Genomic DNA, 143001 nt, shown 5'->3' on the forward strand with positions numbered 1-143001 from the left:
TGTGCCTGACTTTCTCAGAAGCGTTCATACAGCAGCACTGTTGACCATTCTGTGTTTAATAAAACCTCAGGATAGCTGTCCTGGTCACAGTCTCATCCCACCTCCCCCATCAGTGACTCTCTTGTTGATCTAGACTCTGAGTCTGAGTCCGTGAGGTTTGTGTTTATTCGACTAACACTGCTGTTTGTTGCATTCAGACAGCTCTTCCTGTCCAGTGAGCGACAATTTAATTAGAGCTTTTCAGGAGCAGGCAAAACAATATGGCAAAGTTGTGCTATAACACTGAGCTGTGAAATCCTCTTATTGTCCTTCCACTTAGCCCGCTACCCTTGATTCCACCCTGCACAAAAGTAGAGACCACAGTGAAACCGCAGTGGGATATATTTTGAGTGTTCAGAGATGATCACTGTTTTTAATCCTTATCTGCTACAGACTCTCTGCTGGAGGAGGTGATCTCTTTTATCCCATTAGATTAAAAATGAGAGCTATCATACACTTTGATAAAAGTATCTGCTGGATGACATTTGTAGAATCAAAGGGGTTTAGTTCTGGTCACTTTGGTAGCATTACCGACCAGCTGTGAAGTCAGTAGTGGGCCGAGGCGATGGATGTGTGAGTGTATTTTTAGTTTCCAGGTCGATCAACTGATTCCGCTACTGTGGCCCAGTGATTGCTATTGATCTGAAAACGTCAGCAAATACATGCGGGCTTCGTTTGTGTGAGTGTGTCAGTGAGTATACATACAGTGTTATAATGCATCTGGAAAGCAAACTGTTAGCTTGTAGGCTTCGGAAATATGTTGCAGACAGTTGATTATACCACAGCTCCTCTTTTGATAATAACACAAAGACACATCACTTACTCTACTGAAACACTGTCAACAATGTTAACAACCTTTTGATACAGACATTTACCTTAAGGCCCCCGTGTGTATTCAGTATGACAGTGAAAAGAAGCTAAAATTGCAGTGTTTTACTTGCACAGCAGAACCAAGCTATTATTTCCATCTTTGAAAGACATTTTTTTACCCTGAATCCCTGAATCTCTCTCTTTCTTTTTATTTTCTATCTGCAAATACCCTGGGCCAGAGAAGTACAGTAATAGAAATCAAAGCCCTATTAAAGCCCCTCTTTCCGACCGTTGAAATATTGAAGACATATCGGCTGATGCCCATTAATTATCCTCTACCTTTCCAGCAATAAACATTCTAAGTATAGGCCTTGGTGATTCTTCTTACACAGATGAGCCATACAAATGATTCAAGGGGTTTATAAAGGGAGGAGGATGTGTGTGTATTCTGCATTTTCAAGGTCTCACCACGAGCATAATAACATTACTTGGACTATCACACTGGGATAATGCCCGTCTTCCATTCGCTAATGAAAATAAACAAATGTGCATGCCTAATCCCTCTAATTTTGCTAGTGGGGAGGAAATTAAAAACACCAGAATGTACATCACTGCCAGGTTTCATTTGAGGTATGTTTTTACATCTAGGGTCCCCTGGGTTATGCTAGAAGCTCATAATTTGTGGTAAGTGAATTATACATTTAAGTTATACTGTGAAATGGTGGAGGAGTCATTTTCTAAGAACCTAAAATAGACAAAAAAGATAACCTCTGGCCTTACTGGAGTCTTTGAAGTCTCCTCTGTTTCTAAAGCTGTAATGTGTCTTTCATGTTTCACAGAAAGGCAGCAGATACAAGTTTAAATAAACCAAAAATTACAACTTATATCTAACATGAAATGGAATAGAAAATTAACCTTCTACTGCAATATTTTCTTTTTAGGGAGCAGATGTCCCACATTGTTTGGAAAGTCTGGAACATAATCAGTCAAAAAATTTCCAGAAACGTTAAAAGTCAAAAACCTCTAACCACTTGATCATGGTCCTTTCGCCCTTTACACAGAAAAATGTGCTTTTCTCTACTGTTATTCAATCACAACATTGACAGATGACATTAAATAATTTGACTGGAGTGTGAACTGTATGAGAAATATTAGCTCACACTCTAGCCTCCTACACTGCCTGTGCTTATAGTGGCATTTTGCCACCATGCAATTCTTTATGAAATGAACCTGAGATTGGGGTGGGGGTGGGTGGGGGTTGAGCCTTTATTATGCCAGCAGGGGAGGCAGTAAAACTGCGTCATATCCCATTTTGGGGCAAAAGGGTGTGACGTTTTGACCACAAACAACAAGGTGACATTAACTTGGTCATTGTAATAAAGCGTCATCCTAATGGCAACATGAGATATCTGTTTAAAAGAGGTATCTATCCAGGACCCCCTTCAACACAGTTTGAAAATATCACATAGTGGCGCTGCTAGCCATGGAAAGGGCTGCAACTACACAAATAAATGTCTAGTAAATACCACAGAAAACTTCAAAGCTTTACAGGCCTGCTCTGCCTGCATGGAAATAGTTAAGATATCATTTGACACTCCCTGATCAGTGGGAGGGTTTAAGCAAATTTATGTTTATTTAGGGATTCATACACATATTTGCATTTTTCCCAATATAATATCTTCATTTCAAGGTATTATTTATCAAAGTCATATTTACCTTCACCTTAAATGCATTCAAAGCCTATGATAGCCACTTCAGCACCTCATTTAGTCATCATTATTTCACCCAAATTAAAATATCTATGGGAGGGTGTGATGAATGTCTGCTTCCTCAAGGTAACAATATGCAGTACAAGGTTTCAAACATTAAATGCACTGCTCATTAGACAGTGGAAAGCCGCATAAACATTTTACAAGCATGTGATTAACAACTTAAAATTCTAATGCTTTCTAAACTTTCAAAAACAATCATATACATCTTCATCTGCCAGCTACTATAACTCTTAAATGTACCCACAGTATGTAGGCCCAAAAGATTTTTATGACAGAACAGACATTTTTAATAATATTCATTCAACATTGTTTGGTATTAATTTCCTACCATCAGTGTACTGCACATGGAAATGACTCATCATGCTTTAATTTTTAAATGTGACAGTAAGAAGAGTGCATAGGCAACACGCTCTACTGCACTTTAAGTAAGTGTTAATGAAACTAGCTTGTGTAATCAATAAGAAATAACAATAGATGAATTGCTGTTTCAGCAACTGGAAAATTGATCTCATTAAAGACACTGAATGGAACATTAAATTGTTAGAATAATATAAATCAATATATGAATAATAAAATAAGGAGTTGGCTGTTTGCAGTAATACAGAATTCATTACCAGTGACTGAGTAGAATAAGTCTTCTGCTAGAAGGGAAACATATTTATATCGGTGTGAAGATTAATCCCTGACACAAATCAGAAAACAATTTGGGCAAATATCACTTGGAAACAACAAGCTCTGACAAAATCATTACCAACCAAAATAATAATTTAATACCATCCCACAAGCTTTCACAGAATGTGCCTGATTAAAAAGGCAGATTGAATGTGCAGAGTCTGAATGCAATTATTTTTGAAAACCCATACCATGGCTTTGCTTCTTTTTGATTTGCACTTGCCTGCCTGCCAGCTGAGGCACCTTGCTCAGTGAAACAAAACGCTTCCCAAAAAATCTGTTTCGATTCAGAGCTTCCAAAATCCTGTACAACATCAGTACAACGTTGGTCAAGTGGCTTTGGTAAAATATGCTGAGAGGACTCCTGGTAAAAAGAACAGGTGGAGCTGGTTTTAAGTCCTGATCAGTCCTTAAAAAAAACTAACGAATTCAACTACTTATTCATTTTGCCTTTTTTACAAGCACAACTTAAATGAGGTTTGGTTTCAGATCATAAGGTAATACAGTTTAGTAACTTACTGCTAACTGAACACTAACACAACTGGTTACTATAGGAAAAACAGCCTTGAAGAAGAATAAAAAATCCTAAACATGTCCTAGTTATGAAGCTGTGAACTGTAGGCAAAGAAGCCCAAACAGCAATACTAGCAATGCTCAATACAATCATACAATCATAACTTAAGCTGAGCTATCATGTCCCGTGTCTGCAGCTAAGACAAGCCCTAACTCCATGTTAAAATCAGGATCTCTCTACCTGTTGCATCTGGAAACCAGTTGGAAGTGTTGAGTGAGGTATACAGCCCTTTCATGACAGTCAGGAGACTTTTTAGGAGAGTTGACTTTGAGAGTTTAAAGATATGAGGGAATTTATTTGTAATCAGGTCATATATTTCTTGTTGCATTGTGCTCCAGTGGTGGTAGGAAGCCAGTAATCTTCTTGCTACGATAATGATAAAGGTATTTAATTACCCATTTTGCCCTAGAGTGAAATATCCTTTGCAGAAGAAATACAAAGTTTACTGAAGATTATTATGAATACATGACAAGTAAAACAGCACAGAGCCAGCAAATGCTCACAGCTTTTCCTAAATTACTGAACAGGTGAAAGAAGTGAATAAGAGCTCCATGCGTATCATGTTAATGAGCATGTATCTATGTTTTGCCTAAACACAGTCATGTATAGTCCACACGATAACATGTTTTCTAAGAAATTATTTTTTATGATTATATTGTTTCATTCTTAGGCGAGCAGCATCTTTTGAAATTCAATACCAGCAAACCTTTGACAGACCTGCTTAAAGATGTGTTGAAAACATATGAACCCATTTAATGGTAAAGACAGAATACAACAGTGAGAGAACATACTCAGGTCATTCACCCTGACTGAATACACCCAAATATAACAGGAACAAGTAGCAAATTTCTTTCAAAGTACTTACAGTAAAACACAGAGAATCAAAAAAAGTGAATGCTTCTTATATAGTGTGAGACATGTGAATACTGACTCATATAAACATATAAAAAACATATAAACCAACAAGAATTTATGAGGGATGGAAACAAGCTGTATATCAGTAAATAAATAGATAAATACATAAATGTTTAAAAACACAATATTGCTCCAACTGGTGAAATATATAAAGGAAGCAGGTTTTTCTTTAAATACAAATACTGTCAAGGTGTCCTTGGGCAAGGCACGTCTTTATTGCTGCAGCCGAGCTGCTCAGTGGGCAAACAGCAGCACATTGGGTTTATATTGGAACGTCCCATGACAGGGTGCATGTACACGTGCACATGTGAAACAAGGTCAGTGTTTCCTAGACAAACCTGCAGCTGAAATGTCCAGGAACTAGAACAACTCACAAAAAACGAGTGCAGACGCGAATGAAAACCACGAACACTATACTTTTACTCAGCCCTTGAATATGACAACAAAGCTTTAAGAGGAGCCTATACGTTCACGAACAAATCAAATTTGATGGTCATTTGTAGGGGTGGGGGTAGTGTAGGTGTTTGGTCTTGGCTCTCTTTGAAAGTCCAACACGGATCGGTCGTGTGCATGTTCTCAGTGGCCCCAGTCTCATGGACTGCTCTGGTGGTCCTGCACAACAGAACGCAACAACAACAAAGACATAACAACCCAGTGTGGATTAATCCGCCAACACTGAAGCTTCCATACCATAACTCACAACAGCATAATAAGTGACTTCAGCCTGACCTCTGTATTTAACAGTACGAATATATTTTGGGTGAAAGCTCTGCAGAGCAATCAGGTGCTTTCTGTACCAGAGCTGACAACATTAGCATAACACTGCTCAGTGTGGGAAGACAGAAGTCATGCTACTAGACTGACTGTTTCTCTCAAACAAGGTGACAAGGTGAGCTCATTGCATCTGCAGGTAGTCAGGCTGTTAGACTGACAATCCTCTTAAATATTCAGAGGTCAGCCCACTTTATTCCCAGCAAAACACACTTGGGTTCATAATGCAGCCGAGACCAGCCGAGTGAGGAGGAGGAGGGAAACTGGATGAAGCAGGCTTAAGTGCTACCCTGCACTGCACCCTTTGCACTTTTATTCTTATATTGTTTATCTTTTTTTTAATTGCTTTTGGGGGCAGTTAATGTAACTATATAGTAAGAAATAAATCCAAAATGAATTACAGTGGGTCTAAAACTAACACTAACTGACCTGTACCATTATTATTACAATATATGTAGACATTACTAACTTTTCAAATGAATTTAGAGTGTCCTTCGATTTTCTGGCAAATATAACTCTTATCAAAAAATACACAGTTTTATCAATACAATGCTCTGGGGCTTTTCAGGCTTTTGTCTGCCATGACAACATAAAACTCACTGTGGCTCCGGTGCTCTATGAACGGTAGACACACTGAGGATGGAGACCACATTTTCCTTCTGTGCTCCATCTCATGGGGCTCTGAAAGCAAAAGACTGACAGTCAGAGACAGCCAGGAAAGACCAGCTTATTTTGTTTTACTTGCGACTCTTTTCACCCTTAAACAATGTATTTGCATTCATATTATCGTTCCACTGCAGGTTGCTGAGGAATAAAAATTAATATTGAACATGAGAAGAAGCTGTGTCAATTTGAAGTCAATAAAGTCAATAACAGTAATTGTATTTCTTCATTGAATTAACCTAACTAACCTTTCAAAGTCTATCATCCAACAAGACTGAAAACAATGGAATAGAAGAAGGAGCAAACAATTATTTTACTCTCTCTCCATTTCACCCTTGTTTTCAGTGCTGATTATTGACACAGTGTTGATTTTTCCCTCTTTTGCTTCTGACAATATAATACGTGCATCTTTTGAATTGTGGCCAAAAAATATAATACAAAATAATATAAAAAATAAAATACTCCCAACCTCTGTATTTACCTGAAGTGCTGACAGATGTTTCTGAGCACTGGTTTCCAAGGGGCACCTCCTGCTCACCATCACCGCCGCCTGTTGTACAAGAAACCACCGGTTCACCTCCACACATTTCAAGGCTGCGATCTTCCTCAGCATTATCTAATAATAGATGTTTAAGATGTATTTAAACTATGTATGACAGCTTCTTATGCCTAAACTGTTTTTGTATTATATTTATATTTAGAAATTTGAGGGAAAATACTAAATTGACTGTCAAGTACAATGTCTGTAATAGTAAAGGATAGTACTAAAGGAATATTTTTTTGAAATGAACCTATTCACTTTCATGCTGAGAGTTCGATGAGAAGACTGAAGGCACTGTCCCTTCTTTAAGTTAAAATAAGGCTAGAGCCAGCAGCAGATGGCAGATTAGCTTATCTTAGCAGGGGAAACTGCTAGCCTGGGTCTGTCCAATGTGGAGAAAATCGGCCAGGCGCAGTGACTTCCTGCAGTCTTGTTTTCATTGCCGAGACTACACTACACTTGAATCGTGTTCGCAAGTCAACAAGCAAATCTTTGTGCTGCTGTGACCGAACATTTGCCTGAAGGGCAACTACTGCTGAAATAGTAATAATGATCATTTATATTATTTCATTTATATTATTTTATTGTTTATTTAACAAGGGCAGTTCATACACTGCACCAGATAAAGCTAAAAGCTAAATTCTTTCTCTTTACTCTTCATAGGTAGTGTTGTTTGGATGACAACAGAACAATCAGCAGCATCAAGAAAATAATGTCCTGTTGAATATTAGTGTACATGCTGTGCACAATGATTAAATAATAAACAAACAATAAATGTTACAATAACATTAAATGATGGAAAATGGATATCCAAATGATCTGAATTGTCAGGAATGTTTCTAGTGGTGCTTATTATTATAGCTTTAAAGCATTAGTGCTATTAATGGCACAAGCACCAGTCTTTTTTTCCAATGAGATGAAGTGACAGAATGTGGTCATTGCATGCTGTACAGTAAAGGTGAATTGTATTACTTATATTTACCAGTTGATGGGTGTTTGTGGCATGCCAGGTCTGGGCTGCTGAGATCTTCTTTGCAGTTTAAAGGGTCTGGCTCCAAAGGTTCAGTTATACTATTACACTGCTCAGGTGATGATGCTCTGTCACTTGCATAACCACCTTTACTAACATCAAAAAACAAAGTCATTTCTTTTAAAACCACGTCGAACTGTTTTTTCATCTCAAACTCAGGGTAGTCGCTCACTGACTGTGTACATACTTCATCCTGGATGTGCTCAGAGGAATCACGGGGAGATTCACAGTGAGGCTGTGGCTCTGGCCATCCGAGAGCAATAACATCTGCTGCTGACATAAAGTTTGGGAGATCATTACAGCATGTGTCGCTATTTAAAAAGTCACTTGCCACGTTCTCGTTGTGACACTGAATTCTTTCAACCTCCTCCTCACCCACTTCCTCTTCTCCTTCTGGTGTTTCCTCCTGCCTGTCACTCTCAGCCTCTGGCATGGAGGGGGAAAGCTGTTGCTGGGGTATTTTCCACAGCTGCTGAGGCAAGCTGGTAAGGAAAGGGTTGTTTCCCAGAGCAGCAGGACCATCATCATCATCATCGTGTGGTGAGAGCTGGATTTTTTCAAACTCCTCCGGCACTCGGTCACAAAAAATGAAGCCAGATGGCACTGGGGAAAATCTGCCATTACACTTTGGGGCTGTGGGGTTCATGTCAGCATTCTCTGAATGGCTTAAATCATGCTGACATGGCACAACAGCATCACTTGTTAGTGGAAATTCAAGGGCCAAAATGTCGTCTGCATTTTCAACTAAAGATGTCTCACCCCTGTGTTGGTAGGAAGGGAAACAACTGAGCTGTTTTCCTTGTCCATGTTGACTAGCTTGCAGTAATTTGTTGCCACTTTTACCCATGTTACCCTCTGTCCATTCACTGGAGCATTCCACATGTGATGCCTCAGTTGTATCTGTTTTGTTTACATTTTGTTGCTGCATATCATCCTCTGATTTAACCAATATCTCTGAGCTTTCATGTCTGTCAGTTTTCATTTCTTCTCCCACATTTTGCACTTTGTTTATTTGCTTTTCTTCAGTTGTCTCTACCATCATGGAAATATCAGCACTGTATGGGTGGTCAGAAAAACACTCAAGCTTCTTTTCAAGTTCATCTTTGTTGCCACACTCACTACATTTTTCCTCTGTCCAATCACCTGCTGATATTTTACTTTTGACTTCTTCGTGTAACTTGCTTTGTTGCAGAAATTCTCTATCTGACTCTACTGCTTTCCTTGAGTTCACATGTTCATCAGTATTCGTTTCTTCTTCAAAACTTTTCTGGTGACAGCTGGCTTCATTGTTAGTGATGGTGTCTGTTTTGCTGGTGGTGATGGAACAAGCCTGTGGTTCTGTGCACGGTTGACATAAGTTCTCTTTTTCATCTCTGCATTGCAGCGTTGTGCTTTGGTGATTAACCTGCCTGTTCTGGTTGGGAGCTGAAGCCTCCTCTGAAGTCCTGGTGTCAGAACAGAGTGGAAGAGGCGTTTCCATCTCACAGACATTTAATGATGGAGATGATTCTACACCTGCGGTGCTCTCTGAGCTACAGCATTTCTCTTCAGCGTCCCTGTCAGTTTCACTCCAGACTGCAGGGTCAATTACACTGAAAGGGCCTGCATCATTATCTCCTTCAGCAGACACTTGACTGATTCTCGCAGACATTGGAGTCTCAGTTGTGTGATCAGCTGTTTCACTCCAAGCTTTGACTATCATCTTGCCAGCAGCAGGCTCTTCTTTTGCCCCACAGAAGTCATTCATTTTAAGCCTCACTTTCTCAGTTGCAATATTTCTGGCTAATACCACATCATAACTAACAAGAGATCCCTTTGCATATTCAGAAGCAGAAGAGACAGAGTTTTCACTCACACAATTCTCATTAACTTGGCCTTTTGTTTCCCTATCACATACAGTGACATTTTCATTTTCAAGAGGCTGCAATTCTAATATTTTCTCTTCATTTGTTCCATCTTCTGCCAAGTTCCCAGAGGGATTCTCTTCAGCGTTTGAGCAAAATGATTTAGAGTCTGCATAATCTTGGTAAGATATGGGACTGTTACCCTCATCTGCCTCCTTCCTGAATAGGATATTCTCACTAAATCCGTGCTCGTCCTGCTTCTGATTACCAGCTTCAAATTCAGCAGACTGACTCCATGTATTATATAGCACATTTTCATCAGCGCAATCAGACTGACATCTGACCTCCTCATTACTGGAACTAAGGGTGAATGCTTGGATTTGACTAACATAGTGTTGCACCTGTCTGCCATCTTTGTCATTTCCAGCAGGAAGGCAGCAACCATCAGGATTCTTGCCTTGAAGTGATTTCCCAAACTGTCTGTAATCAGGATTACTGGACAAGTCAGTGCTGGCTTTTTCTGAAGTGGGAGACTCTGCTAATGCCCCACCTGCATCATCTAGCAGGCATGAGCTCAGCTTGTCACTTTCAGTAACTGGAGGCTGCTCCTCATTCCCCAGATGTAAGAGGCATCCCTCAGCATCTGCATCAGATTCTGCATCGACATCCTCAGTGTGAAAAGTACTCACCTTAGTGAGAGGGGTAACAATTATTTTAGTGTCTTGTGGTTGCTCATAAGGTTTTTCATCTTGGATATCCACATTTTCTGATGGGCATATTTGGTCCACATTCTCCTCTGGGGTACTTTTTGCTGCTGTGGAGCCAATGGTTTTCCGAAATGTCAAAAGCTCTGGGAAGTCAAACCATTTTTTCTCACTGTGGTTGTCTATCTCTTGTATTGTCCTTGGCCGTTTTGGAGAGAATGATGACATAAACTCCTCTGTCTGTGGACTAATATCTTGTGTGGTTTTATTCATTTTCTTCTCTCTGCTAAACCAAGAACAAAAACAGCTTGAACTGCATCTAAAAGCCACACTATTCAGATCAATGTGTTACTCTATCATGTCAAGAATGTTTCTAATGCAAGAATATTTCTAAGGCAGATTTAGTAAATAAAGTATTTCTAAAAGAAAAAATTCCTAGACTCGAACTTGGATTCAATCTAGTGATTCAAAATAGGCTGATTGTTGTTGTTCTTGTAGAATCATAGTCCACAATGTCCATAATGTCATCTGTACTGGCATAGTAGCCTGTGTGCCCTGTTGCATAAAAGCTACAGCAACTCACCTTACACCAGACCTGCAGCTGAAAGCAAACAGAAGCAATCTCAGACTGAACCTTTGAAGCAAAGGACACAACAATATACAGTGTGCGAATATCCTATACCCGAGCAGACTGTTACACAGCATGATGCCGATTCACAGCACAGAATACAAAGACAGCACTATAGCACTATCCCTGTTCTCTTTCCTCCCTACTTTAGCACCCAAATCAGAAACTGCTTTGAAACACCAATTGCTGACAATGCTAGCTTTGTTACAATGAATACAGCCGGCCTTTTTCACATCAGTCATTCTGACTTGTCATAGTAGGAAAATCACAGGTATTACTATGATGGAGCCGTTCTATTTAGACCTGTGATTCAGTGAGCCGGTGTGCGCAACCAGCATTAACTTTATAACACACACCTGTGCTTCATGTGCTTCCTGTGTGCCACCATGCAGCCTATTGTGTACTAAAAACCCTCATGCTGCTCCTACTCATGCAAATGAACCAAATGTTAAGACACCGTAGTGTTGGCCTCAAACCTGACGCAACGCTTATCTGACATCCTGTCACATACTGACACATAAATGATAATAATATTTTTTATGTACTACAGCAGATTTGTTTGTGGAGCTGTATTTCAAATATCACTCTACAGTACAAGATAACAAAAAGAAAGTGAAATAAAATAATTGCATTCCCGCCTCTCTGTTACCCTGCAGTTACCACTCTGTATTTACTGTAACATTACACAACAATCCACTGTCACTATCTCATAGTAGAATAAAATAATACAATCTAATTGCTATGTTGTGTCATCCATATCAATGTTAACTAGCTAGCTAACACGCTAGCTAGCTGCTAACGTTAGCATTGGAGAGTGAAGTAGATTAGCGTTAACTCAACACAAATTAACTTTACCTGTTTTAATGCTGTCTCACAATTACCTGATTTTTCAAAGGTATTTGAACTTGAGTCACTCACTATACTTTAAACATTAACTGTATTTACACCCGGTTAAATCTAACGTTAATGACTTTTAACAGTTATATTAGAAAGGATAATATTAGCAAAGTCTGCTAACATTATGTTAGCATAGTGGTTAGCAAACCTTCATTAAAACATATATTAGTGATTTTAGACAGCCATACCATTTAATGTTACATTACTTCTTCAGACAGTTGTTCGTTACTCGGACATTACCCACGGTCCACATGTAGCTGCGTAGTTAGCTAGTTGGTTAGCTAGTTAGATAGTTAGTTAGCTAGTTAGATAGTTAGCATCTGCCCTGACATGTAGGCCGTCATCAGGTGTGTGGCGCCAAACTGAGCTGGCTGTGTTGGAGGCTCATTTAAACCTTGTGTTTGTCACGGGACAGCGAGGTTAGCAAAATGCGTGGCTTTATTGTCGAGCATGAAAAGTTGTAAGTAGGTAAATGTAAGTAAGTGATTGTTTGCTGCGTTTATTTGTCACACAGCCGCGCAGGAGCAGGGAGGCAGGCGTGCAGCACTCACCCCCCCTCCCCGTGTCTGTCTCCTCCTCCCGGCTCATCCTCAGCAGTGTGGCTCGGCACCAGCACCCGACGGACCTGCACCGCCTTCTCCCTGACGAGGTTCACTTTTCTCCCGCAGGAAACAAAAGAAAAACACAACAGAATAAAACAGAAACGCACAAAACTAATCTTAAGCTACTAGTGGCTCGACTGGAGAGCATTTTCACACGCTTACATCGCGTTTTCCCCCCCGTGCTCGCAGGTTTTTCTGACCACTCCAGAAATCAGACCGGACTTCTCCGTTGACTCCGCACTCTTACAAGGTAGGATGGATATATTCAGTGCCAAGTGATGAATAATTTGTAGGAAAATCCTAAATATTCCTCACTGACCTCTCAGTTAATGCCGTATGTTAGCACGATGCAATCTGGTGCGTCATCCTTTTGGTTTCATAAGACTTAATTCATGGATTTATTGGCGTGTTAAGTGAGACACAAATTACAATAACGACACAGCATTTATTGAAAGATTTTCTTTATTACATCCTGCTGCCATTTGCACGTTTTGCACGCATGTGGAGGACTTTTCAACGTTAAATAAACATGGATGTGTCTGGGGTTTACTATCACTGCCTGTACACACACACGCACGCACACACACGCACACACACACACACACACACGCAAATACACACACACATAAAGACACACACACACACACACTAAGATTTAAATGTAAAACAAACAAAAAAGCGAAATCAGTTTCTGTTTTTATGCAGTCTTCCTGATCAATCGATCTATGTTGGTTATAATATTTGTGTCTTTGCGTGGGATGACCTGCATGACACAGCTAGTGTGATGTATCCTGGTGTTTTTCGTCATTGTTGCAAGTGTGTGTGTGGTGGGGGAGTCTCTTTAACCCGCATCGTCCAAATTGTGAAGCTACTTTTTGCAAATCCGTGCAGGCATGACCACATCTCAATCACCAGACCTCCTATGCTTATTGTTCCCCCTAATCTCCTCCGCACACACTCAAACACATTTCCAGACAATAAGGACAGCATGCACAAATCTACCAGATTTGCAGACTTGAATCAAACCCTTAAGTGATCTGATGGTGTCTGTCAGGGCTGGGGCTTTGCCTTCCTCTCAAGGTCATCCCCTGTTGGCAAATGATGGTAAAGGGAAAGTGTTATGCAATAGCCTACGCCTGGCTCCGGGGCAGGTCTCCTGGTTGTTATAAGACTGTAAAATTACACATTTTACAACATACCTTTGGAGGCTGCACTGGTGTACTCATGTGTAACCACAGCTCCGATTTTTTTTTTTCCTTTTCTGACTCTTACATGGTCCCAGTAGGCTAGAAGACAAAGGGCTATGACTCAGGTTTAGAGTCAGCATGGTGCTCTGCTCTGCATTGCACTGCAGACTGACCCAGCATGTCTTGGTCCTAAGTCTGTCCCTCTCATTTTTGATGCTAAAATCAAGCACTGACATTTGCTGACTGTGCACCAGCTGTCTGTTTTTTGTTCTTTTGTAGATGTGAGTAAGTGGTGCAAAACATTACTATGCATATAATTAAGTGACAGGGAGGAGTGGGGTGTGTTCAGTGTATTGTGCTAACTAGAGTGCATTGCATCTGCATCCATCTCCGATCTCACCCTGATTACTTTCATATCACTTTTCCCTGCTGGTGCATGTATCTCTTGTGTAATCTTATGTAGGGACAATGAAAGATAGCGTTCACTTCATTCTTCATTTATGGCAATACACAGTTGATGGTAAACAGTAACAGTTGACGGAGTGACAGGACTTGTAGGCAGCTTTGAGAAATTACAGTGGAGGTGTTGACATGAGAATGAAAAGTATGGAAGGGAAATATGATCAGAAATTTAAGGTGCGTGGGGGAGAATTTGAAAATAACTACACTGGCCCTCAAAATCACTCAGATCGGTGTATAGAGACACAAAATTAAGATCTTAAAAGATTTGAAATCAAAAATGTGTAGGAAGATAATGTTTGGAAATTGCTCCACCCCACCATGTTGCCATTTGCGTCACTGTAAAAGATGTGCATTTACAGGTTTTCCATAAAGTAAGCAGAGGGGGTGGTATTAAAATAAGTGTGATTTATTTAGTTAGCCTTTTGTACAGAGTAATTAAGTATAAAACAAATGATTTCCTTAGGATTATCAGTGGACCTTAGGATGGCTCCAGGATCTCAGTGCATTTTATTATCACAGCTGTTGTTTGGCATTAAATTCATACGTAAGGCCCAGATGTATCACCGTGTGTTCTGGAAAAATAGCTGACAATGTGACGTAAAGCCGGGCCACCAGCAGCACACTGACACAGTACAGATGCAGAATCAGCTCTGCTGCTCGTTACCTGAATGAAGGGAGACAGACTAATGAGTAACACTTGCATTATGATGCAGTGTGAGCTATTGTAAGTACACTGTGAACATAAGTGAATGAGCATTTAGTTCCACATCAGAAGGTTATATCCTTCCCCTCTTCATAATTATTTCTAAGTCAGAAACAGACTAATTCTATAAGCATTTGTGACACACGCAATTTTAAACATACGTAAATACTAATTTAAATGCATTTACTTTGTGTTTCTACGATGGAACTGCTCACACACACACACACTTGTCCACACCTACAGTGCACAGTGATGTAATGGTGAGGCTGTCATACATCCTTTGCACAGATTTCTCCTGGGACACATCTGTCTCTTTCTATAGCTGCCATCTTCCAACTCAGCCCATTTTGTCTGACATATTGTAACAGGTTCTCTGGAGTACTGAGCAGTTTTTCACATGTAACAAGCCATTACAGATCACCAAACATGTAGGTCTTTCATTTGAGATATTTGGCCATTATGGATCAGCTGGGGCTGACATAATCTGATAGAATCCAGTGTTTTTCTATCATTCATTAAGCAGTTTCAGCTCAGTAGCAGTTTACTGAATGTGAAATGATCATCACCTTATTATTATTGACAAAAAAGTCTTAATGGTGACAGATTTCTGTTATATGAGCTACAACTAACAAGATTTACAAATGTGTATGCATTGTTCAGTCCATGATCTAAATGCCAAAGTCTCATAGATAAAATCTTCCAGTGAATATATTTAAAATATTTATGAAGTTCTTTTGCTTTTATTTACACATTATTAAATATGCTGAACATTTGTGAACATACATTATTCACAGGTTGTCATCCACATTTGTAAATCTTGCTTGTGTCTGTATTATTGAGAGTTTTTTCTCTTTATGCTCACTGAGACCACAACATTTTGAATCCATTGTTAGTGTGTTAGTTACTGTGTCTGTGGGAGATCACTTTTTAATGAAAAGCTGAGGTAGGCAACGTTTAGTTTGGTCTGTCCACAAATCCCCTATTTCTACAGACATGCAATATGAAATGACTGCATTACACCTGAATATGAGTCTTTTACCACCTTAGATCCACATGCAAAATGTAACCAAATATATCTATACAATCCTAATAAAAAGTGGGATTCAAATGGAGCCAAAAGGCAAACTGTCATCCATCCATGTTGGAAACCCAAAACTGAACATTTGTTCTATTGTGTGTCAGTGGTTTGATACCTACAGTGAATATTGTAGCATCATATCACATATCAAACAGGCGTACTCTGAATGCTAGAGTCAGACGGCCATATGTTTGTGTTTTGTTGTGACGGAAAACTATTTTGCATTTATATTGCACAATTTTTACCCTTGTGCTGATCCATTGCTGCTCAATGATTGTAGTCATTAAAAATGTCAGAACACCAATTTCCTTGGGTTTTATAGTGGAACTGCAGTTGTAGGATCACAGGGTCAGTTATGAAAGACAAAATTGTACAACTTCCTGGCCTTTTCAGCTGAATGCGGTCAGCATGCCCATCAGCTCATTTTAACACAGGGCTGTTTTTCTTTGCTCTGCAAAAGATCCTCTTTGAGAGGTGCAAGTTTTATAGGGACAGTTTTTTGTCAGTTTTTCTCATATTGTATAATGAATACTGCTATTTCCTGTCAAAGGCCCTGGTTCACGATGCCCTGTAAAGGTAGTCCTACAAATCACACCCGGTAGCGTTATGTACCAAACTATCTCACCTCAATATGTGATCCATAATTCTTAGCTGAGCTCCCATTTTATCCACAACATGTGATGTGAGGGAGTGAGGCCGTATGATGTTAGATTTGTTATCAAGGCGTTTACAGCAGAGACATTGTTAGTTTTCTGTGTCTAGGAGTCACAGGCAAAGTAAAAGGTTGTTGCTTTGCACAAACATTTCAATTTTCAACATTTCAGCAGTTCAATTTAATAAACTAATGATGAGAAGTTGATACAATATTGCATCATACAAACAGATTGAAAATGTTATTTATCTGTTACTGCTTTATCTGCTAGAAGTGACATTTTATTGTGACTCCAGCTTTGTTACGATGCCCTACTGAAAGAGGCATCTTGCCTGGATTCTGGGCCAGAGAGATAAGAAATTTGTGGTTTTGTGAGATCAAATGAACTATGGTGATACTCATCTATACACGTCGTTCCACCCTTTCATCCATTATGTCTCTCTTCTCTCTCCCTTCTCACTGCCACCCACAAGCTGTAGAAAGTAATAGGGTTGTTTCTATTGAATTGAAATTGTCCCATTGATCCACTGATTTAATTGTATGTTTTTTTTAGTAGTTTGAGATTTACTTACTTTATTTGTTTATTACCACACTGACACATTTTTCATATATACAGTCAATTCATATGTTATGTATTTGTTCTATTGCCCATGAATTCACAGGCAAAGTGGAGGCACAGTTAGTAATTACATAACTTAATTTCAGTTTTACTTATGATCCATCCTGAGTTCATTTGTGAACTTGGGTTATGCCGAGCCATGCTGAAAGAAAAAAATTGTATTTCAGGCCATGTACGTCGGTCTTTTGTCGACAAATGCTTCCCGAGTGGCAAGCTGTTGGTGAAGGTTGCCTACTGAGGGGTTCTTTCGCCACTGTTCTCCATCTCCAGTGCAAATTTAGATCAACCAACTGCATACACTGATCACACACAAATACACTTACACACACACACACACACACACACACACACGCACGCACAAGCACATGTGCAGACTTTCCCAGTATCCCTCCATTTCACAGCTTTCTAAAATGATGTCTGCCCTGTGGACTGGGGCCTGTGCGGAGGACATGCACAACTTTCTGTCATAATAAAACATACCAAACCAATACTATGCACTCCTGAATTTCCTTTTGGATATTTAGTTTATCTCATCTCATATTACACTTAACCCCTTTATTGATATAATATTGACATGATATCCTGCAACCATTTAAGCCAGGGGTGCCCACACTTTCTCAGCTTGCAAGCTGCTTATAAAATGACCAAGTCAAAATGATCTACCTACTATAAAAATGTAAAACATATATTTATTTATAAATATGTTGAGTATTATTTATATGTACAATATATGTTGGTGTACCTTGCATAACTGCATGAACCCATAAATAAATAAATTAGGGACTAACTAGGCAACTTGGTAGCTTGCTAGAGATTCGCAACCCTGCCCTGTATGTCAATCAAGTGACAAATGTAATAGTGAGGATGGATGATAGGCTGACATCTTTTTTTTTTAATGCCATGCGATCTACCCACACTACCTTTGCGATCGACCGGTAGATCGTGATCGACATATTGGGCACACCTGATTTAAGCCGTTAGTTTTTTATCACTACAATATCAAAATATATGGGTAGCATGGTGATGCATTGGGTTCAAAGCCCCTTTGAACCTGGGCCCTTTGTGTGGAGTTTCTTCTCCATGTCTGCTCACAATCAAGAGTCAGACAGTGTCCGCCCTCTGACAGACTGGTGATCTGTCCAGGGTGTACCCGCCTTTTATCCAGTGACAGCGGGGATTGGCTCCAGCCCAGACACACGTTATTTTTCTGTTTTTTTACCTGTTGCAAAGCAGTTGAGAGCTGGGACAGTTTTTTGGCATGCTTTTGTAAAGTTTTGAAGCCATTTGCTGAAATGTAGATTTATGATCAAAGTTGTGACAAAAGTCAACCCAGCAGATGGTCAATGAGCATGCTTGGATGCTGTAAAAAAAACTGTGTTCATTTGTAGCTTCCTGCAGTAACAAGGTTGCTGTTTCGCAGCCAGCTTTAGAGCTGGATGTTGTGGTGTCTTTGAAAGTACCACAGAGAGTTTTTATAACAGTACTGGCACACGGTGTCAATATCACACAGCAATAGTGTGAACACTTCCATTAAAACCAGACAGTAACATGATGCACTACTTATATTAAGAGCATCTTAGTGTATGTTCATTTTTACAGCCAGCTGAATGAAAACAGATCCGTCATCAATCAAAATCAATCTCGGTACAAAATCAATCTCAATGCTTATGCTCTGCAGAATGGTAACTTTAAAGAAATGGAGCATAGCATAACCCAGTGCAGCATGGCAGGCCTCAGTATATGACTGCAGCATCTTGGACACTTGCCTGAGTCTCCTTTCCTCACCCCAGCTCATGCAGAGACAGACCACACATACTGATGCTGCCTCACATCTCCCTTGGTCTTTTCAAGCTAAAGGGATCTAATAAAACATCGCACCAGAGAGTATGTGTAGATATGTTCTCAAACTCTAACCACCTTTTTGCAAATTATCATAATTAGGTGTTGGTTAATGAACTAATCAAGGCCTTAAAGAAGCAGCATCAGCAGAGTGCTGATCCAAAGAGGCAGCTGGATGTAAACTGCTGCATTGGAGAAATTGAGGGGCATTAAACACCAGAACACACTTGAGTGTTTCTTAAAGGTCACAATGGGCAAATTACTTTAAGATGTCATTATTACCCTTTTGGTTAGTTTAGTTTAGTTCTGTTTGAAAAGGAGATATGTTTTTGAAAATAATCATTAGTGTTTTGTTTTTTTCCCCAGATTAAAACGACTGAGCTGAAAACCTAAATATTGTTGATTAGTTTGTTTGATGTTTCCTTGAGGAAAGTAATGTCAAAACTGGACTGGACTGGAAAGAAAGTTCAGAGTTCCTAAAAACGAAACAGCAGTGGATCAGCAAAACTAGGACAAGCAGAAAGAAACAAAGATAAAATTTGCATTCCTTACAAATTGACCCTATTACCCAAGAAGAATTTCCAACATATGGTGCTATTCTGTTGCCTTGTATTACAGTCCATTTGTTTTAAAGCTTATTTTTAGATGAGCTTTGTTTTCTGCTTTCACAGTTCTTTAGACATCTCTATTTTCAGCCTCCAGGCTTCTACTGTAGGTTCACATCAAGTAGAATCACTTCTATGTGTTAATTGAAAGATGCCTAACATATTGAAATGTGTGTGTGTGCCTGTATTTGCATGTGTGTGTGTGTGCGCTCTTTTTGCAGACAAAATGGGGAAACAGAACAGCAAGCTGACCCCTGAAGTGATGGAGGATCTGGTGAAGAACACAGAGTTCAATGAACATGAGCTGAAGCAGTGGTACAAGGGGTTCCTGAAGGACTGCCCCAGCGGCCGACTCAACCTTGAAGAGTTCCAGCAGCTCTACGTCAAGGTGAAGTTCCAATGAATCACTTTCAGGCTGGCGACAAACTTGATGGATTATACAAATAGAGAATGCTTCAACACTAACACTTTATGTGGTTGCCACACACACGCCCCAAGACAGATAGATAGATTGGAAAGACTGAAGTAAAAACAGCCTAGTTCAAATTGACCAGTGCAAAAAGGTAAAAAACAACTCAGTTCATACCAAACACTGTTGAACTAATAATACTATTGCGCTACTTGAATAGTTGTAGCAGTAACAGCAGGTAATAATATCAAAGCATTTTTAGTTAAAGCATACTAGCTATTTTTGAATTTTTGTAAGACCAAAAAATTCATCAAGTCCAATGCATTCTCAGCAGGCTTTCCCACAATTTGTATTAACCGCACTGGTTTGGGTCACAAAAATGCACCCTGAATCACCACAAAAACCACTGAGGGAAATTACATTCGCACAATAAACACTGCTACATTTTAGCAGGCACCCTGCCATGTTCTTATTCGCCCCTCCTGTATCTGGGCAGAAAACCAACAGCAAGGCAGAAATCAGAGGCACTCAGATGATTATCTTCTCATGCTAATATTTAGCCTACCGTATCTCATTACCTCTGATAGAGCAGTGTGAATTTATTCCACGATTTATTCATTTAGACAGGGGGGGACACATTCATAGAAACAATTATGAGATCATAATAAAAGATAAATTAAAGCATAATAGCAATAAGTGGGTATAAAAATAAACTAAAATAAATATTTATTACTATTATTACTATTATTGCTGTCTAATACTATTACTAAAATTGAAGTGCATGAAATACCATGGCTGCGACCTACTAAGCCACACATGTACACCCAAAGTCCTGAATTTGATAATTTTACAATCGTCCATTATTAAAATAATAGTAACCCTAACTTGATCAGGTTTTAGTGAAGCTACCATGCTGTTTGTTTAAATTTTGATCAACTCTTAGAAAATGTGCAATACATATTTGAGTAGTAGTACATTTGCAAAACAAAGTTAAACCCATGCATGTACTGCATCTGTGCAAGTTGCTTGACTTGAAGTCGCTTAAGTTGCTGTAATCAGATTCATAGTACTCCCATACATAATTGTACTGTATGCCCTGTTTCTATCCTTATCTTGCATCTTCTGTCCTCTTGTACTGTATACTTTAAACTCCCAAGAGTTCTCGAAGATGAAAGCATCCTGAGTAGAGCAAGAATAGGCATTAATCTTTTATCACTGGTGCCAGAAAATGCTTCATAACCAGAGGGGGCTGCCATTACATAAGACACGCCTGGACGCTGAGGTCATGGTTGTACTTCCTCTAAATGCCATGGGAGACCATGTATCAGCTGAAACTAAAAGAGAAAAACAAATCTTTGAATCATTGGAAATAAATGAAGGTGTGACTGCCAACCTATGATTGTGTCAAGTCAAATTTATTTATAAAGCACTTTTAACATAGCCAGAGTTGACCAAAGTGCTGTACAGACAGAAAAGACATAAAATGACTCAGAAAATATACCAAATACAAAATTATAACTATATAAAATACAACACAGTAAAATAAAATAACACACATTGATAGACTAAGTAGGCTAATTAAAACTAGTCTCATGTGTCTAGACCACTCTGGTGTGCAAATGCAACCTATTCCATACACTGAGTCCAACTACAGAGAAGGCTCTGTCTCCCCTGGTCTTTAGCCTGGCCCTGGGCACAGCTAGAAGAAACAGGTCTGCAGACCTCAGAGCTCTGGCTGGAGTGAGAGGCTGCAAGAGCTCAGATAAAGAAATCAGGGCCATGTGTGAGTGTGTGTGTGTGTTTGTATAGCACACACATCGTAACTAGGAAATATGATTTCCCATTAAGCCTTCTGAAAAGCATCTACTTTAAATCCTTTTTTTTTTGTAATTGACATTGTCTGGGATTTAAACAAAAAAGAAACATACTAAAATCTCTTTACAGCACAAAAAATGGCATGGAACAGTGGCAGGACGAAACAAAGGGGGGCACCACAGCTCACATTTGTAGGCTTCTGGGATAAATCCTATTATTGATACGTCCTATTGTGTTTCTAGGCAACAGTGTATCAGTAATAGGGCTTTATTTAAATCCAGGGGTCTGATAAGTGGAAAAGGGTCTGCTGCGACCTCATATTAACGGGACAGATTGTTCCTGTGAAGACTGTGTTTGTTTGTGTGGTGGTGGGGGGTCATATGTTTAGTAGGAGGGAGAGGGAGACAGAACAGTGCGTTTGCGTTGGTTGAAAGCGAGAAACAGAGGGGCAGAAATGGGAGAAGTAAGCAAGTGAAAAAAAATGTTTTATACATTATTTATTAGTCATTAGCTCCAATGGAGTCATGCAGCAGAGTGATGAGAAATGTGTATGTGTGTCTGTGTCTTTGCTGTGCATGCATGCATGAGGTAGCGCTCAGTTTACACCTGGGCACTGACATCTTTATTTTTCTATAGTCCAACGCTGGTCCCCTGACTTCAGATCTCCTCACATTTGTACAGACGTGCACCTGTGACAGTTGTCCAGAAGCCTTTCCCTCCAGGGTGCTAAAGGCAGTTACCTCCACTCAGCTGCCCGTCTGAGTCGATGTACTGTTTCTGTTGGACATAGACTCACTGTTCTCTCACTTTTTTTCCTACCTTCTGTGCTCCTCCCTGTCTCACTCCTTTATTTCCCTCTGCCTTTGAGGAGGTAATCATCTTTTAGGTGGTGAGAAGGGAGAGGCAGGAAGACTAAGTGAGGGTGAAGTGTCAAAGAACAGGAAAGGAATGGTGCATGGTGAGAAAGCGGGTTTACCATGTTAGAAATAATATGAGGCTATCTGCTATACTACTTTGTGTTACTGTGCTGTTACGATCTACAATCTTTCTCTGTATACTGATTGTATATGTTTATACTCTCGACTGATCAGGACTGGGGGTTGATGGTGCTGGATGCAAGATGCAGAATAGGTAAATAGATGGACATGTGACTTCACATATAAAAGTTTGATGAAACTGAAATGGTTTTCAAATGATAATAGCACAACTTAAATGCCCATCAGCATAGTAAATTAAAATTTTCCTGCAAAATGTTAAACTGAACATCCGTGCCCATATGCTGTAATGTGCACAGTTGGTGAACGGCTGCAGTTGGCTAATGCACACACTCGCATGCCAGGAACATGCTCACACTAGTCAGTCAAAACAGCTCTCTCTGTTCTGTGTACTGTGCCATTTTGTCCCTCCTGGAATTTTGATCTCAGGATTGTTCACAACTTCACTCACTAAATTGTTATTTAAGATGGAAAAAGCTTCCTCAATTTGGAAGCTTGTTAACTTGGTTGATATCACTCTAAAAACCAATTCTCTTTGGTGAAGCAGTTTTTCATCCAACAAAATAAAAGTGGATGATGCAACACCACTTATAATTATTATTATTTTCAGCCCAGTATTTTCTCAGAGGTGTGCACAGAAAATCTGTGGGTCAGAGTTCCCCAAAGTTTGATTCTGCACAAAGAATCGGTAGAGATTTACTTTAGTGGCCCAAGTCAATCCACTGTTTGCAAAGATTCCACTGAAGCAGGACTGTTTCAACATTTTAAATTCTGTTATGCCCAGGCCTTCAATTATAATATTTCAGATTAATAAAAGAGGTTATTGTAGTATGCCACACATATGTTAGGATAGCCCAATTTTTCAGATTGCTTTTCAGGTAGCTTGCTAATGAAAACAAAAAAAAAATGGAGCCAACAGATGTGTGGCATTTTTCCTTGGCAAATGGCTTAAATTTAGTTCTTTAAATTTGCTCATTTTCTGCAGAGCAACTATTGGAATAATGCAGAAATTGTTTCAGCATCAATCAGTCAATCAAGACACTGAATCTGAGCTGTGCCAATGACGATGAACAAGTGACTCCTTTTAGTTTTTATACAAGTTTAATTTCCTTATGATCCCAGCAATTATAAAAAAGAAACTGTTCCTTCATGAATCCTGGTTAGACTATCCAAGATCATTAAACTGTCCTGCCACAGGTTTGGTTTCCCAGTGGATTTCACTTTAAGTGGCATTGCCAAGGCCAGTCAGTCATATAAAAATGGAAGAGAGGCTTCCGTGACAATTCACACTCAAGCGCTTGCATGCCACAGTGTGTGAAATTTCTCATCCCTGGCACGGCAGCTGCTCTGGGAGCCATTTGTAACAGGATAACAACGCTCCCTGAAATGTTAAGGTGATAAAATTTGTCACTAGATTTTTTTTCCTGCTCCTGATGCATGCAGAGACAGCAACCACACTCACAGATAGCCATGAACACCCACACATTTAACAGTGATCCATGCACATCCACAACATATTTGTTAAAAGAAGACTATGCTATTAATTCTGTTGTATATGTTGTTAGTCTGCCTATATTAGTATGCAGGTTATCAGTGTGTTAGTGTGTTGGTTGACAGTAACATAAAATGAACACCGTTACTGCTGGTTTGCTGCCAGATGCTGATTGTTGTTACTGTGATGACGTAGCGTTTTAATGTCAGTATAATGAACTTCTTTATTGTTTCTGCTACACTGCAACTCTGACTATTACTGTTTATATGGCGGACATATAAATGGGAATACTGGAAAAGAGAAATGCAGTGGAAGCATTGTTGTGTTGTTGCGTGCGTGCACACAGACATACGAGCACAGGCTCGCACAGAACGCAGACGCTGACCTAAATATAGATGTATGGAGGGATATGGATTCTGCTCTGTTGCATCTCGCTTTCAAAGCCTCGAGGCATTTGCTGTTGACAAGAGCGGAGTGTGCCTCTGTGTTTGTGTGTGTACCATTGACCATTCAGTGGGGCTCACTGAGATTCCCTATTGCTTCTCCACAGACAGACAGATCACTGGGCAGTGTGATAGGAAGGTAAATGGAGCAACAGATGGACACTGACATCATCTGGCCAATATCCTATTTCTGTGAGGAAACATATGTGGTTCGATCACAGGAGACACAACTCAGAAGAAGAGATGCAGTATTACACTGACATCTATAATCACCTATAAAAGCCTAACTTTTTTCAAGAAAAAAAATTATTTAGCAAATAGTTTAGTAATAATTCACAAACAAATAGCCTACATTGGAGCCATGTCTGCAATGAGTGCCTCAGTACAGTATTTGACAAACAGATACAATTACACAGGGAAAGTTTAGTCAGCATGCACATTGCAGTAAAGCTGTGTTTAAGACTGGCACTCGTACAGTGAGTTTTTCTGATATTCATGTACTGCTAATACTGCAGTATAGATGTCAAATCACAAAAAATCATAATACCATAGTAACAACACTGCAATAGACTGTGTTGCTCACTGCCACAGGTAACTCTTTGACTTTACAGCCTCGTCAGTACTGGAAGTTAATATCAATATTTGGCAATTCAAATAACCTGATCAAATATATCTGCCAGTATCTCAACAAGGCTTCCTTACATTTGTACTGAGCAGGATATTGCACAGCTGCTCTTTTGTCAGTGCACAAACTATGCAATGTTATCATATCAAACATATCTTCAATGCTAATATACAGAAACTTGGTTTCCCACACTGGGTTCAGACCAGACACATAAGAGCGAAGACTTTTTACAAGGTAGCACACAAAATCTTTCAGTAGTTCTCAGTAGTATAAAATCAGCTAACTAGGACTTATACCTACATGCTTTCTGATATTTTCTATGTCCTGATCTGCACAATGTCAAGCATGCACTTTTAGTCTCTCAGCACAGCCATCCAGTGATATAAATATCTGTGAGAACAAAAATACAGCTGAAAATATTGGCCTGGGTGATGTATTGGTCTGGCTGTAATGCGCATATGTTAAACAAATACTTAACTTCAGAATCAACAAAATTTGGAATATTTAATATGATTGCATCATGAATTTAAAGATGGGATTCAGATAATATGGAAATATCACTCCAACTCTTCTGAGGAGGAGTTTGCTATTCTTTATTTTGTGTCTTATGTGTCTTCACACCAGACAGTGGTGTGATATTATGGCACTGGAATATTTATATACTTTCATTTTTTATTTATTTTATTTTATATATATTTTACACCTTTTTATTGGCTCCAACACAAGCCAGCTGATGATGTGGGTGTATGTATAAACATGCTAATATGTGGGACATCTACCCCCAATACCCTTATAATGTTGCATAATATCAGTTTTCCTCCCTCTCCTCTCTGCCTCACTATATCACACTTTCTTCCTCCTTCCATCTTTCTTTTCTCACCTCTCAACATTTTCCTCCATCTCTTTGTACTGACTTCCTCTCTCACCTCCCTTCCTCTCTGTCCAAGTAGGCTTGTGGCTGCCATACACTGAAAATAGCTTTTGTCATCTCAGAAGCTCTCATGCCAGTCTACATCGTTGTCACAACCCAGGCTCACACAGCTGATCGTAGCACATGATGGCTCCTGAATTTTTTTCAAGAAGTTCTTTTTACAAGGCTCAACACTTTGTGCTCATTTAAAAAAAACAAAAACAACTTTACTTTATGGGTTGCATTGTGTTCAAATATAGAACTAATCTTGAATCGCTGTTTCCATTAGAAGATATCTGTTGAGGAAGGATGAGACACAAAGGGTAAAAGGTAATATAAACCCTGGACAAATAGACTCAATCATTATAATAGTGAGTAGTTTATGTTTATAAAGCATGGAAGGAGGGGAATCTGACATTTAATTAGCAGACTGTAATTTTCACAGAGACAAACAGTGATTTTATTCACTGTAAAATTTCTCTACTCTTTCAGAAGAGAAAATTGGTGTTAATTGCTTAGGGCATCTGTGTCACTGTTTGCAGATGAAATGCATCCGAAATGAACTGTAACAGAGAAAACAGACACATAAATAGACTGAGTGGCATACAGGAAGACAGAAGCATAGAGATATAGGGAAACATCTGTCCATCCATCCATTATGTATACCCACTGTCCCCACTGACCCTATTTAGGGTCACAGGGATCTGCTGGAGCCTATCCCAGCTCTCTCTGGGTGAAAGACAGGGGTACACCCTGGACAGGTCACCAGTCCATCACAGGGACACATTGAGAGAGACAAGCACAGGGAGAACATGCAAACTCCACACAGAAAGGCCCCTGCTGGGTTTTGAACCAGGAACCTTCTTGCTGTAAGTCAGCAGTGCTAACCACTCATGCACTCATCGTGTTGCTCAGAGGGAAACAAATTAAACAAATTTATAGGAGTGGACTGCTCTTTACATGTTAGTTGCACTCTGCCCTCTTTGCATTGCCTCTCTTAGGCCTGTGAAATTGTAATTGAATTATTCTGCAACTTTCAGCCAATCTCACCCCTGTTACTGAGGTGTGAGTGGAGGAGAGAAGAGTGCTTTTAGATGCACAAACCAAGATAATAGGGCCTATTCTAAGGGGAAATCATATTCAGATTGAGCTATGTATAACCATTAGCACATCCTTTATAACAATAAACAGTGCCAGTTACTGTGGTTGGATAGTGAAGGCAACAGGCCACAGAGCTATTACATCTCAGCATGCTGGTTTAAATCCCATGGTACTATTGGGGGTGAGGGGGCTGTTAAAGGGAATGGCCTTCAACTAGTTAACATGGGTTCATCCACCCATGACAAAGACTGAATCCCTGTCAGTCTGACCTTTGACCTTCATTTCTATAGAAACAAGCACTGAGAGAACTAGTCATATAAACCTTCTATAGAAACAGAAAGACTGTGGCAAATATGTACCTTCAGCTACCCATGTAAGAAAATCATTCAGAATAGAATAAGCTTTTCATGTCTCATTGTAGTATTTTCACTGGAAAATACACTGGTTGTTGCGGAATACATAAGTAAATTGTGTCGAGATATCCGGTACACTTAGACATGCACTCAAGGTCAAGTCAAGTCGTCTTAAGTTTCTCAAAGTACTCTGTAAATAAAATGGATCCTGTTAATCAATGGCAAGGCCAACCTTTGTTCAGCTTATAGTGCTTTAGAGTAGGACATGATTAGGTTAGAAGCCTGGCTGTCCTTTTCTTCCTCTCTTTATATTTCAACTCATTTTACCCTCTTTGTTTCTTTGGATCTTACCATGTCTAAAGATTCAATTTAGCTTTTCTTTTGTCTGTTAACTCTGTGTTTCTATTTCAACATCAGATATATATTTTTTGTTAAAAATGTGGTCTGTTGAGTTTAAAAAAACACGGTAGTTACACGTCTTTTAAAATCTTCTATTCGATATCATCCTGTAAAAAGTAGTACTGGTTTCACGGATTACACCAATACATCTCACTAAAGCATATTCACTTGAACACTTCATTTCTGTTTAGTAGTTTCCTAGGGTTCACCATTGGGTCCATTGCAGTTATGACAGGAAAGAAGTTAAACCTAGTTTTTAGGGGACCAGACACTGCTGTCTTTAGAAGTGTACTGTATTAACAATACTGCAGTCACAGCAATAGGCCATTTACCAAAATAACTGTCTCGTTTGGAGACTGCAGACTTTTTCAGACATTTTGTTCTTTGCAGTCTTGTCATCTATTCTCACTGACACAACTGCCAAATCAGCATAATTTAACATGATTTAACTTCTTGACAGAGTAAACTTAAAAACTGAAAAGCAGGACTGCTGTGTTAAGCACACATTGGCCACAAAATAATCTTAATAACATTTCATTTCACAGTTTGGATGGTGGCATACTAAAATCTAGAGTATATGATTCGAATAATTAGATGAAGGCATTAGTTAAGCAGTATAAATCCATTTGTGGCTGTGTTAAGAGTGCATCTTAATCAGAAACATCTAAATGTCCTTTCCCATGGGTACATTGTCAGATAATATCGCTGCCAGATTCCCAAAATGAAGTTGTATAGGGAGATTACCTTTCCAAATACAATTGATCAAAAACATTTTTATTATGGAGGCTAATTTGAACATAACCACAATGAATGAAAACAGTGTGGCTGCTGTGACAACTGGTGTTTCAGTATATTGCATCAGTGAAATTGATGAGAAATTGTAAAATATATCTCAACATGCAGAATATTTGTTTTTTTTAATCATAATGACAACTGCTATATCTAATGATACAATCTCAATCCTTTCCTTATAAAGAAAAGTTTTCTGCAGGATCATTTATATTGTTTAAAAAATGGCCAGTATTTTTCAAATTTTGCCAAGAGTATGTACATTTATGAGTACAACTGCACCACTCCAAGCTTTGTAAGGACCCGGGCAGATAAACAACTCATGCCTTTCATATATCAGTTTTTTTCTTCAAGGTCTTGAAGCTCTGCACCCTTCCTAAGACTGAGCAAATGCACACTCAAGCACCAGTCTGGAGTTGCTCAGATTTCAATGAATCAGTTTTAGGGCTGAGATCAGAGTTACAGGCCAGCAGCAAAAAAAACCAAACTATAATCAATAGTCTGATTTTTGGTGAGATTGTGATATAGTGGCTGATAATCAGTCTTATTATGGATACCTTATCACACAGCAGAGGGCATGAAAAATATCTTGCCTAAGTGTGAAGGCATTTGTCTAATAAAAAAACTGATGTGAAGGAGGCAGGGGAACTATTGGAAAAGAGAGCGAAGTGAGCATTTGGTACCTAACAGACCCAGTTACCCCTCAGGCGAACTCAGAGTCACCAGAGAGCGTGTAGGATGCTGATAGCGTGGAGAAGTCGATAGAAAAAAGGTAAAGAGAAAGGTTAGTATTTTTCATCTTAATGCAACACGTTAATACACAACACATCAAAAACACAAGCCTGCTAATTAAACACAAACTGCTTGTAGTGCAGGTGTACTTTAAATGGGTCACGGGCTTGTTACTCTTGGGTTTCCATGTCATCAGGATACAGCTAGCTCTATATTTGCAAGCACCTCGGGGTTAGGATAAATATACATTAAAATTAGATGCTTAACTTTTAGAAATGGACTCAGATGTGAAGGCGATGATATAAAGTGTTCAGACATCCTGTGGGTGTTTGAATGCTCTCAGTCAGATGGAACTAACATAGTGGCAGCAGGGACTACAAACACTGAATGTTTCCATGCAAATTCTGAAGGGTTTTTTCACACACATGCACAGACTCACACATGACCGAGCAGCCATAAAGGATGAACTCATGCCTGAGGAGAAATAGACAAGGGGGTTTGATGAGTCATGTAAAATGGAGGCATAGTGTAAATAACTGTACTGTAGACATCCACAGAAAATCAAAACGGGAGGTTGTGTGTCGGGTTTTTTGTACACACTGCTGCATCTTAGTCTTCTCTTTCTTCCTTCACCTCTTCCTCTCTTGTCCTCATGGCCCCAGCTGAGTGGGAGAAGCTTACGGGTCGATTATGAGCTTTTTAAAAGTTGGCTTGAAACTGCACAAGCTGCTGTGGATTTATCTTGCCAGGCTCTTTAGAGACTAGCCATTCTGGACACATCACTGGAAAGTGAAGATAAAGCAAGCAAGTCCTCCCCCTTTTCTCTGTTATTCTGCCTGGCTCTGAATTGCATCAGCAGGAGTGTAGCCTCTGGTCAAACCTGGCGGTCAGCAGTGAGTCAGTGACCACACTGCAGGGCTGCTTTGCTATAATGGATTTTTAATCAGAGTCTGTATTGACCAGGCAGAAAAAAGACACTGGTGGAATTCTCTAGACACAACATTTTTGTGCTGTTATATTTTTAGTCTATTTTAGTGGCAGAATTGGTAGTTACTGATCTAGATTATTGATAGGGAATATAGCAATGTACCTAGTTTGATGTATTAACCTTTCAAGGCAGCCTCCTCTTCTCATGTTCCATTGACTGTTCTCCTCACCATCCCCTAAGGTGCGAAGTATGTTTCCACACTCAATAGTGCCATCTGCTGTTGTGCCATCATTTATACACCTCATGCAGAGTCTGTGCTGCCAGACTGGCATTTCATAACCACAGATAATCAAGGGTTCCTCTCAAATATCAGGCTGAATGATTGTGTGGAGTCTGGGAATCAGCTGTATGCACTGTGTAGGCTTTTTTTTAGTAATCAGAATCAAATCTAAAGAGAATTTAAAGAGCAACTTAATGTCTTGTTTTAGGCTGAGCACACACCTTTCAGAAATTAATAACATGCATTAAAGTCATACAGACACCACAACTGTACTCATACTCCAAACCCTGTGTAGCTCTTATAGATCATTGTTCCAGTCTAAACAGATGCAGCCATTAACAGACATTTTAATGCCCAGATTTCGTATCTGACAGTCACTTATCACATAGAATATATCAAACATTTTGGCAGTGGAAAAGAGGAAAATAACCTTTGTACCACTACATATTGGGACCATGATCCATTGTTTGAGCGATAATGTCAACTGTAATTTACTAGCTGAAAAAAGTAGATGTGGTGGCACTGTGGGAGCAGCAAGTGCAGTTTAATACGCTTGTCAGCTTTCTTACTTGTATAAAACTCATAAAAGCTGCAGTTATAAAACAGCACTGCACAGCTAGTCTACAGTAACACCTTCTCTCAAACTGGTGGATTATATGCCTGCCTCGTTTCCTGTGACTCCCTCATGTGTAGGGAGGCAAATTGGATCCACCGTGACTCTGTCGCAAACAATAAAAACAAATATACGTAGAGGAAAGTACAAAACATAAACACACTGAAAGGCTACTGCAGAAAATGTAAAGTGTTTGATTTCATGAAAATCTTAAGGATTTTAACTTTAACATGTGTAATATGTTCTAGTCAGGGTGGTTATTTATAAAGTTGAACAAGAATACAGGACAGTGAAGCTTTTATTGCAGTCGTTATTGTTATAAATATTTTCAGCGGCTGACGCCCCTTGATGAGAAAGAAAAGGATGATTAAAATGTATTTTACAGAGAAGTGCAGACTGACAGTGTGTGCGTGCTTTGTATCGGTGCAGACCTCGAAGGTTTGGAAGCGGTTACAGCTATAGCAGAATGCTGGCTGAGGTTGTGTAGCTGCCTGGCATGTCACTGAGGGTTTATGTAAGAGCACATGCAAACTGCTTCTCTCTCTCTCTCACACACTCTTGCTGACGTACACACACTCACACTGTAAATACCCCAGTGATGGATTATGCATGTATTCCTTTGCTCCGTCTCAAGCCGTTACATTCAGCTTGGCGAAGCGACATTAAAGTGATGCTTTGATGAAGCAATGTCAACAGCCAAATGCAGCAACTACTGGTGCCGTCAAGCCAAAGTCCAGCTAGTGTGTTTCTCAGGAGGATTGACTGCTTCTGACAATGTTAGCACAGGGACACATGAAACATAAGGTATTTTTTACACAGCCCTCTGGTGCCACAGTGGAATGACAGAAAACATAAGAAACAAGTCAAAATCGAAGCTAATAAATACAGATCTCAGGTGCTTTAAAGGACAAAATAGTCTCAGATTGACCTCTACGCCTGTTCTGGGGTGGTAAATAGGCAATGGCAAACCAGCTACTAATGTTGGTAGTACACATATTGTCCAGTAGTTACCTTAAGAAAGATGTGAGCTTCATGAAAGATAAATGGAAATATTAATAGCTTAGATATTACGTTAGATTAGAAGACACTTTATTGATCCCTTGGAAGAAAGGGTGCTATAAAAAAAATGTAAAAATATGTGAGAATAGATGTTAAGGTGAGTCAGTAAGATGTCAGACGCTGTCAGTCTACAGCCAAACATGAATACACAGGTGAGCAGTGACAAATTCACTGACAGCCGTGGAGAGTAATGGCAGCAGTGATAAAGGACGTGCGGTAGCTCCTTCACACACCATGGGTGTAGCACCCTGCTGCCAAAGGCACCAGTATGAGCACCCAGAGTGTCTATACCCCTTTGCTGGTCTGTTCGCCTTCACCAGCTGAAAACCATCCAAAGTCTAAGGAGAATCAGGAATGAGTTCATTTATCCATGTTCCCATGAAGCATATTAGGCTGCATTCCCAGTAAACTCTATGGTCCTTCATCAACGCCTCTGTTTTTCTTGGGTACAGGTCTTACATTCCCCACAATGATTCAGGTATATAACATCCTTTTCCTCACTCTCCTCTGCACCCTCTAAATCCTCAGCGCTCAGGGCGTTTCAGATCTCTGGCGAGAAGCAGACCTGTGGTCTGTATAGCTGACGGTTTTTCTTGTATGTAAATAATGCCATATCCATGGTAACATATCTCTCCTGACTCAGGCTGACTAAGTTTTCTCACAAAAGCATAAGAATTTGTAGATGACACTAATTCCTAATTTGCCATTGTTGTAAAAAAAAGCATATGGCATAGATTGCTGGAAGATAATTAAAACTACACATAAAACAACAAATTAGGAGATGAGCTGCTGTAACTGGCTGCCATCCTACAGGCGCCAGTTTATTATAAATAGTATTACACCATAGATTCTTATGAGATTACGGCTTAGATTTATTTTACTGATTTATTTCATCCCCCTTCTGTTTATTCTTTTCTAGTGTTCCACTTTTGATGGTCACTGAGCAGTTAATAGTGAAGGATTGATTTTTCATTTGCCACTAGTCCTTCAGGTGATGATGATGATGTTGACCTATCTATATTTCTCAGGGAGAGGGAACCTGAGCACAAATGAGCTCTGAGGCTCTCAAAAGTGTGTACATTAAATGCTGTATGTGCAATCTTTTGCATGTGTCTCTGCATTATAGAAATTCTGATGAGAAAGATGAGGCAGTTAGTACATAAATAATCAGTCATCCCCTGCATAATAGTTTGGACAGGGAAAGGTCTGTTTAGGCAGCTCTGCAGCCTGTCCGCCTTTCTCTCTATTGACTTCGTCAGGTGTGATTAACTGCAGCAGGTGTACACAGACAAGCTTCTAGGTCTTACATTATTACATGAATCCAGATTACCCTGTTTCTGTGTCATTATATAATGATTACTTTTGCGTTTATCATAAACTTTTTTTCTTGATATTGGAAACAGACAAAATGTAATTTAAGGTCCACTTACTGCCTTTTTCTGGTGCAGAATACAGCAACATAGTAAATGTACTCACGACCAAAATGACAAAATTATAGATTTTAAATAATAATATATGTGTACCAGGAGGACATTGATTTCCAGGTGCTGCCATCAAATAAGCCCACAGCTACACAACCTCCTCTCTACCATGAAAACCTGGAAAGACAACAGTACATAAACATAAAGACATCATTTTACACACATCAGAGAAGGAAGCAAGCAAGGAGAGCTCGACAAGGAACACATGGGCGGTAAAGATATTCATGAGAGTGGCTGTGACTCCTGGGGGAAAATGATCCAGATCCAAAACATCTGGAAATGAGGCACAGACAGCTAGAGTTTAGAAAGATGTCCCAGGACAGCTCATCACACAGCACCAGTTGGAAGATCGGGATGAGAAAATAGGAAGAGAAAGAAGGAAAAGAGAGGCACATAGCTTGGATGCACATGTGCTTGAGGGACTACATGAGAATTACAGACATGCCGCTATTGTCAGAAAGTCGATAGAATAATACTCAACCCACTGACCTGCGAAATGGTAATGGGTTAAAGGCCTGAAGGAGCCAATGAATAAGCCACATACTGAGAGGCAAAGGTGTATGAGTCAGACTGTCTGATGTCAGCACTGAGATTATTCCAGAAGAACAGGACACAATAGGAAAAGGCACTTAGCCAGCAGGGGGACTCTGGGGATAGACAGGAACACTGCATTGTGAGAGCATGGGATATAAAGTTAAAGGAGATTAGACAGATATGAGGGGCCGTGCTGGTTTAGGGTTTTGTATGTCATCAGACGCACCTTAATATCTGATCATTCCCACCGAATAGAATAGGAAAGTGTGTCCTGGTAGTGTAAATATTTGTTAGCAGTACAAAGACTATAAAACTGACATCCAGCTTCAGATCAGTCTTACCTATAAGGGTTTACATTTACTATTATTTTTATTTGGTTTGGGTACTCAGTGGAAATCAATTGGATTCCAAAACTGCAACAGAATGTACATATAGTGAATAAATCTTCATCCCTTTTAAACCCTGACCCTCACAAGCTTATCAGTGGGAGCTTTTAAGCTGCAAGATGTTTGTCCAGCTTAGCTGTTATCTGAAGACCTGCCAGCGTAGGCAGGGCAACTAAATATACAGATCAGGATTCAGCATTACTGCTGTTACCGAACTCGAAGTTCCAAACCAAATGTAAGCCATTTGTCTCTGGTTACTGATGAAGTTTCCCATGGAATCACTTTTTTCTGCTGTATGACTGTTTTGAGATGTAATATTCACCTGTTTTTCTACAATCTTGCAGGCATTTGCTATTCAGTGTGAAATGCCCCCCCCCCAACTCTGGCTTTTCCTCTCCTGGCTGTTGGATCAGCACCAGTGCCAGCTTGCATGCTGATTATGAAGGCTTTAATGTTCCATTTAACAGCAGTGTGTTTTGAGTTGTGTCTGTGTGTGTGTGTGTGGAGTTCGGGTATTGTGGTGGGGGATCTGTTTGACAGAATAGGCCTCGCCACACACTCACTGACACACACAAACATGGAGACATTAGCCTTTATTAAGCCAGCTGTGCCTGTCCGCCTGGCTCTACCCTGAGTGGACAGAAATGGTCTGGCATTCAGCCTGTCCTTTGAAGGCTGGCCCCAAACAGCCATATCAAACAGCCGTAACATCAAGTGAGGGCCAAATTAGAAGAGGAATAAGACTTAATGGAAATGTTAACAGCCTAATATCCATAGCTGGAAAGGCAAGAAAACAGTCGCTTCAAGTCCTGACTGGGTCATTTTGGTTGGCAAACGGTAACTCTGTGCCATCTAGTGACAGTTGCTGTCTGCTTCTATGCATATCTCTAATATGTGACACTTACACTTATGACAGAGACAGGAGCAAAGAAGAAAAGAAACGGAGGAGTTTCACAATCTCTTCACCTTGTCCCACTTTCTCTCTTTCCTTTTTTCCTTTTCCATTTTTATATAACGAAGTGTTTCATAACTTGGCATCAATGGCTTTCTCCCCCTCCTCCTCTACCTTTCACTCTTTAACGTCTCTCCTGTTTCACTTCCTTGACACCTTTTCCTCCTCCTCCCTCTCACTTTCCCTCCTAACAACTCATCCTCCCCACACTGACCTGTGTGTCCACGTGCCTCTTCCTGTTCCTCCAGGGCCGGACAGATGAGTCACAGCAGGGGCATACAGGGTTAAGAGAGTGCTCATGGGAAGGAAGCCACATCGAGTCAGCCAGCGTCCTGTTCATCCTGGCAACTTAGTGCTAGCCCCCCTGCCCCCCATCCCAAGGGGTCTTCCTTCCTCAAATTAGTTTGGCTTCTGCAGGGTGGAAAGGGACCTGGATAAGAGAATTACACTCCCTCACACTTTCTCTGTCAAACTCATTTTAGTCTGCACTTTTATGTTTTCTTTCCTGTTTTCATGTTTCAGTCTCTCCTCACACAGGAGGAGACACATCCTCTTTGTTGCTCCCCACCCCTTTCTGTTAATTTCTCATTGCAGTCCGATCAGTTCACTGCTTCAGAAATTATTTACATGGGTTGGAATTTACTGCAGATGGGCACTTTTGCAACCAGAACTGACTCAGTGTCTAACCCCGTCATCCTTGGTTGCCTCCTGTTTCTCTCTGTTTCTTTCTGTCTTTCTCTCCCTCACTTTTTTATCTCCCATCCACTGCAGTCTTTTGTCTCCCATTAGGATTCATGGCCTTAACCCCCCCCCCCAACTCCTCGTGACTCCAGACAGTTTGTGCGTGCTGTGGCTGTTACTCTTACAAGAGGTTGGAGCAGTGTCCTCAGCGTTTTCTGTGTGTGTGACCAGACTGTCTGCTACACACACGGACAAGGACACAGTGTCGAACAGTCTTGTACCGCCTGAAACAAAAGTACACGTGCCTCTGATTGCTTGCTGTGCTGCAGAAGTGCTGCAGAGTCCTTCCCTTATATTTGAAAGTTGTGGCTCCTATTTTATTTTTAAATCTGCTATACTAAAAAAACATGCTTATTAATCATGATTTTAATGACAGTGCAGTGATATTGGTTGCTCATAGTGATGTAGCATCATTATCCCCTGAATCTGTGTTTGTGAAATCATCCTCATACCTGTACAACTATACCTCAAATAATAATACAGCACTGGATACCTGTTTCTGTTATGGTAACAGCAGTACTCTTATTGTTTACTGAAGTTCTCAGAGAGCAGCCTCATTCATCAGCTCCAGGAGCTTTTAGCAGAAGAGTCAAGTAAGAGGCTATATCTAATGTGTCGCTCTGCACAGAGATCACAGGGATCATGGACTCCAGCATGTAGCACTGGGATGCAGACAGAAACTTAATGATATGAAACTTGGATATAGTTTCTTCTTTAAGCCTCATTTTAATTTTAATCCATCAATTCAATTAAATGAATGACTGGGGTTTGAATTATTGAACATAAAAACATATTCTTAAGCTTTCACTTTTTTCTTTCAGTTCTTCCCGTACGGTGACGCATCCAAATTCGCCCAGCACGCCTTCAGGACCTTTGACAAGAACGGCGACGGCACCATTGACTTCAGAGAGTTCATCTGTGCGCTGTCTATCACATCACGAGGCAGCTTTGAGCAGAAACTCAACTGGGCCTTCAACATGTATGACCTGGATGGAGATGGCAAGATCACACGAGTGGAGATGCTGGAGATCATCGAGGTAACGTACAGCATAAAGGAGCGATTTCACATATTGTGCCACATTTCTCCATTTTAGAAAATCAAATCATGTTAAGGTTTATAAATGTCAGTCTGCCCAGACTTACCTTGCACTTTGGTCCAGCTCTTGATTAACTTCCATAGCACTTTTCTGTGAAAAGTACCAGCTATGCATTTTTATTTCAGGTTGGAATTTGTGACATAATATAATATTTCCTCTCTACATTGTTATGTGGCTATTGTGTGCAGGCATCTGATGCATTACCATGTGCTTGGTTGCTCTATAACCTGCTGAAACACACAGATGCAGCCCCTTAGATTGTTTTTTATATAGATTCTACATGAGAGTGCTGAACCTGCCAAGCCTGAATATATACTAATTACTCATAAAATATATGAATGAGGCAAAAAGCAATGTGCGTGTTTAGAGTCGAGTAGAGTCGTCTAGGATTAGTGGTATTTTTACATTTCTCCCTCTCTCTGCGGGTTCATCCTTTATTTGATCATTGCTTAATTACTTGATTGTTGTGTTATCTGGAAATGGATCTAGGTCAGACAGATTTTTATAGTCATGATCTGTCATCTTTTCTTATAACCAGCCTCATGGAAACATTTTAAAGTCAGGGAAGGAGAGATATTTTGCTTAAACTTTCAGTAACTATTACTAACTATGGCTGCAAAAGTAACTATATTTTATAATCTGTATTATTAAATAATGGTTTTACAACTGAAATATCCTTCCTTGTATATAATTGACATCATCTGTGTAAATCCAACTCCAAGGCATCAAAAAGCACTAAAGAGCAGTTAAAAGCTGCAGACTGACAGATGATCCAGCTGTGATGTTGTTCCAGATGACAGTTCAAAGAGAAGAAAGTGTCCTTTATTCCTCTTTTCCTTGCACCACCCAGGAAAATAAACAAGCCAAAGAAATGTGAAAGGACTAAGAGACTTGAGACGAGACCGTGTCTCTTAAACATCTGTTGCTCTCTTCCTCCCCCTGTAGGCGATCTACAAGATGGTGGGCACAGTGATCATGATGAAAATGAATGAAGACGGCTTGACGCCCGAGCAGAGGGTAGACAAGATCTTCTCCAAGATGGATAAGAACAACGACGACCAGATCACACTGGATGAGTTCAAAGAGGCAGCCAAAAGCGACCCATCCATCGTATTACTGCTGCAGTGTGACCTCCAGAAATAGGTCAGAGGGCGAGCAGAGCGCTCCACCAGCCGCCACGGACTGCACAGAAAGAATTTCATGTTCCATTCAGTTTGCAGCTATTTCCACTGAAAAAAAATATGCTTGGACTACCTTTCAATGGATCTGCTTCTTGTGTTTGAAACACTTGTGTGCATGAGAATTATTTGCTCTAAAAAAGATCTACACACAACATAACAATGTGCGGGTGAAAGAGTGCAGGTGCACACTCACACCACAAACTTTCCCACACACAGACACACACACACAGACACACACAATCGCTCACTACATACGAACACCTCACACACCTAATATATATATATATAGAATATAAATATATATTTAAATTATTTAAAGATCGACTGCCAAAATGTGAAGTGTGCAAAGTATTTTCCATACAATTTCATTCTACTGGAGCTTGCGCATCAGTGATGTGCTACGTTGAATTTGCCGCTACTCTATTTATTGTTCCGAGTTTACTGACGCTAGCTGTATGTGTTTCATAATACTGAGTAATGTCAACTGAACCAAATTCCTATGATAATGTATCTGCCTCCAATAAGACACTATCCATTGTCTCGAATATTAGCTCTAGCAGAGATGGATTAGCATTTGTCCAACTTTTCCTTCCAAAACATGCTTGTACTGTCAGTAACAAAATGTAAATGTAGTTGATTTGCATGCCTTTAGGTTCTGCCTTAAAAAAAATCCCCTCGTTTTGCATCCAGTAATCGAAGACAGAAAGCCTTATCAAAGCAACGCGGTGACACTTGGGGGGGAAACCGTGAGAAAAAGATTTTTATTGAATACAGAAAAAAAATGTAAGAGGTTCTTCTATAAGTATTGTTGTATGGGATGTAACTTTTGTGACAGGGACTTTTTCTTAGACTGCTTTAACTGTGGGAGCATGTTTCCTTGTACATTATCTGTAGTATATACTGCTAAGAATTATTACCCTGCCCAGCATTTAAACACACTATCTCATTACAAATCAGGAGCTGCTGAACACAAAGGAATCCATCATTTTGAATCAAGAGCTTTTAAAAATGAGCTGGATTGATACATCTTTGAAGCACACAGACTACAGACAAGTATGGTCAAATGTTTAAATCCGGATTCCCTGGAGAAATAAGTTTCCCATCGATGGAGTGGGAATAAAATATATTCATCTGTAGTTGCGAAGCATCAAATTTAGTTCTAACCAGTGTCACCGTCAGATCCGCTTTTTTCCCCAATTAGCCTGCAGGTTGCATATCAATACCATGAATCCAGAGGAGGTTTTTTAGTGTGTAAAGGAAGAGCAGAAATAAGGCCTGTTCAGCAAAGCAACTTTTTGTCAGTGGAGGAGCAGCGAGTGGCGTTTCATTATACACTCCTAACTACTAGAGGCCAGCCCTTACTGTAAAGCCATGTGTTTAATAGGTTAAACAGTTCACCTGCCCAAACATAGTATATTTCTCTTACCTAGCAGTCTTTTTATACTTTTTTTATTCCCTTCTCTCAACACATTGTACACTGATGCATATTAAATGTCAGGAAGTTCAGTAAAGTGTGGTGCCTCCTAGAAATAACATGGAAATAACATGTAAGCTAACATGTATTTTTAAATATGTTTTTGTGGCCCTGTCTGAATGCACCACAGACACTTTCCAAACCTGCATTAATCCTAGCAGTGTTATAAGACCTAAAGGAGAATAACAGAGATGTGATATGTCATGAACTACATTACTGCAATAAAGAATTAGCATACCAGTCTATCATCATTTTACAAGTGTGGTATGTCCCTGTCAAGTTTGTAATTCAACCTTCTTTACATGAACATCTTTGGCCAGACGTTTCTAATTACAATTCTGTAATTACTATTACTGCTATCAAGATACCAAATGTAAGCAAAGGCAACCGTGTAAAAATTCTTTTGTAGCATGTATTGTGTCCCTGACAACATGGCTGCACTACTCCCTGTGTTGTGATTTAATCTAATAAAAGGAACTCTATGGGCTCTTGTTTGGTCTGATACATACAACACAATATTTTTATCCAAGTCCCCGAATATGCTTAATGAGTACCTCAAAACATCAGAAATTTTTTGAAGATCATAAGACCCAAAAGAGCACCTTCTACCTTGACTCACAATCCAGAAAACAAAGATAAACAATTTGTCATCATCATAATTTAGAACACGCTGGGTCATTTTTATGATCAAAACAATTCAATTTTCTGCCATGCTAAACCCCCCAATGGACTCACCATCACAAGCCATTTTAATCTTCAGGCAAATAGAAGGCAGAAAATGCATGTTTCCTATTGATCTAAAAGGATCGCAGAGGAGAGCATTTTTCACAATGTTACATATACGACGTGCAAACTGCAGGAGACAGCCTTTTAGAAAAGGAACATTTATTTTACAGAAGCCATACACATCACATAAACACACTGCAGATTTTGGCTGGCTTGACAGCATAGCCCTATTCGCTAACTCTGACTGACAAACCAGCAATCTTTGTGACCCACACAAAAAGTCAAATGCTGCTGTGTTTACATTTATTTGATAAAAGAAAAAAAATATCCAAAACAAAACAAAAAAATCAACTAATGTATCAATAAATCATTATGATCACATACCAAGAAATCTTTGTAATTTGTACAGATAGAAAAAAGAAAAAACCCAGACTTGGAAGAAAGGAGTGGGAAAGCAGGGGGTTTCCAGAATGCTACTTTGGAGGGTCTGTGTTGATACCGTATTTCTCTTTTAGAAGTTTCAACTGCTCCTCTTTCTTCTTTGTGTCCATTTTCTGGAAAGCCTGGAAAGAGATAAAGAGAAACGTTCTGATCTCAAACACAATATTTTTTGACATTTACTGAATCATATTACAATTAATAATCAATACTTCTGACTATGTCCAGACACTGTAATGATCACACATACTCTGTTTGCATTGTAGTATAGGACCACAAGGTAACGGTTGCAGACGTTGAAACCTGACAAGTGGTCACAGGCGTTCTTGGCATCAAAGATGTCTTCATACACTACGTAGGCTGTTCCTCTTGTTTCTGGTGTGTTCCCCCTGAGAAGAGAGAAACAAGACACATCAATTGGTTTAAAAGACCAAACTACTCAGGTCCTACACCTGTTCAGAGGAAGGTTAGTTGTATATGTAACAGTAGACATCTGGATCCAAAGCAGTTTAAAATCTATTTGAATTGGGCTATTAGAGGAAAATGTATATATGTACAATTATGACGCAGTATCTGATTCTTCCTGAGCTACAAATATGTGCAGCAACAAGTAGAGGTGTGTGTTATTTCTCCACAGCTGACTTATCTTTTACCCTGCCAACCTGCAAATCACTAGTGGCAATTAGCTTGGTATAACTGCATTACATGTATTGCACATACTGCAAAACACTTCAACAACACATGCCTGAAATTATTTTTGTTCCAATGTCATAAATCCTCTAAATCTGAGTACTTTTTTTTGTCAGGGTCAGGCAAATAAATGTTTCCCCTCCTTACATTTACCTGCAGGGCCTGTACCCCGGACACATCTCAGTGGGTCACTTGTTATAATTATTGTTTATTCTAATTAGGCAAATTTCATTAATCTACAGGGTCTAAGCTCTTACGTTCTGATTTGTCGTATCGGCCCATATTTCCCAAAGATATCGTACATCTCCTCCGCCGTGATCTTGTAAGGAAGGTTTCTAACATACAGGATTCTGTTCACCTCAGGAGGCAAGCGTATCTGGAAGACAAAAGACATATTACACATCCACAGACGAAGAAACCCTAAAGGGGGTACGAGGATATAAAATAAACCCAAGACAGTTCAGCTTAAATATACAACTACAAGGCAAAAAACACAGTTTCCCAGAGGCCGTATCGCCCCGTACGCACTGAAAAGCCACTAACCAAAACGTTAGCTGTTACTCGACATGTTTTCACTCAGAAATTGTAGAAACACTGAAAACATTTTTAACAAAAACACAAACGCGAAGTTTTAACGTTTGAATGTTGATTGTTCTCAACTCGTTAGCATGCTAACTGTATGCTAACGCTAGCATTTAGCCAGACTAAGCTAATACTATAAGTTATAATCATCAGAGAATACACCAACTACTTAATTCAAACTTACATTAGCGCGTTTCGCTGCTTGCATAGCCATGGTGAAATGATTTTATGATTAATAAAGCTACTGAAAAACAAGCACGCAGTTTCCCAGTTCTTCTCTTCTAACGTCAAAATGGCAGCGGTCGCCAAGTAGTGACGAACATCCGGTTTTCGGATCGAGCGACTGGACGCAAAACACGGAGCAGTGCTGCCCCCTGCAGGGTGGCAGTACACATACAGCACTTCAGCTAAACCATCAGTGATCCTCAGGGCGGCAGCATGGTGGCTTAGTGGTTAGCAGACATGTCCACAGAAATCACCTAAGAAGTAAAATGAATAATGGCTGACTTAGCTGCTCTAATTTCAGGTGTGGTGCATGCTGCTTCACTGTCATGGCTTACTGGGACACTTGAACACAATGGAAACATACTGTTAATAACACATGTGCTCTTCTTACTATAATAAGCGAAATTCACCTGCTGCCTATACACCTTTTCAACATTAATAACATTAATGATGGCTGTATTCCCTTTAGGTGAACTAGCTTCAGGGTTCTGATATTATGCTTGCTCGATCACTGTCATGACATACATGGATACTTGATGAGCTTCAGCTGAGTGGAACAAACTGAATATTGGATCTAAAGTAATGGTCAGATTATTAGGCAACTAATCAGTCAGCGTCAGAATCAGTAATAACTGTAGATAACATATACAGACATGTAACAAATATGTTCTCTTTCAGTTTGTGCTCTTAGTTTTGAAAAAATTGCTTCTTGCATGGGTGGCTAGATGAAGAATCAGCACATTTATTCAGTTCAACATTAGCACCGAATGAAGGTAACAGTGATAGTGGATGCTTAAGATTTTTTAGTCGTCCTTGGGTGTGTCAAATCATTATTATATATTTTATTTGCGATGTACACACACAGGTGAGCAAAGACAAACAAAAGAGAAGAACAAAGGAGAAGAAGCAGGATGGCTTAATCTCACCTCAGTGCAACTTTATGTTTGTATTCCTTCATGTTATGCCAATAAAAAACATGTTTAAGAGATGCTGAAGACTGAGAGCCTGCTTAAGATGTGACTGAAGTGACCAAAACTTACAAAATTACATTTTTAGTGAATGTCTGTTTCAAATTGTCTAGAATACTGATTGAATATCCGTCCATCCATCCATCCATTATCTATACCCGCTTATTCCAAACCAGGGTCACGGGGATCTGCTGGAACCTATTCCAGGTCTATCCCAGCTCTCTTTGGGTGAAAGGCAGGGGTCAGGGGTCACCAGTCCATCACAGGGCCACATAGAGCCACACAGAGAACAAAAACCACACATGCTCACACTCACTACTGACTGAATATACTACTCCTTAATGTAGAAAGTAAAGGACAGTACTGAAATATATGTGGCAGTGACTCCACAGCACTCTCTCATCTATCACCCTCAGAATAATGTAATCTGTGTATAACTTTAAATTGCCTTGGCTTATATCTAGAATTAACAGAGCAGCTCTGTATACCAATCAGGTCCTCCTCCTATGGATCCTCTAACACTTGAGTCCCTAATTGCTCACTCAGGTCTCTTTGAGGAAATTGGTATTTACTGGTGCCACAAAAGTGGTGACAAAATGAGAAATCAGATGCTTAGTACTAATCCTTATTTGGTAGGTGGAATGCACTAAAGTGTTAAAACTGATACTGTAATTATTATTTTTTTAAGTTTCTTGCTGCTGGTTAGTACTTGCTCCAAATCACAGTTGAAACTAATTATAATCAATATGATGCAGAATGTGGTTCAGCCATTACATGTGTGTAGGGGGAGAAGAGGCCCTGCTCAGTCCAGCCTGTCAGATGAGTCACACTGAAAGGTCACTGGCCTACTGGGATTTGTCCTGATCCTCGTGAATACCACTCTACCACTGTACAGATGTCTGATCAATGTAAAAAGTAGGCTACAGTGTTTGTGTTTCAAATGGAGTATAGACCAGCACAATATGAAAATAGCAAAGATGCCATATTATATCACAGAACTTGTACAGTATGTTCAGTAAATAAGCCATGTAGGCAGAGTGACCTTAACATGTGGAGAATGTTTAAAGAGTATATGTGCAAAAAAACATGTGGAACTTCCTGTACACTTTGCCTCTTTTCCTTATTAGAGTCTAAGGTTGATTGTGAAAGGGAATAAAATACGTAGAGTGAAATATTTCATTAAGGGTTCATATATTTCTTTCCAGAGAGCAAGCCAAACTCCAATGATAGGACCATGCCTATAGTATGACAATAACAGAGGGAGACAACAGACTTACATCCTGTTCCTGCAGCTTTTTCAATGGAGTGTACTGTGTGCTGCCTAATCCTCATCTGTTTGTGGGTGGCTACACCTGGTGTCAGGTCTTCTGGTCCAAATTAGCCATCAATAGTTCTACACCGTGGTCTACACCTGAGAATGCAGACAAAACACTTCTGGACTTCAGTGCAGGATGTGACACTGTTGTTTTCTCACCTTGCACTTGTAAACCAGGATGTGGGCAGACTCCTTACGCTACTTGCACTCAGTCACACCACACCTTTGTTTCACCACTGAATCATACTTTCACCTCAGCCTGAATTTTTGTTTGTTCCCAGGTGAGTTTTGTTTGGAGGACACCTTGATGGGCACTGAACTCAGGCGCCTGAACTGAGACTGCCTCCTTAAAAGAGTACAGGTGACATTCAGGTGCATTGAGCTTTCTGCATTGTTTAGGCCAATCACTAGACCCATGAGTTTTACAGTCCAGTACAGACTTAAGCACACTGATAGTAGTACTACTAAGGGTTCCTATGGGTGATATGCTGTCTCTTATAGGCTTAAAGTCACAATTGTTACTGCTTGAATTAAAAAACTCATCTACTGTACATCCTTAAAGTACAAAAAATGTTTGTTTTTTTTTCAATTTCCTTTTGAGAAACCTTGGTAACATTGTTTGCATATAAAGTATTCTAATGCCAACAGCACCAACATGACATCCCCAACAGGCAGAACCAAGATATGAATGCTGGGTAAGGAGCAATAATGTTCATAAGTACGTTTAATATTGATACTCCAGTGCATTTTGAAGCTTGTTGAGTTGTTTTAGCAGAAACCTGCACACTTGTTATATTTTTGAGTGTAGAATTTGAGCTAAACAAGGCTGCCTACGATTTGTAGTGGATACCCAAAGGTAACAATGATATGATGTTGCCATTTGGATCTGGGTCAGGTGACTTTTCACACATTGTCAGGGATATTGAATGAGGGTTAATATGGAGTATATTTCTATGTATTGGTAATTTTACATTAGCCAAAGCTCTAAGTGCTTCTGACTACCTACTTGTATATGTGTTTACTGTGTAAGCTACATGTTTACATATAAAAATATGCAAATTAGGACAGAATTGAGTCTATGACAACACAATGATTTGCATTCTGGAACAGTTTGATGCTGAAATCACAAGGTTACTGAGAACAGATTCAGTTCAACAACCGAACCACACCGAAGATTACAGGTTCACGTTTTAACTTCAACTTCAACTTTAACTTCAAGTGATCAAAACCGCGAACACTATGCTCAGACTGTTTTTCCGAAAGGTTTGTTTCACAGACAAACTACACATTTTTCTGTAGATTCTGTGCTGTTCACGTGACCATGTAACCTGAGAAATCTGACATTGTTCAGGCTTTCATCCAGTTAAATGTCTTCTAGATACTTTCTGTGAACAAAACACAAAGGCACATTATTTTTCTGTCAAAATTCAACTTATTTTTCTTAATTCTGACCAGAAAATCCAACCAAAAGAGCATATTTTACCAGATGAGAACAAAGGCAACTTTAGTGCTCATCAAAGGGAAGGAAATTCAACACTGTTCAGTTTTACTGTTGATCCTGAAACTATTTATTAGATTTAGAATTAGATTCATTATCTAAGTATGTTTTTCTCTTTACCAGTGTTGCTGCTGCCAGTGGTCCAGTCTCAGCAAACCCAGCTGAGGCAGGAAAGCAGCGGAAGACCAGGAGGTGCAGATGGGGGAATCGCCTTTTTGGTTATCCTGCGGTATGTTTGACCTAATCTCAATTTAGTAGACTGTGACATTTGTATTAAGGCATTTTAGTTGTAAGTAACAATAAAATTATGTTTGAAGCAATTTATGTTGTTTTCTTTTTATTTAACAGAGGAAAGAAAGTGATCTGAAAGAAGACGGTGTAACAAAAGAAAAGTAAGACACGTCATCCTGAATACATTTCTATGGTGATGTTTTTAACTCATTGGTTTAGTGAAATATTTTACTAAAATATTTCTACAATTTTGACTAAATAATACTTTAACACTGGTTCGCAACCTTGGGGCTCAGGACCCCTCCAATAGGTCGCAAGCTAATTCTGACTGGTCAGAGGTGAAGAAAAAAAAAAAGCTCTCCTAAATACATTTATGTTCATTATTTTCTGACTTCGTTAAAAATAGTTTACAGCAAAATAACCATGTCTCTCTGTGCACTAGTGACAGCACCTTAAAGAAAACTCCAGATCCGAATCATAATGTCACAAAGACTCATTGGTGGCAACGGCTGTTTAGATGCTGCAAGGTTTGTTCCACAAAAACACAAAAAGACCGCAAACTCTGCATTAACTAGATAGTTAGCAGTCTGGACTAAATGAGAGCACTGTACAAAATTGAAACACAAAGCTTACCAATCTTTAACCATGAACCTTTATTGTTTCTCCAACAGAGAAGACACCGGGTCGCTCCAGCTCCCCAAAATGACAGAGAAAAGGATGAACATCAGAGGAGGTAGTGGCTTCTGTAAAGGAGGACTTGTCATCACTTGACCCTCTTTACTGAATATACTTATTCTGTGTGCCAGTAACAACTAAAATAAACACTGAATCTGATTCTTGTTCCCATCAGCAGGCCTGGAATGCCAAAAGAGGAAGCCTTCGGCAAGTTTGACAGGCAATCAGACAATTTGGAAAGCATGAGAATGGAGCAGCTTGAGCTGATGCTTGAGGTGCTGCTCAATGAAAAATTTAACAGGTCAGTTTAAAAAATGACAAAATTACTAATATTACAGTTTGATTTCATTTCAGCTTTAGAGGTTTAAATCAGTAATATATATTTTTAGTATTTCATCAGCCTTACTTATTTTTCTCATTGCTAGTTGATTTTCTTAAGCACATCTCAGCTTCACATAAAAAAAAAAAAACACTTTTATGAGCTAAAATGAGAAACACACTGAGCTTTCACAGCCTTGTGTCATGTTTATTGACTGTTTCTATTCTCTGTAGCACAAAAAGGAGTTGCAGTAATCTTGTTTGGGGTGTAAGGAGGCACCGTGCCAGCGTTGACCGCTTTGGGTGGGTATATCTGCACACAAACCAAACTTGTAATAAGACATGAGTATGTAAAAAAAATGAGCTTCAGTTTGTGATTTAGTCAGTACAGAACTGACGATGTTGCTGGTGTTTGTGTGTCAGTTTTCCCAACATCGGGCAGAGCTGTTATATAAACTCCAGCCTGCAAAGTCTCCTGACCCTTGAGGACTTTGTCAGCGATGTCAGCCGCCAAGAGGGAGTTTGGAGTTCAGTACCGGAAGCCCAACTTTTAAGGTACAGCACCCATCACACACATATTCTCATTTTATAATCATATTTCTCCACAAACTGAGGAACAGAGTGAAATAATGGCTCTAATGCCCCCCCCCCCCCGCAGACAATTCATGGCCATCAGAGATGCCCACACTTCCAGAGACTCTCAAAGTAAAAGCCATCTCTTGAACTCATTTAAGGAGGTGGTCTCAGTCCATGCGCCTGAGTTCAGTGACCACCAGCAAAAAGTGAGTCCTCTGCTAAGCATTTTGTTATTCCATCTCCTCCTGATGGTCTCTGGTTCTCTGTACAAACTCTGCTGTGTGTTCAGGATGCTCATGAATTCCTAACATCGGTCCTGGACCAGATGAGGAACCTGTCCCCTATGGTGCGGAATGTAGCAGCCCACATGGGCAGAAGCTACACCTGCCCTGTTGAGGACCACCTAATGTTCAAGATGGAAATGACTAGGACCTGCAAGAGGTAAAGACTACCACAAGGGGCTTTACTTTGTCCTCCAAATAGCCTGATCAAGAAATGCCCCAGGTCTGGTCTGGTGCAGCAGGAGGCCTTATCCTGACCTGTGCGGTTGTATTTGCATATGTGCTGTTTGTTTAATGTGCAGGTGTGGGGCCCAGTCCAAAACACAGGAAGAATTCACTAACCTGTCACTGGACCTAGTTCCTGGAGGCTCTGTGGAACTGATCCTGGAGAAATACCTGGCAGTAAGACCCACCTGTCTTTGTTCAGCCACATCATCAATGACTATATACAGACAAGTGTAGAACACACAGGATGTTGTCTGTATTCTTCTGCAGGACACAGAGGTAGAATATAAATGTGAGTGTGGGGGAAACACATCGTACCAAAGGACAACCCTCAAGACGCTGCCAAGGTAAATGGCATCACAACCATATATGATCTAACACTTGACCAGACTGATTCTCACTCTAGCAAAATGAGGTGAGGTTTTTCTAACCATCCTATTCTTTTCTCCCACTTTCAACTTTTCTTTTATTTTCTTCAGAGTTCTCATCTTGCACCTCAAACGCTTCAGCTTCACCACTTCCTATAAGCTGGTGAAGCTGCATGACCCCGTGGTGCTGCTCAGGGACCTGTTGGTGCCATCCGAACACGTAAAGCAAACAAAACTCCCCTTGAGAATAGACACAAACATCAGGCTGATGTGAAAATAAGCATGTTTACTGTGTTGTTTCTCAGGGATGCGGCTGCTACAGCTTGGTAACTGCCATCAGCCATTTTGGTTCCACTGAAGCAGGTAAGATAATCACGGCTGAAGGCCAGGTGGTGCTTGATCATGGCGCTCAGTCATACATCAATAAGATTTCTTTGACACCTTGGTGATAAGTATTGTAATTGTTTAATCACTGTTGTCTGAGTTTCAGTAAGTCAAACTACATAATCTCCACTACATCTCTCTGTGTTAGGACATTACATCTGTGATAGCATCCATCCAGATGCTTGTCCAGATGAGCCTGCTGACCGCTGGCTTACATTCAACGATGCAGTGGTCAGGGAAACAAGCAGTGTGTCCGTGTGCAGGCAGCGGCAGGAGGCAGCCTATATCCTGTTCTACAAGAGAAAGGTGAGAAAACAGTTGTGTCAAGTCCTGCACTGAAATTCAGAAGAAGAACAAGAACTTGAAATACAACACCAGTGTATTTACTTCAACCATGGTGTCTCCATTATAAGGCATAGAACAGGATGAAGCCTTGTGAAGTGACCAAAACACAGCAAGAGCCAAATGAGAAGTGGACATCATCCTGTCCACAGGAACAGGAGGTAGGTCTGATGCTTCCCATATGTGTTGTCAGTTTGCAGCTGGTGAACATGGAGGTTGAAGTGTTTTACCTGCATTCCTAGGTGTAGAGCAGGATGTAGAAAAGCTCTGAATGGCAAGCAGGAGACCTTCAGCGAAAGAGACCCAACACAGCAGGAGCCAAATGAGGAGTTAACATGCTGTTAATCATCAATCTACTTTACTATCAATCTACACAGTTTAATAGAAATGTTAATAGAAATAATTCCTATCAAATGTTGTGGAGTCTCATGAATGTATGCACAAGTGCATCAACCTCATTTACAAAATCATATGAATTTTAATTTTAATGAACTGAATGTTGTGGTTTTCCACAAAACTTTTAGGCCAGAGTCGTCTGATCCTGCAAATGTTATAAACACAGCCACACCTTTGGAGAGGGCAGTTTCTGTAACATGGAATATTAACACAGTTTAAATTGACTATTGAAAATAGTCTTTTGTCTAGAGACACTATTGCATAAAAATATGCCTGGCAGGTCTGAAGAACATGATGAAATGATCAGTGTCTGCTTTACTCATTCAGTTGGTGTAGGGGAAGATGATGGTGAAGTTTACACAGAAATATACCAGCTATTTACATCTCCCTGATTTTTGATATCTGCATTTCATACTGGGTGATCCGTATCCTCCATTGACTTTTTTGTGATGCACTGAAATATTTTCCAAGTCCTCATATTAAAAGGAAACTATTCCAGCAAACCAACAATTTCTCCCCCATGTGCCTGTGCCTCAGGCCACAGCAGCAGTAAACCTGTTCCCTACTGTCTTTGAAAGGTCTTGATTGACATGACAGTGGAAATGACCATCTTCGGTCTGATTTCATTTTGCACTTTGTGGATTGCGTCCTTTTCTTGTTAATTTTCACCTACTGAACAATTCAGTTTTGTAATCTTTAAAAAGTAAACACTTAATTTTTCAGAATAATTTTTGACACCCCTAGGTAGACTCTAAGAAACAACGCTACTGTCAGATTAGTTTGTGCAGTGACCAGTGTGACCGTGACAGGATGGGAAAGGTCAGTTCCGGGTCGGATATAAAAACTAACTGCTCACGCTCCGAGCTCTCGGTTCGCGCGTGGTTTTCGGCTAGTCACCGTTAGCCCGTGACCGTTACTAACACCGGTTTGTTGTGGGTTTGTTTTCTACCGCGGATTATCTGACACATCGGTGTCTGCACCTGAAGCAGAGGAACATAGTTAGCTACATCTGCAAAGTTTGGGCGGTTGGAATAAAGTTAGCGTCGATTGGTGCGATGGTAAATCTGTGTTAACACAATCATCGTGATAAAGGACAAAAAAGGTGAGGTATTTTGTGTCGACTGGTTATGTGATACCGCTGAACGTGTTTGAGCCGAAAATGTAGGAGCATTTTGATGTAAATGTGCCCCCGGCTAACCCAGCACCTGCAGCCCGCCGCTTCATTAACGCTGCTGGGGTCACTTTGGGGCTGCGCCTTTACGGCAGTGGGTAGCGTTAACTTAACTAGCTAGCTAACAGCTAATGTTAAGTTAGTTAGATAAAACATACCCTTTTATAACGTAAACTAATAATCTTCAATTTAATAAAAAGCTGGTGTTTGATTATTCATTAAATTAAAAACAATCAAAGTAAACAATTGCCCTTATTTTTGATCGAAAAAAAAACGGACAGAGCTTATGGTTGGTCCGATTAACACCATTAGCTAACAGTTAACAAAAACTTAGTTAGCTAAACTTGTAGCTTGTTAGCAATGTGACTGTTCAGCTAGCCTGAATTTCTTTGATCCAACCCAATCTTACCACTTAACCCGTAGAGACTCCAGATATATTACACGCTAATTTTAACGATGTAAGGCCTGCAGTCTATTATTAATGCCACCTATTAACTAATGTCTAACTCTTGCAAAACCAGCATTGTTAATGAATCACAAACGTTTCTGGCCATAGCCTTCCCTCACTGTGCTGACAGACCACAGTGTGCTTAATTAATAAATCTAATAGGCGTACTGGCAACCACAAACCTGAAGCTAATGACGAGGGAGATGGCAGATCAGATTTTTGTGCTGTTCAAATTTAGAAGTCGAAATAAGGCCAGTTGCACATCAGTAGCGGAGTACAAGAGTTAGACCATGGACTAAACTGTGGCAATAATCACAAAACTTTCATTATAGTTCTGAGTATTTTGTGTTTTGCATGAACCTGATTGAGCAGTTAGATCAATGTGAATAAAATGGCGTAAAATGCACATACATTGTAATATGTTACTGTAATTTACTATCTTGTAATCTGGTGACAGATATCAGTGATTAATCAGGTAAGTTATTATGGCCAGTGTTGCATTCTGATTAATCTATACATATTTATTATTGTGATTTCATTTGGGCTATATAAGTGTCTCTGAAAATACCTTAAGTATGGTGGAATGTTTGGTAAAAGTATTTCAATTGATGAAAAGATGTACTGTCCCAAGCATTTTATAGTTTCACCCAATAATTTTTGCCCACTGCTTTTGAAATGCGACTATATCAGTATCTATATGCCGAAATATGGGCACCCCTGTACATATTCCAATTTTTTTTTGTAATTGAAAAGTAGTAAGTATATCTCCTGCAACAACCTAGGTCAACATTAAGCTTAATTCATTCATTGTTAATGCAGTTTTATGTTTTATTTTTTTAACTTTAAAAGTAGAAAAAAATGTAACTAATTGCAAAATTTTGGGTATCTAAGGCTGGGGACACACTAGGTGATTTTAAAATCTTCACCAATTTTAATAATATAGGAAATCACAAACATATTGACAGTTTCAACTGATTTTTAATATCACAATCCTCTGAACGCACACACTAGATGATTCAACAAGACTGGAAGACCACAAACCTGCCATTTGTAGTAACAGGTATGATTATATCTTGCACAATATGTTAAAAGTTGTGGTATGATTATATCTTGCACAATATGTTAAAAGTTGTGGTATGGTTATGTCTTGCACAATATGTTAAAAGTTGTGGTATGGTTATGTCTTGCACAATATGTTAAAAGTTGTGGTATGGTTACAGTGGGTACGGAAAGTATTCAGACCCCTTTAAAATTTTTCACTCTTTGTGTCATTGCAGCCATTTGCCAAAATCAAAGAAGTTCATTTTATTTCTCATTAATGTACACTCAGCACCCCATCTTGACAGAAAAAAACAAATGTAGAAATTTTTGCAAATTTATTAAAAAAGAAAAACTGAAATATCACATGATCATAAGTATTCAGACCCTTTGCAGTGACACTCATATTTAACTCACATGCTGTCCACTTCTTCTGATCCTCCTTGAGATGGTTCTGCTCCTTCATTGGAGTCCAGCTGTGTTTAATTAAACTGATTGGACTTGATTAGGAAAGGCACACACCTGTCTATATAAGACCTTACAGCTCACAGTGCATGTCAGAGCAAATGAGAATCATGAGGTCGAAGGAACTGCCCAAGGAGCTTAGAGACAGAATTGTGGCAAGGCACAGATCTGGCCAAGGTTACAAAAGAATTTCTGCAGCACTCAAGGTTCCTAAGAGCACAGTGGCCTCCATAATCCTCAAATGGAAAAAGTTTGGGACGACCAGAACTCTTCCTAGACCTGGCCGTCCAGCCAAACTGAGCAATCGTGGGAGAAGAGCCTTGGTGAGAGAGGTAAAGAAGAACCCAAAGATCATTGTGGCTGAGCTCCTGAGATGCAGTAGGGAGATGGGAGAAAGTTCCACAAAGTCAACTATCACTGCAGCCCTCCACCAGTCGGGGCTTTATGGCAGAGGGGCCCGACAGAAGTACAAGACACATGAAAGCCTACATAGAGTTTGCCAAAAAACACATGAAGGACTCCCAGACTATAAGAAATAAGATTCTCTGGTCTGATGAGACCAAGATTGAACTTTTTGGCGTTAATTCTAAGCGGTATGTGTGGAGAAAACCAGGCACTGCTCATCACCTGCCCAATACAATCCCTACAGTGAAACATGGTGGTGGGAGCATCATGTTGTGGGGGTGTTTTTCAGCTGCAGGGACAGGACGACTGGTTGCAATTGAAGGAAAGATGAATGTAGCCAAGTACAGAGATATCCTGGAAGAAAACCTCTTCCAGAGTGCTCAGGACCTCAGACTGGGCCGAAGGTTCACCTTTCAACAGGACAATGACCCTAAGCACACAGCTAAAATAACAAAGGAGTGGCTTCGGAACAACTCTGTGACCGTTCTTGACTGGCCCAGCCAGAGCCCTGACCTAAACCCAATTGAGCATCTCTGGAGAGACCTGAAAATGGCTGTCCACCAACGTTCACCATCCAACCTGACAGAACTGGAGAGGATCTGCAAGGAAGAATGGCAGAGGATCCCCAAATCCAGGTGTGAAAAACTTGTTGCATCATTCCCAAGAAGACTCATGGCTGTACTAGCTCAAAAGGGTGCTTCTACTCAATACTGAGCACAGGGTCTGAATACTTATGACCATGTGATATTTCAGTTTTTCTTTTGTAATAAATTTGCAAAAATTTCTACATTTGTTTTTTTCTGTCAAGATGGGGTGCTGAGTGTACATTAATGAGAAATAAAATGAACTTTTTTGATTTTGGCAAATGGCTGCAATGACACAAAGAGTGAAAAATTTAAAGGGGTCTGAATACTTTCCGTACCCACTGTATGTCTTGCACAATATGTTAAAAGTTGTGGTATGGTTATGTCTTGCACAATATGTTAAAAGTTGTGGTATGGTTATGTCTTGCACAATATGTTAAAAGTTGTGGTATGGTTATGTCTTGCACAATATGTTAAAAGTTGTGGTATGGTTATATCTTGCACAATATGTTAAAAGTTGTGGTATGGTTATGTCTTGCACAATATGTTAAAAGGACACCCATTTTGTTGGCATAATTCAACAAGACTGTTTTTTGTTTGGTTTTTTTTTTTCAGTGCTCCTTTTGGCACTGGTTTTGTTGTGATCAGCTAAAATGTTTGTGAGGCGTAAATGTACCCATTATCCAGTTGGCAACGTTTTCCAGGCTGCTCCCTCTCATTGGCTATTGTGGGTATTCTGTAGGAGACTCCCCATATCAAACATGTTTGATATTTATGATCTAGGCTCCGGAGCTCCAGGAGCAGTAAAATAATCCCGTTGACACCAAATATATTGTTTAGACAAATAATTGTTTGTGATAAGGCTCAAATCTGGACACACCCCCACGATCACTGCAGGGAGCAAAGTCAGTATTTAGAAACCCCAACCTTTAGCAGATGTCACAGGTACAAACAGGTTTTTTGTAGCCATCTGCACTCCTAGTCTAGTCTCGATTTAGGAATTTTTTAAATTTGCTTTCATTCAGGTCACATCAAAAGTGTGGTGATGGCTGTTTTGCACACCCAGCATGTTTAAAATCTGTCCACAGAGCTTCAACAATGTTAGCCTTGAAAGCTTCTGTTGGTGTTTAAAGTAGGATCATGTTAATATAGTACAGTAGCACCATCAAAAACGCACAAGGGTTTATGATTATATTTGATCAACCTACTGTATATGACAAAATGGAAATGACTGTAATGATTTTTTTTTTTTTTAAATAAATTTTTCATTTCATTTTATTTATTTGTTTACCAAAATCGAGATCCCTACTTTTGACTGCTTGTGGCATTGCATGCTAAGGCTGCAACAACTAATCAATATTATCAGTAAAAATTGATTATTCAAATTGTTTTTTGCAGCACTTATGCATGCATATAATCATCATCTCTGTTTTCAGTTGCATGGAGTTGGTTAATAGTGTCCTGAGTTTTTTTTTTTTTTTACATGTGCTTTGCATCTTATGCTTTCAAGTTTCCTGTTGCATCTGATATCATCAGCATTTGTGCAAGCGCTGTCGTCTACTTTGAACACAGACAATAAAACAGATACAGTGAGTATTTTCGCAAAATACTAACAAGGTATTGTAACTAGGGCTGGGTGATATGGAAAAAATAATCTTATGATGATTTTTTTTTTCTTCCTATAAGTTTATCAATATATGTGTTGATATAGACCAAGGCACTGTTTCAGTCAAACTTAAAGGTTCCTTTTTAGTGACATAAAGATATGAAGTTAATCATCATTTAAATATTATTTTTCTTTTAAAAATTGAACATGCAAACAATAGTACCTTTTATACAACTGTATTTCAAATAAATAAAATAGTTACATCTAATAAACTAAAATCTTTATTCTGAACAGTCAAAAGCCTTACTGTTACAGGAGAATGCACTAAATTTGGTTAACTCCAAAAAAAATAAGTCTTATTTCTTATATCTTGAATCTAGAACTAAATTATTTGGGAAAACCCAAAAAACCGAATCAAGTTGAGTAGAGCCAAATAGTGCTAGAGGATAGGCCCCATGAAAGCAATGAAGTTTCTGATTCTACTGGCAGAAAACATCTACTATCACAGTATCATGATAGTGCACTCTAAATGTTTCAGGTTTATTGCAGAGCAGCTACTTGTTTCATAGAAGACAGAGAACCCCCTCAAAAACAAGACGATTCATCTCTAGGGGTTTATCCTCTTAATAAATAAATATTTTCCAAATTTCATGAGTCACTCAAATGTGTGCTTAAAGCAAATAAAGAAGATGACAGGTTGTTCTGTACTGTATATAACTGTAGTGTTTAACATTGAGAGCTCACTCAATTAGCTGCATCACAAAACAGTGGACTGTTGCACAGTCACTGTCCACTAACCATGATGAAATGGGATTTGTTTTTGTGTTCTATATAAAGTGCCTTGAAATGATTTTGTCATTTGGTGCTATACAAATGAACTGAATTCATTGGAATCAGTTATTGAATACTGAGTTAATGTAGTTTATTTTTTTTTTCAATAATTAGCCAAGTTTCATGGCAAGTTTAAAAATTCTTAGTGGTTTTATGATTTTTTTTTTTTTTTGTTTCTGATAGGAAGAATTAATCTTAATCTTCATCTTTTGTGTGTTTCTATGTTTTCCAGATTTCATCCAGTGCATACACAGCAGTGTTGAAGTGACCAGTCATGGGTAGCTGAAATGTTTGAAACTGCCAAAATGTCCTCAATCCCTGGGCTTCCTACACAAGGATCAGATGTAACAATTCTCATAACCAGGGTCCACTTGCATCCTCTTTGTGTGCTGGTGGAGTTCTGGGGGAAATTTAGCCAGGAGAGAACAGCTGAATATGAGTCCCTGTCCAAAGATATTCAGTCTCCTGGAAACACATTTCAAGAGTTTGAAGGAAATCTGGGTGACCAGTGTTTGGTTCAGATAGACGGTACTTGGTATAGGGCCCGTATTGTCTCGAGAAATGGCACAAAATACACTGTGTTCCTCATTGACAAAGGGATGACATGTGGCACCACCACAAATAAGCTGGCATGGGCTAAGAAGGAGCACTTCATCCTGCCACCTGAAGTAGAATTTTGTGTGCTTGCTAACGTGTTACCCCTCTCCCCTGAGAATAGATGGTCTCCAGTAGCTCTTGAATTTTTGAAATCGCTCTCTGGGAAGTGTGTGAAGGCACATGTGCAAAATGTACTGGTACCCCACAGAACATTTCTCCTGCACATCCCTTGCATAGCCACGCAAATGTATGAGATGGGATTTTCTAGAAAGTTGCGCCCAGATGTGTTCCAAGACTTTGTACTCAAGTCACTTCAGTCTCAAAGTGGAACTCAAGTGTCACCCAATACTCAGCTGTCCATGGGAGCAGGTGAGCGACTGCACAAAGAATTAATTTTTATGTATCCAGAGCTGCCAGAAGGAACTGTGGAGACTGTCATTGTTACAGAAGTGACAAATCCACAGCGGATTTTTTGCCAGTTGAAAGTCTTCTCACAAGAGCTGAAGAAACTTTCGGAACAGTTAAAACAATGCTGTGAGGGCAGAAGTACCAGATGCATTGTAGGTCCAGAAATGATTGGTTTTCCATGTGCTGCAAGAGGAAGTGATGGCAAGTGGTACCGTTCTGTTCTACAGCAGGTATTCCCGACAAACAAAATGGTGGAAGTGTTGCACGTTGATTATGGAACAAAACAGTTCATTCAAGTGGAGAACCTAAGACCAATGGCTGCAGAATTCTTCAGGATGCCTGTTGTAACTTATGTCTGTTCCCTATATGGGATCATTGACAGAGGAGTTGGATGGAAAACCAGGCAGATTGACTATCTCAGGAACCTGCTTCTGTGTAAGACAGTGATTGCAAAATTTGAGTACCAGAGCATCTCTGAGGGTGTTCACTATGTCACGCTATATGGGGATGAAAACACAAATATCAACAACTTGTTTGGTTCCAAAGAGAGCTGTTTGCTGGAGTGTGAGACGCCACAGGGGGATTATGCCATCTGTAGCCCTGCATACAGCTACAAGAATCCATCCCAGCAAGAAAGAAATCGAAGAAAGATGTTAACTCTTGGGGAGCCTGGAGAGGAAAAGGAATGTCAAGAAGTACTGGAGAAATTCCCAGCCCAAGACCTCTCTCTGAACTCCTCACATATGGCAGTTGTTAAGCATGTATCCAGTCCATCAGAGTTTTGGATCCAAACACGGAATTATACCAATGAGTTGGATGAACTGATGGATAATATGTATCATTTGTACAGATGCTCAGAGGATGAGGTGAGACCAGTTGTGGTGAGCAATCCATTTGTTGGGCTCTACTGTGCTGCCAAGGCAGAGAATGACGACTTCTACAGAGCAACTGTGTCTGAAGTTGGCGAGACACAAATCAAGGTGTTCTTTGTTGATTACGGTAACACTGAAGTGGTTGACAGGCTTAACATCAAGACCCTTCCCAATGAGTTAAAAAAGCTACCATGGCTTGCACTGAAATGCTCTCTGGCTGGTGTCAGACCAAAAGATGGAAAATGGAGCCAAAAAGCCTGTGAGTTTTTCATCAGAGCAGTCACAGACAAAGTACTAAATATACATGTGACAACAAAACATGACGACAGCTATGTTGTCCAAATAACAGATCCCAAAGCACTGGGGGAAAGAGATCTGAGTACATTAATGTGCAGTTCCAACTTTGCTGAAAGGGTTGAAACACAGAGTCAGCCTAAAGCTAAAATGACCATGCAACCTGCCATTCTGCTTCCCAGAAACCATACAGAGGCCAGACTCTCCAGTGGATATAGAAATAATGGAATAGCTTTCCAGAACCAAAACACTGCTGGCCCTGCTGGTAGTGAAAGAACCCCTACATTCAAAGAGCTCATGTTTCCCATTGGAAGTGTCCTTGATGTCACTGTGTCCTACATCAAAAGCCCAAATGACTTTTGGTGCCAGCTAGTCCAAAATACAGGGCACTTGAAATTGCTCATGCGTGACATACAGGCTTATTATGCAAACAGTGAGAGTCAGCCTCTTGTAGAAACAGCCTGTGTTGCTCGTCACCCTGATAATGGAATGTGGTACAGGGCTCTTGTAATTCACAAAGATGAAACAGCTCAAGTGGATGTGTTGTTTGTTGACTATGGCCAGACAGAGACGGTCTCCCTCTGTGACCTGAGGAGGATAAGCCCCGAATTTCTCACTCTGCAAGGACAAGCGTTTCGATGCAGTCTGCTGAACCCTTTCAATCCCACATCTGCAATAAATGAGTGGAATGATGAAGCAACAGCAAGATTCAACACCTTTGTGGAAACTGCTGCATCCAACTTTGTAATTTTAAAGTGCACCATATATGCTGTCATGTACAGTGAGCAGAGGATTGTTTACAACATTGTGGATCTGGAAACTCCGTTTGAGAGTGTTTGCACCAGCATGGTTAATCTTGTCAAAAGTGCACCTCCCAAAACAGCCTCTAAACCATCTTTCCGGCTTGACACATACTACTACTCAACGCACAATATCAAAACTGGGACAGAGGAACAGGTCACAGTGACCTGTGTGAACAGTGTCAATCAGTTCTTCTGCCAGCTTGAGAGGAATGCTGATGTGATGAAAGATCTCAAGATTAAAGTAAGCAACCTCTGCCATCAACTAGAAAATGTAAAACTCCCAACAGTCTTTGGAACTTTATGCTTTGCTAAGTACACTGATGGGCAGTGGTACAGAGGGCAGATCAAAGCCACAAAACCAGCAGTCTTGGTTCACTTTGTGGATTATGGTGACACTATTGAGGTGGGCAAATCTGACTTGCTCCCAGTTCCCAGAGAGGCTAATGACATCATGTCTGTGCCTGTGCAAGCAGTTGTGTGTGCTCTCTCTGATGTCCCAGCCAACGTTTCCAGTGAAGTTAATGGCTGGTTTGAGGCGAGTGCCACAGAATGTAAATTCAGAGCACTAGTAGTGGCCAAAGAACCTGATGGGAAACTTCTGGTTGAGCTGTATCATGGAAATACTCAGATTAATTCAGAGATCAAGAAGATGTTTCAGATTGAGATGCACACACAAGGAGGAGTTGTGTACCAGAGATGGAAAACACTTGAATCTTCTGCAAAACATGTGCAAAGGACTCCAAAACAAGCTAGAGAAATGGAAAATCACACCAAGACAAGTAGCCAAACTGCCTCCAAACCAGCAGATCATATTGGAGATGAGCCAAAACCTGCGGACACGAATCTGCTCAAGCTTCCACACCACATTCTTGAAAATGGTCAGAAAGTCAAAGCACCTCAGATGAAGCTGTACAGACCACCTCGACAAAGACAGTCCTGTGGTAAAACAGGAAGTGGTTGTGAACTGGAAGGTGCCCATGCTAAACCAAAAGGAGAAAATCTCCCTACAAACACTACACAGCTGGTTACTTGTGCTGCAGTTGACATCGCATTTCAGAAAGAAAGCAAAGTTGAAAAACTCCCTGAACTATCAGACCTGCCCTCAACATCTGTCACAAAGGGTATGGAAGCTGATGTTTATGTTTCACATTGTAACAGCCCATTAAGTTTTTACATACAACTTGTCAGAGAGGAGGATGAATTATTCTCTGTTGTTAAAAAGCTTAATGATACCAAATCAACCCTGACCCCAACTGATGTCAACTATTTGCATCCCGGTGTAATTGTTCAAGCAGAGTTTGCAGACGATACATCATGGTACCGTGCAGTTGTAAAAGAAACTCACAGCAACACAACAGCTCTTGTTGAGTTTGTCGATTTTGGAAATACAGCAGTGATACCAATTTCCAAAATAGGCAGACTCCCTGAGTCTTTGTTGCAGCTCCCCATGTACAGCACGCACTGCATGCTGAGCAGTGCTGCAGCTCTTGCAGAGAAGGAAGTGCTTGATCCAGAAGTGGTGTCCGCATTCAAAGAAGATATTGGTTGTAATGAAGAAAAAGTCCTCAAGTGCAGGTTTATCAGGCAGTCAGGATCTTTGTGGGAGGTCAGTCTTGAAGACAGTGGTGTGCATGTCACGTGTAAAGTACCCAGTAAATGTTTAAACATTAGTTCTGATGTTGCCTCAGAGAAACTCAAGCACGTTAAGGAAGAACCTGACCAAAACACTGATGTAAGGCGTCTGCCAGAGAAGACGGAGACATCCCTGTTAAACCCGTGTTCTTTACATTACTACCAAGCAGAATTTTTAGAGGGGCAACAGTTGGAGGTCTACATCTCAAGCATAAGTGATGCTCAGACTTTCTGGTGTCAGTATGTAGACTCAGAAGAGCTTGATAAGATCACATTAGCTCTCTCAGAATTTGGGGCTGCTGCTGATCACAAATGTATTGACCCAGGCCTTCTCTCCCCTGGTAGCCCATGCATTGCTCTCTTTTCAGATGATCATCTTTGGTATCGTGCAGAGGTCATCAACAAAGATGGACACGATCTGTCTGTTCTCTTTGTGGACTATGGAAACAGGTCCCAAGTCAGCATTACAGATGTGAGAGAAATGCCCTCTGACTTAGTGGAAACTCCACTGCAGGCGTTTTTGTGTGAGCTTGAGGGCTTCGACTCTTCGTGTGGATATTGGGATAGTGGGGCAGTAAATGAGTTGTCTGCACTTTTGACAGACAAGCTGTTGCAGCTGACTATCACCAGACTAACAAGACATGAAGAAAAAATGAAGTGTGTTGTGCAGGTGGAATGTGAAGGCCAGGTGATAAATGAAGTGATGAAAACCTGGTGGAAGAGCTCAAAAGCAGAAAACAAGGCTGATGTAACTGGACTGACCTCTTCATTTGAAGAACCACTGCAACATGAGTCAACCGTGAAAGAGGCTGCGCCACCTAAGAAGAAACTGGAGTGTCCCAGAAGCCAAGAAATAGATAGTGCTGTTACTTGCATCGAGCCTTGGACAGACCACATAGAAGAGCAGCTCACTGACAAGCTGTTTGACCCTCATACATCAAGTGATCTAACAACCAGTGAAACTCCTGCAGATTCTATTCATGTGGAGTCTTTTGTATTACTCCCTCAGGAGTGGGATCACAATATGTCAGAATATCATATGGCAACTGGACCTCAAAAAAGTGTTTCAGTTGAAGGAATGAACATAGCCACTATGGTGATAAGTCAAACAAACCCCAAAGAAATTTTGGCAAATGATAGTAGCATTGATGAAACCACGTCGTCTCTACTTGATAACGAAGCCGACCAAGGTATGACATTCAGCTGTGACAAGGATATAAGTAAAACTGGCAAGGACCCTGAAGAAAATGATGCTTTAATGATGGAAACTGTTCTGTCAGATGAGTCTTCAGCTGAAGAGATAAATACCCACAACGAGGGAAGCACCTTTGACATGATATATTGTGGTAAGCAATGCATTTTTTTTCCTTTTGGCTTTGTTTTCAGGATTATTAAATTATGTTACTATTTAAGTCAGTCATTTGTTGTCAAATTGTGTTCAGTTGTGTGTAATTTTACTTTTGTTGCTTTTATTATTTGCATAATCAGCTCCAGGTAATGACAGTGAGATCGCTGATGCAAGGGACAGTTCTGTTACCAGAGTGACAGAAGGGGAAATGGTAAACTTAAGATTTTTGACTCTTCTATGACTTGAATGTTTAACAGACAAATAGAGAGATAGACTTGTCTTCTTCTAAAGGTTCCACAAGAAACAGATGGCCCCACTGATTTGCATGAGACCGTTTCTAAAGATTCAAAGCAGGTACGTGAAGTGAGTTGTACTGCTCCATATTGTTCATAATCAGGAAAAGAACTGCTCAGAGCAGCTTAATGTAGGCAAATAAATAAATGTATTTTTAACTTCAGAAAGCATGTAAAAGTATGGGTTTAGTGGGTGTGATTTGCTGATGTTCATTGTCTCTACCTCATCTTCATATAAAGCACTGAGATTAATTATTTTGGTGCCTAGTGTGTCAAACGAATACATAGAGATTGTCTTCTTACATTTTCAGACTGAATTGGTGCTGCCTACCCTTGTACTGCCTGTGCAGCAGTTCTGTGGTGAGTGGATCTTATTTCAAATCACACAGCAGTTCAGAAGTGTTAAAGGGGCGAGACATGCAGTGCCTTCAGAAAGTATTCAGACCCCCTCACTTTTTTCAGTTTTGTTATGTTGCAGCCTGATACTGCACTTATTATTTTTTCTCCTCATTAATCTACACTCCCTGTGATGGACTGGTGACCTGTCCAGGGTGTACCCCTGCCTTTCACCCGGAGAGAGCTGGGATAGGCTCCAGCAGATCTCTGTGACCCTAATGGATGGATTAAACTACACTCAGCACCCCATAATGACAAAGTGCAAACAAAAGTTTAGAAATGTTTGTAAATTTATTAAAAAGGAAAACCTGAGATATCACATTTATTATTGCACAAGTATTCAGAGCCTTTACTCAGTACTTAGTTGAAGCACCTTTGGAAACAGTTACACCCCAAGTCTTTTTGGGTATGATGCAAAAAGCTTTCCACGCCTGGATTGGAGGATTGTTTTTGCTCAAAGCTCAAGCTCAGTCAGGTTGGATGGGGACTGTCAGTATACAGCCATTTCCAGGTCTCTCCATAAATGTTGGACAGGGTTCAAGTCAGGACTCTGGCTGGGCCAGTCTAGCACATTCACAGTTGTCTCTAAACCACTCCTGTGTTGTCTTGGCTGTGTGCTTAGGGTCATTGTCATGTTGGTATTGGAAGGTGAGGTCCTGAGTGATGGGGAGCAGGTTTTCATTGAGGATGTTTCTGTATTTTGCTCCATTAAGCCTTCCTTCAGCCCTGACCAGTCTCCCAGTCCCTTCTGCTGAAAAACACCCCCACAGCATAATGCTGCCACCACCATGCTTCACTGTTGGGATGGTATTGGGTAGTTAATAAGAGGTGCCTGGTTTTCTCCAGACATAACTTTTAGAATTGAGGCCCAACAGTTCAAGCTTGGTTTCTGCAGGGTTGTAGTGATGGTTGTCCTGGAGCTTTACTAAGGCTGTTCTTTCACGATTGCTCAGTTTGGCTGGGTGACCAACCCTTGGAAGAGTCCTGGTTGTACCAAACTAATTCCATTTGAGTATTATGGAGGCCACTGTGCTCCTGGGAACCAACAGTGCAGCAGAAAATGTTTTGTAGCCTTCCCCAGCCCTGTGCTTATGAACAGTCTTGTCTCTGAGCTCTGCAGGCTTTGACCTCATGGCTTAGTTTTTGCTCTGATATGCATTGCCAGCTGTGAGACCTTCTATAATCAGGGGTGTGCCTTTCCAAATCATGTCCAATCAATTTAATTTACCACAGGTGGACTCCAATCAAGGTGTAGAAACAGCTCAGCAAAGATCAAGAGAAATGGGAGGTGGCTGAACTCATTTTCACTTGTTGTTGCAAAGGCTCTGAATACTTATATTTCAGTTTTAACTTTTAATAAATTTACAAATATTCCTAAACTTGTTTTTTGTCATTATGTGGTAGTGTAGATCGAGGAAAATAAAAATGATTTCAAACAATTGTAATATCAAGCTGCAACATAACAAAACTGAAAAACGTGAAGGGGCCTAAAAACTTTCTGAATGCACTGCACTGTGTAAAATGTCAGGAGGGGAAAAAAGGTCATGCCAGTGTTGTACAAACTGCAGGGAGTTAGCTGTTGTAGCCTGGCTGCTGAATTGTCCAACAGAGTCAGCAGCTGGAGTTGCAGCAGTGGCATGTTAATACACAGCTCACGAAGGCAATTAAGGTATTTAAAACCTTTAGTTTGTGTAAAAATCTGCATTCAGTTAGACAAAACACTGGCAAAAAGTGAGCACACAAGACACGATACAGATTTTCAGATAGTGTGACTTAAAATTCCTGATTACATCATTCATACTTATGTCCATCACAAATAAACTTGCATTCCCACTTTACCTATACATAAAAAATAGTCAGGCTAAGCCTAACTAGCTTTATTATGTGCCATTATTTTTACATTTCTTGTATATATTTCTGGGTGGTATAGCTGAAATGAAAACAGCTGCTGTAGTAATTTGCAAGACATTACTCTTCAACTTAGTGCAAGAAAACCCATCTTTGGCTGGTACACGGTTAGTTAATAAAATAAAAGTATGCTGTGTGATTGTAAAATGTCTTTACAGATCCCACAGAGCAGGAAATTGAAGCTGGTGATGGTCTCCCACAGGAGGAAGTGCCATGTATTACAACAGATATCAAAGTAATGTTATGATAATATAGGACAGATATTACTGTGCTACTTTTGATGGACAAGTATAAATGTCACTTGTTACTATCCACCTGTTTGATTAATAGATTGACTTGACTGAAGAGGAGACCTTGGCTTATCATGAGGATACATATTCAGGTTTGTTTCTGTTATCTCATTTTTAATTAAGGCAATGTATTAAGTGCTAAATTAACATAAGAGTTATATTGATTTAATTATAAGTTCAGCATATATCCTTAACCACAGAGGCAGGTGGAGTAATTTGAGCACTTATGTTAGTGTTATGATTTGCTGTTTTTACACCTGCTTGACATTATTTGAATGTAGTTGAAAAGATCCTTCATTATTCCACTTGTCATGAGCAGCAACACATTGTGTATCTAATCATCTCTGTTTATGCACTCCTGGTAGAAGTCAGTGAGCCACGAGCCTGTACAGTTCCGGCTCCACACAAGGTAACGGATTTGAATGTCCAGAATTCTGCAGTTAAACTGCAAAATTTATGTCTGTAATCTAAATCTTGTTGTTTTTTGCTGTTAAGGATGATGAAGTTGGAGAGGTGACTTGTTCTGTTGAGGATGCCTGTTTGACAAATGACTGCACAGGTATCAAAATTCACTATAGGATAAAAAACAAAACAGCATCCCAGGCATGCTCTGAGATTTTGTCTTTTTGGATTATCAATCAATTTTTATTTATTTATTTTTTTCTCCTTTGCACTGCAGAGCCAAATGCATCAACTGATGACAGTGAAATCAAGGGAGGAGATGATTGTCTCAGTGGTATCACAGCAGACGAAATGGTAATTTGCATCTCAATATTTGTGGTGTATTTGCATCTGTGTTGTCTTTTTTTTTTGTAGTGTGTTACTGGATAAAAAAGCATTTCAACTTTAAGATGCTCTTCATAGGAGAATGATCACTTTTTGGATGAATGTAAATATATTGTCCTTTCCCAGCAAAGTACAATAGCTGAAGAATCAAATGAGGTATAAATACTTGTCATATACATACGATAAGACTGGAAACTTTGATCATTAAGTGAAATGATTTAGACCCTGTTTGCACTCTGCAAAAAAGTGAGTGATAATCCATTCATTTTTTTATTTAAATTCTAGGTCCAGTGTGAATCACTTGGTGAGTCATTTCTACCTCTTGACCTATTACACCATATACAAGATGGGCAATATTAAATACTACACCCCTAGGTTACAATGTTAATGTTGAAATACTGAGGCAGAAATCGAGGGACAAACCTTTAGAAAAGTTTTTCACAGATAGTGTGTTTTACATCTGGATATCTACAAAGACAGCTTGTTACTACCTGTAGTTCTAAATCTACTCACCTGCCCAATGATCCATGGCCAATTCTCTGGGCCAGACCAGTTTTACTGTTTTATGTCCTGTTATGTCCTGGCAAATGTGCAGTGTGATGGACAATAGATAGGAAATGTGATTGTGATTATCTTCCCAGAGTCATCCTCAAAGGATGAAAAGGAATTTTCAGACCTCTTTCTGCCAGATGACACCAAGCCTGACGAGGTAAAGCAGAGCATGTGTGTCCAATGAAAAGCTGTTTGGATCAGTCGTCAGTATCCACATTAACACTGTTTTTGTTTTGAAGACGGTTTTGATTGATCTGGGCTTGGTTCTTTGAGTGTGGATAGTGTTAAATTAGAATGGTGATCATTTGAGGTGGCCTGGACTTCAGCAAGACATTGAAGGACTTAAATTTGCAGTAACATGTGGAAACATTTTAGTTTCCTATGACACATAAATTTAACACTGACCCATCACTCAATATTACAGTAAATGCACACTAATATTTTACCAAAAATATGTACTTTGGAAAGAAAATATCCAACGAATGTGTATATACACATCATACATATGTATAATCACACTGTCACAGACACTCCCCCCAAGTGAAGTTCACAAGTTTTACATTTTGCATACGTGTGCTTTGTTTACATGATTGGAAGAATCACCTGTAGTCATTGTAGCATTACTTGTTTGGTCTTGATTCTGTTTATCTACGTACAAAGAACAGGTTTGTATTAGAAAAAGTTCTGGAGTCTCAGTTGTTGTTGTTCTGTTGTAGATTAATTCGATGACTCAAGATGAGACCCCAGCTCATCACAAAGATCAACTTTTTGGTTTGTATATATTTCATCTTGGACATATGTCACACCGGGTCATTCAATCGATTTGTGTTTTTCTTATATATATATATATATATATATATATCTCTCTCGTTCTTTCAGACCCACCACTAGAAGCTGGGACAGAGGACAGTGGGCAGCTGGTGCATACACCAGCCGAACAGACAGAGGTAACCATAGGGGACAAACCAAAGCTTTTGATGGATGACTTCATTTTGATATGTCCAAATGTAATTAGAAAACGGACACTTGTTTTACACCTTTCTTTATTGGTCACAAGGTGTCTGGAGATGACCAGTATGTGTATTTATCATAGTTAATGTGTGTTTATTATGTGGCTGTAGACTCACTGACATTACATACTGCTAGTGTGCTCAGGATGTACTGGAAACAGGATTGTAGTTGCTCGTCTCAGTGCTTGCAGTGCACATTGCTCAGGTGTAGGCCCTGTTTAGGCTGTGTGGGACCTCATGGGCTCTGCATAATAATACAGTGCACCCTTCCATGCAAACAAGCCATTATGAGGCTTTCAGTCATGCAAGGATATCACAGTATACGGGGCTGATTCAGGTAAAACAATGAAAATCAAATCTAGTGTCACACCAGTATGTGCTGATCATTTCCAGGATTTTGATGACAGTGTGGTTTCAGAAGTGCCGTATTCTGCTGATGACAGCTTTGGTAAGTGATCATGTCGTATGTCATTTTAGAGTTCATCAGTTTGTCACTTGATAATCAGTTATTTCAGCAGGAGGAAGTAGTGTTTATTAGACAAATGACACAAATGTAAAGAGCTTACTGGAACATTTCTGTGCTTGTCATGAAGTTGGACACTGTAATCAATTATTGCAGTACTGCAGTAACATTAGTAGTAAAGCTCGTCTCGTGTTCTTTGAGCTGTCCCATTAGATCAGCTAATCAGTCAACAGAAACATTCAGATTGATGTGTCTTTTGTGATGAAATAACAAATGACTCATTTGTTTGCTTCCACTTAAGAGAGTCAGCTGTCAAAGATAACTCACCTCTCTTTGATTATCCACGATGAATCTGCTGATGGTCAGCCTGTCAAGCAGCAGCCTGAGGAGTAACTGCCTTTTGTTTTCTGGTGTTCTTAGACACCTTGTATCAAAGTTTATCAACTGCATGTGCTTTACGTTGTATGAAAACAGGTTCAAGTTTGTCCTTTTTTGTTTGTGCTTAGTGATGATTTACTGAGGTGATGCAGCAAGTCCTCCATATGTTTTGACCTTCTGGTTAATTCTATTGTTCCTAGTAGAAAAAAACAAAACAAAAAACAAACAGCCGTTTGCTATTAGTACACTAATAGCTAGTATTGATGTGCTTCCCCAGTCTCACTTGAGTACTGTTGTTTCAGATAATCTTTTTCAGCCACATAGCTTGGCAACTTTGAGTACTAATCTTTTCTTTAAATATAAGACGTTTTTGTGATTGGTTGTTAAATGCTAGTTTTTGAGAATGTAAGTTTTTTGTATCTGGTGTGGATACATGCCTGTCTGTCTATGTTGGCACAATAAATATTACAGATTTATGCAGGTGAGTCACTTGCCTTCTTCCTGCCCCTGTGTTTGATTTGAACTTAACATTCTGGTAGATCAGGTCCAAGCCCTTGAATTAGATACCATTTTTTCCTTATCTATGTAAAGTTAGTACTGTACTTCAGCTTTATTAGTTTTCTTTATACAGGTCTGGTGTCAACATGACTCTTGCTGACAAGAACATTATAGTCCAGTGCAGTTGTATCCTGACTAACAAATGTCAGGTTGTTGGTAGTGGACCTTTGGAGTGTATACAACAGTTATTTAAATGCTGGGATTTTAGCTTATGATATCTGCTGCTTCTGAGCTCACAGTATTGGAGCTTAAAAAGCTTAGGCCACTTCACTTTGATGATTAAAAACGTGTAAACAAACCAGTTTTATTGGATTTTTGTACAAATGCAGATAGATTGCAAGTGTATAAAGTAGAAAGCTGTAACATCATTGACCCAGGATAGACAGTACCATGAGTTAAAGTACATGATTTCTTAATGCAGCCCTGTAGTGTTTGAATCCTTAAAGTGATGCTGACGTACCTATGTGGTTTTGTACTGAAACATTTCATTGTCTACTGTGATAGCTAACTGATTTATTAAGGTCATGGATATGATTATCTTCGTTTTCATTACATAAAAACACTGCAAGCAATACACTCAGTTGTCAGTTCATTGGGTACACAAAGCTGAAACTATGCCAGTCTAATGATCAGTGCTGCAATATCCACAGATGTTTCTGGTATTTAACCTCACCCCAAAAATAATAGAAACACTGGTCAGATTAACATAATACGATTCAACATGATCAAGGTGAGTCAATGTCTCTAAAACAGATGTAATAAAAATTGAATATGATCACCTGTGCTAAGGGGGATTTATTAAAGTGCTGCTTCATTATACTGTATTAGTTTTAGTTCCTAATAAACTGACAACTGCCTGTACAGTAGCTCGTCTCTGTTGGAAGACCCCATATCCATAGAGACATACTGCATGTGCATAAAATAACATTATTTCACTTGGCTTTCAAAGATGAACAGGATTAAAAGCACTTCAAGAAATTGCTGGTAACAGTAAAGAAGTGAAAAGAAGAGTTGAGCTGCTCATATGCAACATCCAGGTCCCATGAAACCAACACTGCTGCATTTGGTGTTTTAGTTGTCCAAAACAAATACGTCCTGTGGGTGAGATGGAGATTAGCTTTCCTTCCCATCACTACTCCAAAGTGTCCTTTTTTAATCCCTTTTTAAATGTGTAAAATGGCATGACTTCACATTCTGGGACTGTTTCACTGAATCCCATAAACAAGGAAAGACTGGTTGGCTGAGGTTGTTCTTCAGTATTTGATGCTGTTCAAATGGCAGACTGAAGCACAGTGACATTAGTTCCTGGAATGAGGTTATCGTCTTTCCCATCAATCAGAGGGTCCCACTGATTAAAGTTCTTCTCAAGACCTACAAAATCCAAGGTTAGCTTAGCATCATTCAGAGGTTTGACAAAATGTTAAGTCTGTATGTCTGCTTTAACTAATGAGACTTAAAATAAACCTGAGACACTAAAAATCACTGGCAGGCACTGTGATCTCTTTCTTCTTACCAAGATGGCGCTGCAGGAAAGCCAGCGTGGCTTTGTTGGACAGGTCTATGGCGATCTCTGGGTCGATCTCTCCCTTCAGCTTCATCACCTTGCCAATCCAGTTGCCGGTCAGGAAGGTGAAGTCTGGGAAACTCTGGTGGACTGTACCCCTGTGAGAGTGCAGATGAGGGAAAACATCTCTACTTAATCCAAAGATTTTGTACATATTTGCCGTGACTGCACTAAATGTTAACCCAGCTCTATTTAAAAGCCACTTCAGTTTTGTCCATTGTACCTGATGGTGATCATTTTCCTCTGGATAACAGCGGAGTCCAGCTTCTTCATCCGGCTGATGTTCCCCGCCCACTGGAACTTCTCTGAGTTAATGAAGAAGATCGGCTGCTTTATGTGAGGAAACGTCTCATCCTGTAAAGGAAACATCCAGGTGTCCAACGCTACGCCACACCTGATTGCAGGGAGTTAAGAGTTTCCAGATAAGGTTCTTATCAAAGCTTTGTAATGATACCAAAATGCTGCGTTTCTCAACACCTTACTTCACCAAATACAGTTTTCCTTTTAACATAAGAAGTTTGAACTTCAAACTATTAGATTCCATGTCAACCCAGGCTGCTGTATAATTTAATATTGGCAAAATGATAATTGAAAACAGTCTTATTGTACATGCACGTACTTGAATTTAACCTCTTTACAAAGAGCTTCAATCACTGTTGCTCCTCCGAATGAATGCCCCATCACTGCTATCCTGCACAGGTCCATGGAGTTCTGTAAAATGAGAGGAAAGGAACGAGTGATCAGCACTATATGGGTTTACTCTGACATGTTACGCAGTCAGCTTCAAGTTCTGTCACCACATCACAGCTCATGTCTGTATCTGTTCTGTAGTTTTGTCAACAGGTACTGACTGTGGTATCCAAACTGACACATTATTCCTCTATTGTTCCTCCATTATCATCAGTAAGACACATTATTCCACTCCCTGACGTACCCACGTCACAATGAACACACCCTAGTTTATTTTGAGTCACTATTGGAATTATGCTGCCCTGAGTATCTCGCCAAATCTGTGGCTGAATACAGTCCCCAGCTATATGGACTATTTGCTGCTTCAGGAAGTTCTGTTGAACTCTTTTTAATAAATCCATTACACCTTTCTGTGTGTGTTTTCAACTAGTGAGCTCAAAGCTGAGAGAAAGTATTGAAAGATGGACTAATACTCTGGTAAGAAGTACAGACAATCACAACAAGGTTAAACCAATTACACACAATTATAACCTTATGAGTATTTACTGAACATACAGATTAAATATTTACAGTGCTGTTTGGGGTGATGAAAAAAGTGAAGTGTTATACGTAATAACTGGTTGAACGCTCTGGCAGCAATAACCTACAACAAGCACTTGTTGCAGTTTGTTTGCTGTTTGGGTCATTGTCCTGTTGCATCACCCAACTTCTGCTGAGCTTCTGCAGAAGTTGAAGTGCAGAGACACTTTGACATTATCTTGTATATGGATCTTGTGAATAGCAAGCTCAAGATGTGTGAGCGTTTATAGTCCAGGTTTTCTAACCCCTACCTCCAGTTTTCTTTTGACGACATCATTAGCCACAAGCTTACCTGGGAGTGTATTTCCAACCTACACTGTGAATGTTTGAATGATGTTTTCAGTGTGGACAAGAACAACCCAATAACTTGTGTTAGTTAGTTAAAAGAGATTCAAACAGAGCAAAGAAAGAAAAGTTTGTTCATTTTTAAGTTTGTTATTTCCTCCGCTCTGGAACAGTATTAGCTGTCTTCTACATTTCCACAGTTCTGCTCATACTCATGACCCTCATGACCTCTCTGACAATACCTAAAAAAGTTCATAATAAGGTTACCTCCAGTGTTGTCCAGTCAAATTGTGTTTTCAAAGCATTTTGCACTGGTATCCCCGAGTTGATTTCGGTGAGTTTATTCAGAGCCAGGATGCATTCGTCTGCTCTCTGTTTCACCTGGGAGTAACGAGGAAGAGTCACACAAGCCAGGAGGAAAGGAAAAAGCACACACTGAATATGGCCACATTCTCACTCATTTAAACAGAGAGGAAACAGCTGAAAGGCTGTCCAGATTAGATGAATTGACATTATTAGTATTAATAATAAAATATTAATATTAAACAGACTGAACGAATATGGATGTGGTTTGATATTATCATCAGTGTAGCACATCGCTTCCTGGTTGAAAAATTCACATTATGCAATGCAGCTGCTGTCAATTCTAACCCCACATTATAAAAAAAAGAGCACCACCATTTCTCCAGCTCCACATTTATACAGTGACTGCTGTCATTATGTTGACACACATGGGACATAGATTTAATATTTTTTTGTGTAAACACCCATTACCTGCTTATTCCTGAGGGGGAATTCACTCTCCCCATGTTTCAGAGTTCTGTAGTACATCCACTCCTTTACCAAGTTGTCCTGGGCTGAGTCTGATTTTTTAGACTTTTTCTCATTTGCCTTCTCTGACTCTGTCTTCTCACGAAAATAATAAGTAGCTGAAGCTGACTGATCTCTGCGTGAGAAAACACAGCGGTGGATAAGTGTAAGGATTTAAAAGCATAGAAAAAACAATAAGGTTTGGTTATTATTTGAATCTGTTTGTAATTTCCACTCACAAAAAGTTAAAAGCCTCTTAAATGTGTTTGTCTTGTATGATAAACTGAATATCTGAAGGACTTTGTCCCTTTTTAAGACATATCATGTAGTCACTGACACAGTCTACAATAATTTGCATTTGATTCATTATTACACAAAACAGCTATCACACTTGTCACTGTGAGTCATATGGAGAAGTTGGATAACCATCACTGGCATCTATTAGCCATCACCATACCAGTGCCTTCCTCTATGACGCCTTGTTTAGAGCTCATAACCATGACAACCAGATCACAGGGAAACTGGCTTTTAACATTCTTCATACCGACTGTGAACGAACTGGGGAGGACTGGTTTCTAGTACCATGCACCTCACTACCGCAGTGAACTGTAACTGTTTATTACTGGAGGCATGCGTACCTCAGGTCACAACACTAGCACATGTTCCCTCTGTGGCTTCAGCCTTTAACCAAGTCGACATGAGTGACAGACCAACTGTGGCCATTATGTTCATCTCCATATGTTCCTCTTGTCTCTATACTGAAAAGAAATGTGATGACCTGGTTCGTACTATTGTCTGTGTACCCTTTCCACTCAAACCACACAGATAAACAGCCGCTTGCAGAGGAGACTGCTCTGTTTTTTTGCTTGGTTAACCCTACTGACACATGGCCTTGTTTCAAATGTTCAATGTACATACTGTCAACCTAGAGTTTTGGCATGAAGTTTCCTTTGTTTTTTTTATTATTAAATGAATCCTGGCATTAACATAAAGATTTCACATCAGCTAAAACACTAGTGGATAAGAAATAGCGTAGAAATACCTGTGTTCCACAGACGCCACAATGAAACCCTGTGAGGCCAGTTCTGCACAGATAGCTGAATACAAAGTCCTAGAAAATACCAAGGAGATGTCAATTACACCATTCATACTATGTGGTAAATGAGAAAAACTTCCAGTTCATATTAAGTAAATTTTATGGCCGGGTCAAAAAATATATTGTGTGTACCTACCTAAAGGCTCCCAGGCCATGGGAGAAGATAACTACAGGACATTTTCCATCTGATTTAAATGGGGCATCCATGTAGGCTGGAATCTTGAAGGACCCTGGAATAAACCAATTTTAAAAACACAGACTTTTAAAATCATCAGTTCAGTCTTTCTGTACATTATAGCCACTTTACTAGAAATTATGTAGACTTTCTATTGCTGATTCTCTACCTTTCATGCAACTGTTGGTTCCCATGCATGAATTTCTGTGAATATTAACTGTCAAAACTGACAAAATCAGAAAACAGGGCACTGTACCAGTAAAGCACCATTGCTTCAGGCAGCAGACCACTGGCTTGTCAGCACACTGAAAAATGGCTGCTGCCTGAAATGTTTTGCTTTATTAAACTGTAGTTATGTATTGGAGCGCTGTCCTGTTTTCTGCACTTTTTTCAATAATTGCTTTCAGAGTTGACAGTTTGGTAATGTATTATTATAGTGGGCATCATTTCTGCTTTCTCTATTGTGAAATAACATTACTGTTGCATGGTAATGCCGTTAAAAGGGCAAACTGTTTTGAAATGTCATCCATGGATTTCTGTACAATGATAACATTTCTGTAACAAAAATAACGTACTGAGTCTGCTGGGATGGAGTTAAACACATTTTTGAAAAAAAGATCTGTAATGCTGTATTTGAGAAGGGTCAATAAAGCATATTACATTTGTCATAAAGGAAAAAAAATAATGCAAAAAGAGCTGTATACTCTTGGTATAGCCAGTTTAAGCAACATAAACTTGTAAAAACATTTTAACTAATTGAGGTTAAATTACCAAAGAGGTGGTTGAATATTCTTTCACTGACAGTCCTGTTGATTTTTATGAAGTCTGCCAGACCGTTAAAATACTCCCTGCAAGGCACCCAGTCTGGTTTTTCTGCATTTTGAGTCTCTTGACAAGGATAGTAGAGCTGGAAGAAGCTGCCCTGTTGGTGAGCACCACATAGTTAATATAACAAGTACTGGTTCATTAATATAAGTTCTATCGAGCTGTGGCTGCCAGTATGTCCCAAATACCTTGTTCACAAAACAACTGTGAATACATTTTCTCTTTGTCATGCTGAAGTTTGAAACCCTTGTCACTGCAGCACTGCTGCAAGAATGGGTGTTGACTGATGTAAAGGTGCTGAGGATCAGCAGCGAATCACTTTCACTATAATCAATGCCACAACAAAGACACACAAACATGTACTGTCTTTTTTCATTATTTGTATGTAGCACACTATTAAACAATGTTAATGTTCCAGAGTAAGCTTGTTTCTGATTAGGCGTAAATACAGATGTAAGTATGACTGGCTAAGTGGTTCAAACACTACCTGTGCGGTGTGGTCCATCATGAAGTCGGTGCATCCCACTAGATTGGGCCCCTTTCCTGGAGGGATCCCAAGGTGATGAGGGCAGTTGTTCCCCATAGTGAAAACACTGAGCACGTACCTCCTCTGGTCTGTCAAATAAAGAGATCAAATATTGACAACCTAACAAGACTGACAGTCATGATTCAGATAATATGACCTGACCACCACAGCCACCACCACCACTACCAACAACAGGAAATCATATTTCTGCATCGCCTGACTGCTGACACTGACTGGAGGCAGAGGATTTTAAATATCACACATTATGAACTATCTCATTGTTGTTTTCTACTGGCTTTAGCTGTTGAGGAAATATTCACCAACAATGGGTGAACAAAGGTGGCGTTTCAATGCCTACCTGTCCTTACCCACCCGTGAATCCTCTTGACAGTCACCTGTCCCAGCCCTCCATGAGACAGGACCGACCTCACAAGTTTCTGAAGTAACGTTACGTAACTAACCAGCTACGTCCTGGTTAACTGTTAGCCACAAAAAAGTTATTTTGGTTTTATTTAAGAAAACTGGGCCTACCGGAGATACAAAGGCACGATGGCTGCCACTGTTACTAACGATATATTAGTTTAAGGTAACTGGTTTGACTGGGTCGAGATAAACGCACCGAGTGACTGTGGGGGCGGACTGACGGAACGTCCATATTGTCGTTAGCAAGGGAGGGGCTAAGCCAGAGTAGTATATAGACAGGGTTAAGTTAACCGAATCTAGCTGTCTAAAAATCTCCCCATTTTAGCCTTAACACAAGGTCACATAACCTGTGCATGCACTATAAAGAGTAGTCCGGAATAGGCACAGCAGCATCTCTATTCCAGCTCTCCAAAGCCCTTCTTAAAGCTGGGTGAATTGCGCTATATATGGCTCTGGTTAGAGCCCTGCAGACTGTCGGTATGTAGATTTGTTGACAACTATTATCGACAATTTATGAACAGCTGGGTTATTATTTTGTGAGGCACCGTGGTCTTTCGGGTAGATACGTGCTGTTTTGTTCAGTTTTTGCCACATTTGAGCTGTTCATAAGTTTGGCGGCAGTGCAGTTACACTCCTCCTGTGTAGGGGGCAGTAGAGGACAAACGGCAGACAACAGAGTGAGAGGATGGTGCGTTAGCAAGGTCCAATACCAGGATTGTTGATCAGTTGCTGCTTTTGTTAAAAATGAAATTGGTAAGTAAGCTAAGTGGCATATCCGTAAAGAGCGCAGTGTTAAAGTAGTCAAACTAGTCAAAGCTGACCATAAAGCCGTCTTGGTTAACTGTACAAGACATTTTGTTATAGCTAACTCTGTTAAATTAGCAGCTAATAACATCGTTTGGGCCTTATTCATTCAATGGGGATAGTAAGTCAGTTAACGTAGCTATGTAAACCTTTTAAACTAAGAAGTTATTGATGGTTCAGTTTGTTTCTATAGCCTGGCAGCCGCCCTCTTTCTACTGTCGCTGCATTGTGTTGTTGGCACAGTCGTGTGTGTTTCTCATGGGCTGTTTCCCTTCGTGCAGTACTGTCTGTCTGGTCATCCTACGCTGCCCTGCAATGTCCTCAAGTTCAAATCCACCACCATCATGCTGGACTGTGGGCTGGACACCACCTCTGTCCTCAACTTCTTGCCCCTTCCTCTGGTGCACAGGTGAGTCACTGGCATCACAGGTAGTGCCCTGTTTTTCATTCAGTCGTCCATTAATGGGAGGAAGACCTGTAGTTGTTGTCTTAACATTTTTAGTTTCTATGTTTTTCCTTCTTTCTCAGCTCAAGATTGTCCAAGCTGCCTGGTTGGGTGTCTAAGGATGGAGCAGTAATCTTGGAGAAGGCACGAGATGCAGTTTTTGGTGCTTCTGATTCGCTGAGCATTGAGCTTCAGTTTGTGTTTGTTTATTACTTTGTGAAAGGTCCACAGCTGTACTCAAACTATTTGTTCCCATCTGTCCAGGAGCTGAAGGAGTGTGCAGGGAGAGTGTTTGTTGACTCACAACCAGAGTTCTGTCTTCCCGAGGTAGGAAACCCAACCACTATGCTTACTGTAAAAAAACAAAATGTGTGTCTTCTGTGTAACATAACGCAACACTCAAATGATATTGGCTTGTATGGATCTGCATAGTAAGACTAAATATTAATTTTCTTTCTATTCAGTATTATGATAAACATTACCGTGCGTTATTTTTTACTTTTACACTTGACAATTTGAATTTATAGGGGAAATAAATACTTTAAATGATAATACATATTTAACCTGAATTAAGTATCTTTCACTTTTACATTGACCATAGAGAGAACTGCTGGATCTGTCCACCATCGATGTCATCCTGATTTCAAACTATCACTGTATGATGGCCCTGCCATACATCACTGAGCACACTGGCTTTACAGGAACGGTGTATGCCACAGAGCCCACTCTGCAGATTGGCAGGTGAGGATACACATCCAGCCTGGAATTTATTTTTTCTGTTTGGTTTTAAGTTAGAGGAATAATGTCTGTAAGCTTTGTAATCTTTGCTAAAAATGTTGTCAACTAAAAGATGTTTAAGAATTTTCTTTCTGTCCTCAGACTATTGATGGAGGAGCTGGTGAACTTCATGGAGAGAGTTCCCAAAGCCCAGTCTGCCACCTGCTGGAAAAATAAGGAAATACAGAGGTAGATCTTATATATTCCAAATTATTTTCTTAATGTTTGCTTCGTATTGCTTTGGTTTTAATTTGTACATTCTGGTCATACTGTTTCATTTGACTTTTAGTTACTTGTCAGCAGATGTCTTTAAGTTATTATACATATAAATAAAACAATATATATATATATATATTTTTTTAGGATTCTGCCAAGTCCACTGAAGGATGCAGTGGAGGTGTGGACGTGGAAGCGATGTTACAACATGCAGGAGGTCAACTCTGCCCTCAGCAAAGTACAACTTGTTGGTTATTCGCAGAAAGTGGTAAGATCTTTGCTTGTCCTACACTGTACATAGGCTGAAACCGCTTAAATCAGGCTTCAATTAATATAGCCCATCAGTATCTGTCTCTAAGCATTGAGGTGGATTATGTGTGAAACAGTTGTGCATGTCTGAATTGGTCACTGTCAGATTGGTACAGTGTTTGAATCAATCTCTTCTATTATTGATGTATTGGTGAATGTGATTGTTCCCTAAATCAGATCAGATCAGATAAATATTAAAGGATGAAACTGCAGTTAAAAGTCCACAGATTATGTTAATATCTAACAATGTTGCAGTGTGAGACATATTTTTGATTTATTTTTGCATATGCACTTTGCAAAATAATGAAACTTGTCTGATTAAGAAACTCTGATAAAATGTAAATATAATACATCTAAGTCCTTTTATTCTTACTCAAAACTCTTAAGAAAGTGTTTATTCATGCAGGATTGCAACTTGTTCCTACTACTATAATAGTAGTATCTGTCCTTTTTCTGTCTTCCTACATTTTTATATGCTCATAGTGATAACTTGTGTTTCTCCAGGAGTTATTTGGAGCTGTACAGGTTTCCCCCTTAAGCTCTGGCTACTCACTAGGCAGCTCCAACTGGATCATCCAGTCACATCATGAAAAGGTTTCCTATGTATCAGGTTCATCCCTCCTCACTACTCATCCACAGGTGGGTCTGCAGGCTCCACACTAGATGGGGCTAATGTAAAGAGTATATTGAATACTGATACGGAATGAAAGATCAGATATGTCACCTCCCTCTCATTGCTGGTTATAATCTAAAGCATCTCTTGTCTTCTCCCAGCCTATGGATCAAAGCTCCCTGAAGAACAGTGATGTTCTGATTCTGACAGGCCTCACCCAGATGCCCACCGCCAACCCAGATGGCATGCTGGGAGAATTCTGCAGTAACCTGGGTAGGTTCAGATGCAATGGGGAGAGAGTTATTTGCATTTCATATTGTTAAATGTCTGTTCTGGTAATGCTTTGAATCACTTAATAATGTCATGAATAAATAAATGAAACGTATAGATTAAATGTTTAATTAATTGAGGAGTGGTATTGTCTGTGTTGTCACAGTTTAATGTTAGTATTTATTATTTGTCGGCACCTGTAGCCATGACGATTCGTGCGGGAGGCAATGTACTCGTGCCATGCTACTCCTCAGGAGTTATATACGACCTGCTTGAGTGTCTGTACCAGTTCATCGAGAGTGCTAACCTGGGGACCACACCCTTCTACTTCATCTCACCAGTCGCCAATAGCTCGCTGGAGTTCTCACAGATCTTTGCTGAGTGGTGAGCACTTGTTTAGCAAAACATGCTTTTTCTGGAAATCTGGTCTTGCTTGCAGGTAAAAAAAACACATAACCTAAATATTTACATAGATTGTTATGCATTGTGGTTTCAGTGTCTTGCAGAACATGCATTCACTTTCTTAATTGTACTGTACTGTCCTGCTCAAGTCCTCAAGGTCCCTTGTCCTGCTTGTTTTCCAATTATCCCTTCCCTACACACTTTTGATTACGTGGATCAGGTGTGTTCAGCCAATCAGAAGCTGAAAGGGCAGGCTAGTGGGAAAACGGGCAGGGCTAGTGGGAAAACAAACAGGACAGTGGCCTTCGAGGACTGGAGTTTGACATCCCTTGCTCTAGATCAGGGGTCTCTAACTCCCGTCCTCGAGGGCCACCGTCCTGCTTGTTGTCCAACTACTACAACAATCTACTTAGTTAGTAGTTGTACAACAATCCTACACCCTACCCACTGCTGATTACCTGGATCAGGTGTTTTCAGCCAGTCAGAAACTGCAAGGGCGGGGATAGGTGGAAAAGAAGCAGGACAGTGGGCCTTTAAGGACTGGAGTTCGAGACCCCTGATCTAATGGTTTTGTTTTTGCTAGTGGTTTATTGTTAGCCTCGGGCAATAACAGCAGTAAGGTGATTGCAGCAATACTGATTCACTGGTTATATTAATTCAGATTTTCTGTCTTTCACTGCAGCAAACAAACATATTGTTTCTGTGAAACATAATCTGATATATCACACAGACATATAAATACAGTCAAGTCACATTTTCCACCCAAGCATCTAATTATTAATATTTCTTTTCTGAAACAGTTGTGCATTCTGATTACCTAATGCTCTCCATAGGAACTTTGCTTCAAGGTATCATGCTGGGATGTTCTAATGAGAAGTGTAATTTATTTTGTATAATTTCAGGCTTTGTCACAATAAGCAAACAAAGGTGTATCTGCCAGAGCCTCCATTCCCCCATGCAGAGGTGAGTCCTGCTCTGTCTCCTACCTAAGTAATGAATTTCACAAATAGTGGTTCTTAAATGCACATAGACATACAGTACATTACAGAATTATGGCTCTAGCTCATGAAAATCACCTTAAAGTTGTCATCACATGCTGCTTTATTTAAATCTCTCGTTTTTTGCAATTTAAAGTTTAGTAATTAACTGCACCAAATACTTTATGGGTGTCCAGGCATGCACTCAGGGAGCTGGAGCTCATACAGTTTGGGTATGTCTGGGCATGCCTCAGCTGGATGGATGCTGCCTGGAAAGGCAGGATTAGATCTGGGTGGGACAAGTAAAAAAAAAAAAGCAGCTCTTCCTCCTCTCCTTATCAACCCCACTGTGGTGTCTTAGAGCAAGGCCCTTAATGCCAGTTGCAATGCCAGTTGCTCAGTGACCAGCAGCTCAGGCTGGTTGTACTGTGTGGCTTCCAAATATGAATGTGTAACTGTGTGAATGTGATCAGGGACGCTTCTCAGTGAACTGACTAAATAAATATTGAACCCACTGTGTACAGTTGAAAGTGAATGAGGAAACACAATTAGTCAGGTTGCATCAAAAACATTATGCAGTTAAACATGTTAGAGTCAACAAGTTAATTTTCATGAGAAATAACTTTAGACAAGCCTCCTGTGTTCTTATACTTTCTTGAGCTGGTAATTGATTATCGAAAAAATGTATTGTAAGCTTCTCTTGAGCAGTCTACATGTTTTTTTTTCAGCTCATCCAAACCAACAAGCTCAAGCACTACCCCAGTATTCATGGAGATTTCAGTAGCGAGTTCCGTCAGCCATGTGTGGTTTTCACTGGTCATCCATCTCTGCGCTTTGGGGACGTAGTTCACTTCATGGAGCTTTGGGGCAAATCCAGTCTGAACACCATCATCTTTACTGGTAATGTGCACGGCCACTTGTCTGTCCTAACCTGGACGTGAATGAGAAGATGTCATCCTCTAATTACTCAACAAATACTATGCTTTTTTAAGTTCCTGTGACTTTTCTTCCTTATCACCAGAGCCAGACTTCTCCTACCTGGATGCTTTAGCTCCCTACCAGCCACTGGCTATGAAGTGTGTTTACTGCCCCATTGACACCCGACTCAACTTCCACCAAGTATCGAAGCTGCTTAAGGAGGTCCAGGTATGCTGTTATATTATCATCCCATTCATAAATATGATGTGTTGCAGTTTTCTCTATCAGTGACAGTGTTGTAAGAGACATAAGCAGTATACGGATTAAACTGACAAGAAATAATTTTGTTCCTGGGACTGAGGGATTATCGTTTTCAAAGACAATCTTGAGAATTGGCACCTAGAGCGAGATAATGATCGATAAATGATCATGATTGTGTAGCTCAGAAAAAATTGTTGCGAATTGTGCAACAAGCAAATAATCACTGAGCCAGTAGCAGTCCTGTGAGTAAAACAGGAGAAGGGCAATTACAAGCTAACAGGCAGCTCAGGGTTAGATTTGCATTCATGCCAGAGCAGGGGGATATACACAACTGTTCATTCAATATTGAGTATTTACACACACTTTGATTACCTCCGTTTTATTCACTTTCTTTTCTGCACACAGCCTAGATTAAACTAGGAGTAGGTCATTGATGAAGATACCACACAGTATTTGTTTAATGTTTATGAAACACAATTCCAAAATCAGCAAGGTTCACAATCTGGTTGTCATGGAGAATTTCTGAACAAATCAGTTAGAGACAGATAATTTATGCTATGATATGCTCCAACTGCTACTACTGACTACAGAAGTAATGTTGCACAAATTACAGCCCTCTTAATTGCTGCAGAGGGAAACACATAGCTACTAATAAGACATGATTATAGACATTTTCCTTCTTTACTTTTATTCTGTGATGTATGAGTGAAATTTATGAGAGATAAAACCAATCAGTCCCAGGCTCTCATCCACTATCATGTGACTAGGTTTAATAGATTAAAATGAGGACATAAGTTCTTTTTTTATACTGTGTAATAACCATGATGTGTCAAGACAGTGAAATGGCTCCAATACAAAATAACTTAATCCTCAATTAACAAATCCTTTAGCCTAAAGAGCAGAAATGATAGCCTGGATTTTCAAAGCCACGTTTGAATGGGCTCTTAATAGACTCTTTCAGTGTAGTTATCAGGAGTTGATTGTGGTTCACTCATCTTTCCCTCCTGTAGCCCCTGCATGTGGTGTGTCCAGAGCAGTACACCCAGCCCCCACCAACTCAGTCCCACCGCTCTGACCTCATGCTGGAGCTGCAGCCCCCTCCTATGCCCTACAGACGCTGCTCTGTTCTTAACCTGCCCTTCAGACGGCGCTACGAACGCATCTACATACTGCCCGAGGTGAGTCCTAGCAGCCACAACAGCTTAAGCTCAAGTGAGGGAGAATATATTTTTCAATGATCTGCTTAAAAGAGTCTAATACTCAGCTGACAACATTGATTAAAGTATTAAATCAGCACCTCTAGAAACAGATGGCAAGTGCACGTTTTGAATTTTCATGTGTTTGCAAGAAACAAGGGCATATGGTATATGAAGACAGTCAGAATTAAAGATTGAAATGCATTATGGAAATATTCAAGCTCCTGTCAGAAAGCAGATGTCCTGTTTTCATGTCTAAGTCTGATTGGTCTGTTCTAGCTGGCCAGTTCCCTGGTACCCTCTGAGATTACACCTGGCATCTCTGTGGCCACTGTGTCTGCAGTGCTTCACTCCAAGGACAACAAGCACACGCTCCAGGTGTCTGTCTTATAAATGCTGTGCCACAAAATATGTATTTTTAAGGATTCAAGTTGCATGATTCACTCAGCTGACATTTTTTTTTTTTTTTCTTGCATTGCCAGTCTGTGCCCAAACCCCCTCCAGTGCCCCCCAGCAAGAAGAGGAAGCGTGTAATAGAAGAGCCCCCAGTAATGCTAGCCCCCAAACCACTACTGAGTGGAGCTGTGGCCCTGGAAGCCTTCCTGGTCACTTTACAGAAGGTGTGAAATCTGCGAACAATCTGTGGGGATTGTTTTTGGCAGCCAGCAACTAAAATGAATGTTTGCACTTTTCCCTCATTAACTTAGGGATGTTGTTTGATAGGATGCTGTCCCACAAAGTCGATATTTTTGTTGCTGCTGCAAGAAGACTTATTTTATTGGACTTTAAAATCTCTTTGTGTTTTTTATTTTATCAGCTTTTTGTGTCTGAATAGAAATGATATCTAAATTAATTAATTGCTAAATGAAACGAATAAAACACTTCATGTCTGGTAAGCTGAGTGTTCACCTCCTTGTTTGCAGCACGGAATCACAGAGGTGAAAGTTGAGGAGACCGCAGATGGGCACATTCTGCACCTGCAGGCAGAGGACACACTGATTCAGCTGGAGGAGGACGGCACACACATCGTCTGTGACAACGAGCCGCTACGTACCACACTGCGAGACCTGGTGCTCCGCTTCCTCCAGAAACTTTGACCTCATTCTACTTTTTTTTTTTTTTTGAGAGTTACTCCTTATTGGACTGTGGACAGCTGCAGAAACATGAGAGAGGAAGGTAAAGAGCTGCAAACTGGACTGTCTCCAGCTCACGTTTAATGCTGCAACATTCTCAGTATGTTTACTCAAAAACTTTGTAAAATAGTGTTTTGTATTAAAAGATTTTTTTGAAGAATGCAATGCATCATCTCAATGAGACTTTCATCATTGCAGCCTCATCATGATGGAATTCAAATGTAAAATGTCCAAATGAAAATGCAGAGACCAGTAGTCATAAGTTGGAGTGTGAACAAATTCAGCAGAAAATGATCATTTACTGTTCTCTACTCTAAGTTCTCTAGGGAGATTGCTGCTCAATGCCATTTGAATGTCCCATAATGCAACATTATAATATAACTAAAATGTAGAATGCTTTTGTAAGCTAAAGCTAGTTCTCATGAGACCTTTCAAGTTTCCAGATATAATAATTAATGGACCAAGTGCTTTTTTAGGGTACAAAATGTCCTCTGCTGTATCCAAATTAAACTTTTCCGTTTGACATGTCGGGGCACTGGTGTAAATAATAAATCTAAACTATATGGGATACAGTCTAAATTAGTGGGGAAGTTCATTGTACTGATAATTAATAGCCACAGTTAGTGTTGAGGCATTTAGATGATTTATTTATTTATATGGCCAAGTGACAGATTTATTGGCAACAGTTTTGATGATCATTGAATTGTTAACCATTTTTCAAGCTAAATGCCAAAGCTACTGGTTCCAGTTTTTCAGATATCAAGGTTAGGTTGTTTTTATGGTTACTGTATTGTTTTTTTAGTTTCTATTCACTGAGAGCAGATAGATTTACCCGTCTCCAACGGTACACGCCAGCGTGTCGACAAATTGGCTTTAAAAAGGACAGCAACTGTGCCTTCTCCTTAACGTAGGTTTCACTGCTTTGACAATTGACATTGTCTTTTATTCTGTTGCTACCACACTAAAGTACTTCATGTTCTTGATTTTGATGGTGATATACAAAAGAACCAAAACTCCAGGTCATGTATTTGTGTCACAAAATATTTAATTAGTGCAGGGCTTACATGGAGCTAAAAAACATTTGATTATATGCTTTCAATGTACAATATCTTACAGTGTACTACTTACTTTGATACAACAGCTGTGTACAGCAGGAGGAACATCTATGACTGATGAAGGCCAGGGGTTTCTTAGACTAACTAGACACAAAAAAAAAACAAAACTCTCCACACATCCAAAAAAGATTAAACACGGATCTGGACAGATCTTGTTTTTCCAGATGTGATGTAAATACATCACCTTCAGGGAAAAGAGAAAAGGTATGATATGTCGGTTACATTTCAGCAGGTCTAGACATTTCAACAGAGGGCACATTTAGTATATGTAGTTCTTAGCAGAACAAGTAGGAGACAGATCCGTACTGGCAGCGCATTGTGTTAGTCAGGTGTGGTCCATGTCTGCACTTACCTTCGCTACCTAAGAAAATTCATGTTTAAACATATGTACTTAAACAATTATATAAAACCTCTATGTTATTACGAACCCACATATGCCTCCCTAACATATAAACATCTTAATTACAGTAGTGCCACCTCTTTGTTCTTCCTAGTACAGTGCAGTTTGAGGCATTTGGAAGGTTTCTGGTGTAATGACATCTTGTCCAGGAGTAAAGCTCTTTACTTAGTGCACAGTGAGGGTCATTTGGTCTTCAACTGAAAAGAAAAAGGGTGGACAACAGAGGTAGCAAGGATTTTAGAGGGCAGGATAGAGAGGTTGTCTATATTTTTTGTAAAGCATAGGGAGGAACCTCACAGTGCCCTTTGGGTGGCAGTAGTCCAAAATCTGTGGTGTTATAGTTACATGCTAGTTGCTGTGCTTATACCAAAAGGCAGTAATCCATCAACTAAGGTGTTATGGATTTCAAACAGTTTTAACATTGTAAGTTAACATAGGACAGAAAAACACAGGAACTAGAGGGCAAAGGTTACACCTTCCCCTGGCTGTGTTGTGAGTACAGATTAAAACTGCTGAAATTAATTGCTGCTCATTATATATTTTATATTGAGCAGGTAGGATTTAATGACTGTGTAATGTGGACGTGGTTGCTCATTATTGATGATCTCAGAATTATTACTCAACACTTAGTAGTCCCCCTCTGCTCTATGAGCCTTCACTGCATCTCTCAGCTCCATGTTGGGGTTCTGTCTCAGGGTTCTCATAGGAGCATTTGGCTGCAGCTGTTTTCAGTGAAAAAGAGCCAAACATTCACACCCCCAAATGACCAAAAAAAGCATTACTACAGCTTTAATGTGAACATGATGAGATTTATAAAAAACTGGTTTTAAAACCCTGTAAAGGAACGCCCCACTCTTTTTTTCTTACATGATTAATATCCTCACTTGTCAGGCACATAATCTGTGCAAAGAATTTAGAGGAACTGACATTAGCAGTGCAGCAGGAGCTCTGTATCGCACCCAAAGCTGTTTATAGATTTGGACTATGGTAAAGCATAAACCTCCATGACTCTAGATGCAGTGCTGCCAACAAATCTGCATACTCTTGTCACTTTCATCTGCTTTCTGAGTCCGTTTTGCCCATGGCTGCCTGGAGAGTTGATTTATCTGCAGTCCTGTGAATGCAGGGGGTGGGGGGAGTGTCAATGTGTCCTCTGTCTTGTCAGCTGTTTGAACTTTATACTCGTCCTCTACTTGGATTCCTTGTCAGCGTCCAGCAGTGCAGAGCGGATGCCCAGCTTCTTCAGTTCGTCCACCAGGTCCCCGTTCTGGTGCATCTGGAGCAGGATGTCACAGCCGCCCACAAACTCGCCATTGAAGTACACCTGAGGGACCGTGGGCCAGTTGGAAAAGACCTTGACTCCTGTGGAAGGCAGATGCTACAAGTGTTAGAGTTGAACTGAAACAAAAACAAATATCATTTGTCAGGGGAAAAAAAAATGGAAGAACAACTTACAGCATCATGCAACACTTAACTGTATTTATGGCTTCAAAGATGAGAGACATATTGTGTGTTTCAGCTCTTCTGCACTAAAATATAATGGGGCCTTCATGCACTCTTCATTCACAAGAAACTGAATTGTCATCTGTCCAATTCAAACTCCCTCCTATCACCATCCTCAACATAACTGTGTTTACTGTGGAATCATTCAGGTTTCTAGGATCCACAATTTCCCAGGACTTGAAATGGCCCTCCCACATAGACCACATCTGGAAGGAGGCCCAACAGAGACTGTACTTGCAGCTCAGGAACCTGCCACAAGAGCTACTGGTCACCTTCTACACCACCATCATACGGTTTCTCTGCACTAAAGTCACTGTCTGGTTTGCATCGGCCAACAAACTAGACAGGAACAGACTGCAACGGGCAGTCTGTTCTGCAGAGAGGATCATTGGGGCCGATCTTCCCCCCATCCAAGACCTGTACAGTCCATGGTCAGGAAACGGGGAAGGAAAATCTCTGCAGACCCCTCACCCTGGACACAAACTATTCAGACTGCCCCTCTCTGGTAGGCTCTAGAGCACTGTAACCAGCACACAGTCAGTTTCTTCAATAGTTCACACTTTGTATATGTAAAAATATAAATCTTTTTCTAGCTTTTATTTCTATTTCTTTTCCTTTATTTTAAACCTCCTATCTTCGTTTCTTAAAAGTTTAACTTTATGAAACTCTTGTACACAGAGAGAGCTTAGTGACCCAGAGTCACATTCCTTGTTTGTGTGCACAGACTTGGCCAATAAAGCTGATTCTGATTCAATATGGTGATATGTTTGTCCCTTGCAGCCTGCTGTAATCAACACATGGCATTACGCTGGTGTTGTGAAACAGGCATAAATAGGCCTGAAAAGGGCAGTGCTGGGGTAGCTGGAAAACACAGGGACCTGAGCTCACCCCACCCTTTGGTGCTGCTGCTGCGCGCTGATAAAAACTAACCGTTGACAAAGAGCTGACACTGGGTGCAGCTGGTCTGGATGAGCCGAAGATTAGGACAAAAAACAGGCCAATGCAAACAAACAAACAGCAAACTGTGGCGAATCTCTCCCACTGTTTGCTGTTAAGAAGTTTAGCCAAAGAGGTGAGGACTTGTTGCTGGCGTCAGTCCACTTTACCGACCTTGTCTGAGGTCCTGGTCGTCCAGCACGTTGTACGCCGCGTAGTTGTCCACCCCGTGCATCCGCAGGATCTGAACCACGGCATTACTGAAGCCACACATGGGCTGTGCCGGCGTCCCCTTCATGAACACCACCACTTTGTCCTTCTTCACCATCTCACCAAGGTCTTTCTGAAGATCGGACGCCGCGCACAGGAACCTGGCCGAGGCCGGGGCCGGGGCCGACCACACACGTCCGGGGGCTCGTCTGGGCAGACACACCGCCGTCCCAGCCCGCAGGCACCGAGCTGTGGCGCTCATTAACTTGTTCATTCTCTTTGGTGAGATATATAAATGTCTATGTACAGGGAAAAAGGCCGCACAGAGCTAAACCAACCTGCTTCTGGAGTAACTGGAGTAGAACCAGCCAGAAGACACGCAGCGAGAGGCGGGACCTGGGCGCTGATTGGACAGCGCAGCCCGAACAAAACCTCATCTGATTTTTCATTGGCAAACCCACCCGTCAGTTACAGCAGTTACGCTGGATGATTTTTAAAGTGACGGAAATAAATAAAATGACATAAATATAATCTAACCAGCCGCCCAGAACCGGCACAGTATTTTCTTTGTAAAAAGCTGATGTAAAAAAAAAACTCAAATTATTTCACCAGGCCGCAGAAGAACTTCCGGGGCGATTTAAGTAAAGAGGAAGAAAACGTCAACGGTCTGAAAGATGGCGGCGCACCCTGGGAAGAATAACATATCGGGGAAACTTGGAGGGAAAGAGGCTCAGCCCCTAATCATCGCCAAGAGTCCGGCGGAGGAGCAGCGTCTGAGGTTGGAGAGGTTGATGAGAAACCCCGATAAACCTGCTCCCATCCCGGACCGGCCGAAAGAATGGAACCCGCGGGCTCCGCCGGAGTTCGTGCGGGATGTGATGGGCTCCAGCGCCGGAGCAGGCAGCGGCGAGTTCCACGTTTACCGGCACCTCCGCCGCAGGGAGTACCAGAGGCAGGACTTTCTGGATACCATGGCGGCGAAGCAAGAGAAGGACCTGGATTATCTGGATAAGGTGGAGCAGAACAAAAAGGCCGCCGAGGACAGGACGGCGAAACGCAGGAAGAAGCGGGAGAAGCTGAAGCAGAAGAAACTCCTGGCGAAAAAGGCCAAGCTGGAGGCTCAGAGTGAAAAAGACGCCGACAAGAGCTCGGACAGCAGCGAGGAGGAGGACGAGGAGGACAGGGAGGACAGGGAGGATGATGCCGAGGCTCCTAGTTTCATCATGGGGAAGAAATGAGAGTCCTCACTACAGAAACTACAGCAAGAAACAACCACAGCTTCAGGAGGAGAACTGAGCCTGGTCAAGACAGAAGAGACATGATTTAAAGGATTGTTATTATGGTTGTCTTAAACACTGACTCAGCTAACAGTCATATGCGGGACTTTCTTCAGTTGGCTAAAGCATCAGCTCATCAGGGTTTAGAAGTGAACTTGGCAACTAGATTTCTATGTAATATTGTGACTATTTTAATAAAACTGTGTATGTAACAGCAGGCCTTGTGTAATCAGTTTACTCTGAGGAAATGCAGTGTGTGTGCTGCTGTTTTTAGAGCTGTGTGCCTCTGCAGCCCTGTGGAGCCGCCCCTTGCAAAGACTGTTGCCTGAGGGTACGACAGGGCTGCACAAAGCAACTCAAAGAATGAAAAGGCGTGACTCCTGGAGGCTCAGGAGCTTCACGTGCGATGTTCCTTGGACAGACCCCTGCCTTCCACGGTGGTGATCGTCTCTCTCTGTAGCCGTCACCTTTCTTGAGGCAGGTAGAGGAAAACCAGGCAGCCAGATATTGTTTGCATCAGGACAAGGTCTTCCTGTCAGACACTGTCAGCTGTCACAGTAACTTCATTTTCTTTTCCCTACTCAGTTTGAGGAATTAAATCTCTCAGGAGAGGATGTTTCACCTCAGCGTGCTTATTGCTCAAATTAGGTTTATATAGTTCTATTTAGCCCTGCTGACTAAATACATTAGTTCAGGAAGCTGCCTGCTGTACGTTTTCTTCTCAGGCTGCATAGTTTCTGTCAGCTTTGGTCATCTGTGGTCCTGCAGATTCAACTTAAGAATTGTTGGCTTTATTTAACCATTTGACTGCAAGTGGACCTTCACATTTCTGTTCCTTTCAGTAAATTCAGCTTAAACAGGTAGAATTTTTCAATGATTAAATAATATATGCATAGAATCACTATTGCCTCACAGCAAGAAGGTTTCTGGTTTGAAACCCATCAGGGGCCTTTCTGTGTGGAGTTTGCATGTTCTCCTTGTGCTTGTGTGGGTTTTCTCCAGGTACTCTGGTTTCCTCCCACAGTCCAAAAACATGTTGATTGGTGACTCTAAATTGCCCATAGCATGGTCCCCTGGAGATGGAAATAGCAACCCACTCCAGTTTCCCTTGCCAAGAAATTCCACTGTGGTCATGAAGAGTCAGACATGACTAAAGGGCTGAACAACGACAACAAAAAATATATACATATATATCCATATTTCTGAAGTATGACTTCACTGCTGGTAATTGAGCATCAATGTTCCCTGGTTGAGGTACAATCAGGAATACTGGATAACTAAGAAATGTGGGTCAGTGCAGAAAGCATAGAGTGCGTTTCACTGCTTCTTTCATACAGTCTTTATTTAATCACATTAAGATACAGAATGAGTGTTGAATGAATGTTGGATTTTAAAGAATGAACCTATTATGATAAATGTCCAAAAAGAAATATGTCCAGTTATGTTGGTTACAGGTGATGGAAGCTAATGTGAAATCAAAGTGTGTTCGTGTACACAATCAGTCAGTCTAATGCTGTAATACTGCATCAGTACCTAGCATCAGTAAAGACATTGAATGTGGTAGGCATTTTAAAATGGCAGTGGTGGAAGAAATATCCTGGACATTTAAACAAAAGCAGAAAGTTACAAGTAAACATCCAGTAGTAGTGTCAGGTGAAAGTATTTATTATGCAGCAAAATGTCCCAACGAATCTTTTATAATTATCTCTTGTACTTACTATACATATACTATACTAGTATATGTATAGTATCCTATACATTACTGTACTTACTATACATGAGAACAGTTTCAGATACTTTTGTCAATGAATCACTCTCTCTGTTGTCAGAAAGATTTATTACAGGCGTCCACTAGAAAACTTTGCATGTAATCGACCACAGTAATCTGATTACTTCATTTGAACATGAAAGGATCCCTACAAATTGTGCGGCTGACTCCACACATAGAGTTTTACTATCTGCCGCCTGCCATTTGCAACCAGGTTGAGCTGTCTCTGGGGGCGAGTAGAGGTAGAGTTGGTCAACACCTAAGAGGGAGGTTTCAGCGTGTTCAGGCAAGACACATTGCCTCACTTTGTGTTTCCTTCTATCCTATTCTGTTAGGAAATCTCACTGCACCTCTGGTTGCTCCACGCAGCTGATACTTAGATCTGTTCTTTCTCATTATCTCCACAATGGATTATAAGTAGAAGTAGGACTGAGGTTAAATGATAATGCAGGAGGAGGCCAAATGGGATCCACAGAAAAAATCAGCCATAGAGTTCAGTGATCAACAAGTGCAGCAACTTCAAGGTACAGTGACAAAGATGAAATTGTATGCTGGTACTTAATATTGATAATATTAACGAGACTAATTCCTCTTATTCCACTATTTCTTTCTTAACTCTTTCCTCAGTAGTCTTTTTTTATGTGGGGGTTTTTGGTATTGTGGCTTTTTAAAAAATCTATTTTTATATTTTTACCTATAGGCTACTTTTTACTTCAATGACATCGAATGACAAATTTGTCAATTATAATTCTAATTATGTTTCATTTCTGCAGTGTTTTGGGCATAAACAATGTGCCATTTTCCCATGTTCTGTCACATTCTTCCTGCTTACCATATTCAGCAGTACATTCAAAGCAGGCTTGTGAAAGCATTGGTGCAGTACTGTTGGCTCTGGAAAACTGCTCTGTTTTCTGTGCCAATTCTCTATTTTCCTCAGATGAGAGGAAAGCAGTGCAGAAGAGAACCTTCACTAGGTGGATGAATGTGTTTCTTCAGAGAGTAAGGCACAAATCAATATAGTTTTACTCTGACATTATACTTTTTTATGAATGCAGTCGCCGGTAAAGGTTGTGTTTTGTTATTTCCAGTGTGATCCTCCAGTTGAAGTGAGCGACCTGTACACAGACATTCAGGATGGCAGGATACTCATGGCCCTGCTGGAGGAACTGTCTGGGTGCAAACTAGTAAGGATAGAGTTGCTCTCTGGCTTTACTGGCTTTTGCTTCATACTTAGCATACAGTCATGCATCGGTCAATTCGAAGTGGAATTGCATATTTCCCTCAAAATGTCGAATAATTTCTTTAAGTGTTCCTTTTGTAATGTTTTATATTAGCTTTACAGGTTTAGGTCATCATCTCACCGCATTTTCCGCTTGAACAACATTTCGAAGGCCCTGGCTTTCCTGGATGATAGACATGTGAGTGTGTTTGCTTATAGGTCAACACACTGACACTGTTGTGACATGTCATACGTTTTCTTTTGAATCTGGAAAAACTGGATGATGTCTCCTCCCCCGTCACCTCTTAGGTGAAACTGCTTGGCATCGATGCCTCTAGTGTTGCTGATGGCATCCCCTCTGTTGTTCTTAACCTTGTCTGGAACATCATTTTCTATTTCCAAGTAGGTTTTTCCAAACATCCATCACTCAAGTGTGTTAGTGGATTGTCTCCATTTTTGTGTTGAGGTTTGTCTTTGTCACTGACTCTGCTTAAACTCTGCATATTTACTGTAATACAGGTGAAGGAGGTGACAAGAGCCTTCCAGAGGCATTTGTCTTCTAGCCTCTCTTCTTTAGCAGTGAGCAGATACCCCTCCTCCACTGACCTCTCACAACAGCCAAATGACATTGGCAACTACTCCTGCAGCACCCTGCCAAGTAAAGGCAGAACGACTGCCAGGGAGCCAAAGTACCATGGGAAAGCAATCAAAACTCTCCTGCAGTGGGTCCAAAGATGCACGTCAAAGTGAGTGTGGAAAAAGCTCGCTTACCTAATAATTTTGGTCACACAAAGATCCTGAACCCAAGCATATATCTTTATAACCACGAGTGAAGCAAAAACGTGCGAGCTGGCTATACTGAGCAAACATTTTTCTTTACTGTCATTTTAAATTTGCAGGTTTGGGGTGGAGGTGCGTGACTTTGGGAAGAGCTGGAGGAGTGGGATGGCATTCCTGGCTGTGATTAAGTCCATAAACCCGGACTTGGTTGACCTTAGAGAGAGTCTGTCCAGAGGACCAAGAGAAAACATTCATCAGGCTTTTGTGATAGCACATCAAATTCTGGATATACCGCCACTCCTGGAGCCTGAAGGTAAATGCTTATTGCCCTCAGAGACTACCTCACAATGAAGCAAAGTAAAAAGTCTGCTAATTTGTGAAACCGGTTTATCCTTCTTCACAGATGTGATATGTGCTTCACCAGATGAACAGTCCATCATTACCTATGTGTCTATGTTCATGGGACATTGTTCAGGCTTAAATAAGGTTGGTGCTTAGCATGAAGACTGGAAACTCAGAAAACAAGTGGCCTAGCTCTGTTTACCACCTAACAACACATATACAGCTCATAGTGAGCATGAGAACATGTTTTACTCCATGCAAGTTAAATCCAGACATTCCAGACAAATCCATTAAATGCAAAGAAAATACAGGGATGTTATGTCACTGTTCAAGGGAAAGTGAAAGTGACATTTTGTTTCATAAGCTGTGTGCTGCCGTAGAAACATCCCTCAGCAGTTGAAAGAACCATCAAATGAAAACTAATAATCCAATTAAAGGTATAAAAGAACTTGTGCATAAGATTTGACAGTTGATGGACTTCCTGATTAGTAATCCTGGTGAGGATTCTTCAGTGTAAGAACTTTGTCTTTAATCAGGAGACTGAGAGTAGGTATGTCTGAATAAACAGCCTAAGTAAGTCAGTGTAGTATATTTTGTTGCCTTGGCTTGTTTGTATGTAATTTACTTATGTATGTTATATAGTGTCATGTTTTTGTAGGTTTGGCAGATAGAAAGCACAATAAATATAATGGTAAGAAAACCAAAGCCTGTGGACAGAGTCAAGCTGTCTGTTTGCTTTTACATTACAGGACAGTACAACATGTAGTAAATCTCCTGAGACTCCTGATTTTGGATCTCTTGAGTCAGTCAGTTTTGGAGAAACCTTTTCTGATGACCCACAAGCTCAAGCTTTGCTCAAAGGCTTTGAGAAGAGCAGAGAGCAGCTACTGTGGAAGCGGTGGTCCAGAAACTCTTCGGGGAGCAACACCTTGCCTCAGAGGAGTGGAGCAGTCACACCTATCCTGTCCTGTACCAGCAGTGACATCTTTTCACCAAGTCAGAAGCTAAGCATCACTGAGCAATCTGCAGGCAGGGCTACCACCTCATCATTCAACAAAAAGAGAGGGAGGTGTAGAAGTGTTTTTCAGTCTCCCAGTCTGCTGGACGCAGACAAAGTGAACCAGGATGTCTGGCTGTGGGTGGAGAAAGGCTTGGATCAGTGCTACAGCTGGCCAGGTGTAGACGAGAATCACTTTTCATTCAGCTCAGAGGAAGGAATCTACAGTGTGTCGGCACTGGACTCAGATGAAGAGGATGCCTATAGCTACATCCTGGATCTGAACAAAGAGGATATTCAAACCTATAATCAACCAAAAAGACACGCCCCCATGGTTGAAGAGGAAACAGCAGACGAAATGAACATAGAGTCAAAACATCCAGGAGCGTTTGAGATATTAAATGGCGGTGGATGTAAACATCAGGAAGGCTCTCCTGTGCAAAATGCAGATTTGGATCAAGAATCAGAAGCCAGGGCTCAGTCAGTGGTTCACAGGAAATTTGTCTTGGACAAAAAAGAAACTACTATCAGAGAGATGACAAACAATGGGGCTGTGTTTGACAAGAAGCCAGGGGATAAAAGCGGCAGAAAAGAGGAACCTAAAGGGGAGAGAATTGTTACAGCCCAAAATAATGGTGGTGATTACGGTGAGGAAGAGAGTAAGAAGGAGATGACAGAAAATGTTAGGCTGGTGACACACAGATACAATGAAACAGAGCAAGCAAACCAGCTTTTTACAAAGGCTGGCTGGCAGAAGGAGGTTGAGGAAAACAGTGAAAAAAAGATTTCTATAAAATATTTACAAGTGAGTAGGAAGAGAGGAGTAGATAAAGAAGAAGAAAGAAGTTTGACATTTGTTGAAGTCCAGGACAGAAATGTAGGTAATGAAAAAGAAGACAATTCAAAGCAGAAAGATGGGGGAAATCAGCGAAGTGTTGTGAAGTTAGAAAGTTTTGAGGTGGGATTAAATGAAACAGGAATAACCCAGAAAACTGTGTATAAAGTCAGAACCATCAGTGCGACTGGAATTAACACAGATGAAGAACATAACAGGAAAGACAATACCAGCAAAATGGAAGATTTAACCAAGAACAGCAAAGATGAAAAAACAGAGGAGTTCACCAATGAGATCATGAACTCAGTGGATTTTGAGTCAGTTATAGCAGTGGAGGACAAAGGCAGCGCTTTAAAGGCTAAAAAAAATCAAATAACTGACAATAAGGCAACAACAATAAACCAACCGGCTGAATCGAGCTTGGACACTGACACAGACGGAAGTATTAACTCCCATGCTGCTGATGGTAGTTGCACTTCTGGAAGTGCAAAGTCTTTCAGGTAGGCTGTGGTATCCTGTTCATGCAATTAACAAACACGTGTAATCGTTTTTGGTGATTTTGTTGCACTGGGTCTTACTTCAGGGCTTTATTTGCCATGTATCTATCTAACACCGGTTTAGCAGAAGTTGCTGGAGCATAAATTTGCCCAAACCAACCAAAGGTCAGGACAGATGTGGTCTACCTGATGCTTAGTGGCTTTGTTTCCTACTAAATAATGTAGCTACTTAATGACATGCATTACTTTTGGGAATAACTAAAGTGCTAGTTATCTAGCAATAAAAACATTTGCAGGACTCGTTACAGTAGGTAAACACATTAATACATCCCTTACATTTTTGCCAGTGTGCTAAAAAAGATCACTAAATCCCTCTCACTATAACTCAGAGACACCACTTTAATGGTCAGTTCTGTCACAAAGACTACATAGATCTTTGTCTTTATTTAGATTTGTTGCTTTAATGTAACTTCCTTTTCGCATAATAAATATGAGTGTGAAATGCTTCATTTGAATTAGAATTTAAAATTCACCTATGTATTCTTTTTTCCAACAGTGAGGGAGGATTCCTACTTCATTCTTTAGCAGCTTCCTGTGACATAACCCCATTCGAGCTGGAAATGCTCTTTGTCCTCTGGATCCTGCTCTACTGCTGCCTCATCCTACCTCCAATGAACCCCTGAGTCCCCCTGCAGTGCACCCTTGTTATTAAGATATGCTTATTAGCACAGTTTCTACTAATGAGCCAAACAGGGGCAGTTAAGGCTGGGTTGACTCTTTATCTGTGTCACTAAATTTCCCTAAAGGCAAGATTTAATGATTATTTTGGCTTCTCGCTGCCAGCATATACAATTTTTCACTTGGGCTTCAGATAAACACATAAGACTGTTCCCCCTTGTTACACATGTTTTCAGCTGCTTGGTCTTGAACTGCACATGTTATCAGACAGTGTTTGTGAGGAGTTTTTGCTAAATGCATATTTAAATATGCTCCCCTTGTTTATGTAATTTATTTTTCTGATGGAAATAGTCATTTCAGTTTCAGTTATCAACCACATGGTGGCATTGCAGCCTCACAGCGGCAACGGTCTCACATGACGGATTGTCTATACAGTGTTCTGTTGACAGCTGAGAATCCCATGGTACCCGCTGTTTAATTAGAGGCTGTATCGACATGGTGAGATTCAATGGATAATATTTAATGAGCACTTTTAAGATTTCACACTCATTCTGTCGTTGAGGATGTGCACTGTTTCACTGTTTTCATCTCAGATACTGTATGAGAGCTAAAACTTATAAATATTGCAGACCTTTCCCTTAACACTATATATATATATATATATATATATATATATATATATATATAAGTTATAAATAATAAAGCAGATTCTTGTTTTTTTTGTTGGATATCTCTCGATCCTTTCCACAATGCTGGCATGTAAATACTGTATTTATACTCACTATAGCCATGTTAAGCACATTTCTAGTGCCTCTGTGTTGGAATACTGCTGTGTACACAGTGAAACTAAAGCAAAATTTAGTATGGATCAGTTGCATAAGTGTTCAAAATCCAAGTTGACCATGATGTGTATTGATGTGGGGGGCAGGGGAATGTGCTCTGTCCTGAGCTGTTCATCAAATACACACACGCCCACACACACACACTGCTGCTGAAATTCTAAGAAACCAAAAAACATGCTGCCATTATTTGCTTGGAGTTCAATCCATGGTTCAAAAGCTCAACCCCGGAGAGATCAATATTCTTTCAACACTGCTGTCACCCCTGCACTGACCCACAAGAACAACGCATCCCCAAATCTGGAGTTTGGCCGGTTCTATGTGCAGTCAACCTGCAGGAGTCCCTGGATCAGCCTGAGAAGCTCTTCAGCGGGCATCTGAGAAAGCAATGGTAGGTCAAGCAGGAGCAGTAGTTCAACACATGAGCTCTGAACACAGCACTAGCCTTTGAGCCTCACTGTGACTCGGCCACCAGAACCACTGCCGAAGCCCATTATCCGGCAGCAGCTACCGCACAACATCTTGTTCTCACCCTTGGACCTAGTGTCAGCTCTGGCCCTGCTGTCTCTGGGTCTGACAGTTGAAGTCAAGCCCTAGAGGCTCTGGGGCTGGCAGCCAACTGTACACCAGCAGAGACCACCATGTCTGCTTTAACAGAACCACAACATAGCCTCACTCTGCTGCAGGGTGGGGGTGGAGGTGGGCTTCAAAGGTCAGAGTCTAAAGAGACAGAAGCTGGGATTGGGGCCACAGAGGGGTGGAGCTGGAGGGGTGATTACTGGTAACAGCTGATGTAAATGATGAGGGTGAGAGTAGGACTGGAACTGAGAATGAGAACTGAGAATTCTTGAGGTCACCTGGGAGTGTGGAGGAGGCTTGCTGTTGCTGGAAAGCCCTCATTAGACTGTGAAAGACTTTTGAGTACAATGGGTCCCCCTCCCTCAAAATCAGAGAGAAGAGAGAGGAAGACTTACTTACTCACTTACTCTTCCTCAAAAATTTTATGAATTTTAATGGTAGCTTCTTCTATAACTGTTGCAATTTTGTTCACATATATTCATGCCATTCATGCTCTAAACAAGGTTGGGAAATATTCCTGTGAATTAAGGATATGAACAATCAGACAGATTTATCACCTCATTTCTTTGCAAAAGAGAAACAAACGCCTATAAAAACCCGTTAAAAGGAAAGCTTGCGTGAAAATGAATTTCAGCTAGATTAGGAAAAGTATAGTTAGTACACTTGCAATATGTGCTCATTCTGTCAGTGCAGTACCACTGACTGCACAGCATATTAAACACCTGCTTTTTCATCAGTCATCAAGAGCAGATGCTCACTAGTGACAGTTGGTGGCAATAAATTTACACAGCGGGTGCTTTTTATAGTTGTGCAACCTCTGTCTTTGCCAATTCATTTTCATATTTCATCCATAACCTGTTCCCTTAACTCACAGATAAATCAGGCTGTCAACCATTTAAACAGTGCTGCGAAGCTTCCAGCTGAATCGTACGAGCAGCGTGGAGTTTGCCAGGGTCGACTAGTCTGAGGTGATGATGCTGTAAGACACCAACTGCTAAGCCACAATGGTGCCTCTGGTCTATTCTACAGAACTGGTCTTATTGCTCCAGCCTCGGCAACCTGAAGATCTGGTAGGAGTCCAGGTGGTTGATGAGGATTGAGGTACACACCATGTAAAAGCTTCCCTCTCGCTTGCTTTTTTTCTGACTAGTTGCATGATCTTTTAAGTCAGCAACTTTAAGGGTAAGTAAATATGAAATAGTCTCATATGTGCCGTTTTGCATAATAAATCTCTTGCTGAAGAAGTAATACAGAAGAAATGGCTTCATGATGAGGTCAGGAGAAGCTGTTTGAGAAACTGGAAGCTGGAAGGCAAACATTCAAATTCAGTGAGTTATGCTCAAATATCTCACGTACTCCTGGTGGACTCTAGAGAAAGAAATTTCATTTTTAGTGCTCCCAACACTTAAAGTTTTTCTATTTTTCCACAGAAATAGTAAGTGTGTCCAACAGAAGTACCCATTGCGTTTGACTGAGGCTCTTTTTATTATGTAATCCTGCTATGCCCTCTTTCTCTGCAATACTATAAAGTCACTCCACAGAATTGTTTAACGTACTCCATGAATTTACATTAACCTTTAATGGAAAACTACTGTCTCTGTTGATTTGGATAATACTTAGAAACATGCTGTGACCTGTCACCTATGTACTTTGTACCTAAAAAAAATCAATGAAAACTAGCCACAGTGAGTTTGTAGATCACACGGAGTAATCAGAACATGGTTTGGGCAAAGACACATTAATGTAAGACACTTTTGTAATTTTTAAATACTGTGAATCTCATAAAATGGAATTCTACTCACTTTCACTGCAGTAGGGACAGGAAGACATCAACAAAATGTCAAATCCAGGAAAAAATAAAGCATGTCTAAATAGCACAGGAGTGAGCAAAAAATCTAGTCATTATTTTTTGTTGTTTATAATTTGGGTGAAGTCCTGTGATGGACTGGTGACCTGTCCAGGGTGTACCCCTGCCTTTCACCCAAAGAGAACTGGGATAGGCTCAGGCCCTGTGACCCTGGTTAGGAATAAGTGGGTATAGATGATGGATGGATGAATTAATTTATTAACTGTTGTAACTTTTGTGTTAATATAAACAATAGCATGCATAGTACACCATACATGTCTGAGTGTGTTTTTGTACAGTATGTGTTTTCCTATCCCTGAGTATATTGACCCATGTCACTGCACAGAGCAACACCCTCTTACTGGTCCACTGCAGTCACTTGTGTTCTGTTGTTCACAATCATGACATACAATGAGGAGCAGATTCTAAATCAGCAATAACAAGTTGTAACAGGATAGCTTAGAGCAAATCCACTAACACATTGATTGTTGTTTTTACAGGCAGGTCGGAAATCCATTTCCCTAAGTTCCAACTAAGGAAATCTTCCAGTCTCCTGGCAGCCTCCTGCAGAACTCCAGGGTATCATCCTTTCTGCCAGACTGAGCTGACTTCTCTGGAATATCAGCAAAGAAGATGTTCCAACTTGTCAAGGCTAAGAAAGAACCAAAATATCCTATTTGTCTTTGTCAGAACAGACTACCATGAAACTCCCAGGCATAAACCTTTGAGGGAGATTTTACACATTTAAAATTCACTCTATAATCAGCACATTTGCTCTTTTTTCTTTTTTACTCACCAGTCCTCAGGCTCCTCATGATATTATGCTGGAGGTAGAGGAGTCAGTAGATGAGTGGTGACCTGACCACATCCAGCCCCCCCACCAAGAATTACCTCTGACATGAATTCATACTCTGAACTCATAGGGTTTGTCCTGCTCATACGGTGAATTATTGATCCTACACATGTCTAGACTAGTGCATTCCCTTACATTGTGTAACTGCTTTGGTTCTCATTTTTCCCAATAGTGTGACATTTCATTTTGGAAACAAATTTGCAAATGTTTCATGATGGGTTTTGTTTTACTTTCAATTTTCCAAACATTATAGGATAATTTATAGTTTATTCCTCCATTTTCACAAGTAGATGAAAAGACATTTAAATAGCAGTAATTTATCCCTCGGACTGAATCTCTGCTAGCTTTGCAAGCACATAAAAGACTTTTCTTCCATAACAAAAGCATTTTCTCCTTTGTCATTTTTTTTCACTCCCCAACCCATTTCCTGCCATAACATCTCTTCATCATCTCATGCAATTATCAGAAATGGCTTTGCAGGAACATCCAAGCTGATTCTGCAGCACAAAAAGAAAACTCATAATACAGTGGGGTTTAAAATAGGGGTTAGTATCTTCAGACCATTTACACATGTACACTTTTACCTCATCATTAAAATCCTTGCAATGATATTTAGCTCATTGAGGCGATGATGAATAGAGGATAGTTGGTGAATAGGACAACAGATCTATCACACGTAACAGAAATGTCAGCCCATTAATCAAGAAAGGTTCAACTGCCTCCAGGGAAGAGCCATTAGGAAGACTGTAGGGTTCCCAGCTAAGGGGTTTCACTTTTTTTTCATTCTTGGCTTCTTCAAAAACTTGTAACTCTGAAACTAGTATTCCACAAAGCATGCCCTCTCCATGCAGCATTTGACCCGGTGTGCAGTGGTGGCACAGCAGGCAGTGTTTGAATTTCTCTGTGAAGGTCTTTCCTTTCATTCTCTACACAGCTTTTTGTCTGCGGTCGTGTGCTATTATCCCCATACTTAAATGATTAATGATCCTTGTGAGTGTTTTTTGGGACTTGGATGACATGTCATAAAAAGTAGCATTAGCAACATGTTGCTGACAACTATTAACTAAAGCTAGTTAGTTTTCTGTAGAATTAGGGGCAAAGAAAACATGCTGTATAAATTACGTGTAAACAGATAATGTTGCTATGCAGGATAAAGTACATTACAGTATATACAATACATTAAAACTGAAAATATGAATGTTTAGCTGGTAAAAAAACAATATGTGAAATTTATTGGAAATTATAGTTTTTTTATGTTTACAAGGCATGATGGGAAAAACTACCAGGAGCATTTGTGTTCTCAGCCATATAAGGTCAGTTCATGATGGGATGTTGAAGCCATGACCAAGTGAGAATTACCGGCGGTGTGGCTCCTTCAGTACACTCCTTCTTTTTCTCTCTAATTACACATGTGAAAAATAGTTCTGCAGTGCATGACTATAAAGTAACCAAGCTGATGCTGCAGAAAGACTTCATATTTTTTATGAAATAAATATGAGAATGCAGCAATGCTGTGTGAAATGAGAGGGTTACCCCATCCCTATTCCAACCCTGATTAGCCATGGGGAACTGCTGGTAACGACAAAATTATGAGGGGAAAAAACAGATGATATCCAACCCTAAATGGCAGCTTTGGTTGTTTTCAGCAGGTGAGCATTAGCATGTCTATATTTCCATATAGTTACACACATTTTTAGCTGCAGCTTTTCACCTGTGGTGTGCTGAGTGACTGCTGCCCCACTGAATATAATCCAACCTGATGTTTCTTAGCAGAGTACTGAGATGAGGGGCTGGTCTTGGTTAATTTTTGACCCAACTGTCAGCTGACTCTCAGAGCTCCTGTGTATATAATGGGGAGGTTTGAGACAACCTGTCTGCAGCAAAGAGGAGGCGAAAGGTAAGCACAGGACTTTCCTGAAATATGGTTTTTAGGGAGCTGTAATCCTGGAAAACTTTAATTTACGTTTATTGGAAACAATTTAGGTTTGGATGTTGGGTTTTGAAGACATGGTGACAAATTAATATTTTTTATAATGTAAAGCAATTTAGAGGCCATCATGAATTCTTTTGCCCTATTTAATATAAATGTACTCTGATTTTCCCTGACCAGGCTGTAAAGATGCGTGGTATCTTTGCTAGTTGTGCACTTGCAGCACTGCTGCTGTCTGCAGCCTGGGCAGACCACCAGCACCACCATGACCACAGCTCTGAACACAGCCATGAGGGCGAGCTCAGCTGCCACAAGCTGTCCTCTCCTAATGCCGACTTTGCCTTCGCCCTCTACAAAAGTCTCAATGCCCAGACTGCTGCTGGGAAGAACATCTTCTACTCACCTCTGGGCATTTCCACCGCCCTGTCCATGCTGTCCACAGGAGCCTCTGGTGAAACGCACAGCCAACTATTCTCCAGCTTAGGGTACAGCACCTTAAACCAGACTCAGGTCAATGAAGCGTACGAGCATCTTTTCCACATGATGGGCCACAGCCAGGAGGCTCAGCAGCTGGAGGTTGGCAATGGTGTTGCAGTGCGCACTGATTTTAGTCCTCTGGAGAAGTTCCTGAAAGATGCCATGCACTTCTACTCTGGTGAGATCTTCAAGGTCGACTTTGCTAAACCTGATGAAGCTGCAGCTGAGATCAACAGATTCATTGCCAGTAAAACCCATGACAAGATCAAAGATATGGTAAAGGACTTGGACCCTTCAATGGCCATGGTACTGATCAACTACGTCTACTTCAGAGGTAGGACACACACACACAAAGAAATTCTTAGACCACAGACCATGCATGCTGTTAGCCAACTGCTTTAATGAATGTAGGCACTGCATTTGTACAAGTTCTGGTGCACATTACCTAGTGTTGTAAAAGGAAAGAACATGCCATATAAATGTGAAATAAACCACTCTGTAGAGTCTACAGTGTAGACAGTATCCACACTGCATTTCACACCCCTTACCCCAGGACAGTGGGAGAAACCTTTCGATGGTAACCATACACACAAGGCAGACTTCCACGTGGACAAAACCACCACAGTTAAGGTGGACATGATGAAGAGGATGGGACGTTACGACTTCTATCATGACACCGACAACCACACCACTGTTATAATGGTGCCATACAAGGGTAACACCTCCATGATGATTGTCCTACCTGATGAAGGCAAGATGAAAGAGGTGGAGGGCTTCATCAACAAGGACTACATCAGGCACTGGCATAACAAGCTCTACAGGAAGTAAGAGAGGAATTCAGATTTCTTTTCCACCCTAGATACATTAACAGCATTATTTATTTGTAGGATTATAAGAATGGTGTGTGTTGGGCCTTTGTGCAGTGACTGCATAAAAATAACATTGATAAACTAATGAAAGACAATGTTGATTTGCCTAATTGATTGGTTGAGCTGAGCTCAGGTTGAGCTGATTAGTACAGCTCAACCTGAGCAAAGTAGCCAGAGGTCCTTTGTTTGTCACAGTGATTCTGACCATGGTGATGTTCTGTGTTCCTCAGTTCTGTGGAGCTGTTCCTACCGAAATTTTCTATCTCTGCTGATGCCGTCCTGGATCACTCACTGAAAGAAATGGGAATTACTGATGCTTTTGAAAACAGTGCTGATTTCTCTGGCATGTCTGACAGCATCAAGCTCAAAGTGTCAAAGGTGGGATCAGTAAATGTGTCTTCACATAAGTATTACAGGGACTGATAGCATTAAAGGACTACGCCTATTTCATGACAATTATTCATGGTTTAACATTAAGAAATTCACAAATACATAAGTTACAGTAAATGCTACAGAGCCTAGCACCTATAGTTTTCCCAGCAATGTGACAATGACTGCTTCCTCCACAGGTGTCCCACCAGGCTGTGCTGAGTGTGGATGAAACAGGAACAGAGGCAGCAGCTGCCACCACCATTGAGATCATGCCCATGAGTATGCCCATTAACATTAATGTCAACAGACCCTTCTTGGCCTTCATCCTGGAGCACTCTACGAGAAGCATCCTCTTCATGGGCAAGATCAGCAACCCCACAGCTGCGTAAAGATGATGAGCCTTATATTCTCACACCGCAGTAATGTTTAGTAGCTCATTTTTACCTCAGTGTCTAAAGGATGGCACAGTGATGATGAGAGCACTGAGAAAATTATGAACAAATCGCAGTTTGATTTATAAGACAACAGATTAATCACAAATAAATGATTTGTTGTTTGCTGTCTTTCAACATAACAAACACCTGAACCTGACTAGGTCTGTAAAGAGTTAAATACATAATTGTACGCTGTATACGGCTGCCTGTTGTATATGACAAAGTTACATTTATAAAATGTTAGTATATATACTGCTTGATACAACGGCAAACACATATTGACTCAACTTGTTATTGTGCTCTTGCTTTGCAACGTGGTTCAAAATGAAGTGAAATAAAGACGCCATGAAAAGCTGACATTTTGTTTTCTTTGACTCAAACTAAACTTGTGCTCAGCAGCACACATATACAGTGGGTACGGAAAGTATTCAGACCCCTTTAAATTTTTCACTCTTTGTGTCATTGCAGCCATTTGCCAAAATCAAAAAAGTTCATTTTATTTCTCATTAATGTACACTCAGCACCCCATCTTGACAGAAAAAAACAAATGTAGAAATTTTTGCAAATTTATTAAAAAAGAAAAACTGAAATATCACATGGTCATAAGTATTCAGACCCTGTGCTCAGTATTGAGTAGAAGCACCCTTTTGAGCTAGTACAGCCATGAGTCTTCTTGGGAATGATGCAACAAGTTTTTCACACCTGGATTTGGGGATCCTCTGCCATTCTTCCCTGCAGATCCTCTCCAGTTCTGTCAGGTTGGATGGTGAACGTTGGTGGACAGCCATTTTCAGGTCTCTCCAGAGATGCTCAATTGGGTTTAGGTCAGGGCTCTGGCTGGGCCAGTCAAGAACGGTCACAGAGTTGTTCTGAAGCCACTCCTTTGTTATTTTAGCTGTGTGCTTAGGGTCATTGTCCTGTTGAAAGGTGAAGCTTCGGCCCAGTCTGAGGTCCTGAGCACTCTGGAAGAGGTTTTCTTCCAGGATATCTCTGTACTTGGCCTCATTCATCTTTCCTTCAATTGCAACCAGTCGTCCTGTCCCTGCAGCTGAAAAACACCCCCACAACATGATGCTCCCACCACCATGTTTCACTGTAGGGATTGTATTGGGCAGGTGATGAGCAGTGCCTGGTTTTCTCCACACATACCGCTTAGAATTAACGCCAAAAAGTTCAATTTTGGTCTCATCAGACCAGAGAATCTTATTTCTCATAGTCTGGGAGTCCTTCATGTGTTTTTTGGCAAACTCTATGCAGGCTTTCATGTGTCTTGCACTGAGTAGAGGCTTCCATCGGACCACTCTGCCATAAAGCCCCGACTGGTGGAGGGCTGCAGTGATAGTTGACTTTGTGGAACTTTCTCCCATCTCCCTACTGCATCTCTGGAGCTCAGCCACAGTGATCTTTGGGTTCTTCTTTACCTCTCTCACCAAGGCTCTTCTCCCACTGTTGCTCAGTTTGGCTGGACGGCCAGGTCTAGGAAGAGTTCTGGTCGTCCCAAACTTTTTCCATTTGAGGATTATGGAGGCCACTGTGCTCTTAGGAACCTTGAGTGCTGCAGAAATTCTTTTGTAACCCTGGCCAGATCTGTGCCTTGCCACAATTCTGTCTCTGAGCTCCTTGGGCAGTTCCTTCGACCTCATGATTCTCATTTGCTCTGAAAATGCACTGTGAGCTGTAAGGTCTTATATAGACAGGTGTGTGCCTTTCCTAATCAAGTCCAATCAGTTTAATTAAACACAGCTGGACTCCAATGAAGGAGCAGAACCATCTCAAGGAGGATCAGAAGAAATGGACAGCATGTGAGTTAAATATGAGTGTCACTGCAAAGGGTCTGAATACTTATGACCATGTGATATTTCAGTTTTTCTTTTTTAATAAATTTGCAAAAATGTCTACATTTCTGTTTTTTTCTGTCAAGATGGGGTGCTGAGTGTATATTAATGAGAAATAAAATGAACTTTTTTGATTTTGGCAAATGGCTGCAATGACACAAAGAGTGAAAAATTTAAAGGAGTCTGAATACTTTCCGTACCCACTGTATATATATACCTGAAATGTTATATAAAGACTGTGATGGACTGGTGACCTGTCCAAGGTGTACCCCTGTCTCTTACCCAAAGAGAGCTGGGATAGGCTCCAGCAGATTCTGGGGACCCTAAATAGGAATAAGCGGGTATAGATGATGGATGAATGAATGAATGAACATTATATGAAGATAAAGGCATCTTGGTGGGTGACCAGCATCAGCCAACCATAGCAATAATGTGAAGCTTCTAATACATATCAGCATTGAACTAAAATAGTATTGGTCATCTAATGCTGACAGAAGCATTGATCCATGCATGACATAAACTAATGCACGAGTACCTTGTATTAACTAGTATACTGCAAATGTATGGTACATTTAAGTGTCCTGCCATGAGGGGAGAGAAACAGGTGGAGAGAGAGGAAGATTAGCAGAGTAATTTTTGAAGCTAACATAATTATTGTATTTAGTTTATTAAATCATTCTTTCTATACAATTACAACAAACAATAATAAAATTCATGTGGCTGAACAAAGACACTCAAAGGTCTGGTTAAAGGATACATTTCAGCTTTTATATTTAAAGTTAGCAAACACTACCACTTAGTATTCATACTGAAAGTATACAAACACCCTCCTACATTATGTACATGGCCATGTCTGTTTGCTCATCCACATATAATGATACTCATAAAAAAACGGTTTCAGACACGTTTTAGACCAAAGATCGTCCACTCTGCCAGCTTGTCTTTACCCATGATATGTTCTGTGAGTTGTGTTATATCAGTGCAGAAATCTTTTGGACAAGGTCGGGCGAAGAGGCCGGTCCTAGTTAATTTTTAACAGCACTGTCAGTTGACTGTCCTGGACTTATTGTATATAATAGTGATTTTGAAAAACTGCAGCACAGAGGAACAAAACGGTGAGCATGGCTCTTTTACGCTGAATGTTTTATATCATTTTTGGGAACTTTTAAAAATTTAACGTATAAGGAGAAAATGTATGATACAATTAGAGTGAAATGCTATTTATAGGTAACATGATTCATTGAAAATTTCTTATTAGATGAAACTTTCATTTACTGTGGTTGACCCAGACTAACAGCTTTCTGTATTTGTTCTTTTCTTATGGCCAGGCTTGTCAAGATGCCTGGTACCTTTGCTAGTTGTGTACTCACAGCCCTGCTGCTGTCATTAACCTGGGCAGACCACCATCACCACCACCAAGAGAGCGAGCTCAGCTGCCACAAGCTGTCCTCTCCTAATGCCGACTTTGCCTTCGCCCTCTACAAAAGTCTCAATGCCCAGACTGCTGCTGGAAAGAACATCTTCTTCTCACCTCTGGGCATTTCCACCGCCCTGTCCATGCTGTCCACAGGAGCCTCTGGTGAAACGCACAGCCAGCTGTTCTCCAGCTTAGGGTACAGCACCTTAAACCAGACTCAGGTCAATGAAGCGTACGAGCATCTTTTACATATGCTGGGCCAGAGCCAGGAGCATCAGCAGCTGAATCTTGGCAATGCTGTAGCCCTGCACTCTGGCTTTAACCCTCTGGAGAAGTTTCTGAATGATGTCAAGCATTACTACTCTGGTGAGATGTTCACCGTGGACTTTTTCAAACCTCAAGAGGCTGCAACTGAAATCAACACATACATTGCTAATAAAACCCATGACAAGATAAAGAATATGGTAAAGGACCTGGACTCTAATACGGTCATGGTGCTGATCAACTATGTCTACTTCAGAGGTAGGGAAGTATGTGCATGGCTCCTTGTGAACATGCCAAGACACCACAACAGAAGAGTTAAATGATTTAAACATTGTATATTACATTTTAACATCTATACGTTTTTGTATTGACATAAATACATTGTTTTCATCTTTCACTCACCATCATATAGGAGAGTGGGTGAGCCCCTTCTCATCTTCCAACACACACAAAGAAGACTTTCAGGTGGATGAAAACACCAAGGTTCAGGTGGACATGATGATAAACACGGATTACTACACTTTCTACCGTGATTCTGAAAACCACACCACTATTCTCGTGCTGCCCTACAAGGGTAACACCTCCATGATGATTGCCATGCCTGATAATGGCAAGATGAAAGAGGTAGAGGGCTTGATCAACAAGGACTACATCAGGCACTGGCATAACAAGCTCTTAAAGAGGTAAAAGAGTGAGTCAGTTTCTTTCTTTTTTAATTTGGTATACATTGTTATTGAGTAAATGACAATGTGGTAGTTTGTGGTAAAGCAAATTTGTGGGAGTCATTTAGATTTAACTTGCTGCCTAACACAAACTGCAAGGAAATTAGCAGATTGTACTTTGTTAGTTAGTGAGTCATTCACTGAATTCCTTTTGTGGTGTCAATCTGCCTCTGCTGGATAAGTGAATATTTGAGTAACTACTGAATCAATTAACAATACTTGTATATACTTCAAACTTAAAGTAATATGTTCATGAGATACAGTGTAGCGTTGTCACATGTGCTGTTAGTCAGCTCTTTGCTGTATTAATTTGATGATGTTCTTTGTCTCCCAGTTATGTGGAAGTTCATATACCAAAATTTTCCATCTCCACTGGTGCCTCCCTGGAGAACATACTGAAAGAAATGGGCATCACTGATGCTTTTGGAGACAATGCTGATTTCTCTGCCATGTCTGATAATGTTGAGCTCAAAGTCTCTAAGGTAAGATCTGCACACAGCCCTTCAGCTTCATTATACCAGTTTATGATCCATATACATCAAAACATGTGCTCATAACAAAGAGCCATGGTTCAGGATAGTGCTGCAGCATAGCAAAATGTTTTATATTATTTTTAGATGTTGAGAAACCTTTTCCTGCTTGTAGCCTTTACAGTGTTTTTAAACCTGAGGTCTGTTAGGCACTGACTGGCTCCTCCTGGTTCCTCTACAGGTGTCCCACCAAGCTTTTCTAAGTGTGGATGAAACAGGAACAGAAGCAGCAGCTACGACCACCGTTGAGGTCACGACCAAGAACCTGCCTTTTATCATCAGAGTTAACCAACCCTTCTTGGTCTTCATCTTGGAAAGGTCCAGCAGGAACGTCCTCTTCATGGGCAAGATCAGTGACCCCACAGCAGTGGGCAACACGGGGACAGGTATAAGCAAGACAGTGGCCCTCGAGGACCAGAGTTAGTCACCCCTGGTCTAAATACATCATTGTACACTGTATACAGCTGACTGACTGTTGTATATTGTTGCAAATATAACAGACTTGACAAACACTCATCTCTTGAAGCATCAATGAGTCAGCTTCTAAATATACTTTCTTTTTCAACATGAAGTCAAATAAAGATTTGACCTGAACATCAAGTGTGTCATGTTATTTCAGTCTTTTAAACTAAACTTGAGTTAATGTTTAACTAACTTAGCTTGGGGTTACTTGGTATACAATACCAGCTGATGTTAAATTATTGAGAAAACAGGCCAATTCTTTTTTTTCTTTTTTTTGTTTTATCCCTTTCTAAATATTTCCCTCAAAACCCACTGTCTTCTGTACTTGTACTTAACTGGATGCCAATGAAAGTCATGATAAACTATGAACTAAAATCTATCACCCTGCCAGCTGTTTTTTGCACATATGCTTTGTGAGTTGTGTAATATCAGTGCAGATGGTCTGGCCAGAAATCTCTTGGAATTGGTCAGAGGCAGGTCCTAGTTAATTTTTAACAGAACTATCAACTAACTCTCCTGGATCTACTGTATATAATGTTGATGAATCTGCCAAACTGCAGCACAGACAACAACAGTGAACACGGCACTTCACTGAACTGGAAGTTTTGTCTAAAGTTTGAGAATTCAGATGTAAATGAGGACTCTCCAGCTCCAGGGATTTCTACGTTTGTGTTTTTTTGTTTTCTTGCTAGAGCTATAAGGTTGTTTATTATCATACAATTATGACTTCATGTGTGTCTTTTCTTTGGACCATTTGGATGTCATGGTCTCACAGTATTATGCCTATAAGCATGAAACTCAACAAACCCTTCTTATTCTTATAGCCCAAAATCACTTGCTCCACTCATATGATGCCTCCTGTCCTTAGACTCTGAAATCAAATTAAAATCCCTTTAATGGGAAAAAAAACAAAGAAACGTCAGGTGGAATAATAGAGGAAGGATGGCTCTTCTCTCGCCATCTAGGTGACGGACCGGAACAAGAGTGGCTCACAGACCCCTTATGAAGAAAACAGCAAGGACTGTGATGTTGCCCGGTACGGCGCGGCCCCACCCCGGAGCCAGGCCTGGGGTCGGGGCCCGTTGGTGAGCACCTGGTGGGGCCTCCCATGGGGCCCAGCTGGGCAAAGCCCGAAAGAGCGACGTGGGGCTGCACTTCTGTGGACCCATCACCCGCAGGAGGATCCATCAGGGGCCGGTGCTCTGTGGATTGGGCAGTGGTCGAGGGCGGGGACCTCGATGACCTGATCCCTGGACGCTGAAACTGGCTCTAGGGACATGGAATGTCACCTCACTGGGGGGGAAGGAGCCTGAACTTGTGCAGGGGGTCGAGCGCTACCGACTAGAGATAGTCGGGCTCACCTCCACGCACAGCCTGGGGTCTGGAACCCAATTCCTTGAGAGGAGCTGGACTCTCTTCTACTCTGGAGTTGCTCGTGATGAGAGGCAGCGAGCTGGTGTGGACTTGCTCATAGCTCCCCAGCTTAGCCGCCATGTGTTGGAGTTTTCCCCCCGGAATGAAAGGGTCGTTTCCCCGCGCCTTCGGGTCGGAGACAGGTCTCTCACTGTTGTCTCGGCCTATGGGCCTATGGTCTGTTGGGGGACTTCAATGCTCATGTGGAACCTGGAGGGGCGTGATTGGGAGGAACAGCCTCCCCGATCTGAACCCGAGTGGTGTGACACAAAATTTTAGCTATGTTAATGTAAAATAGGAGGTCTTGCTCAGGTCTTTGATTTGTCTTTTAGAGAGGGGACAGTGAAATATAATGATTTGGGTAGGGCTGTCCATTAGGTCGGTCTGTTCTAAGTCAGGTGTGTATGACAAGCATCCCTTTGTTTAAACCTGGTTGGGTTGTTCTTAGTTGGGTTGTGTTTAGTGTGGGTTCATAGGAGCATCTGGTTCGAGGTGGAGCTTATAGTTTATTGTGGTCTCAGAGTTTGAATTTAATTTATATACAGTAATGTTTAGGTGTGTTGCTGTGTAAAGCTATTCCATATGTTGTTTTTTATCTGAGAACCCCTAAGCCTGTACAAGAAGCTGGTCCTCTCTCATGGCTTAGGAGCAAAACAAAACCTTCATGAAGGTAAAATAAGGATGATGTTAGGAAGGATATTTGTCAAGCATTATTTATTGATTTATTATAATTTTGTTTCATGTCAAAACATAAGTTCATCTGTTCTTGCTAATGTATCTCATTATTATCTCTCTATTTGCAATAGCTTCATTTTAATGGTTAAGAGCCCCTGTTTTTATCCTGACTCTTTGTCTGTCATAATGGGAAATAATCTTTTTTGATGTTCTTTGTACATTTGTGATGCTAAATAATTTGTTTTGATTTCTAGGTAGAGAATCGCAGGGTGCAGGCATGGCCTTAGTCCCAAACTGCATGTTTGGGTGAAAATTGTCACTAGTTGTAGAGAGTATATTCACAACAGTCAGTGGATGTGGAGTGCATATCTAAGTTGTCGTGTCTTCTTATCTGTGTGTGGTGTTTGTCTTGTGGGGGCGCACCACAGAACCTCGAGGTAGCAAGCCCTAGCGTTTTGACCACTGTAAGTTAAGGAAAGGACCATTAACTTAACCAGTTTTTATATTTCATATCAAATATTGTTTTAAAAAATCTGCACATAGTTGTAATGAGTTCCTGTGAACTGATCAAACTGGAGTCTACTTCAGGCTGACCCTATGACCAGTATCTCAGTTTTATTGAAGTTTAGTTACAGGAAATTATGTGACATCCAAATTTTTACAGTGGACAATCAGGCTTCTAATTTAATTACCTCAGAGGGATCATGGCTATGGCTCAGGAGGTAGAGCAGGTTGTACATGAATCAAAAGGTTGGTGGTTTCAGTGTGGCTTATCTAGTTCATGTGTTGAAATGTCCTTGGGCAAGACACTGAACCCCAAGTTGACCCTGTGTGTGTGTGTGTGTGCATGAATTGGTGAATGTGCGAATAGTATAAAAGTGCTTTGAGTGCACTTGAGTGTAGGAAAACGCTTTTATACTACACTTGAGTGTAGAAAAGTGCTATACAAGTACAAGACCATTTACCATCATCTGCTTTTACAGGCACATACAAATGACTGCTATCAGCATGAATTCCATGACTGCATTTAATTTGCAAAGAGGTGAGAAACAGAAGGCCAAGCACAGAGCCCTGAGGTACTTATTATATTAAACATCTGAACATACTGATGCAGTATTATTATGGAAGATTTTGTTCTTTCAGTTATGATACCAGGTCAGAGACACTAAATTTTTCAGTCTAGGCATACACAATGATCTGTGGTGTCAAAACCTGCACTTAAAATTAACTAATAGAAGAGGAGCCTGAATCCATACTGAGCAAACACATATGTGGGCTGAAAGCTGCTGACACATAACTCTTAATGGTACTTTAGAAAAGAAAGGTGGAGACTAGTCAATAATTACTGAGACTCTGGGTCAAGCTCCGGTTTCTTTAAGTGGATGTTTGAAAAGCTTTGATGGTCAAAAAGTGATGAGGCAAAAAGAAGGTTTTGAAACTGACAGAAGCTTAGACAATGAGTCAAAAAATCTAGTTTCAAGATTTGTTAAAAAAGGGATTCAGCAAAATGCTTATCTGGTTCTGTGGAAGAAGCTGGAGATGAGGAACTCATTGTGCCATCTAATATTATATTTTTGTTGCAGGAAAAGTTATGAGCTGTAAAGAATCAGCTGCTAAGACACGGCTGCTTTTGTGTAAGTTTGGCTACAGTGTCAAAAAGAAATTTTGGATTATATTTGTTACTGATTCTGCAAGAGAAATATGCAGCTCCAGCAGAAGAGTATGCTTGTGATTCAGCACACACGCGTGCCATTGGAGGTAGAAAGCTTCCAATATTGATTTTTGCCATTTGCATTTGAGTCTCCTCCAATTGTACACAGTTTATAAAAACACTGGCATATGTATTGTGCAAAATACATGTGCTGACACATTGTACCAGTGTGGGTGTATGTTCTGTTATTGTTTCACATGAAGTGATTAGTTTTGTAAAACTTACATATAACTGCCATTTATATACAATTTCAATACACTTTGATGCAATATTTTCAGTCTAAGTTATTAATAACCATGGTTGTTAATCGTACTCATGGCTGTACAATGATAATTTTGGATAAAAAATATTAATCAGAATGGCAAGTGGCCACATTATATAGTTCAGAAAAAATAGTACTAGAGAGACAATATGCTTTTATGTTGAGAGTAATTGCTGAGGCAAGTCCTGCCTGAACTTCAGGATTCAACTGACACACACTTTTCATAATACTGCTCACTGCACTCTTTAGAGCTACTGTTGCGCTATCTGAAACTTCTTTTATGTCCCTTCATTATAGGGTATTTTTCCCCTTATCTTATTTTGAGGGTTTAAGGGCAGGGTCCTATTTTATTACTCTTAAATTAATTTTGCAAATTTGGAAATATTAAGCTTTACATCTACAATATATTGACCTTACAATATAAGACTGAGGACTCTTCTTTTGTATTTCCTTTTACATTTGCTTCATTTTAAACCAGGCACAGGTCAATGAGGCGTAAAAGCATCTTTTACACATGTAGAGAACTACTGTATGTCTACTTCAGAGGTAAGCAGCAAGTTTAAGTACATGTCAAGTTGTACAGTTTACTATCAGAGAAAGATGATTATAGTCATTGCACCATTTGAAAACAAATAATTTGTGCTGCCACGTCTGTTACTTTCACCTTCCCCCCTCTGCTGCTTCACACAGGGCAGTGGGAGAAACACTTCAGTAGTAACAAACCACATAAGGCAGAGACATGCATGAGTCCATCAATGTTACAGTGGATATGATGAATAGGATAGGTTTCTATGACATCTTGGATTTTTAACAACCACACCATGTCATGCTGCCCTACAAGGGTAGCACCTCCTGCCTGATGAAGCAAGATGAAAGAGATGAAGATCTTCATCAACAGGGACTACACCAGGCACTGGCATGGCTCAGTCTCCACGCAGTGAGAGGAATCTAATTTATTTTTGAATCATCCTACTTTTGTTGTAGAAGTGTCATAGAGTAGCAGGGTACTTATTTGAAAAGAATGGGTTGGTCTTTAAGTAACCAGATGAATAAAAATTGGATGCATCAGTGATTGAGAATATTAGAAAAGCTGTATTTTACCTGTATATTCCAGTATTTCTGTCACTGGTCTGTGTCTGTGTCTGTGTTTCTCACATACGTGGACCTGCCAAAATGCTACTGATGCCATCCTGGGTGACACACTGACAGTACTGAATTATCTGGTTTTCTGACAAGTCTCAAAGGTAGCATCAGCAAAAATTTCTTCTCCTTAACTTTGTCATGGGAATTACTGCAACAAGGGGAACAGACCCTTTGGCTTCTATAGTTTTCCTAGTCCTGCAAAGTGTTTGTTTTCATCACTGGCCACCTCTGCCTTTTGCCTCAGCAGACATCCCACAAAGCTGGGCTGAGTGTTACTGAGACAGGAATAGAGGCAGCAGCTGCCACTTTTGTTGAGTTAATATACTTCAGAGTGCCACAATATGTCATTATTGTTCCCCCACAGGTGGAGGCTTTGCTAAACATGGATGAAACAGGAACAGAGACCGCAGCTACCACCACCACCATCGAGGTCACGACCATGAGTCTGCCTTTAATCATCACAGTTAACTGACCCTGCTTGGTCTTCATCTTGGAGAACTCCATAGAGAGCATCCTCTTCTAGGGCAAGATCAACAACCTCACAGCTGTGTGAAGACACATACTAAGGAAATCAGAATCATAACCAAACAGTACTCAGCATAAATCAATACAGCCCCTTGGAAAATTAAAATTTTTGTCTATATATCAATTAACACCAGAGCAATTAGTGGAATTTTTCTAAAATTGGGTGATATACATTTAATTAAAAAATAATAATGAGTGATGAATAATGAAAAAAATTTTAATTTTTAATTTTTAATTTTATTAAAATTTTATTTAATTAAGGTTTTGCAAAAATACACCCTATAACAAATTCCACCACAACTAAGATTTTGTATAGCCTTTATTAGTTTTAAGATCAGCACCAACTCTTCTAGTCATGGAGTGAACATGCTGGCGACACACTGCTACATCTATTCTCCTCCATTCTTGGAGAAAGAGCTCCTTCAGGCCAGGTGACATTTATGGTATGGCCACTGAAACACTTTCACTCTTTTCTTCCATAGAAATGCAGTAATGGCCTTTGGTAAACATTTCGGGTCATTATGTTGAAAGAGTACCTGGCGACCCAGGATGCAGAAAGATGGTAGCAGTTCCTTGCAGTATTTCAGAGTACATATGTGAATTCCTGATGTTGTCAAGGAAATGCAATTGCTCAACTACGGTGGCCGACAAGGGCAAATGCCCTGCAACAGCCAAAACACATGCAGAAGAGAAACGTGGCTGTCATCTTTTACAAGACTATACTTTTATAATATTGTAAAAGGTGACGGCCAAGTGTTTAAAAAGTAATAAATGGAAAACGTACCCTTTTTATGTGGCCTCTGTAAAACTTTGTTCATAGCATCCCTCAGTTCGGGGTCCTCCTAGAGGCCTGGCGTTCTTCTGTTGTAGTGTTTCTCTCTTGCGTGTGTTTTGGCTGTTGCGGCACGTTTGCCCTTGTCGGCCAACGTACTCAACACCTGCAGCTCCCATACTGTACATTCCCACAGGAGAACACTGCCCATGTCAAACTTTACTGTGGGTACGATTGTGATGCATTTTTCATTGTACATTTCCCCCTTGTGGCATCATACAGTTTGGATGCCATTAGTTCCAAAAATATTTGCCTTTGTTTCATCAGACCAAACACTGGAGTCCCAGCAGTCTTCACCTTTGTCAGCATGGGCCCAGGCAAACCCTAAACAGACCTTTTTGAGCATGAGCTTTTGCAGTGAATGACATCCCTGCATGCCACTCCTCTATAGTGTTTGGTAAGCAATAGTCACTTATCTGGCCGCACCTTTTTTAAAATTCCTGTTAATAAGAATTTTATCAAGTTTTATTCCTATAACCTGAACTAGTTTTTGCACCATGGTCTTAACTGCAGGATCCATAATAAGTCTTACATGATTTTCTGAGAAATCTGCTGACACATTACCTACTATAGTGACATTGTAGTGACATTTTTGTCTGTGCGTCTTTGCAGCAGACCTTTTTCTATTCTCATGGTAGAAGTAATGCTAAAGTTGTATCATTAAAGAACACTTATGAGGTAAATTAGAGGTTGAGTGGTTCTATATGTAAAGTATATACCCTTCTGTCTCTTACATAAATAATACTAGGGAGTCCTGGTGGGCTAATATTAAAAGAAAACACTTTTCATATTCATTGTGCAACATGACATCAACAACACACTACTGCAATTAAGAATATTTAGGTTTGAATAAAATGTTTTATTCAGTTTTACCCAGTTTCATACAATTGGGATATTTTTCTCAGATCTGTTTCCCTTGAAATGTTACCCCACTGATGCCATGCCCCTATTTGGTCATAAATGAGAAATTTGTATTGATTTGTTTTTGAAATATTATGTAACTTTGTATTATATGTCCAGACAGGGGTCAGCTGAAGGAAGACAGTTTGCAGTATCACCTAGCGTCTAAATCCTTGTGTTTTAAACTCTAACTTTCATTTGGCTGCTGGTGCCGCAGAGAGAGGATGCATAACCTGATGGCCATCAGCCTCACACAACTCCTCGCACTTCGACCTGTCAACAAAGGTGCATTTGCACAACCAGTACTCACTTTGTCTCTCTTGTCAGCTCCCACACACACTAACTTTCTGCAAAGGTCATGAGTAAGAAGCATCTGAGTCAGAAAGCTGTGTGGGCAGCTCTTTACAAATGTTTCCAATCTGTCTAGTCTGCTGACTATAAACGTGTACAATCGAGGGCTGCAAAGTGCTGAATTCTGTTAGAATCTGTACTGGGCTGTGTGGTCTAAATCAGTATTTATGCAAGTGAAAAAAAAAAAGTAATACTACCAAAGATATGGAGCCAAAATTCTATGAGGCTGCATCCTGTCTGCATGGGGCTTCCACTTTGCCACTAATCACATTCAGGCTTCTTTGGCTGAAACCTAGGTGTGTTTCTACTGTCATCAATGACAGAAACAGTTCAGAAGTGACGCTGAGAATGACACTGACCAACAGTCATATCATCCCACTATGTTGATGTTTGGAATTCATACTGCACTAGTGATGGAATAACTGGTATCTAAAAATTAAAAGACAATTTAGATTATTATCTAAGGTGAGGTTGGAAAGAAGAACAGTGTACATAAACAACCAGAAAATTCAATCTGCTGCTGCTGATTGAGAGAGAGCGTGGCTATAGTGGACATAAGGACATTAAAATCCACATAGGGAGTGGGTCTCCTTTCATGGAGGCAGCCATGATGTGTTGCCATGTTTCTACAGTAGCTCAGAATGAGCAAACCAAACACTGGCTCTAGACAAGGAATCTCTTTTTGTTTTAAAGTAACACTATGTAACCTTTGCTCACAGTTTCCCTCATCTGGTTGAGAAGCACAATTGTCTGTTACCAGTGTTGTAAATACTGTCTATAAGTTTCCGGTGGGCAGCACAATACATGTGAATTTGTTGACTAAGCTGAGAGAACTGGCGAATCCAGGGTGTAAGCCCGTCCAATATTTAATCAATGTTCAGGCTCATGTTCGATCACTCTCTTTCTTTCTTTTTTCGTTTCCTCTGACAAAACCCTGTTTAATTTCTTGGTTGGCTCTGCCATGGCGTTGGTTTTGAGACTTCCGAGTTTTGTCTTATAGTTAGCTGTTGGCCAACTCCAGGCTACGAGTAATACGTGACTATGCCATAAAGCAGGTCGCACTCTTCCGCTGGCAGCAGATGGGCGGGGCTGAGTGACCCTACCCGAACACGAAAGTTGCATAGTACTGTTGCAGCTGCTGTGAGCCCACTCAGGCTGCAGCGGTTGTAGAATTAGTTAAGAGTTGTACTACCACTGAAAGTCTTCATTTTGGAGACATTATTTTACGATCAAAAAACTACGTACGAACGTACGTGCTTTAAAGAAAATAGACACTCAACAGATCACTGCACTATTACTGGTGATGGCTTATTATTAACAAATATATAAATGCATTTTTCCAGCATTTTATTTATTGTTCATATTATAGTTTATAAGTTCCCCATACAGTTTATTTCAAATAACGGACAAATAACTGCAGTCCAGTCATCCTTTGTTTTGGTTTTGGCTCCGGTCCTTCCCATGTGATGGATTTTCTACCAGCAGCCAATAGTATTTTAAAGATGTATTTATACTGTGCCATGATTTTGTCTGGTATTATGCCCAGGAATAATATGACAAAAGACTAATCAACTTCTACTCCAAAAATTGCTTTGGCAATCCACCGCTGCCATGACATCAAAGGGCGCACCCAGAAAATATGGGAATAGACAACAGTTTTTAACAGACTGCCTGCAGAATTCATCCTGTGGCTGTAAACGCATTTAGGTAGATTTTAAATGAGGAATCAAAAGAATAAGTCTCAAACAGAAGTTGAGTTGGTAGACTTAACCTGGCTTTCCCATATATTGTTACAATCATATTCAGGCCTGAGTTTTTGTCAAATTCATATTGACCTAGACAGTAGTGTAATTTTATCTTTGTATCTTTGTCTGTTGTGTATTTGTGATACAGTATTAGTGTTGTATGCAACAATAAATACATTTTCAAGCCAGCTTCCATTTCTTCAGGTTTAATGAAGTAGTCTTGGACCTAGAGAAAAATTTTAGGTAATATGTATCTGAAAGCAACAGGCACAAAATCACTATTGAAATATCTAGTAAACCTATGGCTTGTGTATATTTACAAAAGCATATATGTTAACAATCATCAGTGTTCATCATCATCATCTATTAAAATGAAGCTTTTTTGCTCACATTTAAATTGTATGCACACTAAATGTTACAAATGCAACTTATAAAATCACATTTTTAATTGCCAAATATCTCTTGCATTTTAGTATTATAGGCAAAGAACTGTTGTATTCCCCTCCCCACTCTGGGAAACATCACAAACTCAACCTCATTTTTGAGCTTTTGCACAAAGATGTGTTCATTAGTGTCGGGCTCCTCAATTCTCCCTCTTCTGCTACTAAAAATCTCTCAGATCTCTCTCCTTTGGTGATTATTCCTCCTTGAAGAAGATCAAATGTGTGGTACGCATGGAAATCAAGACATGATGTGACACATTGTGAAGTGGGCATCTATAATTCATACGGCGTCAGGCTGAGGATGTGCAACTCGTCCTAATGCCAGTTGTTTTAGTCTGCTGCTCTGACACGGCACATTTGGTTGAATGTGACCAGAGGAGTAACAGCAACTAACTGCAGTGAAACTGACTGACACACAAAGGCAGGGGACAGACATAAAAAATGCACTGATGAGATAACAGGTTGTTCTCCGGTTTTTGGCATCACACAGTGTATATTGTAGTGTTAATCACACGCATCATATTCACAGCAGATACTGCTGCAGTCCAAAAAGTGCTGCTTAAGAAAGTTCTCGTTATTCACACACCAGTTGCCATAGTGTGATCACACCTATGGCTTTTTTCTGAATTATAATGGTAAAGTTAATTTTGATGTTTTTTATGCAAATGTTATTTGGACAATACACAAAGTTGTTGTAAAATTGGACTACAACTATGAGATGAGCAGAAATGCAATTTCAATTAATTCTGATCTTGAACTGTGTCTTCTAAATGTGTAAATAGATAACGAAACAACTAAAAAACTGATAATATGTCAGTGTTGTGTTCCACACTGTTCCACACTGTTACCCACAAGTGTCCAAAAATCTGTTACTGCAGGTTCAAAAATTATGAACTTCTGCTGCATTTAATTTTTTTAAGTGCACTCAGTTTAGTGCACGCTTTAAAATGCCAAAATAATATGCAACACAGCAACTACGCAAATAAAACAAAATAGAAAACTAAATGGAATAAAATAGTACTAGAATAGTGCCTAAAGATAGAGGCATAACTAGATTATACTATGTACATACATAAATATACAATGTATAATGTTAGTAATACACTAAAATACACTGTATATTAGCACAAGTCAAGTGGAAAGATCTAAAAGCTGTACAGTAAGGAATTTAACAAAGAGCCTCTTCAGCTGCATATGGAGAAGGGCCAGATATAAATCAACAGACATCTGAGTGCAGCTATCACTCCTCTTGCATTTCTTCTCAACTATACAAATTCAATCAGTCACACAAGGTCTCCAAAGTTTAATTCATTTGTTCATGGCTTAGAGACTGACACTGACAGGGATTTGCATAGATAGTATCAAAAGACATTCCCTTAATGGCCATAACACCACACCATTCTTTAGGCTTTAATTATTATATAAGAGATACAGTGAAGACGGTTCATTTGCAGTGATTATGTTTTACCAGGAATCTGGGGACCAGTGAGAGCAGACAGTGGATTCTGCTTGTTAGCTCCGTGTTTTGCATGCACTCCCCTTGTTACTCTGATAGTGATGGATGAAGAAACAGTCCAATTTGGGCAACCTAGCAACAGCAATGAAAAAGTTACTGAGATGCAGCTGGCTGTTTCTGTCACTCCCTGCTCGACCAGAACCTCCGAATAATCATGATTTCCTTCACTCTTCTTTGGCCTTGACCAACCTAAAACATTTTGAGGTTTACATTTCTTTCTGTTGCTTTTTCAAGGTATGCGTTGATAGCAGAACTTGAAATGAGACAAGTATCCACAACAAGACATTAATCAGGCAGCCAACCCTAAATCCCTGCTGAAGGTACAAGAAAAGATGCAGTTAGCTGAAAAAGTAGAATTTTCATAATGATTTTCATTATGATCAACAACAAGGCCTAATGAAATATGGAAAAACAAAAATAAAAGATAAAAACATACTATGTACACCATAAAAACGAAGTAGTATTTGGTACGCTACAAAATCTACTGAGACGCAATATATCACAAATAAGCAACAATTGCAGATTACTTTCATCACGAACAAGTAGCTAGTGTAAAGGAAATAGAGTAATTAAAGTAGAGTTAATAATCTCATAACAATATTTTAAGGGTTGGCGTGTTTGCTGCCTGGGAGGCAGTCTGGTCTCTGAGTTCAGTAAAGAGAGGTCCAGGACATGTGTAAGTGAAAGTCATTTAAAGGAGCAGATGGCACAGTTTGTGAGACTGGATTTTCTCCACAGGAGCAGCAGGATGGCCCCCTCAGGATGGCTGGCCAAAAACACGTTTTCACTCAGTGGCCTCAGCAAGACTCAACAGACTTAACCAGAGATGAGCCTGCCACCTTCGACCCTCCAAACCCTGCTTTGACAGTCATGAACCAGCAGCCTGGAATGTATAAAGATCAGCTCACCATTACAAGTTACTTGGAGAAACCCACCACCCACAGATATTAACTCTTATTTTTGGGATTTAAATGACGAACCAAAGAACACAGGATAAAAACAGCAGACAAAACTATCACCAACAACAAGAAGACGTTTTCTGCAACAAGACAGCAAGACTTGCTGTGTCAGCTACTTTCAAATGTATGCCCATCATCAAATGTATGCCCATGTATTCCCCATCCTAGGACAAGACTGCCTCCCAGGCCCCTGCATCCCTCTGACTGGCTAGGATACATCTTCTGGGAGGTCAGACTCTATAAACTTTGTAACTCAGCTCTATAAGTTTTCTACAAGAGTGTAAAACAAAGAGGAAGTACAACTTAAAAAATAGTGTGGGTCCGGAGCCAAATCCAGACTGTGGCCCACTCATTCATCACCTTTCAGCCTGTTATTCTGGCCTTTCATGTACTCCATCAGCACAACACAAATCCATCAGGGCTTTGTTTATTTGGACCCAGCTCTGCTACATAATAAGATGAATCCCCAGGGTGGTTTAGTTGTAGTGTTTGGTATTTGTCACTGCAGTGTTAGTAATAAATGAGTGTAATCAAACTGAACTTATGTGTGCTTTCTTGTGCTTGCATCTCAGCTACTTAACCTGAAAAGATTTGCACTTTGCCAACAATAATTAAAATGATTACTACTGTGCTTCCATAAATTAAAAGTCATCAACTAAGATTTATACCAGTCATTGTTTGGCCAGTGAGGTGAACTATTCACATATTGTTTTTGATCTTGATATGAGTTATTCATCATCATTATATCATCTATACCCACTTATTCCTAACCAGGGTCACAGGGATCTGCTGGAGCCTATCCCAGCTCTCTTTGGGTGAAAGGCAGGGGTACACCCTGGACAGGTCACCAGTCCATCACAGGGCCACATAGAGACAAACAAGCACAGGGAGAACATGCAAACTCCACACAGAAAGTCCCTGCTGGGTTTTGAACCTTGAACATTCTTGTTGTGAGGCAACAATGCTAAACACTAAGTCACTGTGCTGTCCTGGATCAGCTATCAGAAAAGGAGAAATATGATTTCTGACAACCTAAAATTCTCTTATTTAAATTGTCCTTCTCTTAAGATCACTTGCTAAAGTTAGCCACACTTAAGCCTACATTTAGAATTCATGTGGATTTTGGAGGGTGTTTGAAGTTGGCAGCTTCACTCTGAGGATTGAACCTCTGGAGTGCTTCGTGCAGTCAGTCACCAGGGCTTTACATTAAGCTAAACGTTTCTGAGTCCTCACAACATATTGATTGTGAAACCACACTGTGTTGTTTTCAGTTTACACGTGTTAAAACGAGAAGATGCAATGTGTTGATTCTGTGAACAGGTACCTTTAACAGAGCAGTAATGTGTAAAGTAATGTAGTAGTATTACATAAGTAATTCACTGACTTTACTGTGTAACCTTCCATGCACTGTAGGTTAACTGCACTTGATATTTGTATAGTCTTTCTAATGTTACATAAGGTGCCCTATCCTTCAGGTATGTGTTGTTCTTGGATGTTTGACCTTCACATTGAGTTTTCCCTGTGCTCAACTTGAATCTGTTTAAAATGAGAAATTACAATCAATAGTGTGTGACATCACAATGGGCTCAGAAGCTGGTCTGTTTCAGTATGTAACTTACCACACACACGAATGTGCTGTTACATAAAGGATAGCTTTGTCATTAAAGTAGAAGAAATTTAAATTGTACTCATTCAAATATTTTAATTACAATGACCTTATGAGCATATGAGGAAGAAAAAGTACATCCAGTTTGACTTTTTCCAGCTTATTTATTACTTTTTAGATAAAACCAGCACAAATTATTATTCATAGCAGTGCATTTTTATGTGCTTTCAGATATGTCTGGAGGGGATCTTTAAGTGTGCTGACATGGGCGTATAAGCACTCACTCAAACATCTGTTAATACTGAGTGAGAAGGAGCATGACTTGGCTTTACTCAGCAGGAGACACACACACACACACAGCAGTAGGTGGCACTGTTGTGTCATGGGAACAAACAGGGGTCCCTCCACCTTGCCATTGTTCACTTAATGCTTTACTCATTTGAGTTTGTAATTTAGACCAGAATTAAAGCACAACTGCTCCTCCATTCATTGGTCTACTTTACACATCAAAGTCAAGTGAGCTGAATGTTTGGAAGGTCATGGAAAGGCTTTCTCTCCTATCATCTGCTCTCATCTGTGTGCTAGCTGCACCACAGTCTCAGCCAGGGAGAACAGTTTAAAGGGGAGATCCACCCAAAAAGTGAACAGCATTTATTCTTAGTTTTTTTTTTCAATCAACTTGAAAAAAAAAAAAAATGAGAAAGAGGGAGGAAAAGCTTTCATTTAGCTGTATAGAGAAAAAAAACCGTGTGCTCCGATCTCAGATTAATTTATTTTGCAAAAGCAGGAAAGTAGCATTGTTTATTTACGCAAATCTAGACTTAATATCCAAGATCATAGCGTTGTACACAGCCAGGAGGACAAAATCCAGTGGTTCTCCCGTTACACAAGTATAAATGATAAAATCCAATGGGTGTACAGCAGAACACAAGAGGCAACAGACCTAACATACTAAATGTCTGGGTGTAACCTTGTTAAATGTGCATCAAAGTCAACAAAGAAGAAGAGGCAGATGCTATGCTGACAGAAAGAGGCTGCTTCTGCATCAAAGACAAACAAGGAAACTGATAATGTTTATTATTTATGTCAGCTTTGCAACAGAAAGTAGAGATGTACACTGAGAACACCTTTTATGTTGAAGCCTCTGTGGCAGAAAGTGGATAAAAACTCACAAGAAACTAAAAATGTCTGAATGCACAGCTCATTTGACGTCTTATTACAATAACCCATGCTGACAGTTCAAAGCGCATCACTAACTAACTGTGCTGACCTATGCATCTGAGCCCACACCCACACCCACACACCCACACACTGTTATTGTGTGTAAAGCCACCCTGAGTGGCTGCCACCTTGGTGTTTGAACGTGTTTTTCGTGGCCCTGACACTGAAATCTAAGTTTGTCTTTGCTGTTGACACATGGGATTAGTTGTAGATCATTTCAGCTGAGGACCTGATGTGTTGGAGGATTCACCGCCTCTGTATTACAGTTGTGTATCAATCCAGGTCAGTGGTACGACAGCGGCTGTGTTCATTATTATTCCCTTGTCACATCACATCAACCTCACAGAATCACACCGTTCTCCCCAAGTTCTTCATACATGCGTTGACTGTTTTTTTACACCTGCAGCTCTAAGGTGTGTGGCAGTGTGTGGCTGATCCATCACATCTAATGCATTGTGAAATTGCTGCAGGCCTGTTACAGACATGCATGCACACACACACATGCACATATATTCCACTCCACCACCTACAACCTGTCTGATAGAGGCAATCAGTAAGGATTTACAGGCTCATAAAAGATACACTGCAGGTGTTGACATAAGCAACCCAAATAAACTTTCCCTCCCTAGAGTGCTGTCATGTGCATCATTGTAAGTGAAGTGCTGAGACTATCACACTGAATTACTTCGTAACAGGACACTTTAGAAACTACCATAGAAGAAGAAATGGAAAACGGGAGCACAATGCAATGTAGAGCATGACTGTCCAATTAAAATCCAGTTAAAAACACAAAATAGGACAGGATAAAGATGAGGGTTTTTCTGAGGAGCTGTTGACCAAAGTGGGCACAAACCAGAACCTCATGTTCCCAATTAGTATTTGTGCCAAGTCAAGAATTATAATTTACTCTAGGAAAATATACTAGAAACTATGAACTATTAACCACTTTATAATGATTAGTTCCCATCTGCGATTTTAAAATTTGTTTGAATTTTTAAATTGGACGGATAATGGTACATGGTCAGCTTCCCTAATATGCACACTAGTACAGTAGCTTATAGCAAAACTAGTTTCAAGCTGCTATTTTCTATTCACCTCTGCACAAAATTATTTTGAGTATCCTAACACAAGCCAACAAAACAGAAGCAAAACATATAGATTAACATTCACATCCATATACCACATTATTAGCTACCACAGCCATAATAAATGAAAACCCTCTAAATATGGAACTGATATTGGCTTGAGATATGTTAATATTTGATAGCATGGAAGCAGCTGTGCTTGTGATAATGACATAAAAAATTATTGCACGCATGGTCGTTCTAAGCTTCCATAGTTATTTTTTAACACGTCTTAGTAATGAACAGTGTCATATTCTGGATGTAGTGAATCTCCCCCAGTGTCTCATCTGTTTTTCAGACATTTGTTTAGAACTTTTGTGACAGCGCAAACATGTATTTTAATTTTGTTACATAAAAGAATAAAAACATTACAATTACTGTGAAATGTCACAGATGTCAAAGCACCGAGTTACTTTCTACAGCTAAAAACCCCTTTCCAATCCAAGACACACTTAGAGAAGGTCCACTGGCATGTTAACAGGTACAAGTAACTTAGTTTATAAAGGCTGGCTTAGCTTTAGGCATGGTGAACAGGACACATATGTTTTGGGTATCCATCGGGATGGACAGCATTCTTGATAAAAAAACATGAGAAATATTGTAGAGATGTGTAAATGGTGAAATTTGGTACATTAGTCTACCATCCATCCATCCATCCATCCATCCATCCATCCATCCATCCATCCATCCATCCATCCATCCATCCATTCATCATCTATACCCACTTATTCCTAACCAGGGTCCCAGGGATCAGCTGGAGCCTATCCCAGCTCTCTCTGGGTGAAAGGCAGGGGTCCACCCTGGACAGGTCACCAGTCCATCACAGGGCCACATAGAGACAAACAACCTCACACACTCACACTCACTCCTATGGGCAATTTAGAGTCACCAATCAACCTGACATACATGTTTTTGGACTGTGGGAGGAGAGAACCCAAGCAAGCACAGGGAGAACATGCAAAATCCACACAGAAGCCCTGATGGGTTTCAAACCAGGGAACCTTCTTGCTGTGAGACAACAGTGCTAACCACTAAGTCTTAATGATTTTATTTTAAAGTACACTACACTAAATCACACTACACTAAAGTAATGTCAAATGTAACACGAAAGTATTATTGGAACTTACTTATAGCTTTTATCGAGCAGTATTAAATATTTCTTGATAGTTCGTGATTCTATAGCATCAAATTTATTGTTGAGAGTGGTATCAAACTTTTCTTCTAACCCTTAGCAAGAAAGCAAATTGGCCAAAACGTCAAACTGTTGTCAAACAATTAAATATGCCTTAAAAACAATACATGGAAAAACAACAATAACATTAATAATATATAATTATATAATTAGATGTGATTCATGGTGTCACTAAATGCCAGATGATGCTGGCTCAAAAAATATCTCCATAGACATTCAGTCAAAAAAGTGCAGTCACAACGTAAAACCTAAAAAGGAGACATTGTTGTGTTGGTAATTTATGCAGGTATTGATGTTTGCTTGATTGATATCCTACCACATTAAGCCAGCTTCCTTGTCTCAGTTCAGCTTTTTTCCATATTTCTGGGCTAAATCCAAATCAAGAGGCCTGTAAGGAGGTCAGGTCACATCCATAATGTCCTGCTGTCAACAGTCTGCCCTCTAGTGGCTGCTACATGGTGTCTGCAGCTTAAGTAACCCTATAAGACTTGCTTCACTCTGCTTGCTTAGTGTGCTGCAGCGTCCTGAGGCACAACACACCAGAGCTGTAAAAGAATGCAGCTGATTTGATCCTCAACACTCAATGTAAGCGAGCACAGCTTTGACCCTGCACTGTGTCCACAACACAGTGGAAAAACAAAACCTCAGGTGTGCCATGAGATTCAGCTGAAATGCAGAAGAAGTCAGAGTCAAACAGGGTAGCGTCATCGCCGATAAACTGCTTCTGGGCAAAATTTCATCACCTCCCACTTGTCTCCCCTCGGTTAAACCTGATATAATTCTTCACTGATTTACCTTGTGAAAAATGGATTTGTGTGTTTTCAAAAACATGGAGATCTGCCATCTTGTATGTGGCTGCAGTTGAGTGCACCTCCTACTAAGTGAGCCAGTGACATGATGAATAGACTTAAACCATCTTATTCCTGTGGATTAGAGTGGCCTATAATCAAGATGAATGTTTGGTTTTGATAGTCCAATACTGTCGAAAACTCTGAGATGTAGCAGAGTTTTTGACAGTGGGGAAACTCGGGTAGAGACAGGGACAGAGAGGGAACGAGAGCGAGACAATCAATGGATCATCTATTATGTGCAGTGCTTAATGAAAAGGCTCGGCTGCAGATGAATAAAGTGCTGCCAGAAGGAAGTCTTCTGAGGCCTTCTCTGCCTTTAGCTTGATGTCATGATCAGTTTAATACTTGGGCTGCTTGTCCTCCACTATTGACCCACTGCTTAATGGCTTTTCCTGCACGAGGATCAATCAGACTGCACTTTATTGCTGTTGTTTTTCTACTCTTCGATTCTTTCTTACACCACTTATCCATTAAGGTACAAAATTGTTATCCATCTACAGTATATCTCTGTCTATCTAGATAGTTTGTGGAAACCCATGTCTGCATATTTTTATGGCCCTTATATGTACAGTACATGTGTTTCTCATGGTTTCCATTCGGCCCCTGCAACCCTGTCTCCTAAAATCAATGTATATATACATATATGCACATTGTTTTGCTAAATACATGTCAAAAGTAATTGCACTGTGGATTATTTCCAGTGGGAAAGTACTTGTACCACACAAAAAAATCTAGGTGCATAATAAGTGTGGATGATGGGTGTGGATAGTGTAGGCGTATTTGTGTTTTCAGCTAATGTTCTTATCATCATCATGGTTTTTGTCTTTTTTTATAAATTTGAGCCATAAAATCTGAGCAGTCATAAATTTTGGTAAATTAAAATCACAAAATTTGATGAATTACAGAATGTGGTATAACACTATCCACAAGTGTTTACTGCTTATGTACCAGAAGTGGTTAAGTTTCAGTTAACAATAACACTAATTCCCATTTTATATAAATCTGGTGTATAAATTCATACTGCATGTCTATTACTGGCAGCATTAACTCATAAATAGTTATCTGGTAGCCTCACTGGATTGCAGACATTGTTTCTGTGGGACAGCAGAGTGCAGAAACGTTGTGTTGTGTCCTTGTTAAAGTGCTTTTGGCGGTTTATGTGTCTACTGGCACGGCGAACTGTGGCCCAGCGATTTATAACACCTCATTACCGAGCCATCATTAAACCCTCATGTTTATAAATGTTAATGGATGTGATTTATATTGAAATGTCAACTATATGTCGAAGTTGAAAGATGTGTTAATGAGGGGGGATGGTGGATGGGGAGGTGGAAAGACAGACTGACAGGCAGACAGAGATGTCAGATGAGAGGAATATTGTGAGGGAATAAAAAATGATTTTTTTTTTCCGTGATGAGTTTTATTTCTCCATCTTATTGTTCTTCACTTTATGTTTGGCAATTGATTAATTATGGATATCGTTCTTTTAGCCACAGTCAGAGCTGCCAATTTCTTTTGTGGCACTTGCTGCTGATGCGTCCCTGTTATGGTGATTAATAATTTGATGTATAGAGCAGCCCATCTCTGTGGTGTGAGTGCGTGTGTGTGTGTGTGTGTGTGTGTGTGTGTCTTACTTCAGATCTCACAGATACACTGATAATATTTGCCTGTGAATAGAGAGGAGAGGCCCTCCCTCTGCTCGTCTCCTCAGGAGGTGACATACTTCCACATCAAAGATGAATTGCAGCTTATTAGTATGGCAGAGTGAGACCAATGGCATGCTGTATGGTTCGAACATTCATGTTCACTTTCTGTTTATGCTTTTGGAGATAAATTCATATTTATATCTGAGGGAATGTGATCATCAAAGCAAACAAAGCACTGCATGTTCTCACTCCCTGACTTAGAGCTCCTGATTTGAGCCAACCAATCGAGTTTTATTATTGGATATAAATGCAATTCTTATCCACTTACAGTGGATAAATCTGATATTCTTGCATCACTTGACATGAACAAGAGCCTGGTTTTAATGATGAAGTCTTTGATAGTTTCCCTTACAAACTCAAATGTTGCTGGAGGTTTGGATCTGATGGACCTGATAGCCAAGAAACACTGCGGAAACCTATCTATGGCTAAAACAAGTTGATTTCCTGGAGCAGAGTAGGTAATATGTTCCAGATCTCTGGTAATTTCATTCAACGGTTCCAACAGAGAGATGACCTTCTAGGGTGCCTGCTCTTTACTTCCTGTAAATCTGGCTAACCAGACAGGAACTGCATTGCAGATTTTGGCTTTGAATCACAGCGTCTGATTGATGTCCATTGGTCCCCCTCTGCCACCTCTTTCTGTTTGTATCATCCTTTCAAAATTCAAATTTAAACAACAGACACAGAGGCTGGGGTTGAGCTGGGATGAGATGAGCAAACAGCAACAATAACAGCGGAGACTCTCAGCAATCCCATCATGCAAGAGTATTCTTTTTAAAGCTGCATTAATCAATGTTTCCATATTAACAATGGGTCATTGTTTGCATTGGGAAAGTTGTGTTTATTGACAGAGCCTCTGAGAATTATTATTATAACTGAGCTCTTTGTAGTAAGAATTATTATTTTAACTGAGCTCTTTGTGGTGAGAATTATTAGTATAACTGAGCTCCTAGCTTTTTGTAGAGAGAATTATTACTATAACTGAGACCTTAGCTCAGTTATAGTCAACATATTTTACCTTGTTGTTTGGTTTTACCTCTATTGGTTCCATGTCATTGTTGTCATCAACCTTATTTCCAGCAGCAGCAGCAGCAGCAGCAGGCTGTAATTTTTAACTGAAAGAGAAACACAATAAGCACCAAACATCAGCCAGCTGTTTAGAACATTTGAACATTAAAGAGTCGCATAAATCCCTCACTGGTTGGGTGGAGACAGAAACAGAGCTAAAAGAAGAATGGTGGTCCTTCAATAAGCATCTGTCGCCAGTTTTTGTGGGGTGCCCTGCGCCCTTGGTACTGGCGGATGACGTTGGTGAGAAAAAACCGCTCTGATTGGCTGTAAGTGCATGATTTATGTGTAGGTTGGCCAACGTGCAGTGGTTCCAATTTCTAGCCCAGATGAGGTGACGTTTGGCGACGCAACAATTGACCTTCATCACCGCTCGTTCTTTGATGTTGGCTTGGTGTATCTCTGCCATTAGAGTCAGCACACAGACAGAACCGTGACTCCAAATGAAAGCTAATGTTACTCCATGACTGTTTGCTGTGATAGCATTTTCATACTGATAGTTGCCCTGAAGTGAGTGCAAAAATCAGCTGATGCAGGTTTAAGCCTTAATATGTATTAGTCTCAACATTAACTTTCAAAACCGACACAAACCTGCTGAAAACTGTCTCCAGGTTTGTTACCGCCAGCAGCCCCTTTTACATTCCACATCATTTGATCCCCTGTAAATAAAAAAAATATTAGTGAGTGCAGCTTTAAGTTTCTTCCAGATTTGGCTTCAACACTGGTTGCCACTTGGATGAACCTGCCCAGTGTTTCACTCAAGTGAAACAAGTGACTGAGTTGCTCCTTTCAGTCTAGTGTTGAGATTTAAAAATCTCCCAAAGTGACTGCATCGCTGCATACAGTATACATTACTGTACATGCTGAGCTGTCCAACTACTTATCAAGTTTAGATAGGAATGCGCAAAAGAACATAATGCCAAGAGTTTAACCTATAACCCCTGAAATACTTCCAAAAATGTAAGTAATCACTCATGTGTGACATAAAGAATGTTTTCTCAAGCCTTGTCTGTTTGATTATGTGAGAGTGTTTTAGGAAGATAGAAAGAAACACATTCCACCAACTATTCTGCTTTCACACACTGTTTTCATCTGAATTTCATTAAGAATCAATAGGGTTGGTAAAAACATAAAATCCACAAAACCCCACTCCCCACTCCCACCTCCTGTGGATGCACTGATTGTTCAGTGCAGACGCACGTACACTATGTGCATGTATGTCTGTGTCTGTGTTCATTACCGTATTCTAAACCTTGGCAGTGTGTTTCTGTTTATGCCAGAGATGATGAGGCCATTTGTTTATCCCTCAGACTAAGCAGCCCTCCATGTAGCTGTTGTTTTGACCTTGCAAGGTGTCTCTGTCCTCGTGTGTTTCAGTGACAAAACGGTAATTCCTGGCGGTCCTGTTGTGCGGTTTTAGGGCAAGCGGCTGAACAATCAGGAGATGAATCCACTGAAGTCCTTGTGTCAGCACAGACAAGAAACCTACAGTCTCCAGAGGGGCTTCTTACGTGAGTGCCATTGGCATTACTTTGTTCCCTCTGATGTAGAAACCTTTGTTGGCTGACAGCAGTTTGTTAGTAAAATCTTGATTCAAACGGGGAACAGATTTAGTTTAAACACACGTATGGCTTTTGTTGAACTGGATTATTTTGGAAAAGCTTTTTTTTTATGGTGGAGTGGTAAATCATGAATTAAAGATGAAGCTGAGGTTTTGCAATAACAGTGCAGTGGTGCTGCTGAATAACAAAAAGCTGGATCACTTCAAATTTCCACACGACATTGCCATCACATCTCAGTGCATTTTAACAACAGCGGAACTTATATTTGTCCTGTGTTTATGGAGTTGACCATCCAAAACCCTTAAAATCCATCTTTCAGTATAAACAGAACAATAGGGCCAATCTATACCATGAAAAACTTCCCGCTAGGCACCAGTAGCCCTGCTGTTGTCATGGCAACCGTGACCAGAGGCACACCAATGTGCTCTGAGGAAGGATAGAGAAACAGGCCTAAAACAGCCAACAAAACAATTCACCATCAGCTGGCTAATTAAGGAAAAAAACAACAAACAGGGCAAAAATGAAAAAGAGCCCCTCATTCATAGCCCTTCCACTGTTTTCTTTTCCCCACATCTCTAGATCTTTATACACAGCTGAAAAGCACAACCATAGAGTCATCTCAACATAATGCATCATCAGAGGACGCATGTGGGAGAATATTTCATGGATAATTGAGCTGGTGTGATGCTGGGCAGTGTCATCGTCGAGGGAGAGATAGGAGAAGTGCTCCGGAGGAGAACAATCAGAGAGGCTTAACAAGCTCTCACTGACTTCTCGCATCAGTGTAATTAAACCAAGTTGGTGGAACAGGCAGCTCTTCTGAACCTTCCAAGAAAAGACAAGAGCAATATGCATCTTTTCATGGGGCAGCAATTTAATTTCTGAATTCTGGGGCATGCTCCTTTTGAAATTTTCATATGATTCATCAGAGTTGGCATGACATCTCTCAAGCACTGTGAAAATAGTTTGTTTTGTGTGTTTATATCTGTCACCTGCCTGCTTGCCTATTAATTAGATTTCTAAAATAATAATAATGAACTAACCCACTTGAAACGCTTTTGCTTCCTTGATAAAGAATGATGGTTCTATGAAGATAGTATTGTATTGCAGAACAATTCTCTGTCCTGCAACGCCTTTGACTTATAGTCAAGTCTTCTTCTAAGAAAAATTGTTCTCACCCACTAAACAGTGCTGAATGTCTGCAGGACTATTTTCAGGTTGAGTACATGTCACTGAGTGGATAGGGCAACCTGTATGAAGCCTGAGAGGCAAATTTCAGAGGAGTAAAATGTCTATTATAAGAATTACTTCAAGGTGATTTGTGAGTGTATCAACTCCGATCTTCTCAGGATGTTGGAAGGTGGACAGTCAGAGGATACTGTTTGGAGAGATTTTAGTCAGCAGGGGTCAAAAATAAGATTTTAGAAAAATGAAATATGTGATCCCTCATCCCCAATTGAAATTAAACCTTTGTGAAAATCCTATGTTTTACTTAAACCTTGTACTCCACGAAACCCCCGGGCATTAATATCACGGCTTCAGTTACATTCCACAGCCTCACTCAATTTTTTTGGCTTCTCTTTTCAGAATTTTAGTGATCAGTTTTGCTCTGAAAATCCATGGCAAAATGCTCAGGTATCACACTGAATATTTCTTAGGTTAACCTCTAAAAACACACTTGTAGTACATTTTAGCAACTCCGGGACCTGCTTCAGCTCTAACATCAGCATCCTTGTTTCGAGGCGTGACGTGTCACGGGATGCTGCTTCATTCTGACTGAACTAATGTGCTGATAACCATCCAGTCCCCACATGGTTTATTTGAGTCTCTGTGAGTTTAATCTTAATTTTTTTCAGTTTCAATGTAATATATGACAATGTGACATTTTTGCACAGCTTGTGGGTTTTAAATATAAAGTCCCTGTTTGGGCACTGCTCAGAAAAAATAAATAAAGTGGCTGTTTGACATTTTGCTGACTGAAAATGATCAGTTTGGTCAGTCATTATGTCATTATATGGACTTCATCAGATCTCCATCATTATATGTGACAAAGTGAACAATTAGAAACAATTTACTATTGTTGGGCACTTGAAATGTGGGACAGATGGCTGATGACAAAACAGCATAAATGACAATAAAATACAATGGCAACAAGAAGTAGGAAATGCAGACAAAAACACATGTCAGAGGACTGATTGGTTGGGTAGACAAGCCAAAAATACAAAACAACAAAAAAAAACATTTGAATGCACCAGAAGAACCAATAACAAAACAATGAAGTGAAGACAATCACATGGTTTAGCCCTCTTGGATAGAAGAAGTTGATTTGCTCGGTTATAGCAGCGTGGACTCCATTGACAGGCTATGTTAGTGTAGTAGTGTTAATGACTAATGACCACTAACAGAAATGGATATTAGGATTCTAGATACCCTGAAAAATCTGCAAAAAGAGCATATCTTTTTGTTTAAGGCAGCAGCATGTGAGTCTTAAGAGGAGACTAGAAAATCCAGAAAGTGAATTGTATGTGCAATTCAGGTCAAAGCGATGAGTGATAAGAAAAGAAATGCTGATGTTTTTAAACTCAGATAATATCTTTGAGCTTTGGGAGGGAATTGATGCCAATCCTCCAATTTCCTTACAAAGATATGTTTCCATTGGATTCCTAAATTTATATGCCTTGGGATGTGCAGTTGTGCGAAATGTGTAATGTGCAATTTCTTTTTGGAACATTATAGTTATTTCCTACAATCTCAGTGTCCACTGAGAATCGTCCAATATTTCAACGATCATCAAGCTGTGAAAAAGTTGGCCTAGGCTGAAATCTCTTTATAATCCTCGCCTAGCAAGTCAGTCAAATTTCTATACTTCCCTGTGATGTGAATTTCATGTGCAATAGTTGTGCCTGGTGGGTGGAAAAATAAATGACAGGCTGATTACTATCATTTGAAGTGTCCCAGTTTTCTGCAACTCTTAATGAAAGACTGCAGGGTGTAACCTCTAACTATAAAAAATAATAGAGAACAACTGCATTCATCAGCAGGGTCAGTGATGAGCTGTGCTGCAATTTTGGAGATTTCTGCTCATCTTCACTCATTATTCAAACTATAATTAATGCTTTGTCGTAGCCACGTTAAAGTTAAAATAACTATGGCACAAATGGTACCAGGAAATGTGATTATTATTGACTTTGCATTTCTTTAAAATAATAAATACTTAACACATATTGCTGAGAATCAGCATGGATTGAAGGCCCAGTTTGCTAAAAATACTGAGAACCTCAGTGGAAATACTTTGTGCCCTAAGACAAAATGTTCACTGCTCCAAGCCAAGAAATATGCCTTTTCTGAAGTCATGCCCTGTATATTCTGTTCTGCATTTAGAGTTTTTTATCTGAAGTCTTAGCATATAAATGCATCTACTATATAGCACCTCAAAAATTGGCATGTGTACTACCTTCTACTAACAATCCCACAGTGTAGTATGCCGTATTTTATTTTTTTTATTGAGCATCCCCATAAAACCACGATTTAGCTAGCTGCTTCCATACCATCTGTTCAATCACTAATAACCTGCTAGCTCCAGGTTCCCATACTGCCATGACAGTGGTATCAGTCATCTAATCTAATTCTGATCAAGAAACGTAATTTCCTAAAATTCCCTTTTAATATGACTTTATTTAATTTTTTTCTATGTTTAACCTGCAAAGTAATGTCAAAATATTTTTCTCTATGTTTTAAAACTCATATGTATCAGTGTCCTTGTGCTGCCTTTACTTAATATACACTATATATTGTACGCCTTACAGCATCTTAGGCAGTACGTTCAAGACTGAACCCAGGGTGGAGCTTGGCCCTACCTAAGTAACCAAGTTCTGTTCTAGACTTTTTTTTAGGAGCACCACACCACATGTTCATGGAATAAACAAATCAAATTTAATGTATGAAGTAGTGACGTAAGCCGTGTACAGAGCAACAGAAGCTATTTCACCCTCTTTCCACTTCATGCTAAGCTAAATTGGGTCTTGGGTCCAACTCCATATTTATTGGACAGTGTTATTCAACTTCACAACTTCTCTTGGCAGTGAAAGTGAATTCATTTCATTCAGTCAGATTTTTTAATTGATAGAAAAGATGAAAAAGAAAGAAATATCTCCCTATATGTCACCCTCTACCAATACACCTGGTACACCTGAGCTTAGAGTAAATCTACAGCAGCCTGTGAGTGATTTGCACAGCTGGAAATCACCTAAAATAACCCAAGGAATGTTCACTGTGAACGCGGCCAACTATTTACTTTTCGTAGTCAGGCTATAAAAATGCATTGCATTGTGGCACCAGACGGGTGACTTTCTCCTTTTGAGGACTCAAAAGGAAAGGTCTTGGACCTTCGGTACCTGAGGAGCTCCCCTTCAAAGGAACTCAATTTTCACTTTCAAAGGCAGACTGATCTGCCACCCTCTCGCACCGCCCTTCCTTCCTTCTCATTCCTTTTCTTCTCTGCTCGCCTTCTGTGTCCACTCAGTTGTTCCCCCAGCCTGGTAGGCTGAAGGACGATTACACAAATCTGTCACCCAGGAAATCCCGACACTTTATTTCCTCTCAGACAAAGAGCCAGTGATGGGTGATGAGTTTGTAGCTGCTGGGGGATTTGACAGACTCGGGGGGAATAATAAAGCAATTTCTGCCTGCCAGAAAAGTCAGAGGAAGGAGAAGGAAAAACACACATGAGGAAGATATAAATCACTCGTGTGATGGCTATAGCTTTTTGGTGGAGAAATGAGACAGTTAAATTGTACAGAGAGATGAGTAGCTTGACCAGAGTGTAGCTGTGGTGTAGAAATTACACAGTGGCCAAATAAAGATGTATTGTAAAGGGTGAACACACAGAAATACAGGTTTAATGTGAAGAAGAAGGTAGAAGGGTGTTTAACAGCCACTATGTACTTGTATTATTTTTATGCCCACCTCCTGATACGCTATGGATACAGACATTTACTGACCTGCATAAAAAATAATACAAAGTATACTAATGAAATTACACAAACATACATGTTTTATTGTTTATTTAATGTACAAAACAGGTATTTGACTTTATATCATATGTACAGTGTACTTAATTCTGCCATGAATTGATCCAAAGATTACAGTATGTAAAGAATAATATAATATACAGTAAATGGCCTCTTTATTAGGAACATCTATCTATTGCAATCCAGTACTATATAAATATATACAGTACTCCTAAATTCTACTTTTACGAATCTTATAAAAGTTCACTTTTTGTTGACACTGTCAGATACCTCTGTATATTATAGAGGTTGTAGTGGGCATTGGTATCAGTCGCTGGAGTGTAATATACCAAAACGTCTTTTTTTGTCCACCCAACCTACAAAAATGGGCATGAGTTTAGATTTCTTCTCTTGAATGTTAGTGTCTGTGTCTGCCAGTTTAACCCCTTGTAGACTATAGCTTTAAAGTTCTGCATGTTTAATAATAGATTACGGCCCACACCACACTCATGACTTGTATTGACATGGACATACATTCTGTATCAAATCATCTGAAAGAACTAACACATCCAAACAAAATCTATTTAAATTTATTACATATGCAATATATGCATGCCCCTGTCTATACACACCCACACACACACACACACACACACCCCACTCTGGAATTACGTGGTTTGTATTTTGTACAGTGAAGACAGCAGATGTTGGCCATTGTTTAACTGAATGAAGCAAGTGACTCATTATATACTTTTGCAGTTGGGACAGTGAAAGAAATGATTATGGAAATAACATTTCTGGCTGTACATAATAGAATTATGTACAATGATTATCATATATCACTGTAAACAAACCAAAATATCATATTATTACATATTATTACATTGCAGCTGTCACCACAGTGGATTCTCTGCTGTAGAGTGAATCCAGCAAATGTAAATGTAAATACCTTAGAGCTAGGTTTGACACCAGACAACTTTAACTATTATTGTAAATCCACAGATACAGAGGTTTTTGGAGTCTTCCATCAATATTTCACAATGACAGCAGCAACTACTATCAACCGCCCCTAAGCTTTTTACTGCATTTTTTCCCCTGACATCTCATTCATCATTAACTGTCATGTTATGAAGTTCCAGAGGAGAGTTTTTTTTTTTTTTTTGCTCATCAATCCACATTACAGAAATTTCATGTTCAGCCTAAACTGCCCAAATTAGCAGCAGGCTTGTCTGATTATAGAAACTGTGTGCTCTTTACAGTAGTAATGGGCACTTTTCAAAAACAGCACCTTGTGACTTCTGCACTGCAAGTGCATTAAATTCTTTTTAGATGCTGTTTTAATAGCAGTGGAGACTGCATAATCAACTGCTGGTTGACATTTCCATCATGAAAATTAGAAATTGGTGTGCTTTCTGTGTCCACTGGCTAAGTGGTGTTTTGGTGGTGGTGAATGGGACTAACATCTGCTGAGAAATGATCTTAAGCTGGATCCCAGAGGCAGAATGCTTAAAGTGGCTGTCCTTTCTTTTAAACCGGGGCACTTTGGATTTATTTGACAGTTCACTGTGGAGAGAGGCAGGAAATGGAGGGAGAATGGAGACAGTTCAACCTCTTCTCACAATAATATAAAATGATGCAGCTTCATGGATTAAGAACAAACTGCATCCTGATTTCTATGCAATGCAGGTTTGCACTTACAAATTGGAGGACGCGAGGGGATAGAGTTGCCTTGATTAAGAGTGGTGCAGTGAGAAATACACACACACACACACACACACACACACACACATGCACATAAACAATCCCAACCTACAACCCAATTCACACTCAGAGTCCCACTCTTACATTTCCACTCTGCTGCAGCTCACCACACAGTGCTAGTGCTGTGCTCTGGTTCAACAACTCCCTCTGTGGGGATGCTTCAGCTCAGCCAATCATTGGAAACTCATTATTATAGTACTAAGTGATGGATCATTTCCAAATGATCTCCACGTACACCTCAACAATTAAGCCACCAGCAAAGCAATTACAGATTGGCAATATAGCAGTGGGGCACTGATATATTGCCAGGCTTTAACCTTTGGGCTAGCGGACAGATTACACTTATTAAACCACAGCGTTACTGGACCAATAAAAATCGTAGTACGACCATATCAGCCCGCATAACTGCAGAGTGGACATTCTTCATATTGGAGGACTGTGCTGATAGAGACGCTGGTGTTGTAGGGGAGAGCAGAAAAGAGAGAAAGAACTTTGCTGAAAATAGCCTTTTCACTGAAGTAAACAACATGCTGGTAGCATTTGAGACCCATATTTGTTTAGCACACAGAGCTGCACTGCTACTGATTAAAGATAAACCTAATCACAGACTTGTATCATTATCACTGTTGTAATATGATGCTATATTGTTTCTTATTGGTAATGAATCAACAAGCTCAACTTCCTGTGTAAGGTTGTGCTGAATCCTTAAAGATCAGTGCAGTTGAGTAGGAAACAGAATGCACTACTACAATGTATTCATGCTCTGGCTGAACATTTTGGGGAGCTGCCCTTCCTCGTTGTGCAAACTGGCAGTATCATAACATCCAGGCACAAGAGAAGTATATCACAGTCATGTCACATTACAGTCATACCGAGGACATTAAAACCAGACAATCCACAGATTACACCTGAAAAACACTGCATTGTTAAAACAAAGATGATTATTCTACATGTTCTCCCAGCACCAGCACAGTGTTACAAGCAGGTCAGCATCTGCCAATATACTGAAAACACACAAGCAGCATATTCAACTGCTGAGCCCAACAAACTCCTGAACATCTCAGAAATGCAACTGTACATTTTAAAAAAGTTTAACTTACTAGCCTGCTCTTCTTAAACAAAAAAGTTTAATACTGTCCTATTGGCCAGAAAGTCCAACTGATGAATCAATTCATATTCTAGTGATATGATGGTGAAGTGGTTTAGACTTTGTTCACACATTGTTATCCTCAGTCTATTTTTTATTATTCTAAGTCTGGAGAAGGAACATTCACCTGTTGGGTTCGATACAGACAGAGTAAGCTAGATCCTTAAGGCAATGTCCACATATGGGAAAAGATGATATTGTTTCTTCTCTTTCAGTAGAATAAGTACATCCAGTGGAGAGGTTAGTTTAGTGACAGGCAGAAACTTTACAAGTTCATCTTGGGAAATTTTCATCCAGATCACAGCCGTATTTCATTTGCTGAATGTAGGCTGACGTGTCATTTGTCTCAGCTGCAGAGAGTATTCCAAGTTGAGAAAGAAACAACAAAACTGTTAAGGCAAAAAGTCAGTAACACATTATTTTGACATAACTCAGTCCCTTGTTTCCTCAAAAAGAGCATGATTCCTCTCTTATATCCCCACAAAGAGATATATGTCTCTTGAGACAATATCACAGATGACTTAGTTCCAGGATCTGCGTTGGTGGTCATCTTGTCCTCCTTCATGCTGTCCTCCGTGAGCCAGCAGGAGTGCATGCCAGCTCCTCATCTCCATTTGGCACAACTTTCTGATTTTTCAGAGTTTCCAGCTCCTCTTTTGTAATGCTAGTGTACTCTGTTTCAACTGTGGTTTTACCTTGTGAAGTAGTGCTGCTGTTAATGAGGAGGCTAGATTTACCAGCTGTAACTGGGGGGGATTGCTCCATAGTCAGATTTGTTGTTGTTTTTTTTTTTTTAAAAGAAAGCTGTAGGTTTTGCTGTTTCTATTCAAATTCAGGAACTTGTGTTTTCAAGTGCAATGGAGATTTTAAATTTGCCACTGCTTGTGAGTTCAACTGGCTTCTTCGTGAAAATGGATGTTAATATTATTTAGAAGAGGTCACAATGCTGATGGGCAAATCCTGTTGTCCTGGAGACAACAGCTGAAATAATTAAAAGTGCTGGTCATAACATAACAGACCCGAGAGACGGGTGTTGCTGTGTTGACGCTGAGGCTATCCTTTGAAGAAAAACCGAAATGGGAATACAGGATGTGGGAAAAACACTTCTGACATTGACACTAGCACTTAGCTCGGTGCATCTCTGTGTCTAATAGTAGCCTCACAGAGCTGTGAAAGCGGCTGTAGATGTGCTTAAATAAACAAGACACCCTAAATTGTTTGGCTTTGGG

The 143001-nt window shown here is 40.2% G+C and overlaps 10 protein-coding genes and 1 non-coding gene across 16 annotated transcripts; 8 read left to right on the top strand and 3 right to left on the bottom strand.

Moving 5' to 3' along the window:
* Positions 1–12466: 12466 nt before the first annotated feature.
* On the top strand, positions 12467–40874 carry vsnl1a (visinin-like 1a). Its single transcript, XM_026319159.2, has 4 exons — positions 12467–12712; positions 19829–19995; positions 37466–37681; positions 38687–40874. The coding sequence occupies exons 2-4, from the start codon at positions 19834–19836 to the stop codon at positions 38882–38884; spliced, it is 576 nt and encodes a 191-aa protein (XP_026174944.1). The 5' UTR covers positions 12467–12712; positions 19829–19833; the 3' UTR covers positions 38885–40874.
* Positions 40875–41264: 390 nt separating this feature from the next.
* On the bottom strand, positions 41265–43158 carry sf3b6 (splicing factor 3b, subunit 6). Its single transcript, XM_026319160.1, has 4 exons — positions 43017–43158; positions 42508–42626; positions 41811–41949; positions 41265–41685 (listed from the first exon to the last, which is right to left on the bottom strand). The coding sequence occupies exons 1-4, from the start codon at positions 43044–43046 to the stop codon at positions 41596–41598; spliced, it is 378 nt and encodes a 125-aa protein (XP_026174945.1). The 5' UTR covers positions 43047–43158; the 3' UTR covers positions 41265–41595.
* Positions 43159–57487: 14329 nt separating this feature from the next.
* Positions 57488–69227, top strand: tdrd6a (tudor domain containing 6a). Its single transcript, XM_026319281.1, has 12 exons — positions 57488–63134; positions 63277–63347; positions 63741–63789; positions 65892–65968; positions 66064–66115; positions 66389–66432; positions 66519–66582; positions 66703–66779; positions 68078–68132; positions 68241–68308; positions 68765–68819; positions 69136–69227. Exons 1-12 carry the CDS (start codon positions 57488–57490, stop codon positions 69225–69227), a joined length of 6351 nt encoding a protein of 2116 aa, XP_026175066.1.
* Positions 69228–70046: 819 nt separating this feature from the next.
* On the bottom strand, positions 70047–76980 carry pla2g7 (phospholipase A2, group VII (platelet-activating factor acetylhydrolase, plasma)). Of its 4 annotated transcripts, none has more exons than XM_026319407.2 (11): positions 76693–76980; positions 76282–76409; positions 75741–75891; positions 74931–75024; positions 74741–74809; positions 73663–73834; positions 73156–73269; positions 71954–72045; positions 71558–71728; positions 71284–71432; positions 70047–71141 (listed from the first exon to the last, which is right to left on the bottom strand). In XM_026319407.2, the coding sequence occupies exons 2-11, from the start codon at positions 76375–76377 to the stop codon at positions 71041–71043; spliced, it is 1209 nt and encodes a 402-aa protein (XP_026175192.1). In that variant the 5' UTR covers positions 76378–76409; positions 76693–76980; the 3' UTR covers positions 70047–71040. The 4 variants fall into 4 exon arrangements, with proteins under 4 accessions (XP_026175192.1, XP_026175193.1, XP_026175191.1 ...); XM_026319408.2 differs by having other exon boundaries at positions 76689–76980; XM_026319406.2 differs by having other exon boundaries at positions 76679–76980.
* A 356-nt stretch (positions 76981–77336) lies between these two features.
* ints9 (integrator complex subunit 9) lies at positions 77337–85224 on the top strand. Of its 2 annotated transcripts, XM_026317970.1 has the most exons (17): positions 77337–77496; positions 77829–77956; positions 78076–78136; positions 78257–78319; positions 78594–78733; positions 78872–78958; positions 79133–79253; positions 79799–79933; positions 80069–80180; positions 80381–80561; positions 81482–81542; positions 82285–82456; positions 82578–82702; positions 83746–83913; positions 84211–84309; positions 84414–84551; positions 84855–85224. In XM_026317970.1, exons 1-17 carry the CDS (start codon positions 77488–77490, stop codon positions 85026–85028), a joined length of 1974 nt encoding a protein of 657 aa, XP_026173755.1. In that variant the 5' UTR covers positions 77337–77487; the 3' UTR covers positions 85029–85224. The 2 variants fall into 2 exon arrangements, with proteins under 2 accessions (XP_026173755.1, XP_026173756.1); XM_026317971.1 differs by lacking the exons at positions 77337–77496; positions 77829–77956 and having other exon boundaries at positions 78076–78155.
* An 871-nt stretch (positions 85225–86095) lies between these two features.
* glrx5 (glutaredoxin 5 homolog (S. cerevisiae)) lies at positions 86096–89627 on the bottom strand. The gene is made up of 2 exons (XM_026319058.2): positions 89193–89627; positions 86096–87941 (listed from the first exon to the last, which is right to left on the bottom strand). Exons 1-2 carry the CDS (start codon positions 89500–89502, stop codon positions 87769–87771), a joined length of 483 nt encoding a protein of 160 aa, XP_026174843.1. The 5' UTR covers positions 89503–89627; the 3' UTR covers positions 86096–87768.
* A 79-nt stretch (positions 89628–89706) lies between these two features.
* prkrip1 (PRKR interacting protein 1) lies at positions 89707–90722 on the top strand. Its single transcript, XM_026319057.2, has one exon. The coding sequence runs from the start codon at positions 89903–89905 to the stop codon at positions 90464–90466; it is 564 nt and encodes a 187-aa protein (XP_026174842.1). The 5' UTR covers positions 89707–89902; the 3' UTR covers positions 90467–90722.
* A 68-nt stretch (positions 90723–90790) lies between these two features.
* On the top strand, positions 90791–91065 carry LOC113137717 (small Cajal body-specific RNA 13). Its single transcript, XR_003296390.1, has one exon.
* clmnb (calmin b) lies at positions 90807–98347 on the top strand. The gene is made up of 10 exons (XM_026318996.2): positions 90807–92797; positions 93211–93272; positions 93362–93457; positions 93608–93691; positions 93802–93894; positions 94012–94238; positions 94392–94585; positions 94676–94758; positions 95364–96946; positions 97500–98347. Exons 1-10 carry the CDS (start codon positions 92713–92715, stop codon positions 97624–97626), a joined length of 2634 nt encoding a protein of 877 aa, XP_026174781.1. The 5' UTR covers positions 90807–92712; the 3' UTR covers positions 97627–98347.
* A 5167-nt stretch (positions 98348–103514) lies between these two features.
* Positions 103515–106177, top strand: LOC113137141 (alpha-1-antitrypsin homolog). The gene is made up of 5 exons (XM_026318589.1): positions 103515–103635; positions 103849–104479; positions 104699–104969; positions 105245–105392; positions 105584–106177. Exons 2-5 carry the CDS (start codon positions 103858–103860, stop codon positions 105773–105775), a joined length of 1233 nt encoding a protein of 410 aa, XP_026174374.1. The 5' UTR covers positions 103515–103635; positions 103849–103857; the 3' UTR covers positions 105776–106177.
* Positions 106178–108754: 2577 nt separating this feature from the next.
* On the top strand, positions 108755–111188 carry LOC113137236 (alpha-1-antitrypsin homolog). Of its 2 annotated transcripts, XM_026318752.1 has the most exons (5): positions 108755–108770; positions 108984–109594; positions 109749–110019; positions 110393–110540; positions 110770–111188. In XM_026318752.1, exons 2-5 carry the CDS (start codon positions 108994–108996, stop codon positions 111010–111012), a joined length of 1263 nt encoding a protein of 420 aa, XP_026174537.1. In that variant the 5' UTR covers positions 108755–108770; positions 108984–108993; the 3' UTR covers positions 111013–111188. The 2 variants fall into 2 exon arrangements, with proteins under 2 accessions (XP_026174537.1, XP_026174536.1); XM_026318751.1 differs by lacking the exon at positions 108755–108770 and having other exon boundaries at positions 108976–109594.
* The last annotated feature ends 31813 nt before the right edge of the window (positions 111189–143001 follow it).

Source organism: Mastacembelus armatus, chromosome 24 (assembly GCF_900324485.2).
Source record: "Mastacembelus armatus chromosome 24, fMasArm1.2, whole genome shotgun sequence".
In the NCBI taxonomy this organism is placed as follows: Eukaryota; Metazoa; Chordata; class Actinopteri; order Synbranchiformes; family Mastacembelidae; genus Mastacembelus; species Mastacembelus armatus.

Bases quoted from the DNA above. Each gene is read 5' to 3' on its own strand.
- glrx5 (XM_026319058.2), bottom strand. From the start codon at position 89,502: ATGAACAAGTTAATGAGCGCCACAGCTCGGTGCCTGCGGGCTGGGACG. The intron at 87,942-89,192 runs GTCGGTAAAGTG...TGCCTTCCACAG, and splicing joins CGACCAGGACCTCAGACAAG to GAGTCAAGGTCTTTTCCAAC.
- tdrd6a (XM_026319281.1), top strand. From the start codon at position 57,488: ATGTCCTCAATCCCTGGGCTTCCTACACAAGGATCAGATGTAACAATT. The intron at 63,135-63,276 runs GTAAGCAATGCA...TTGCATAATCAG, and splicing joins CTTTGACATGATATATTGTG to CTCCAGGTAATGACAGTGAG. The intron at 68,820-69,135 runs GTAAGTGATCAT...CTTCCACTTAAG, and splicing joins TTCTGCTGATGACAGCTTTG to AGAGTCAGCTGTCAAAGATA.
- LOC113137141 (XM_026318589.1), top strand. From the start codon at position 103,858: ATGCGTGGTATCTTTGCTAGTTGTGCACTTGCAGCACTGCTGCTGTCT. The intron at 104,970-105,244 runs GTAAGAGAGGAA...TGTGTTCCTCAG, and splicing joins CATAACAAGCTCTACAGGAA to TTCTGTGGAGCTGTTCCTAC. The intron at 105,393-105,583 runs GTGGGATCAGTA...CTTCCTCCACAG, and splicing joins TCAAGCTCAAAGTGTCAAAG to GTGTCCCACCAGGCTGTGCT.
- prkrip1 (XM_026319057.2), top strand. From the start codon at position 89,903: ATGGCGGCGCACCCTGGGAAGAATAACATATCGGGGAAACTTGGAGGG.
- ints9 (XM_026317970.1), top strand. The intron at 77,957-78,075 runs GTGAGTCACTGG...CTTCTTTCTCAG, and splicing joins CCCCTTCCTCTGGTGCACAG to CTCAAGATTGTCCAAGCTGC. The intron at 82,703-83,745 runs GTATGCTGTTAT...TCCCTCCTGTAG, and splicing joins AGCTGCTTAAGGAGGTCCAG to CCCCTGCATGTGGTGTGTCC.
- clmnb (XM_026318996.2), top strand. From the start codon at position 92,713: ATGATAATGCAGGAGGAGGCCAAATGGGATCCACAGAAAAAATCAGCC. The intron at 93,458-93,607 runs GTAAGGATAGAG...GTTTTATATTAG, and splicing joins AACTGTCTGGGTGCAAACTA to CTTTACAGGTTTAGGTCATC. The intron at 94,586-94,675 runs GTAAATGCTTAT...CCTTCTTCACAG, and splicing joins GCCACTCCTGGAGCCTGAAG to ATGTGATATGTGCTTCACCA.
- sf3b6 (XM_026319160.1), bottom strand. From the start codon at position 43,046: ATGGCTATGCAAGCAGCGAAACGCGCTAAT. The intron at 41,950-42,507 runs GTAAGAGCTTAG...CTCTCTTCTCAG, and splicing joins CCGATACGACAAATCAGAAC to GGGGAACACACCAGAAACAA. The intron at 41,686-41,810 runs GTATGTGTGATC...ATCTCTTTCCAG, and splicing joins TATACTACAATGCAAACAGA to GCTTTCCAGAAAATGGACAC.
- pla2g7 (XM_026319407.2), bottom strand. From the start codon at position 76,377: ATGGGGAACAACTGCCCTCATCACCTTGGGATCCCTCCAGGAAAGGGG. The intron at 73,835-74,740 runs GTATTTCTACGC...TTTCTCACGCAG, and splicing joins GTGGCGTCTGTGGAACACAG to AGATCAGTCAGCTTCAGCTA. The intron at 73,270-73,662 runs GTAATGGGTGTT...CGTTACTCCCAG, and splicing joins TCCCCCTCAGGAATAAGCAG to GTGAAACAGAGAGCAGACGA.
- vsnl1a (XM_026319159.2), top strand. From the start codon at position 19,834: ATGGGGAAACAGAACAGCAAGCTGACCCCTGAAGTGATGGAGGATCTG. The intron at 19,996-37,465 runs GTGAAGTTCCAA...TTTTTCTTTCAG, and splicing joins TCCAGCAGCTCTACGTCAAG to TTCTTCCCGTACGGTGACGC. The intron at 37,682-38,686 runs GTAACGTACAGC...CTCCCCCTGTAG, and splicing joins AGATGCTGGAGATCATCGAG to GCGATCTACAAGATGGTGGG.
- LOC113137236 (XM_026318751.1), top strand. From the start codon at position 108,976: ATGGCCAGGCTTGTCAAGATGCCTGGTACCTTTGCTAGTTGTGTACTC. The intron at 110,020-110,392 runs GTAAAAGAGTGA...TTTGTCTCCCAG, and splicing joins CATAACAAGCTCTTAAAGAG to TTATGTGGAAGTTCATATAC. The intron at 110,541-110,769 runs GTAAGATCTGCA...GTTCCTCTACAG, and splicing joins TTGAGCTCAAAGTCTCTAAG to GTGTCCCACCAAGCTTTTCT.